The sequence below is a fragment of the Siphateles boraxobius genome, unplaced genomic scaffold (genome assembly GCF_051911475.1).
Source record: "Siphateles boraxobius isolate OS27281-9 unplaced genomic scaffold, OSU_SipBor_1 26, whole genome shotgun sequence".
Classification (NCBI taxonomy): Eukaryota; Metazoa; Chordata; class Actinopteri; order Cypriniformes; family Leuciscidae; genus Siphateles; species Siphateles boraxobius.
The window spans coordinates 2,256,718-2,387,500 of NW_027508876.1; the positions used below are offsets into that span (position 1 = coordinate 2,256,718).

Below are 130,783 nucleotides of genomic sequence, written 5' to 3' on the forward strand. Positions count from 1 at the left end.
CTTGCAGGTCAACGCTACACTATCCCCACGCATGGCTCACAGTGTCACATGGAACCGTTTTTGGAATGGTCAAGGTGGTAAGGGTAGAAACATCCCCCTCGATCTACACCTGGAACATCTAAACAACTTCCTAAAATCATTCCTGAAAGGTCTTGGACCCAACCTGAATGAGCAGTCGGCAGCCAGAATAGGTCAATCAATTGGAGTGATGAGAGAGATGATGGAAAACACTGATTTAGAACTGAAGGTCACAAGGCGTAAAGGCCTTGAGATGCAAGAGCACGAACCGAGTGAGGATGTCGTCGCGCTAGTTGAGATTGAGGCAGTCTGAACTGTTTAAGGAACAAACAGGGAGGGAATTCAGTGCGTTCCCAGGTTTCACAAAAAACCTATTGGAGAAGGTGGACTGCAGTGAATTGTGGCGATGGATGAGGGAAAAACTCAAAGACTGGAGAATCGTGCCAATTTGAGAAATGATGGTGTTGTCATGATTCTGCCCTCATGTCCTTGATGTTCTCTATTCTTGAGGCAGGATCATGACAGAATCATGTTTTGTGTGCAAGCACATGGTCTTGTGTTTTGGCCATGTGCTTGTTTTGTCTCGTTCCCTTGCCCCGCCCCCCTTGTTATCCTCGTTCTGTCCTTATCACCTTATCTGTATCACTTGTTGATCATTAGTGTTCCCTTTATAATCTCCTTGTGTTTGCTGTCCTGTGCCGGTTCATTGCCTTACGTGCCATGTCAATACCCAGTGAGTACCTTGTCGAGTGTTTTGTCTAAAAGTTGCGTTCTTGTAAAAGCCTGTCTTGTTCCTGTATAGTTTAATGTCAAAGTCTTAGTCTAGTGTGGTTAGTCGTTTACTTTATCTTGTACTGTTTTGCCCCCTTGTGGGTTTTGTTTTTTCTGTCATAATAAACGTTGTGTGTTTGCATACCGTCTGCGCTTGGGTTCATCTGCTATCCACATAACAGAATGAATCGGCCAGAAAAGAACCCAGCAGACGTTCAGTCCTTCTCCGCTGATCTTCAGCCTTCTGACCCGGAACTGTGGTGGCGTTCAGCTATCTCTGACAGTTCCAATGGCAAGCTTCCTTTCCCTCCCCAGGGTGAGTTGACCCTGAACAGGTACGCCCAGGTCGTTGATGAGAGGAGGTTCTTCCTGCCGGAGACCCTGGTCAACTGCTACCTCGTCGCGGGTCTCAAACTCCTCCCTCCCCTTGCTGAACGAGAGAGTTTGGTCCGCCGTCTGTTTCGCAACATGGTGGACTACTTGTCTCGGAAGGAGCAGCCAGGTCCCCCTGGTTTTTCACCTCCTGCCACACTTCCTGTCATCCCGGAGGGTCGTATGATAGGCGTTGCGATGCTTGGGGACCAGGCTGGTTCCCCCACGACTCCAGAGGCGTCTTCCACACCCACTGACCTCCGTGGTAAACGAGGGAGACTGGTTTCGTGGGATTCCCCTTCGGAATCATCTTCATCTGAGCTTACCCAACCAGAGATGGTCTTCCCAGTTCCTGTTTTGTCTCCCGCTGAGCCCGTCCAGCTCATCACGAGTCCTGCTGTGAGCATTGCTTCCCGACCTAGGAGAAAGAGGAGGAAGAGGGGAGCCTCCCATCCTTCGGCAAGCGCCGTTCCAGAGCCCGCAGCGGCAAGCGCCGTTCCAGAGCCCGCAGCGGCAAGCGCCGTTCCAGAGCCCGCAGCTGCAAGCGCCGTTCCATAGCCCACCTCTGTGAGAGCTGCGGCCGATCAAGCTGCAGAAGCAGTCCTGCAAGCAGTGTCTGCTCACAAGCGGATGCCTATCATTGTTGCTGCCGAGACTCTAGCAGACTACCTTGCCAAGCAGCTGCAAGCGCCGTTCCAGAGCCCGCAGCTGCAAGCGCCGTTACTGAATCTGCCTCTGTGAGAGCTGCGGCCGATCAAGCTGCAGAAGTAGTCCTGCAAGCGGTGTCTACTCGTAAGCGGATGCCTATCATTGTTGCTGCCGAGAATCTAGCAGACTACCTTGCCAAGCAGCTGCAAGCGCCGTTCCAGAGCCCGCAGCTGCAAGCGCCGTTACTGAATCTGCCTCTGTGAGAGCTGCGGCCAATCAAGCTACAGAAGCAGTCCTGCAAGCGGTGTCTGCTCGTAAGCGGATGCCTATCATTGTTGCTGCCGAGACTGTAGCAGACTACCTTTCCAAGCTTGTCAAGATCCTCGATGTGCCCGTCATGTCTTGTCCCGAGCCCACTGTGTCTGTGAGCTCTATTCCCAAGCATACCACTGTGAGCGCCGCACTCGATCCTCTCCCTGTTAGCGCCGCACCCAAGCCTGTCACTGGGAGCGTCGCACCCAAGCCTGACACAGAGAGCGCTGTTTCTGACTCAACTACTGAGAGTGTAGTTCCAGATTCAACCGCTGATAGCGCTGTTTCCGTGACTGATTCGAGGAGCTTGGTTTCCGAGTTTGCTTCGGAGAGTGATACAGCTGCTCTGATACAGCAGTTTTACTAATGTGCTCTCTATAATGTTATATACAAAAATGTGCAATGAATGAATGTACTGCACTGCAAAAAATGCTTTTCTTCCTTTGCATTTTTGTCGTGTAGTTTCCAGTCAAAATATCTAAAGATTATTAAATCTAAATGCATTTACTAAAAGAAAAACTCTGGGTATACATAAGAAAACCTGGGGCCTGTTTCAGAAATGAGGTTAAGTGAAAACTCTGAGTATGTTAACCCTGAAATGAGGGAAACTCTGGGTTTTCTGTTTCAGAATGGGAGGTAAGTCAAACCTGAGAAAGCAGGGTAGGTCAATCCCGTTTCTGAAAGAGAGGTAACTTATACTCAGAGTCAGTTACCATGGTAACTTACTCTGTGAACATAACCTGGTCGGGTGCAGGTTTACTTCCGTAAACCCAGAGTTTATTTCGGTCTCCTCCCCTTTTTTAAAGAGGAAGCGGTGTTTAAACACATCACTTTTGGTACATTTATTCATTGCTGTTATTTCCCCCAATTTTTTAAATAAGATGAAGTCTATTTAACTTCTTAACTGGCAACTGAAAATACAGCAGATTAGAGTTACATCATGTAGTTCTAAACAAATTCTACAGAATTAAACTGTGGCATTCACTGAAAATCACTGAACTGTGTTCATCTGTGCACCAGAAATTGATGGACCTTCCTCCTGCTGTTCTTCTACACTCTGGGGACGAGGGAGAGATAAGAATATCCGTTTATATTTAGATATAAACTTAGATTCTATAGGCTACTCCACATAAATAATGTGAAGAAATGTGAATGTGTAGATTGTTTGATGTGTAGACACATAATATTAACATTTCCTCTGTAGGCCTCTCTGTGGCAGCAGAAACTGTTTCTTCATCCTCATCGTCCTGTGAAGATGAGCATTTGGTTGAGCACATTTTATAAAACTATTTGTCATAATTTCTGGTGTATTGAGTAGGCTACTTACAACTGTCTGGGGTTCTGTTGGGACAGGAGGCTCCAAAAGACAGATATTACCATCAGAATCTGTTGGGAGCAACAAAAAACCTAACCCAAAGTAAAATATATGGAAATATCAAAAACCGCCTATATAAAAAAATAACATATATGTAGACCTCTTACATTTTATGAAGGCACTTGAATCTTTGGGAGTGACTGGCTCTGATGAAGTCCCTAAAGGAATTCCCTCAGCCATTGTCCTTCCGGCATTCAGGCTCAGGGCCATCTCCATCTCCTCTTCATCTACTCTGCATCTCCATCTCCTCTGCATCTCCATCTCCTCTGCATCTCCATCTCCATCTCCTCTGCATCTCCATCTCCATCTCCCCTCTGCATCTCCATCTCCATCTCCCCTCTGCATCTCCATCTCCATCTCCTCTGCATCTCCTCTGCATCTCCATCTCCTCTGCATCTGCATCTCCTCTGCATCTCCATCTCCTCTGCATCTCCATCTCCTCTGCATCTCCATCTCCTCTGCATCTCCATCTCCATCTCCTCTGCATCTCCATTCCTCTGCATCTCCATCTCCTCTGCATCTCCATCTCCATCTCCATCTCCTCTGCATCTCCATTTCCATCTCCTCTGCATCTCCATCTCCTCTGCATCTCCATCTCCATCTCCTCTGCATCTCCATCTCCTCTGCATCTCCATCTCCATCTCCATCTCCTCTGCATCTCCATCTCCTCTGCATCTCCATCTCCATCTCCTCTGCATCTCCATCTCCTCTGCATCTCCATCTCCATCTCCATCTCCTCTGCATCTCCATTTCCATCTCCTCTGCATCTCCATCTCCTCTGCATCTCCATCTCCATCTCCTCTCCATCTCCATCTCCATCTCCTCTGCATCTCCATCTCCATCTCCATCTCCTCTGCATCTCCATCTCCATCTCCTCTTCATCTCCATCTCCTCTGCATCTCCATCTCCATCTCCTCTGCATCTCCATCTCCATCTCCTCTGCATCTCCATCTCCATCTCCTCTGCATCTCCATCTCCATCTCCATCTGCTCTGCATCTCCATCTCCTCTGAATCTCTCCATCTCCTCTGCATATCCATCTCCATCTCCCCTGCATCTCCATCTCCTCTGCATCTCCATCTCCTCTGCATATCCATCTCCATCTCCTCTGCATCTCTATCTCCATCTCCTCTGGATCTCCATCTCCTCTGCATCTCCATGTCCATCTCCTCTGCATCTCCATCTCCATCTCCTCTGCATCTCCATCTCCATCTCCTCTTCATCTCCATCTCCTCTGCATCTCCATCTCCATCTCCTCTGCATCTCCATCTCCATCTCCTCTGCATCTCCATCTCCATCTCCTCTGCATCTCCATCTCCTCTGCATCTCCATCTCCATCTGCTCTGCATCTCCATCTCCTCTGAATCTCTCCATCTCCTCTGCATATCCATCTCCATCTCCCCTGCATCTCCATCTCCTCTGCATCTCCATCTCCTCTGCATATCCATCTCCATCTCCTCTGGATCTCCATCTCCTCTGCATCTCCATCTCCATCTCCTCTGCATCTCCATCTCCTCTGCATCTCCATCTCCATCTCCTCTGCATCTCCATCTCCATCTCCTCTGCATCTCCATCTCCTCTGCATCTCCATCTCCTCTGCATCTCCATCTCCTCTGAATCTCCATCTCCTCTGTATCTCCATGTCCATCTCCTCTGAATCTCCATCTCCTCTGCATCTCCATGTCCATCTCCTCTGCATCTCCATCTCTATCTCCTCTGTATCTCCATCTCCTCTGCATCTCCATCTCCATCTCCTCTGAATCTCCATCTCCTCTGCATCTCCATGTCCATCTCCATCTCCTCTGCATCTCCATTTCCTCTGCATCTCCAACTCTATCTCCTCTGCATCTCCATCTCATCTGCATCTCCATCTCCTCTGCATCTCCATCTCCTCTGCATCTCCAACTCTATTTCCTCTGCATCTCCATCTGCATCTCCATCTCCATCTCCTCTGCATCTCCATCTCCTCTGCATCTCCATCTCCTCTGCATCTCCATCTCCTCTGCATCTCCATCTTCTCTGCATCTCCATCTCCATCTCCTCTGCATCTCCATCTCCATCTCCTCTGCATCTCCATCTCCATCTCCTCTGCATCTCCATCTACATCTCCATCTCCTCTGCATCTCCATCTCCATCTCCTCTGCATCTCCAACTCCTCTGCATCTCCATCTCCATCTCCTCTCCATTTCCATCTCCTCTACATCTCCGTATCCATCTCCTCTGCATCTCCATCTCCATCTCCTCTGCATCTCCATCTCCATCTCCATCTCCTCTCCATCTCCTCTGCATCTCCATCTCCTCTGCATCTCCATCTCCTCTGCATCTCCATCTCCATCTCCTCTGCATCTCCATCTCTATCTCCTCTGCATCTCCATCTCCTCTGCATCTCCATTTCCATCTCCTCTGCATCTCCATCTCCTCTGCATCTCCATTTCCATCTCCTCTGCATCTCCATCTCCTCTGCATCTCCATCTCCTCTGCATCTTCATTTCCATCTCCATCTTTGCGAGCCTCTTCCTTCTTTCTGTTGGCTGAGTAGAAGTCAAATTAGAATAAATATTTAATTGTGTTAATTAGACCTATGTCAAAAATCCTGCTGCACTGCTAGACACTGGATGCTATTTAGTTATTTAATATGTCAAATGTTTGTAGTCAGGTAGCCTACATCCATGATATGCTCAAGCCTTACCTGATTGAATTATGTTTTTATATTTCATTTTCAGCTGCTGCCATGTTGTTTTAATGCCTGCAGGATTGCACCTACTTGAAAATTAAAATTTGGTTGAATAACATACTGTTCTTCCAGTTTCACCTCTGATATTATAACAGTTGGGTAAGTTACTCTAAAATAGTTATTAATTACTAACTACAAATGACATCTTCAACAGTGTAATTAGATTAATGTAATAATTACTATCTCTAGAAAGTATTGGTCTACTCATACTAATTACTTTATAAATCCCATATCAACCTCAACCACTTGAACAATACAAAAAGAGACAATAAACTGCAACTTTAATGCTTTCAAATTAACAATATACAATTTCATGAATTATTCTTGAATTGACCAAAATGTGTAGAGAGAGAAGGTTACATTACCTTTAAAATACCACAATACCTTTAAAAAATTTTTATGTTGAATCCACTATTGTTTTATACAGAATTGTTCTATAGTCTATGCAGTATTTAATGCAATGACATCATATTTTACTTTATATTACAGAAGAATTAATAGGAATCCCTTTAATTAAATCACAGTATTTAGACTACTTGGTAATTACACCCAACACTGTATAACAGTAATTAAAATGTAAACTTACACATTGACTCGAGCAACTATTTTCTCCCAAACTAACTCTCTCGATCGCCGCTGCTGCCCTGTTGCTTTAAAAAAAAAAATGTTTGCGTACTGCTGGTGAGAAATATGCAGACCTCTTTTTGTCTGCCGCTGTTACCATGGTGACTCATAATATCTGCGCTCCATTGATAATGCCTTTTTATTGTTGTGGTGTACGCGCTTAACTCAGAGTCAGTCAACTTAGAGTTGATTGAACTTACTCATTTCAGCTGTTCTGAAACCGAAAACTCAGAGTTTCCCATTTCAGGGTAAGTCAACTCAGAGTTCAAGTTTTAACTCAGAGTTGGTTGAACCTCCTTATTAAAACGGGCCCCAGTTCTCTTCTGGCTGTTATCACCTCAGCTCCACTGAACGATCTCAGCAGGAGACTGTGTCTACAAACCTCAAAAGACAGCACAGGAGACACTAGCCATTTGGTAAAATATAGAGAGACAAACTCCAATACACAAAGGACATTTACACCATTCTTACCCACAAACTTTCCCAAATGTTTATAGTATTTCTCCTGTGTTTTATGCATGCCCTATGTTTTATTATTTATGACTATTTATGATTCTTTAGTTATGTTGGAGTAACTTTCAAATGTTGATATCCAAAGATGATGTGTCACTGCTTTAATGTCTTCGAATCCCCATCTTTCTTGGTATCAAAATAACTCTCTTTTGATTTTATAATCAATGGTGTACAATATGTTATGATAAATTGCATCATGTTATTTTTTACCATACTTTTCTCTAACACAAATTCTCGAGATAAGATGGATCTTAGATACGATGGAACAAAGACTTTCTCTCGGTCATCTTTGATTGGTCACCTCACCAAATAGGTGTGAACTAAGAGGACCTTTAATAGTGTCTGATTAGTTCAGATCTTTGCTCAATCTCTTTGAGAAAACATGTCCTGCTTTCTTCCGGCAACTTCATATTGAAGTTAACTTCTTTGAATTCGACGTGGACCAAGTTAATTTCTTTGGACTCAACATGGACCCAAACAAACGCTCCAGCACACTCCTGGCAAAATCATCAAGAATCTTCTGCATATGGACTTGTTCAGCAACCAAAGTCAATGCAAGTACCCGTTCGCAGCCTTTAGATGCGTTGTAAGTTATTGTACCCCCTTTTAGGTGACCCTGATTGTAAAGCCTACTGTAGTTTTGTTTATTAAACCATCATATCCAAGCTTGATTGTCTGTGTTTGCCATTCACAAAAAGATCAAAGCCACTTAAACATCTTGATCTAGCTATACCCATGTTATTAAACTGCTAGTATTTTGTTTACTTTAGCTGGAAAAGGTTATTCTTCCTTGGCCAGGGAATTGATATTTTCTAGAATTGATAATGCTTTCTGTTCATTGGATGAACTGAATAAATAATTATAATATTAATTCTGATAGTCAATTCTAAAACATTCAAATATGTATAATTAATTATAAATCATAAATTTATTATAATGATCTTTTGAGCTAATTTGCTACATTTCATTAAAAAAAAAAAAACATTTTAAACAAAAAGGTCAGAAAATTAAATTGTCAAAGACATCTGGATCAGATTCAGAATGATCAAAACAGATGGAATAGATAGTCCATCAACATCCCTAAAGTTTCAGAGTCATTAAGCCATCCTTCCTGGGCCAACATTTCAATCTGTAATGTTAAGCAGTTTTGAAAATATGTATGCTAGATGATTGCATTATTTTACATTTACCCAAGCAATCTATCACTTACTGCAGCTTCTTTCCAAATATACTTACACTTTTGTCAGCATGTCAAGTATACTCAGTGCAATTTTAGTATTTTTTAAAGTACGTAAGGTATATATATTTTTACTATACTTAAGTTTAAAAGGTAAACTAATAGCACACTTAAACTGTCATAAAGCTGGCATGCTTCTCATAAAGTTAATGCATTGGGCCATTTGAACAGTCGACCTAATGAGCATTTACACTATGAAAGCAATCTAGTCAAACACATTTGTGACCCGTCACAGAAACCAGGGACACAAGTCGGCAGCACAACTTTCGAGCAAAATGAGAAAGAAGAGTTTTTTTTCAAAATTGGTGATTTTCAATTTTTTGGAGAATCTGTTAATTGAAATCACGAAGAAGCCTCTCCATGTTTGAGATAGCAGTATTGGTATATTTAAAAGCTTACATTTTGAGGTTGAAATCGGCTTGTTTTCGGAGATTCTAGCATGCAGTAGGGGCGTGGCGTGTCATTGTCTGTGTGTATTTCCATACTGAATAACCCGGCGCTTTTGCCCCCGCCCTCCAAGTCAACCACATGGCTACTTATTATGCTGTGCTCTGGCCAGCTCTCTCTGATATCAAAATTCAATGAAGATGGATGCCGCAAAGATTGTCGCAGACGAGATGAACCGTCTGGCAGTTACACCGAAAATGTTTTCGCCGCACTTCGTGGGCTCGGGAAACTGAACCGGAGGTATGGGCGCAGCGCGCTCGCCCTCAGTGCTTCAATACGGCGGCTCGGCTCGCTGACAGCGGTGGCTGGCTGTTTCATATGTGACGGAGAATCGAAATAGAGGATGCAGTTAAGACCTTTGCTGCTGCGATGAAGGCCTGCCGTGCGTGTTTCTGAAATGTAAGTTAAGCTTCATTTGCTCTTTAGTCGTTATTTAAGATGCTGAACCTGCTGATGATATAATGTGCTTGCGGACATTTCATTTGTGTGTGTATACGCACATAAGAAAGTGGTGTAAAGAGATTTGCAACAGTAATTTGAGGAGGTGAAATGTGATTATTTGGAAAATTGCAGAAATGACTGCTTAAAGAAAAATGCCAGCAGGCATTTGCCTCCTACATAAACTTTAATATTGTTGACATTTTGGGCACACGAGCGTTGCGTACTATTTGCGCTATATGTAGGCCTATGGCTTATTGGTCTTTGTTTGTTGTTGTTGGTTTTGCGTTATATGTATATGGCATATTGGTCTTTGTGTGTTGTTGCTGGTTTTGCGTTATACTGTATGTATATGGCATATTGGCCTTTGTGTGTTGTTGCTGGTTTTGCGTTATATGCAGGCTATATGGCATATTGGTCTTTGTGTGTTGTTGCTGGTTTTGCGTTATATGTATATGGCATATTGGTCTTTATGTGTTGTTGCTGGTTTCGCGTTATATGCAGGCTATATGCCATTATTGGTCTTTGTGTGTTGTTGCTGGTACGTTGCAAATAGAGGGGCAGCACAATTGTTTTTCGCCTAGTGCGGCAGAAGTGCACTCATTCGAAGTGTAAAAAAAAGCTGTAAAGCACATGGAGGAGCTTTACGGGGGGTATGGCTTATCTAAATGAGATGTAAATGAGCCCTATTGTCACCCCCAGCAGCAGAGACAGGTGAGAACTGCACAATCTTTAGCTCGTTTTCTCCTCTTTGAGCTTTTTTAAGTGCCTACTTTAAAATGGCCACAACTTCTCCAAATATTATCAGATTTCCACATGTTACACATCGTTGGAAAGCTTGGATATTACACTCAGAATCTATGAATAACTCAAAATGCCCCAGAACCGACTTGTGTCCCTAGTTTCCGTGACTGGTCACATTTGTCTACCTCTGGAAGTTGTTGAAAGTGGATAAGCGCAACATTTTAGACAACTTTACACCCGTTTAGCATGCACTTTGATCTGATCAACCAAAGCTTATCTACAGGTAAACATAAGAGAACAAAACAGATGTTAAACAAAAATGAGGTCATGCTAATGCAGTACAAACAATACTAAGACTCCTAGTAGACACTTGATGTTACAGGTTTGTTTATTTTTGTAAAAACACTAAATGAAGAAATCAAGGCAAAGTATGCAGCTATGACTCCACTTGATGCAACAACCGCAATATGCCTGGAGATAAATGCTTATGAGTAGTCTGAGAGTACAGAGGTGCTGGATCTTGAAAGACAGGCTGGACAGACTGCAGACTCATAGCTTGAAGTGGTATTTTACTGGGTTGCTCCAAAGGTTTGGAACAAAGACTGGAAAGAGACATGTAACGTTTGTGCTCTGGCTTAGGAAATACCTGGAATCTGGACAGCCGGGACACAGACTGGTAGCTGCTTTGGGCTGATTGCAGACTGCTAGGCTGGGACACAGACTGGTAGCGGGCTTGTGCTGACTGCAGACTGCTAGGCTGGGACACAGACTGGTAGCGGGCTTGGCCTGATTGCAGACCGCTGGGCTGGGACACAGACTGGTAGCGGGCTTGTGCTGACTGCAGACCGCTGGGCTGGGACCCAGACTGGTAGCGGGCTTGGCCTGATTGCAGACTGCTGGGCTGGGACCCAGACTGGTAGCGGGCTTGGCCTGATTGCAGACCACTGGGCTGGGACCCAGACTGGTAGCGGGCTTGGCCTGATTGCAGACCACTGGGCTGGGACACAGACTGGTAGCGGGCTTGGCCTGATTGCAGACCACTGGGCTGGGACACAGACTGGTAGCGGGTTTGTGCTGTCTCCAGACCACTTGGCCGGGACACCGATTGATAACTGGCTTGTGCTGACTGCAGGCCACCGGATTGCACCACAGACTGGTAGCGGGCCTGTCCTGGATGTTGGCCACTAGGCCAGACAACAGACGGGTATCTAGCTTGTGCTAACTGCAGACCAATGGGCCAGTTCACTGATTGGGAGCCAGTTTGTGTAGGTTTTTGGGAAACAAGCTGGGGCACAACCTGGTAGCTAGCTTGTCCTGACAGCAGGCCAGACTGTGAGCTAGCTTGGGCTGGTTGTTGGATACCAGACTGGTCCACATACTGTGAGCTGGATTGGGCTGACAGCAGGCTATCTGATGGTTCCACAGACTGCGAGCTGGCTTGGGCTGGTTGTTCGATGTCAGACTGGTCCACATGCTGGGAGCTGGCTTGGGCTGACAGGCTACCTGACTGTTCAACAGACTGAGAGCTGGCTTGGGCTGGTTGTTGAATGCCAGACTGGTCCACATTCTGTGAGCTGGCTTGGGCTGACAGGCTACCTGACTGTTCAAAAGACTGAGAGCTGGGTTGGGCTGGTTGTTCGATGTCAGACTGGTCCACATGCTGGGAGCTGGCTTGGGCTGACAGGCTACCTGACTGTTCAAAAGACTGAGAGCTGGCTTGGGCTGGTTGTTGAATGCCAGACTGGTCCACATACTGTGAGCTGGATTGGGCTGACAGCAGGCTATCTGATGGTTCCACAGACTGCGAGCTGGCTTGGGCTGGTTGTTCGATGTCAGACTGGTCCACATGCTGGGAGCTGGCTTGGGCTGACAGGCTACCTGACTGTTCAAAAGACTGAGAGCTGGCTTGGGCTGGTTGTTGAATGCCAGACTGGTCCACATACTGTGAGCTGGATTGGGCTGACAGCAGGCTATCTGATGGTTCCACAGACTGCGAGCTGGCTTGGGCTGGTTGTTGGATGCCAGACTGGTCCACATACTGCACACTGGCTTGGGCTGACAAGCTACCTGACGGTTCAATAGACTGAGAGCTGGCTTGGGCTGGTTGTTGGATACCAGACTGATCCACAGACTGAGAGCTGGCTTGGGCTGGTAGTTGGATGCCAGGCTGGTCCACATACTGTGAGCTGGCTTGGCTAGACAGCAGGCTACCTTGTTGGATGCCAGGCTGATCCACAAACTGCGAGCTGGCTTGGTCTGATTTCAGACCACTGGTCCGGGACACAGACTGGTAGCGGGCTTGTGCGGTCAGCAGACCACCGGACTGCACCATAGACTGGTAGCGGGACGGTCCTGGATGTTGGCCACTAGGCCAGACAACAGACGGGTATTTAGCTTGTGCTAACTGCAGACCACTGGGCCAGTTCACTGATTGGGAGCCAGTTTGTGTAGGTTTTTGGGAAACAAGCTGGGGCACAACCTGGTAGCTGGCTTGTGCTGACGGCAGGCCAGACTGTGAGCTGGCTTGGGCTGGTTGTTGGATGCCAGATTGATCCACAGACTGTGAGCTGGATTGGGATGACAGAAGGCTACCTGATGGTTCCACAGACTGCGAGCTGGCTTGGGCTGGTTGTTGGATGCCAGATTGGTAACTAGCTTGTGCTGATTGCAGACTGCTGGGCTGGGACACAGACTGGTAGCGGGCTTGTGCTGACTGCAGACTGCTAGGCTGGGACACAGACTGGTAGCGGGCTTGTGCTGACTGCAGACTGCTAGGCTGGGACACAGACTGGTAGCGGGCTTGGCCTGATTGCAGACCGCTGGGCTGGGACACAGACTGGTAGCGGGCTTGGGCCGAATGCGGACTGCTGGGCTGGGACCCAGACTGGTAGCGGGCTTGGCCTGATTGCAGACTGCTGGGCTGGGACCCAGACTGGTAGCGGGCTTGGCCTGATTGCAGACCACTGGGCTGGGACCCAGACTGGTAGCGGGCTTGGCCTGATTGCAGACCACTGGGCTGGGACACAGACTGGTAGCGGGCTTGGCCTGATTGCAGACCACTGGGCTGGGACACAGACTGGTAGCGGGCTTGGCCTGATTGCAGACCACTGGGCTGGGACACAGACTGGTAGCGGGTTTGTGCTGTCTCCAGACCACTTGGCCGGGACACCGATTGATAACTGGCTTGTGCTGACTGCAGGCCACCGGATTGCACCACAGACTGGTAGCGGGCCTGTCCTGGATGTTGGCCACTAGGCCAGACAACAGACGGGTATCTAGCTTGTGCTAACTGCAGACCACTGGGCCAGTTCACTGATTGGGAGCCAGTTTGTGTAGGTTTTTGGGAAACAAGCTGGGGCACAACCTGGTAGCTAGCTTGTCCTGACAGCAGGCCAGACTGTGAGCTAGCTTGGGCTGGTTGTTGGATACCAGACTGGTCCACATACTGTGAGCTGGATTGGGCTGACAGCAGGCTATCTGATGGTTCCACAGACTGCGAGCTGGCTTGGGCTGGTTGTTCGATGTCAGACTGGTCCACATGCTGGGAGCTGGCTTGGGCTGACAGGCTACCTGACTGTTCAAAAGACTGAGAGCTGGCTTGGGCTGGTTGTTGAATGCCAGACTGGTCCACATACTGTGAGCTGGATTGGGCTGACAGCAGGCTATCTGATGGTTCCACAGACTGCGAGCTGGCTTGGGCTGGTTGTTCGATGTCAGACTGGTCAACATGCTGCGAGCTGGCTTGGGCTGACAGGCTACCTGACTGTTCAACAGACTGAGAGCTGGCTTGGGCTGGTTGTTGAATGCCAGACTGGTCCACATTCTGTGAGCTGGCTTGGGCTAGTTGTTGTATACCAGACTGGTCCACATACTGTGAGCTGGATTGGGCTGACAGCAGGCTACCTGATGGTTCCACAGACTGCGAGCTGGCTTGGGCTGGTTGTTGGATGCCAGACTGGTCCACATACTGCACACTGGCTTGGGCTGACAAGCTACCTGACGGTTCAATAGACTGAGAGCTGGCTTGGGCTGGTTGTTGGATACCAGACTGATCCACAGACTGAGAGCTGGCTTGGGCTGGTAGTTGGATGCCAGGCTGGTCCACATACTGTGAGCTGGCTTGGCTAGACAGCAGGCTACCTTGTTGGATGCCAGGCTGATCCACAAACTGCGAGCTGGCTTGGTCTGATTTCAGACCACTGGTCCGGGACACAGACTGGTAGCGGGCTTGTGCGGTCAGCAGACCACCGGACTGCACCATAGACTGGTAGCGGGACGGTCCTGGATGTTGGCCACTAGGCCAGACAACAGACGGGTATTTAGCTTGTGCTAACTGCAGACCACTGGGCCAGTTCACTGATTGGGAGCCAGTTTGTGTAGGTTTTTGGGAAACAAGCTGGGGCACAACCTGGTAGCTGGCTTGTGCTGACGGCAGGCCAGACTGTGAGCTGGCTTGGGATGACAGAAGGCTACCTGATGGTTCCACAGACTGCGAGCTGGCTTGGGCTGGTTGTTGGATGCCAGATTGGTAACTAGCTTGTGCTGATTGCAGACTGCTAGGCTGGGACACAGACTGGTAGCGGGCTTGTGCTGACTGCAGACTGCTAGGCTGGGACACAGACTGGTAGCGGGCTTGTGCTGACTGCAGACTGCTAGGCTGGGACACAGACTGGTAGCGGGCTTGGCCTGATTGCAGACCGCTGGGCTGGGACACAGACTGGTAGCGGGCTTGGGCCGAATGCGGACTGCTGGGCTGGGACCCAGACTGGTAGCGGGCTTGGCCTGATTGCAGACTGCTGGGCTGGGACCCAGACTGGTAGCGGGCTTGGCCTGATTGCAGACCACTGGGCTGGGACCCAGACTGGTAGCGGGCTTGGCCTGATTGCAGACCACTGGGCTGGGACACAGACTGGTAGCGGGCTTGGCCTGATTGCAGACCACTGGGCTGGGACACAGACTGGTAGCGGGCTTGGCCTGATTGCAGACCACTGGGCTGGGACACAGACTGGTAGCGGGTTTGTGCTGTCTGCAGACCACTGGGCTGGGACACAGACTGGTAACTGGCTTGTGCTGACTGCAGGCCACCGGACTGCACCAGAGACTGGTAGCGGGACGGTCCTGGATGTTGGCCACTAGGCCAGATAACAGACGGGTATCTAGCTTGTGCTAACTGCAGGCCACTGGGCCAGTTCACTGATTGGGAGCCAGTTTGTGTAGGTTTTTGGGAAACAAGCTGGGGCACAACCTGGTAGCTGGCTTGCGCTGACGGCAGGCCAGACTGTAAACTGGCTTGGGCTGGATGGATGTCAGATTGATCCACAGACTGTGAGCTGGCTTGGGCTGATAGCAGGCTACCTGATGGTTCCACAGACTGAGAGCTGGCTTGGGCTTGTTGTTGGATGCCAGACTGGTAGCTGGTTTGGGCTGACTGCAGGCCATTGGGCTGGGACATAGACTGGTAACGGGCTTGTGCTGACTGCTGACTGCTGGGCTGGGACACAGACTGCAGTGCTAACTGCAGACCACTGGGCCAGTTCACTGATTGGGAGCCAGTTTGTGTAGGTTTTTGGGAAACAAGCTGGGGCACAACCTGGTAGCTAGCTTGTCCTGACAGCAGGCCAGACTGTGAGCTAGCTTGGGCTGGTTGTTGGATACCAGACTGGTCCACATACTGTGAGCTGGATTGGGCTGACAGCAGGCTATCTGATGGTTCCACAGACTGCGAGCTGGCTTGGGCTGGTTGTTCGATGTCAGACTGGTCCACATGCTGGGAGCTGGCTTGGGCTGACAGGCTACCTGACTGTTCAAAAGACTGAGAGCTGGCTTGGGCTGGTTGTTGAATGCCAGACTGGTCCACATACTGTGAGCTGGATTGGGCTGACAGCAGGCTATCTGATGGTTCCACAGACTGCGAGCTGGCTTGGGCTGGTTGTTCGATGTCAGACTGGTCAACATGCTGCGAGCTGGCTTGGGCTGACAGGCTACCTGACTGTTCAACAGACTGAGAGCTGGCTTGGGCTGGTTGTTGAATGCCAGACTGGTCCACATTCTGTGAGCTGGCTTGGGCTAGTTGTTGTATACCAGACTGGTCCACATACTGTGAGCTGGATTGGGCTGACAGCAGGCTACCTGATGGTTCCACAGACTGCGAGCTGGCTTGGGCTGGTTGTTGGATGCCAGACTGGTCCACATACTGCACACTGGCTTGGGCTGACAAGCTACCTGACGGTTCAATAGACTGAGAGCTGGCTTGGGCTGGTTGTTGGATACCAGACTGATCCACAGACTGAGAGCTGGCTTGGGCTGGTAGTTGGATGCCAGGCTGGTCCACATACTGTGAGCTGGCTTGGCTAGACAGCAGGCTACCTTGTTGGATGCCAGGCTGATCCACAAACTGCGAGCTGGCTTGGTCTGATTTCAGACCACTGGTCCGGGACACAGACTGGTAGCGGGCTTGTGCGGTCAGCAGACCACCGGACTGCACCATAGACTGGTAGCGGGACGGTCCTGGATGTTGGCCACTAGGCCAGACAACAGACGGGTATTTAGCTTGTGCTAACTGCAGACCACTGGGCCAGTTCACTGATTGGGAGCCAGTTTGTGTAGGTTTTTGGGAAACAAGCTGGGGCACAACCTGGTAGCTGGCTTGTGCTGACGGCAGGCCAGACTGTGAGCTGGCTTGGGATGACAGAAGGCTACCTGATGGTTCCACAGACTGCGAGCTGGCTTGGGCTGGTTGTTGGATGCCAGATTGGTAACTAGCTTGTGCTGATTGCAGACTGCTAGGCTGGGACACAGACTGGTAGCGGGCTTGTGCTGACTGCAGACTGCTAGGCTGGGACACAGACTGGTAGCGGGCTTGTGCTGACTGCAGACTGCTAGGCTGGGACACAGACTGGTAGCGGGCTTGGCCTGATTGCAGACCGCTGGGCTGGGACACAGACTGGTAGCGGGCTTGGGCCGAATGCGGACTGCTGGGCTGGGACCCAGACTGGTAGCGGGCTTGGCCTGATTGCAGACTGCTGGGCTGGGACCCAGACTGGTAGCGGGCTTGGCCTGATTGCAGACCACTGGGCTGGGACCCAGACTGGTAGCGGGCTTGGCCTGATTGCAGACCACTGGGCTGGGACACAGACTGGTAGCGGGCTTGGCCTGATTGCAGACCACTGGGCTGGGACACAGACTGGTAGCGGGCTTGGCCTGATTGCAGACCACTGGGCTGGGACACAGACTGGTAGCGGGCTTGGCCTGATTGCAGACCACTGGGCTGGGACACAGACTGGTAGCGGGTTTGTGCTGTCTGCAGACCACTGGGCTGGGACACAGACTGGTAACTGGCTTGTGCTGACTGCAGGCCACCGGACTGCACCAGAGACTGGTAGCGGGACGGTCCTGGATGTTGGCCACTAGGCCAGATAACAGACGGGTATCTAGCTTGTGCTAACTGCAGGCCACTGGGCCAGTTCACTGATTGGGAGCCAGTTTGTGTAGGTTTTTGGGAAACAAGCTGGGGCACAACCTGGTAGCTGGCTTGCGCTGACGGCAGGCCAGACTGTAAACTGGCTTGGGCTGGATGGATGTCAGATTGATCCACAGACTGTGAGCTGGCTTGGGCTGATAGCAGGCTACCTGATGGTTCCACAGACTGAGAGCTGGCTTGGGCTTGTTGTTGGATGCCAGACTGGTAGCTGGTTTGGGCTGACTGCAGGCCATTGGGCTGGGACATAGACTGGTAACGGGCTTGTGCTGACTGCTGACTGCTGGGCTGGGACACAGACTGGTAGTGGGTTTGTGCTGACTGCAGGCCACCGGACTGCGTCACAGAATGGAAGTGGGCCTGTCCTGGATGTTGGCCACTAGGCCAGACAAGAGACTGGTATCTAGCTTGTGCTAACTGCAGACCACTGGGCCAGTTCACTGATTGGGAGCCAGTTTGTGTAGGATTTTGGGAACCAAGCTGGGGCACAACCTGGTAGCTAGCTTGTGCTGACGGCAGGCCAGACTGTGAGCTGGATTGGGCTGGTTGTTGGATGCCAGACTGGTCTACAGACTGGGAGCTAGCTTGGGCTGGTTGTTGGATGCCAGACTGGTCCGCAGACTGTGAGCTGGCTTGGGCTGACAGCAGGCTACCTGACAGTTCAACAGTTTGTGAGCTGGCTTGGGATAGTTGTAGAATTCCAGACTGGTCCACAGACTGTGAGCTGGCTTCGGCTGACAGCAGGCTACCTGATGGTTCCACAGACTGAAAACTGGCTTGGGCTGGTTGTTGGATGCCAGACTGGTCCACGGACTGTGAGCTGGCTTGGACTGACAGCAGGCTACCTGATGGTTCCACAGACTGTGAGCTGGCTTGGGCTGATTGTAGGCCGCTGGACTGGTCCACAGATTGTGAGACAGCTTGTTCAGAGTTCTGGCTGCTGGCTTGAGATGATTGTTGGAGGTTAGGCTCAGCCACAATTTGGTATCTTGCCTGTGTTAGCTGCACACCAGTAGGCTGAACTGTGGAACCATCACGTGACTGCACTAGTTGCTGGCCACTCAGTAATGGCACAAGTCCATTTCTGGCTTGCCCTAACTGATAGCTGGGATGTGAGGACTCATTTCTCTGCTGCGAAGGCTTGACACCCTTAACATGTGCTGCACTGTAAGTGTTACTCCTTGATCTTTGAGGACTAATGGGATTTGATACATCAGCGCCATACCAGCTGTAGGAACTCCGTGGCTTCACATCCTGCATGGGGAAACCAGCCTCATAGTATACAGGATAACCACTCCTGACAAAGCCACCAACTAGAAGAAAATACGAAAGAATCAAACAGACATGCTAGCAAACATGAATTATAGAACTTGTCTGGACAAACCTTACCACTTCCAAAATGGTCACAGACACAAAGACTGAGAAGTGCCAAAGAAAAACTGTAGACAAAAAAAAAAAAAGATAAAAAAGTTGGATGAATGCCACTTGTTAGCAAATGCCACATACTACAATTTAGCACCATACCGTAAGAGTCGGCTAGTGGTATCCTCCATGGTCAAACAAAAACACAACAACAAACCACCTCAACAACACAAATACAAATTCATAAAAAACATACTTGACCTCCAACACATATTAGTGTTGCCTGACGGGACTCTTTATAGGGCCAGCAACTGCCATACCAATTGTTTCCAGACAATCAGTTGTCATGGGAACATGTACTATTCAATTATTAGGTTCAGGTGTTACAACTCTTATCATGACAGCTGCCATTTCATTTAAGATAGTTGCTTTTTTATACTATGATTACTGGACGAAAAACACACAAAATACTTTTTGGGGATTAATTAAAATACTTTATTTTTTATTCTTTATTCAGTGTGAATACATATTAGCATTTAAGGAAGCAGTAGTATGCTCACTGTTCAAAAGTCTTAGCATTGATTTGGTCAAGCAGCCCAATATATTTTAATATTAAAATCTATTTAGTTTAAGGATACAGATGTTATAAATGTTTTTTTTTTCTTGCAAATTCATACTTATGGCTTTATGTTGTGTTAACCTGTAATGTTCTGTCAACAGATTAGTTTGGAGCTATTTGAAAGTATTTGAAAACTAGAGCACATTGGTAATGTTATTTCAGACTTGTTATGAGTAAATACATGCCAACATTCAAATCTTGCAGGACTAATCCTGTGAGCTTTCCTGTGGTGAAAGCTGTATTCAGATGAGACCCTATTTTTTTATTTTTTTATTCATCTGAATAACTTTATTTTATAACAAAAAGACCAGGTCTTAAAAGCAAATATATATACAACACAGGGCTCAACACTTAGGTGTTTATAAATAAATAATATTTGAATAAATAACGTTCAAGGACAATTCCGGCAAAATATGAACCTATAGGGCTAAATAACACATGGGTACCGAGAGGCTGCCGTTGGCTGCGACGCTTATTTTTCCGCGGCTGAAGTAGTGCAGAGAAAGGAAGAATAGGAAGGCCAGTGTCACCGTCTCGGAAGAGAGCTAACCGCCTCCGCAGCGTCGAGATGGGAAGGCCCTCGCAGTGAGGACAGCCCGCGGCAGTGCAGCTTTCACGTGGATGGGGCCCAGGCATCTACATTTATTCATTTAGCTGACGCTTTTATCCAAAGCGACTTACAATTGCTATATTTCAGAGGTTGCACGCCTCTGGAGCAACAAGGGGTTAAGTGTCTTGCTCAGGGACACATTGGTGTCACACAGTGGATTCAAACCCGGGTCTCTCACACCAAAGGCATGTGTCTTATCCACTGCGCCATCACCACCCCCTGGCGCACCATCTGGCGCACTCCGTGTGCCCGTCGTCCTCGTGCAGATCAATTCCGCACAAGGTGCATGTGGAATAAGGCATTTGAAACAACGCCTAGAAATATAGCCTTTTTACAAAGTTGAGTGCGAGCACAACAGCAGCAGTAAAGGATATATATGATGTCTCGACGGATGGCCACAGGAGAGCAGCGACAGAAGAGGAGCGGCTTCAGGGAAGTCGAAGGTGCTGTCCGCTGTTTTCAAAGGCTTGCTCTAGCTGATCTTGGCTTATTCGACGGCGAATAGCTTCTGTGAGGAATCAGGGACGTGTCGTGTCGCTGAAGTTGAGAAAATCTGATATATTGGCCGAAATGAGCGATCTTTATAGGCTAAGGCCACGCCCATTTATAGCGCGCTCTGACGTACTCGCCACCAAGTCAGTTGATTGGTTTGTGCGTCTGAGGCGCTCGGCCATTGGATGTGCAGTTGCCGCAGCACAGCCAATGAGCGAGCTAGACGCTCAACTGTGTTTGCTGAACAAGCTGCACTGCATGTTAAATCATATTTCGTTTTCGGAAGCTTTATTTCGGAAGCTTCATATTTCCGAGGAAAATTATTTTTACAAAATTAAAGATTACCTTTTCCTTAATAAACATAGACACATCCTACCATAACTTTTTCACATGACTACAATGCCAGAAAATATGGGGTAGCCTACTGTTTGCAAGTGCAAAGAGCAAAAAGAGCAACTTACATCAATGTTTTTTTTAAACTTACCAAGGTTTGAATTTTAAATGTTTGACAGGGTAGAATTACAGGGTTGGAACAACATGAGGGTGAGTAGCCTAATTACTGACAGAATTTTAATTTTTGTGTGAGCTAATCCTTTAAAAGCCAGTTGCGCTCGCGCCAAGGCGGATTGATATTTACATGACTGAATTTGCAAGCGTAAAGACTGAACGCGTCTCGAGGAAACCGATCTGCTCGTGCGCGAGGTTAACGCGCTAAAGCAGACCATCTCACGGGACAAGCCGGATTCCACCATATCTTTATTTACACAATATTAATGTTTTACATTGTAATCATTTTATTTGTATAATTGGCTAGTTTGTGTGCTGCTGCGCGTCCCTGTGTGTGTGATAAGCAGAGTCTGCGCCATTGACTTTAGACCAGGTTTCTTTCTTTCTTTCTTTCTTTCTTTCTTTCTTTCTTTCTTTCTTTCTTTCTTTCTTTCTTTCGAAAACACTCTTGTATTGTAGGCTATATTAAATGTAACAATTGCAAAACTCATGTTGCACCACTAGAGGGCGCTGTTGTATTGCATTGAATTTGTTCAGGTGTTGTGCCGAATTTCGACTCCCTGTCAAAATTATGAAGTCAGTAACTGATTGCCTATTGGGGGGTATTGGTATATGGGTTAGGGTTGGGGGGGCGGGGGGGTCGGCACAACACATGGTTCACCCCTCATTTATTTTTCATTTATTTTGATTACATTCCAGATTAGTTTATATGATTTAAGATTAACTTTATATGTCTGTTGCCTTTTTATTATGCTCATTATATAAATCATGAATTACCATTATGCATTACTTTGCCTTGACTTACAGTACAATAAAGATTAGAATAAACTTGCCTTGACTTACAGTCTTGAAGGATAAAAGTTGGTATTATTACTTATTAATGACTGACAAGAAAATAAAGCTCCATTACAGATTACCAACATATTAAATCTGTCAATCATTTATTATGCAGTCTTGTTAAAACTTTCAGCACAGCAGATTCTTCTTTTTATTACCATAGTGTTTTGGACACATACTACAGACATATTCTTTTCTCAGACATCAATAATATATATTATAAATTGCTAAAACTACAAAGTGAGTCTTATAATAATAAAAAAAAAGAGAAATGCTAATGAAATACAGATCATCCTGTAACTGCCAATCAAAGGAGACACGACAAAATGGGCAAAAAAATTATAGGAAGCAATTTCCATTTTTCTGAAGGTGACACTCTTATGTTTCATTAGTCTGTTATGATTTGACATTTGTGCTTTAAATTTGTCCCTATATTTTTCTTGTGTCTTCAGACCATATGTTGTATATTTATAGACTTCGATATTGTTAGTTTTTGAAATTTTAATTGGAACACAATGATTTGAATTTGTGATATGACGCCATGTCCAATGACATTAAATCAACAGTGTCTGATAACATAAATACAGTGCAGCCAACATAAACCTATTAGTGAGGCCTTTTGTGTGAAGCTTTGCAAATCAAGCTTGTTTTGTTGTACCGGATAAATGTCACAAAACTTGTAATCTTAATTATATTTTAAATGGCCACTTTTTGTTGAGATACTGTTGAAATTCAATACGTATTCACTGTGATTGTGATGTTCCACATTGTAGAAAAATAGAATAATAAATAAAAGTCACTAAATCTATGAATTAACACAAACGGGGGGGAAAATGAAACAGATCAAAACCATTTTATATGACTATTTGAACAGGGGGATAAAAACTGTGTGAGATATTAAAGCATGTAGACACAACCAGTGTCAGATTTTTGACACTACTAACCTTTACATTGGTAGTAATATTTCAAAATGAACATTTATTGGACAGAGGTACTTGATTATCCATGCATAATTAAAAAAAAATAATAATAATCATGTTAAAATGTGAGTATCAAATATGTTCCACCAGGCTTCTGAGGAATGTTTATTTGTTCATCTCTCAGTCATCACTGAATTGCATTATGTTTTGGCCCCTGCAATAAGAATAGAGTTTTATTCATAAAATGTAATGTTATTAAGTCATATTATTGGCAGAAAGGGGTGTCAACTGATAATATATGCATTTTATGTAACTAGTTTGTTTGATCTCATTGATTTATATTACAAACATCAGAATTTCACCTTTTGTATCAATATAATATCAGCAACTGCAGGAAATTGCACATTTTGCTCAGTTCGGGTATCTGAATAAAATTGAGCTGTTTTTCACTCTAACCCCAAATTATGCTCTTTTTATACATAATACCACATTTATTATTGTACATTAAAATGTTTTTTTATTGTTGTTTTAAGTGGATATGTGGATGAAAGTGCACAAACAGAAAGATATTTTATCCATTTACTAATGTGTAACCAGATGAGTTAAACGTGGTTTAATGCAACCAATAAAAAAAGACAAATATGCCAGAGAAAATATATTAGTAATATCGTGTTTAGGCTACATACAAATCGATTGCAAGCAGATACAAAATGTATCGTTCAGAGTGACGTCAGACGCTGAACCGGAAGATGTTCCGTGTGTTCTCTCTGTGTATGTGTATGTGTGTGTGTGTGATCGTGGTCTTGGCGATACACTGACAGCTGTACGGTACAATGTAACTGCGACGGGTGAGAATGGAATAACCTACGGATACCGGCGCATACGCACATATAAACACCCTGTAGAGCAGCCCGCGTGGATTATGTGTAGATTTAATGAGGACAGTCGTGATTGAAACACGCTGATGTCTTTACACGACCGTTTGGCACGGGAGTGATCTCGCAGATCGCAGAGCCCGTGTTTCACCCCGTCATCCGCAGCTGTTTCGCCCAGCATCTGTTCGTTTATCCGCACACACACCGGGACTCATGGGGAACAGCACATCATGCTGCGTGTCGTCCAGCCCGAAGCTTCGGAGGAACGCGCACTCGAGGCTGGAGCCGTACCGGCCCGAACCGGAGCTCAGCCGAGAGGACACGGGCTGCAACCTCCAGCACATCAGCGACAGAGAGAACATAGACGGTGGGTGTCATCCAGCATCATCCACACACTGATACACCCGAGATTCACGACCGTTAACAATAATCAGTGTTGGCCAGAATAACGACTCACTGAAGAGTCATAATGAGGGTTCTATATTTAAAAAGTACGATTCTTTTTTGGACACTTTACGGTAAATATTATGATGTATGCTGTTGACAGTCAGTACCATCATACGGTAGGTAGAAGTACCATGGTATTACCCCACTGTACGATGGTAACGCCCTTACTGTATTGTTAAATAATCGCACATCGTATGTTAATAGCACGGTAGTGTTTTGCTGCCACACTGTCAAAAATTTTTTTTGCTGCATTAATTTTTTTAAGCACAATCAACTTGGATGTTTAAGGCATTTAAACTTACTTTAAAAATGAGTTGAATATTGTATAACTTACAATTGAAAATTGAAAATTGCTCAACATTTATTTTGATGAGTTAAAGACATATAAAAACATATTGTCATGACTTATTGATCATATTATTTTTACAGAGCACTAGTCTTGTTGGTAGATTACAAAAAAATACCATGCTAATCATATATTTTTTTAAACAAAACAGCATAGGGCAGTAAAACTCTGACAACTTGGTTTACCCATCACTGTCATACAAAATATGATATAGATATAACCTACAAAAGTAAGGACTTTACCATGTTCATTTACCATAACATTTACATGACACCCAATGGTATTACCACAATGTATATTATTGGACATGTGCTATAATAATACTGCATAATTATACTATTCATATACTTCAACATTTACATTATACTTCAAGGTACTTTGAATAATACTGATATTTCGATACTGTGGTGGTATTACCATAGTAGATATTCTTTGTACTCACTAACAGAAAAATACTATAATAATTTCAGTTTTGGACATACAATTGTAACCAGTGCTTTAAGGCGGATTTGAACCGGGGTCCCCGGCGTGGGAGATGGGCACGCTAAGAAGGATGCTAAAGATGCTAGCGCACCTCTTGAGGCCAGGGGAGTGAGGTTTACACACACAGCTCTTACTGACCTACGTCCGTTACAATTGCTGATAAATTACCATAGTGCTTGATGAACCATGTAGGCCTGAATGTCATGGCACTTGAATATGGTAATCATTCTGTATCCTGGTATATTACCATCTGATCTATGGTATAACCATCTTACCCTGCCATGGTATGATGTTACCAAGGGTATCGTATGGTTCCAGTGTTTGATTCATATTGTGGATTAAAGGTGAATGTTTTTTTGTGCGTAATAAGAGGTATCTTGGATCACAGCTGTTCGTTGAATCTGGCAGTCGATCTGATCTGTGCAGTTAATGCAGCCGGTGCGCTGGGCATCTGTTGAAGTGGAGAGTGGATCCAGATATATGAATGTTCTAATGTAATTTAACATCTAAAAGGAGATGGAGGCTGATGAGAGTGTCATGTGACAGCAGGCAGAGCTCATATCGGATATAGCTGATCCAGGGCAGTTACAGATCCACATGATCATATTTATATTATTGCGCAGCATGAAAAATCAATAACTAACATATTATTATACTGTAGGTTGGTGCCATGAAATCCTTGCTTGATAAAGGGCCTATTAACGCTTCATTTATGCATTTTGAATTTTGATCGATGTGCTTTTATATATTTCTTTACTTAAATATTGGTCTTTCTGAGGAAAATCTCAAGACCTTTTTTTTCTCTTTTAATTCTTGACTAACACTCATGAATGACTGGAATGGCATGGAAAATAATAAAGTCTTATAAACTCAAGGGTAATTTCTATACTGAATTGATATATTTTTAACTTTTGTTTATTGTTCTGTTAATGATATACTATATTATTTTTAGATTTATTATATACCATGTATTTGTTATTATATATTTGTTTTAATATAAATTAGTTTTTATTTGTTTATTTTAGAAATTGTGTATTTTGTCGTTTTTATAAATTCTATTTTAGTATATCAAGTTAGATTAAATGAAAACAATGAATGTTGCATTGGCAACTCTCTGAAATAAAATAATTTAAGCTTTTTTATATTTTTATTTCAGTTAATGTTTGTTTTATGTCAAGTTCAAAACCTAGTTTTGTGTGCTTTCATTTCGGTTAACAGTCTGTATAATATCCCTGTTTAGCTATAAAATATATATATATATATATATATATATATATATATATATATATATATTCTGATTAATTATATAACATAATTAAAACAAAAATCTTTAACCACTAATTACAAATTTTGGCACATTTATACCCTTTTAAATAGGGTTTATGCCGAAGGTCACATGAGCAAACATGAAAACAGGTCTCATTGCATCCGCTTGTTGTAGAAAGTATTAATGGCAGAACGAACTGAAGCGATATCTACGGACTTAGCTAATCTAGCTATTTATCTTCATTGTTGCCGTTTTATCTAATTTAAATATCTAAATGTTAGTGAGAAGAAGAAAAAAAACTTTTATGTATCAATCCGCCCCTTTGAGGACATCTTGAGTAAAACGGTTCTATATTTACCGAAGCACATGCAATGTGACCTGTTTTTACAGAAGTTTGTTGCGCATAACCCCCATTTGTCTCAAGCACAGTTCTGAGGATGGCAGTTTTATGTGTTTTTAAATAATTCTATCCATCCCAAAGTGCATTTACATACAGACACTTTTATCGCACATTCCCATGATACTCTGCAAATTGAGGAAGTCCCGTATTTCGTCATATCTAGCCCACCCATGGCAGCTTAGCTCGTGTGCTGTGAGATGAGAAGTGTGTGTTGGGTAAAGTGTGTGTCGGGGTGAGTCTGTGCCAGTCTCCTGTGATGGAAGAGGAGCTGGACTGTGATTAACACTGTCCATTGTGATTCAGACAGCTGCTGTGTGAATCAGCTTTATCCTACTGAATAAACCAGTGTCAGAGCTCTATTTTCAATCTCTCATTCATGAAAAGCTGCTTCATGATAATCTAATGATTTTACAACGTTATCACATTGCTTGTAATATTTTTGCATAACACCTTAAAGCTACAATATGTAAGACATCCCAATTATCCCAAAACCACTTGCATAGTGTTATATATTTCTTTCAATTATCCTAAATGTTTCCAAGAATTTTGTAAATTCAGAGAAATTCACAATTTTATATAGTGCACGTCCTATGTCACTTGTCGGCTGTCAAGGACGTAATATCCGTGTTATCCCGCTTGTACTGCCGTAGTAACCATGGCGACAGATGTGTACAACTGCGTAATGTTTAGCGGCACACTGTTGTTTTGTTCAAACATTATGGATCATGGTTACATACTTTAGCTTTAAAGGGGTCATGACATTTTATTTGTCATGGATTTTATTATTTTAATATGTTCCTTGAGGTTCACTTATGTTAGTAAAGAATTTAGAAAAAGTAAAGAGATAATTAGTAAAGAAATTATTTTCTACTCTCATTCTGACCCTCTGTCTGAAGGCTTGGCTCCTTTAAGGCTTGTTAATAAACACCCACTGTTGTGATTGGCTAAAGTCATTGCATAGGAAACAGAATTAAAAGGCACTACCTATTCCACGCGAGTAAGAGTTTTGAAAACAGTATCCATATAAAACTGTAATTTATAGACAAAGGATTATGAAATAATTTAAGTAAAGTTTGTGATGCAGCTCTGTCAGATCCAATATAATTCCTGCTTAATCTTTCAACTAAAGTTTCTTTGCAAACTCCATTACTCTGTGCTTGTTTACAAAACATGCCATGAACAAACATATAATCCTCCGACACGATCCAGAATGTTTAAACTGGACGCGTCAAAGCGAATGTTCTTTCACTCCCTCTTTCATTTATCGTGTTGTCTACAGACTCAAACGAGTGGAGTATGTCATAAATTGAATGCACATCTGTATCAATGTAGACAGTGTCAGTCATTATAATGGCTTCTATTTGCATTTGACAACTCACTCAAACCCAGTGTAGGAAAGTGTCAGCCGTTAAGTGACTTAACGCCAGTGGGCGGGGCTTACGGTGTGATGACATATAACTGTTCGTGGATGCCTTGCTCTGGAGGCGAGGCAGTCATATTCAAATGTATTTGCCTGTGTGACATCATAATCACCTAAAATCAAAACAAGCTCTTTTTTGAGCTTGCTATGTTTGTAATGAGGAGGACGTTTAAAGTCATGAAACTTGCAGGATGTTTTAATAGTACAAACACCTCTTATGTGTCAAAAGATCAAGGCAATTTTGATTTAGCAAATTTCGTTATTGGTAGGATAGTTCACCATGATAATATAGGATATTAAAGACAGGGCTTTAAACAAAACAAAACTTTAAAAAAGTAAAGTGTTTTCAAAATTAACTTTTTTGGCAAATCCTTCCTCTGGTTTTTGTTGTTGTAGCTGCCTGATAACTTTATAATGCAATATTGTTTCCCAATGGACTGATTAAAACTTGTCCCTAAAATTGAGTCGCAGCTTGCCATCAGATTGGAGCTTGCAATTTTAAGGGCGGTTCTACCATGTTTTTGTGCAACAGACAGTCGGTGAGGCCTAAACCTTTGAATATTTCTTCTTAAAGTGTAGACCGCATGTAACAGGGGAGTGTGCAGACAGAGCGCGGCACGCGTCTTATAAGCTAACAGGATTATGTGTTGTTTGCCATATGGTCTGCTCATTTTTTTCTTTGTTAGTCTTGATATAGTTTGAATTTTGAATGGAACCATTCAATATTCAGAGTTCCAGACAGTTCCAGTTTGATTTATGTTCTTAACGGTAAGATTACAGATTACTCCAGGGATATTGGAAGTCCGGCCTGTGGGCCAAATCCAGGCCCCTGTATGGTTACAAATGTCCCACCATGTCAATTCAGAATTGTTATCCGATTAATTAGTTGCTACCTCTTCTATCTACACAAAGCTTTACAAAGACACTTTCTGTGATAGCATCAAACACCGTATAATAGGAATGTTCTAGTTCTAGTGAACACTTTTAATTGGTATATTTCATATGACAAAGTTGTGATTTTCACACAAATTACATTTTTGGAAATGACTGCAATGCAGTTTGTGTGTTTGTGTCCCGAATAGAGACAAAAAATAAAATCAAAAACCGTCCGGTTCCGATTCCGATACTTGTCTGAAGTATAAAATCATTGGTTACCCGTATGGAAGTAAAATAATGTCAAATGTTTTTGAAATAAAAAGCCTGTTGAATTGCACTACTTGGAAAAAAAATAGGCATTGCATTAACCATGCTTACATTTTAATGCATTGTATTTTTAGGGCTTGCATTTTTATGGGCTGAAATTCAACATGGTTGAATATTTAAGCTGTGAATATTTCAATTAAAAACATTTCAAACACATTTTCATTATTAAAAATTCAATAATCCATATTCACCCTTCATATTTCACTTCCAAAATATTCTAACTGTTTAAAAATACAACCTATAATATTCAACAGGCAATTTTCGGTCCATTTTATTTCGCTTTGCAAATTCGCTTCTACAAATTCGCTTCTACAAATTCAGTGGTTCAAATTCGACAGTAAATTCAACATTGACGTCCAGGAACTGCAGGAAAAGCAGTAGATTACCGATCATAACCTCCATCTGCTGTTAGTCGACCTCACCAGCAGGGGGTGCACAAGCGCTTGTTGTTTACGAAGACCAGCAAAATTAGAGCAAGTCATTCATTCATAAAACTCATTTACAGCAATGTAAGTTTATTTGTGATTATTATGACGGCTGTTTTTGTTAAATTCGGTGCCTTCACGGTTACTTTTCCTGTGTAGCCTACATGCATATTTCTCTACCGTGAACGAGATCATAATGTTATTCCCTGATGCGGATATACAGATCCAATGTTACATTTTTGAGGTTGACATATATTTCTCTTGGTTGTTTAGTTGCCTTTACTTTATATTGTGGCGATGTGCTGCATGCAGGCTATTAGGGTTTCCCTCAATACTTCAGGATTCCCCTGCTGGACCTGTACAACGCTTAACGTAGCTTAATGGACTAGTGATGTAAAAGTCCAAACTCACAGGCAAGCAGATTGACTCAGAATAACGCGCACAGCTGAGCGTTTCCCAGTGATAGACGGGCATAAAGATGGCTTGATGTTGGACATTCGCACATTTAGGGACCGTCTCTGAAGTTTATACGACTTTGGTATACACGTTTCTAACTTCAATAGCATTTGAATAGAACGACTTACAGTCATTAAAACCAACTGTAAAGTGTTCATGTAGTGTCAGGCATAATGTGCACCCTTTGGATTTTTGGATATTTATTCAAATAAATTTAAGTTTGCTATTGAAGTTAGAAACGTACATGCCAATGTTGTATGCAACTTTAGAGACGGTCCCTAAATGTGCGAATGTCCAATGTCAAGCAAATTTTACATTTAGTCATTTAGCAGACGCTTTTATCCAAAGCGATTTACAGTTAAACTAACAATAGGAGGACAACAATATGCAAGTGCTATGATCCCAGTTCAAGCTAATGCAATACACGTAGGCATTTTAGGACTTTAGGACTTATATATAGGCCTATATATATATATATATATATATATATATATATATATAAAGAGAGAGAGAGAGAGAGAGAGAGAGAGAGGGGGGGGGGGGTAGAATAGAATAGAAAGTGTTAGTATTAATTGATCAAGTGTTGATTTTATGCCAGTATATCCCGAAACACTCAGCATGAAACTTTACGCGTAAAGTTTACAATCTGAGTCCATCTTCTTGCCTGTAGCCTATATAGTAGCCTACAGCCTACATCCCCAATAAGGTGCAAGATTGGTCTTTCATATCACTGTATGTGTTAAGCGTTTTGTCCCAACGGAAAGGGAATCCTTGAGTATGAGGTATTGAGGGAAACCGATTATAATCCTGTTCATGGTAGAGAAAGCTGATGACATGTAGAATACACAGGGAAAGTAACAATGAAGTTATTGAATGAAACATAAACACAGCTTTTGTGTGTTTATCATCTTTTCCGCATATACTGTCACAGATAATCATTTCCATTTTATGAATGAATGTCTTCGTCAACAACAAGCGCTTTTACACCCCCTGCTGGTGAGGTCGACTAACAGCAGATGGAGAGTATGCTCGGCAATCTACTGCTTTTCCTGCAGTTCCTGGACTGTTGAATTTACTGTCGAATTTGAACCACTGAATTTGTGGAAGCGAATTTGCAAAGCGAAATAAAATGGACCGAAAATTGCCTGTTGAATATTATAGGTTGTAATTTTAAACAGTTTGAATATTTTGGAAATGAAATATGAAGGGTGAATATGGATTTTTGATTTTTTTATAATGAAAATGTGTTTGAAATGTTTTTAATTGAAATATTCACAGCTTAAATATTCAACCATGTTGAATTTCAGCCCATTAAAAATGCAAGCCCTAAAAATACAATGCATTAAAATGCAAGCATGGTTAATGCAATGCCTATTTTTTTCAAGTAGTGCAATTCAACAGGCTTTTTATTTCAAAAACATTTGACATTATTTTACTTCCATATACCCGTAAGCCAATCACATAACGTTTGGTTATGACGTGTGTTATTCGCCAGCTCAGCCGCATTGAACTTCCACTGTAGTTCTTTCACTGTAGGCCTTTGGCCTCCCCAGTTTCTCGCTGAGGATCGGTAATATTTGATAAATTAAACTTTTACCAAAACCTGTCGGGAGTAGAGCCACGACATCACCTCCATTCAAAATGTTTACCAAACACTCTTCTTGTTCGGCCTTCAGTTTGGAAATGCCAGGAATATTCTCCACAACAGAGCGAATTGCGTCCTGTGTCTCCATATCCACGGTCGTTTTTGATTTCCCCAATCTTAAACTCGGCGCTTAGCGTCTACATCGCGGCTCTCAGCCCGCCCTCTGTTCGTTGATTGGCCGGCTGTTTTCAGGCCGGAGGAAAACTGAGAGACATGTCGATGTCTCAGACTAAGTACAGAAGCGAAATGAAATTGAGCGGAAGTACGAAGTCTGACGTAGTCAGGCTACCTATTGTCTACTTCTGGGAAATGAAAGTCCTTTTGTAGACTTGAGACCGTTTTGACGAATGAGTTATTTTGCAGAGGTTGTTAGATGTGGAAATGAAAGTATCATTACTAATACAGTTCTTTTAATTCATTGGCCCCTGATCGCCCTGAATGCTTCATGAGCTACATAATTTAAGCGTCCCTGGTTTACACTTTTCCACATGTTTCCGCACTCATTCATATGATTCCCTACAACATATATTCTGTTGAGACACCAGTCCTGCAATGCAATGTGACTCTGGCATGATTGAGAGTGCAGTACAGTAGGGCATTTGTTTGCGAGTGCCATGCCTCAGGCTTGTGTTTAGAGCTGTGACCCTCCGAATGTGTGACTTGAAGTCAGACATTATAACTGCTGACTTTATACCCCGAAGCGTCTATCCAGAAAACTTTTCACAAGTCACCCCCCCATGTGCAACATTACTCTTGTTGCCTGCTTCACCTTCTCACATTTTTCTCTTTATTAGTTGTTCTCTTGTTCTCTAGCTATGGTAAATACTCCTGAGTAGGGCTGGTCTCAATAATGGGGGTTATAATTATCACGATAAATGTTGTTTAAAGGCAGATTTTTGCCCCTGAGTGAAAGTTGTAGAAACCAGATAGTTAATAGTGATTTTATCATCAGAACATGACAAACACTTTTCACAAATTAATAATACATGTTTTGTAGGGCTGTAATCTCCCAGTCGACTAGTCGATTTATCGGTCGATACTAGGGATGAGTCGCGATCTTAGAATAGTCGAATAGTCGAACTGCGTTCGAAATTCGATCATAAAATTACTTTTTCGAATATCGTTATATTTTTGCGCAATTCCAATGTGTCATAATTGACGGCGCGCAAACTGTCACAGATCGCGCAGCAGGGTATATTCCTGTCGGGGACACAAGGTGTCACTAACATGAATGAAACCCCCTACTGCACGATAGGATGCCAGTGTTTTATACATAGTGCAACCAAACAACAGAAGAAGAGCACCGTGACCGTTAACTCTGCGCCCAACAGAGGTGGGTAGTAACCTTTACTGTCTATGGTAGTAACCGTCTACAAAGTAGGCTACATTTACTTCCTTGCGTTGGGGCGACGTTCCTCTCGTTACTTTATTTATGCAATACATGTTGTTAAATGCATAGTTTATTCCAAGCGCGCTGCATCTTTTTTATGGGCATGAGCAATGCTCAATTCACAAATGAATCACTCTTTTGAGTCGATTGTGTTCAAAGACTTCATCAAACAAGTTGGCAGATCTGTCTTATTCGGTTCACAAATCAGTTTGAATGGTCTGTTCAGTTTCCTGCACGCACTGAATCCTCTGAAGCGCTTTCAATTCACACTCGGAGTCGTAACAGGAAGATTTAAGAACATCAAGAGTGTTGGATGAAGTGGCCGTGGGCCTAACAGTTACAGTTTAGTCTAGTGAAAGCAAATCTGCAAATGCATCATATTTTTGCCAGCGATTAAGATATGTATTAGTTGAACATCTTCGTAAGCTGTCTGTGAATGAATGATTCCACAGGACGATACATTCGAGTTAATTTCATTCAGGTAATATATTTTACAACCAAACAGATTATTACGCGACGATAGCACTACTACAAGTATGATGACATTATCCGTTTTTTGAACATGTTAATTTATAGGCTACATTAAATAAGCTACCATTGTCCACAGTTTATGAAATGAACACCCGCCATCCCGCGGTAATGTGTGTGTATTGCGCAGTGGCATCACACGAATAGTTTTCATTGAAACTAATTTGTTTAAAAAGTAGGCTATTGCAGTAACAAGGCAGGTTTGCATAAAATTATTATGACATATGACATTATTTTTTTATCTAACGAGCATCTGGTTTGGCGATGCAAAAACGGACTGTCGTGCTTATTGTTTTTTTGTTAAACTATGTTTAAAAAAGGACGAAAACATGTTACTTGTTCAATTAATAAACAGTTTGTTTGATGCCAAATCGCTAAAGATGAAATTGGCCTCCCTTTCTGTCATTGTGAGTGTGCGGTTTTTTTTTTTTCCGATTTTTTTTTCTTTTCGATTTTCGAACGATAATCGACTTTTGCTCCTCGATTTTCGAATGGCATTTTTTGCAGTAATTCACATCCCTAGTCGATACGTTCTGGCTCGACCAAAATTCTGATTGGTCGATTATTTGCCGTGTTATTTCCATCAGGTGGAAAGCACTAATTGCTAATGGGGGTGTTTTCAGAGCACCCCTGTTTCACCGGTAACAGTCTGTCTTCAGAACACCCCCCCCCATCCAGTCTGGTGCTTTGCTGAATATTTATTTAATTGTGAGCGTTTAATTTACTGTCAGTCCTCCTTTACCATGTCAAAGACATCGCCAGTGTGGCAGCATTTTACAAAAATAGATAACGGAAAAAAAGTCGAATGCAAAGTTTGCAAGCAACAGTTTGCATATCACAGCTCGACTACAAACATGGCATATCACCTAAAAATGGCAAGCTAACTTGTCTGCGTTAGGTTTCCCCATCTGTTTTGAGTAGGCTATATGAACATATCAGAATTGGCATATTTCAATGTGTTAGTCTAATCAGTCTTTCCAGAAAAACGCAGAGTTTTTTTGTGATTATTGCAGGAAAAAATCCTTGATTATGCAGCCCGTTTTCTTTAAAAATGCGATGGAATATGCGGGATATTTATGCAATTTTTTGCGATGAAATTGCGGGAACTTGCAAAAATTGCGGGAACTAGCAAAAATTGTGGGAACTTGCAAAAACTGCGGTTTGATGAAAAAGAGAAAAAAAGTGATTCCCCCAACACCTTGTTCTCACTAGGCTGCTACCTTAATGTAAAGAGTCATTTCTTCTTACTTCCTTTGATAAGCAAGCATACTACATCATAGAAAGTGCTGGGAATATTTAATTTCTCATCTTGTTTTATTTCAGACTGTAACGAGTGTAAATAAGGTGTGGCCCTTTTAAGAGCTGCGCACTCCCTGTTGAACTGTCTGCAGTGTTATATTGTATGTGCGTCTCGAACACCCCATATGTGCAGGTAATTTCTTTTTGATGCTACTTCTTTTATCTTATTTTGTTAATTAAGTAACAATGTGACGGTAGAACGTATGAAAGACAGTTATACGAGTTCCATTTGGGAATAAAGAGCGAGTTGTGAGATGTCAATCGCCTCCGTGAGTCTGTCTGGCCTCTGCAATAACTTCAGCTGTGAGCTATCCCGTCGCGTAATTGCGTCACTTCATAACGTTCCCATGTAAACAGGGGGAAATGGCTGCTCTTGTGTGAAGCAAACGCAACATTTTTCAACTTTCTGCTAAGATACGTGACTTTTTTGCAACGATAATGCGACGATTATGAAATCATGCAAGCCCCGCATATTTTTCACGGAAATCGGCAATTTATGCGGCGAAAGTGCGGCGTATTTGAAAAAATGCGGCCCCCGCATGAATATACGGACTTTTGCTGATTATGCACCAAATCATGCGATCGCATAATCACCTGTTTCTGGAGGGACTGTCTAATAATCGTTTTATAACTTCAGGCGGACCCGCCCATAATGACGGTAGCATCCCCCGGACCAGGCTGGATGTTAAGCCTCCTCTATCATCCAAATGCAAAAATAATATCACAGAAGGAATTGTCGACTTTTTTTTTATTAAAGTGGACGTGCCTTGTGTGTTTAAGAGTAAAAGCTTTAAGTTAATAGTCTATTCGTGTCTCAGCCGCGAATGTGCGAGGACATGCACAGAGCGGCTGAAATGATAGTGTCTGTCAGTTATTATAACGTATGAAGAAAACAATTGTCTAAATTATGTTGCATATTTCTCAACAGTTCTTGTGCTGATATCACTAGTTGACATAGTACTAGCACGTGATGCAACACTGTCAGAGCCGACAGAGTGTGTCATTCCAGTGCAAAACAATTAGGTCAAAAACTATTTAATATACTGCAAATAGCCTACTAGTTTGTTGTGTTTATTTATAATTCATTTAGGCGGACAAGGCTACCAAGTACAGTGCAGCTAATTAATCTATCGTTTTTTAATCTAACACCGCCAACACCCCCCCCCCCAGTCGATTTTAAGTCGAAATTCCAGGACTCGCCCAAGATTTTCTTTGGTTGATTACTGCCCTAATGTTTTGTCTCTTGGACATGCACATTTGACAGTAGCTTGAGTTGTTACAGTAGCAATAGCTTGAGTTGTTACAGTAGCAATAGCTTGAGTTGTTACAGTAGCAGTAGCTTGAGTTGTTACAGTAGCAGTAGCTTGAGTTGTTACAGTAGCAGTAGCTTGAGTTGTTACAGTAGCAGTAGCTTGAGCTGTTACAGTAGCAATAGCTTGAGTTGTTACCAGTAGCTTGATTTGTTACAGTAGCAGTAGCTTGAGTTGTTACAGTAGCAATAGCTTGAGTTGTTACAGAAGCAATAGCTTGAGCTGTTACAGTAGCAATAGCTTGAGTTGTTACCAGTAGCTTGATTTGTTACAGTAGCAGTAGCTTGAGTTGTTACAGTAGCAATAGCTTGAGTTGTTACAGAAGCAATAGCTTGAGCTGTTACAGTAGCAATAGCTTGAGTTGTTACCAGTAGCTTGAGTTGTTACAGTAGCAGTAGCTTGAGTTGTTACAGTAGCAATAGCTTGAGTTGTTACAGTAGCAGTAGCTTGAGTTGTTACAGTAGCAATAGCTTGAGTTGTTACAAAAGCAATAGCTTGAGTTGTTACAGTAGCAGTAGCTTTAGTTGTTACAGTAGCAGTAGCTTGAGTTGTTACAGTAGCAGTAGCTTGAGTTGTTACAGTAGCAATAGCTTGAGTTGTTACAGAAGCAATAGCTTGAGTTGTTACCAGTAGCTTGAGTTGTTACAGTAGCAGTAGCTTGAGTTGTTACAGTAGCAATAGCTTGAGTTGTTACAGTAGCAGTAGCTTGAGTTGTTACAGTAGCAATAGCTTGAGTTGTTACCAGTAGCTTGAGTTGTTACAGTAGCAGTAGCTTGAGTTGTTACAGTAGCAATAGCTTGAGTTGTTACAGTAGCAGTAGCTTGAGTTGTTACAGTAGCAGTAGCTTGAGTTGTTACAGTAGCAATAGCTTGAGTTGTTACAGTAGCAGTAGCTTGAGTTGTTACAGTAGCAATAGCTTGAGTTGTTACCAGTACCTTGAGTTGTTACAGTAGCAGTAGCTTACTGATTACTCTGGATTAGCACAGTGACACAGACAAGTGAACGGACACAAGTGATGTGTTAATACTACAGTTTTGACATGAACTCTTAGCATGCGTACAGCCGAAAACATGGACATTCAAACTCCAAGTATCCGTATGAGCTTTTAATACCGGCGCTTGATGCATGCACTGCAAAGTTTCATCCTTGCCCGATGTCTGCGCTATTTCTCTCCAGGCGACTTACAGTTAATTAAAATGTTTTAAAGTATATACCATACATGAAAATCACTCACCTTTCGGCGAAATTCGCCGTTTTGAAACCAAAATAGGTGACCTACGTGAATCGTGTAGATTCGATGAGAAAATGTTTAGAGGGGATGGGGGAAGGTGTACTATATACTATATGAAGCCATACTATAGTATAATTTGAAATAGAAATAAATTTTTAAGTAATTAAATTCAAGTTGACGTAAACTTTTCCCTCCGCTGCGGCTTTCAGTCACTCTCCATTCACCATGTCGCGTTCGGTTACGACAGTCAACGATGAATTTCTCTCCAAGATGATTCAATGTTACTATTATTATAGTTGATCTGTAGATAAAGCTCTATGGTTTCACATAAAATGACTATCTTGCTGGACTGTACTGCTGTACCTTAATCATGTTCCTTTCTGCCGGGTGTCTGTTAGATCACTGGAGAGCACTATAATTGTTCTTCACGCGCACAGTAACTGAAATTTAAAACTGTTAAAAGAAAAGGCTCAATAAACGATTGCATAGATAGATACTGTATAATACACTATGCATCGATATGCCTTTCCTTTGTGCTTTGAACTTTTTAATGCGGACTCGAAGAGCTGCGCGCTGTGACTCCGTGTTGCTTCAAGCGGATCATTCTTCGATCGGGATGCGCATAAGCACTTTGTGCCGCACTGTATTGCAGCTTTTCATAATCATATCATAATACTTTTGCGCAATGAAAGATTATTAATAGCCTTTTTTGTTCTGTCTTATATGTTGCTGCCTCATTAAACAGCTGTGCTATAGATTTAAAAAATGTCTTAATTTTATAGTAGACTCTCTATATATATATATATATATATATATATAATAATTGATCTTTCTGATTATTTTTTTTTTTCATGACTGTATTTTACAACAATACAAAGAGCAATGTGTAACGTTTTACCAGATTTAGTGCTACACTTATTGTCTCTTTGTTCCCCACTAAAAAATGGGTTTTTTTCACTAAATGTTCCGATTTTATACAATTATTGTTTTTCTAGACTAAATTTTACTGAGTTATCCACTAATCTAGTTTATAATATAATTTTTGTCATAGGTTATGATCATTTTTTTTTTTATTTGTTGTTTTTCTTTATAATGAAGTTGTCTGTATTAAGTAGATTGTGTTTAACACACAAAAGAGTGATTATCAGTTCAACACACAGAGTTATAGAAATTCTACTTGATTTAAAAAAAAAAAAAAAAAACCTGCGCTGGTATTGGATCGGTATCGGTCGATACTCCGAATTTTTGGTATTGGATCGGTTCAGAAAAAATGGTATCGGCACATCCTTAATGGAGCTCTCTTGACATAGGCTTAGCTTGATGAATTGAGTCGTTGAACACAGCTAGCTAAAGCTCCGGTGGAAAATTATTAGCTAACGCTACGGAGGCAATAATATTTTTTACTCATGGCTGAAGTTACGTTTCTCCAGCTCTCCCCAGGTTGGCAAAAAATGTATCTCAAAATGCATCAGATTGATGCTTTAAAATATGGTATATTTAAAATTTTCTTCCGGGGGAGGATGCCCCCGGACCCCCTTAGAGAGGGAATATCCTTCTCACCTTTTTCACCCCTCAACCGTTTTCATGCCTGATATACAATGCTACGCATACATGTTCGTTTCTGAGAGAACTATTTAAAATTGACCATTTAAAAGTACTGATTCAGAATTCTGTCAGCATTTTTGCTACTGAGGTTTTAATCCGAGAATGTTTGCAATTAGTGGAGGAAAGTATGCCAAAGCTAGATAAGAGAGTGAATATGAGATGAGTTGTGAATGTGGAAAGACTGCTGACTTGCACTGCTGAACGCTTTAGCTGATGACGAATCTCAGCAGAAATGAAAGTGCATCAACATAAAATGAGTCGGCCGTAAAAACGCTCTCTAATCGTTCTTAATCACTTTCTCTCTTACTCATGAATGGACTCTTTTTTGACGTTTTGCAGGGTCCTGCGGTGATTTACTCATTGTGATTTTTGTCCTGTGAAGGAAATGACATACAGGAAGTGCATTGGTTTTCTGGTTTTCCTTGTTTGTGTGTTGTGTTGTAGATTGTTCTATTTTACTTTAGAAGGTGCAGAAATGTGAAACACTCTCAAAAGTCCTCCACAGGACTGGCTGATACAGCTAATAAAATATTGATTTTATATTTTAGCAATTTTATGAGATTCAGAATCTCAAAATTTGTTCAGAAGTTGCTTAAAAGTTTTTGGTAAATAAAATATCTATATAGTAAAAATAATGAAGATGTGTTTTTCACACTGTGATAATTATATTTAATTAATTTTTTATTATTTTTATTTGTAAATATTGTAATATTTCAACATTTACTTGCATACAAACTACCATTAAAAAGTTTGGGTATTTTTTTTCAAGATTATTTTTACACACTTATTTAAGTCTCTTATTCTCACCAATTTATTTGATCAAAACTAGAGCCCGACCGATATGGATTTTTGGGGGCCGATACCGATAAAAAAAAGCCTGATACCAATATATCGGCCGATATTATTTATGTGTAAAGTAGCAATATTATTTATGTGTATTATAGTACAGTACCAGTCAAAAGTTTGGACACACTTTCCTATTGGTCTGTACAAACTTTTGATGGGTACTGTATATAGAATACACAGTATTTAAACAGAATAAATATATAAACGTTTTGAAGACACTTCAAAAACATTAATTTAATTTAGAACAACATAAAATGTGTTTGTAATAATTACAATATTTTACTATATTTTATTAAGTAATATTTCATATAGTTTATCATTTATGTTGTAGATATGTAGACTAGGTGCATTAATGTAACAACTATTTTTACACATACTTATTAAAATATATTTCTGTGTTGGAATCATCTGTTTATTTCAGCACATCAACTTCAGTGTCTTTTATGTTTTCTCCTCTCCAGAGAGCAGAGATTCATTTATTTCTTTAGGCAAAAGGCCCAACACTGAGGGTCAAATGAATCAGAATTGAATCAGAATCAGGCTGTTTGTATGCATAATCATTATGCTAATGGTATCTAATTCAAAAGACCAATGTGCAATAACCAAATTAGTCCTCTCAAACCTCTCTCTTGGTTTTGTGAAGCCAAATGACCGTGAGCTGAGTGGAGGAGGAACGTGTTCAGTGACAACTCTTATGATCTTCACTGTAAATATTAGACATATTTCTTTGCACTGGTCTGTTCAAGTGTTTAGTAGTTAGAGGGATAGTTGAAAAATAAAAATGAAAAATGTTAATTACTCAAACCTGTATGATAAAAATAATGGGCTGTTCTTCACATTTAGCCACTGTATTAGTGGTCAACCGATATATATCGGCAAAACCGATATATCGCCCAATATTTGACATTTTTCAATCATCGACGGATAAGTTTAACTGTTTGGCTGATCGGTGCGCTTAACAGATATGTCTGTGATTGGCCGTAAATCTCAATGCTGCAAAATAAGTGTGTTTGGCAGATATGCCTTTTATTTTGACGGCACACCAGACTTTTATTTTGACGGCCGTGAGAACGACAGTTCCTGAGCGCACAGCGTTCATTAGTTTACCTTCTCTGTTTAACAGTTCTGTCTAATACTTTTATTGTAAACTGTATACTGAAAAATATTATAGTGTCTGCTTTTTTATTATTAATAAGCAATAGGATGGCAATCACTATAATATTTACTCATCTACTGTCAGCGGTCAGCAAACACTTACTTATATCACTTTGAATATCTGAGTCTTTGAATATCTAATAAACATTTCATTTCACAAACCTCGCAGATGTAATTGAATCCAGCTGTGAGGTCTCCTGAAGTGTGCATTTATAGACTGCATAAAACCAGTGTATTCTGTGTGTGATGGTCGGTCCGTGGAAATAGGAAATGATGTGGAAACTAGGGGTGTCACGATTATCCAAATCCTCGATTCGATTACGTTTTCGATTCTAAGGTCACGGTTCGATTCGATTCTCGATTTTTATTCTTTTTTTTTTTTTTAAGCACAGGTTACTGTTGCTCCTAAAAAGCTGATATCAGTTCATCGCGATCTCACACATCTCTGTTATTATCAATGAAGCTGACTGCACAATGAATCTTTCATAATATATAGCCTACACTTTGTTTGTTATAATTAGAGGATTTGCCAGCTTGCAGAATTCAGCACTGAACAAATACTCCGTTTTGAGTGGTGAGGAGAGTCTATCTTAAATGCTTCTGATTGGCCATTGCTCATGTTATGATTGGCTAAATCGCTCAACGCTGCAAACATGTTATAAATAGAAACTCTGGCCTGTAAATCGTTTCTATTTTGTTTTAGTTGTTCTTGTTGCTTTTCTGCAACAGATAAATAAAAATGTATTAGTTTTATATGTTTTATTCATAGATATTTCTAGTTTGCGGGAGTCCCGCGAATCGTTTTATTCTCCCGCACACACAGAGTGAGTGCATTATCGCCCGTGCTCGCACTCGGCCATCAAATCTAGTCCCGCGCCGCAGTCTATTGCGTTGGGAGTGCACGTCTATAGATCAAGAGCCCGGCCCGAGGGTAGAGGATAGTGACGGGAAATATCGGCCCGGGTCGGGCCAAGTTCGGGCTTGGGGCCTCGGGCATAGAATCTAAGTTAGAGGACTCACAGCCTTTCAACACGTGTGTTTTTTTTTTTCCGCACCGTGATGAGTCGTTCATGAACGATCCGTTCATTGCCTCTGTCACGCCACAAATGAACAAAAGACTCGGAAGGTCGAGTAATTATTAATGTTCCCTGTAAATTATTTTTGACTGCATAATGATTTCTTAATTCAGAATATGATCAAGATTGCGTAGGTGGATGTGTTCGGGGAATTTGCCTGTTAAAAGTATAACATTTAAAGCCCCTGAAATGACTGGAAAAAAGATGAGTTAATTTTGATGAACGAGATTGAACAATAGAGTCAGTAAAACTAACCGAACTTTCCATAACGGGCGCGACATGTGGGCGTGGCAGAATTGATGATTCCATTTTTTATTTCAATTTTTGAGATTGTGAATTAATTTCGATCGATTTCGATTTAAAATCAAAATCGTGACACCCTTAGTGGAAAAAAAAAACTATAAGGATTAAAGAATCAAGAAGTTGCCGTATAAGGTTCCTGGCGCTGTTTTGACTTTTTACACATTTTCACGAGTTCTCAACCATCATATTCAGACGTACAATGAGTGTGTTTAGCCCAGTACACAGAATAGTTTGGATGTTAGGTAAGATATATGGCATAAAACCCCCTTTTTTGTGTTTTTGTGTGCCTTTAGCCTCAGTGTTAAAAATGACAGCGTGAACGCTATGCGATCCAGGACTTAAGTTCACAATTGTAGTTTGGTTCATTTGTTCCGGACAAAAAAAAAACATTTAGTCCTGGTCCGCTTAGCGGTCACATTGGCATTTTAACTTGAAGATACCTAACCTAAAGGAAAAGGGGTATTGTTCCCAACCTGATTGGTCAGATTTTATTATAAACAATTTGCTACAGAACTTACCAAACATCCAAAACAATGCTGTGTTCGGGGCTAAATGTGCTTCTTGAATGTGCGTAGGTACATATGATGGTATTTTGACCAGCTGAGAACTCATGAAGAGCTTATAAAATGTGTTTAGGAGTCAAAACAGCGTCAGGAATCCCTCTGTAACACAAACAATGAAGATCTGCTGCGAGGAGAGGCAATTTTGACGCCTGTACTGAACTGTGACAAGAAAAAAATAGTATGCTTGAGCATTCTGTCCTTTTTAGGGTCGTATCTTGTGACATCATGTCCTGCTTTTGGTTGGTTTACATGTCTTTGATCCATGTTGCGTTCATATTTTTTATTCGAACCGCACCATAGTTTGTTTGGAAGCGGATCGAGATCCGTCTTTTCAGCGCCACAGTTCGCTTGTTTGCTGCGCTCCAGTGTTCAGATATCAATGTTCACACTTATTCAAATGAACCGCACTAACAGACCAATCACACCAGGGTTCGTTTTAATCCAACCAAACATGCTAAGTGTTAGTTGGCCAAAACATGCCATTGGTGGTGGTTGAGGAGATTCCCCCTTCCATGAAAAGCGCTATATAAATGTAACAAATTACTATTAGGTGTTCAAGCACGAAGTGCTGAAAACCTATTGTAATTGCTATTTGAAGAAAAAAAAAATCCCCTAAAACGCATCGTGCAGCCCAAACTGTAAGGCCTAGAGACTTGAAACTCGGCCAGATGGTAGGTCTCAATTTGGGTATAACCTATCAGAGTATGACCCCGATTGGCCCATAGGTGGTGCTACAGCAACCAAAAGTACTAAATTGTGCATTACTCCTCGACCGTTTGACTTAGAATCAATGTCTTTACACCACTGTGATCATTGGCTCATGATGGACAAGATGTATATCTCCGATTTCGATTTAGGCAAAAAAAAAATGTTATGTCCAATTTTATCCAAAACCTACTTTTGCGAACTAGTCCCTGTTTTTTTGACCGATCGGAACCAAACCAGTCTAGGCCTATTCTCTGGACTCTCTAGATCAATAATAATTGGAAAAAAATTGAAATTTTGCATTTGGGTGGCTGTAACAGGGTCATTTAGAAAAGGGGCGGGGCAAAATACGGTAAAAAGCATATAAATCCTAAACGAAAAGTCAAAACTTCACAAATATTGATGGGCATATGTGTCATAACATGGTGAAGAAGCCTGCAAAGTTTCATGGAGATCGAACCATAGGTGGCACTATAACTGTTAAAGAGCTTCAAAACCATGTATTTCCTATGGTAAATTGCCTGTATTAGCTGTAAATGGTCTTTTCCATGTACGATTAGAGGTGGGCGATATATCGTTTAGACGATAATATCCAAATTGTTGTCTGGACGATATGCAAAATTGGGATATCGGAATATTTCATAATTTGTACAAGCCGACCCCCCAAACATGAAAAGAGCTGAAGGAACTTAAAGAGAAAACTAATAATGCACACTATAACCTTCTAAACAATTATATGTAGCGATTTTAATACTATAGGGGTTTGTTTGACTGTGTTTTATTTTATTTTTTGTACAAAATCACGATCGTTCCTCAATTGAGAGTAAGCTGCTACTAATTTGCAATAACTACGAAGTTCTTACCTGTGTGTTGTGACGTTTCTTAGGTTGAAGCAACAATCCAAAATCGTAAAGAGTAAAGCCGATGTACGATTAATAAAATAGCGGCCAGAAAAGGCAAAATATGCGTTGTTTGCGGAAAAATGATCTGAAGTTAAAAAGTTTTTTCTTAAATGTCTGTGGTGTCCTCAAGTGGCGAGCTTCGTGATTGCATCATTAGAAAATTGTGTTGTATAATGAGTCCAAAAGTTGGAATACATTTTCCCAAGAGATCATTTCCGTACGCATTACAAACCGAACCATTGCGGTGGTTGGACCATTTTTCCTGCCGACCAAAATCCGCGCTGGAGCGAACACCACAACGTTGTGCAACATAATGGCAAATGTAATGAAAGCGGAACGAAACTCATTATTTTGTGCTTCACGGACCGTTTATCAGTTCGGATGAATGTCAGTGCAGCGCGAGCCGATCTTGATTAAGCGACACCGTTACTACATAAGAGATCCAGTAAACAAAGCATTTGAATTCGCCACTTAAGTAATAACATCGCTGCGAGATCTAGTGAGAACAATTTCTCCGTTATTAACTGATCAAACAGCCCTGACGTGGAAACCACGAGAAACATCGTTCCATAAATGAACTAGTTATAGGTTTTAAGTCCACAGATCATTCACCATGGATTTAATGAAGTAACACTAACTTGTAACCATGGAAGTTTGGCAGAAATATTAAAATGCTTTCAAGTACGTCACACATCTTTTTCCAACACTTCAAAACTCAAATGTTATTTAAATGTTATTTTTAATGTGATGACCAAAACATTATTTGTTCATCCTTCAAAGATTACCCCCATTTATAAAACTAAAAGTTTCAAGATTTAGGAAAACTCACACTTATTTAAAAATAATTTTCTTTTAATAAATAGGAAATTTCTATGGCATTTCTTTTATTTTTGCTGTATCGAAAACGTACCGAACCGTGACACCACTGTATCGTATCAAACAAATCATCCTATAACATGGTAAATCATGCTAGAATCATATTAAATCATACTAAAATGTGTTCAATTGTGGTAAACCATGCTAGAGCAGGGTAAATCATGGTGAATCATACTAGAACTTGGTATATCATGGTAAACTATGGTAAATCATGCTAGATTCATGGTAAATCATACTGACACATGGTAAATCATGAAAAATCACACTAAAATTTGGTATATCATGGTAAATCATGCTAAATCAAGGTCTATTCCATCTATGATGTCAGTGGTTAAATGCTTGCTACATAAAACTTAATGTCTTTTGATGCTTTTGAGCTTAACTGCCTTAACTGCTTAACTGCTTGAACACCGCTAAATGCTGCTTGCAGCTTTAATTATTATTATTATTATTACAATTATTAATTATAAGTGTGAACAGCTGAACACACCCTAAATGTATCATTTTGTTTTTTGGTCTGGACCAAAAGAACCAATAGAACTGAACTAAAAGTGTGAACACAAATAAGATCTTGGCATCGCCATCAAAAAAATCAATATTGGTCGACCACTAGAATATAGTGCATACGTTATGCACTTTTATTCTGCAACTTGGAGCTTGAGTAAATGTCTGTTTTTGGTAAACTACTCCTTTAACAGAGTTTGTGTGTGCTTTGTTTGGGCGATGAAAAGCAGGCGGCCGCATCAAAAGCACGGCGGGCGAATCCACGAGGGCCATTGTTGAGCGGGTGTAGGAGTCATAGACCAGCTTCAGAGACGTGCATAAATATCACACAGTCCTTTCATTAAACCTCACAGACATCAGCCAGCTGGGCAAATCCCCCCTTCAGAGCTCCGCTATTTTCTGTGTGTCTAGCCTCTCTTTCTCTCTCACATCGCTACAGTAAGGCGTCTGCCCTCCTCCCATAACAGCGCTATGGAAACTCATCCCGGCCCTCAAGCATCTCAGGGGGCGGAGCTTGGACTGGAGTAATTATGCATGGCACTTTGACAGTGTAGGATATGTGCCCAGATTTTTCTCCCTCAATGCGTTTTTTGCATCAATATTTGCTCTTATTGTTTGCATACGTTTATTGAACTCTTCAGCCTGTTCAGTTTAAATTCACTTAAATATCTAGTGTGATAAGGTTCAGAAAAGGCTGCAGTGTGACATTGAAGAAATATTTTTTTTTGTCTATGCCACAAAGAAGCAAAAACTATTCTTAGATGATTAGTGTTTTTATGAAAGCAGGAGTTATTCCCTTAGCATCAGTGCAGCTGCTCTGTGTTGTTGGGTGGGAAGATGGCACATGAAAGGGAAGCCCTTATTAATATGCATAAAGGGGGTGTGGCCACTGAACATGTTTGGAGCACCTCTGATGACCTGAATCGTGATCAGCATTAAACATATACATATATATATATATTTAATAGAAGAAAAAAGAATAATTGGTTCAAATGGACAAGAAATAACAATTTGAAAAAATAAAAGTAAGTATAAAATAAGACGGCAAAAATAAGTATGCTAGAAACTATGTATTTCACTTCTGTTCGAAAGGTTTGGGTCAATGAGATGTTTATGTAATTTCATTAAACAGATAAAAAGAGAAATTCAGATTTTTTTCCGTTTCCACAAAAAAATACGAAGCAGCACAACTGTTCTCAACATTGATGATAATAGGAAGTGTTTCCTGAGCTGCAGAAGCCTGGTCCTATCATACATTTCATTTGTACAGAGAATCTGGCCACTCTCCATTGACTAGCGTTAACTTCCTTGAAGGCGGGTACTCTGTTGAAGTAGGGCTGGGCGATACGGCCAGAAAAATTATCACGATAATTGTTTTATATCAGTCGATATCGATAATTATTACGATAAATGTCATTTTTTTATTTCTTTCAAGTTTAAAAGCAGATTTTTGCTCCTAAGTGAACGTTGTAGAAAATGGAGCTTTAATTTGTGGTTTTAAACTACTCTTTATTGCCAGAAGAAATCACAAATCTGAGGTAGAACATTCAAACATTTTCCATTTTTCTCTAACAAAATCTATATCTTAATAAAAAAAAAAAATTCTTAGTTTCTGCATGTGCTTGAAACAGGTTTGTGTTGCCTGACTTTGATGGCACGTATCTAGCCTGCAGCACAGTTTGCAGTGCAGCTTGCAATATTAATATTACATGTTTTGTCTCGAAACGCATATTTGACAGTGAGTTGACAGTAGTATTAGCTTGAGTTATGATGCAGATTTATATGTTAAATGTATGTTCATTAACAAAAACAGTAACATCTGTTAAAAAAAATTGTAAGGACCTGTATTTTATTGGGTAAAATGTAATATTCTGACTTTGAGTTTTATTATTAACCATTGGTCATCCAGTACCATGCATTTAGATCATGATAACCACTAGGGATGGGAATTGATAAGAATTTAACGATTCCGATTCCATTATCGATATTGCTTATCGATTTGATTCCTTATCGATTCTCTTATCGATTCTCATTGGGTGAGGGAATAAGTACAAATGTGTTTGTTTGTATTAACTCGCTTTAATATCTGATCAGAAGACACAGCACAGAGTATTAGTGGTTTGAACCTACACTGCATGGTCTCATGGTTCGGTTCATTACGATTATCATGTCATCGATTCAGTTCAATTCGATATCTCGGTGCATTACGATGCACTGCATCCAATTTTCAATTTTACTTCAAAAGTGATGTGTGCGTGCGCACGCGTGTGTGTGTGTTCGCCTGTTCAGGAAGTCGCAGTGACAGAAACAGTGACATTCCAGTTAAAGTTTCATGGGACTAAAGTCTGTTTATGCCATTAAGAAAATGAAATGCTGTCAAATCAATTTTGTTTTAAAGAAATGTTCATTTAAAATCAGCGCTCATTCATCAGTGTATAATGTTACCCTGAGACGCGCGCATCCGTCAACGAGTCGAGTTGTTGAAGACGATCATCCATTTATAATCACGCGTAACAACACAGAATACTTTTAATTTGACCATCGGGTGCGCATACGTAAATCAGATAACATTAGGGCGGGTGGATGATTTGTTTTTGGCTGCGGATCCGGGTGATATTGGAGCTCATGCTTACTCTAAAGCAGTCAGACTCTGCAGGCGATATAACAGCTTGAATGAACACGGCTAACGTGGTATTTCAAGATAGTGGTATTACCTCCTGCATATTCTATTTGTGCGTGACATGAGCGCACACGCACTGTCTCTTCTCCAGGCCGTGCTTACCAGGTTGTTCTTAAAAGCCGAAATGTGGCCAGATGTAGTCTTTTAAAGTAGTTGTAGCATTTTTAATTACTCACACTCGCGTCAAATGAATTGCATGGTGTGTGGCCAAATGTTTCTGCATATTGGAGATAGTTCCCTTTGACGAAATTGAAATTTTACAAGTGTTGCAAGTGACCGTATTGTCGTCTTTTCGCGTGAAATATAACCAAAACAACGTAGCGCGTGGGTGACGTCATGACACATTTGCAACGAGCGGAACCGATAAGAGGAATCGTTAAGCAAGCATGCTAACGGTTCCAAGGAATCGGTTCACTGGGCACCGGTTCTGAAGAAGAACCGGTTCTCGATTCCCATCCCTAATAAACACAGATAAAACCAGGCATAGCCTATAGCACCTCACTATCATGGCAAAATGTAACTTTATGGTTTCTAGGGTATTTGTATCAAAAACAGTAGCCTAAATACATTATTAAATACTGTAATTATATTCCATTAGTCATTTAATACATTGTCTACATTAATAATATAATACAATTCAATATGTATATCCCACATTTCATGGTGCAATTAACCCTCTGAGGTCTAATGTGTTTTTGGGGTCCTTGAGGTGTTCTGACATGCCCTGACATTTGTGCTTTTTTCAGTTGCTTATAAACATATTAATTGCAAAGGTGTAATTACACTCTATTTAGCACAAACATGGCTACCATAATATGTGAGCAAGATGTACATGCTTGTATTTTTGAGAGAATATTGTTTATGCATGGATATTGAAAAAACTAAAACTTAAAGTGTCTGAAATAAGGCCACAAAACACATACTAAATATGTGTCCACAAGACTTTTGACTAATGAGTGTTGTTGCCTAGAATTTTTGCTTCAAAATGATCTGAAAATCATCCTGCCTAATCATTTACACAAAACAATACATTGATTTAAATTTTATAAGACACCTTTTGTTTGGAAAGGCAATATGCGTGGAGGCGTGTTCACACCTGAGAAGACAAAGGCCGGATAATGTGCCACATACATAATGAGCTGCATATTAATTAGCCTTTCACACAGGTGTGTCACAGGGTCCCAAAGAATGCGACCTCGGACAAAATAAATTATATATATATATATATATATATTAGGGGTGCGCCGATCCGATACTCAGTATCGGTATTGCTCCGATACTACAAATATTTGCCGGATCGGGTATCGCCAGACGAGACCATCCAAATCCGATCCGATATTGTAGCCTACGAATGTTATTGTTATACAACACAAAAGGCACAAAAACATTATAAAGCACTATAATGTTTCCGTGTACTATATTCCAAGTTTTCTGAAGCCATTACATATAGTTTAATGTGAGGTACAGATTTAAATCGTTAAATTAATCTTCACCTAAGTGCTTCCCTCCGCTGCGGCTGTCAGTCATTCTCAGCACTCAAACAGCGCGTCGTGCTCGGGTAAAACAGTCAACACGATGAAACTCTCTCCAAGATGAGTCAATGTTCCTATTATTATACTGTAGATCTGTAGATACAGGTCTATGGTTTGGATAAAAGGACTTTAACGTGCTGGAGTTTCACATGTTACTTTCTACCGGGTGTCTGTTAGATCACAACACAACCGATCAGTGATCACAACACTGGAGTAGAGAGCGATATAATTGCTCTTCACGCGCACATGAACTGAAATATAAAACTGTTAAAAGGCTCAAACTAATGAATAAATAAAGAAATATATGTATATCTTACTTTTATGCTTTGCTTTGAACTTTTCAATGCGAAACGCTGCGCGCCGTGACTCCGTGTTGCTTCGAGCGCATCGTTCTGCGCACGGGATGCGCATAAGTGTTTCGTGCCGCTCTGAATTGGAGCCTTTCATATTACAATACTTTTGCGCAATGGCAGTTTATTGATAGCCTTAGTTGTTCTGTCCAATCTATCATATGTTGCTGCTTCATTAAAAAGTTGTGCTTAAAATTTAAAAATAAATGTCTTTTAATTATATAGTACATATTATTTTGTCCGTATTGTTTTATAAAGTAAGGAAAATAATGTTTAAGTCAAGCTTTGATGCCTTAAACAAAAGAATAATCACAGTCTCTTCCCCACAGTGAGGCATACAGATACAGTTTATTAGGTAATTTGGCACTGTTTTTTTAATTATTATTTTACTATTGGATCGGATCGTGATCGGCCAATACTGAGTCCCAGGTATCGGAATCGGTATCGGAGGCAAAAAAGGTGGATCGTGCCACCCCTAATATATATATATATACATTATGACATATGACACAATATGACATATTGTGTTTATGATATTATATTAGCATGTGAATTTGCTGCTTATACAGACAGTTTATTTCAACATATTTCAGTCTATTTTTACTCATCTTAGTAGGCTATAGCAATATAGTTTGGTTGTGTTCATGTACATGTTTACTAATGTAGGTGCGAGAGTGAATGAACGGCACAGACACGCGCTGTATAACTGAAGTAAACAACGCACGCGCACCAGTGTCGTTCATTCATCATTTAGCCTACACACAGACACGCAATTCATATTTAAACAGTCTTTTTGCGGTTTACAGACATCGCGATTAGAACAAAGCACTTAAGAATAAATGACTTACTACATCAGCTGGATCCGTTGCTCCTCGAAATGAAACTACCAGCACTTCTGGTACATTTTCCAGGGTTATTAGATAGTATTATTCCTCAAAGCGTAGGGATACGCTGTGTACACAGCTGTAGTAAGATACTTACTGAACACAATGTGTTTTATAATCCAGCTGGTGGGCGTTGGCATGTTTGCATGGCTTGCCTTAGATCATTTGCGTTTGAATACCGCGCGCTCTCCGTGGGCGTGGCACATTAACGGGGAATCAGGTATAATGAGCTGGAAAGAAAAAGACTGACATCTCTCTCTTTTCATACAGATTACATAAACTGAGAATATTTGTTTTATTTTATATAAATTAATTCATTTAAAAGAAGAGAGTTCAAGCTTCATTATGGAAAAACACTTTTGCCTGTATGACAAGTATTCGCGGAATTACAGTTAATTTTCGGACGCGTTTCAGAATGAACTTAACTGACAGAGAGAAGGCAAACCTAGCATCATGTTTATTTTTCTTTATTTGACTAAAAGCACAACACTTTGTTTATATTGTGAGTATACAAAAAAAATAGACACTTAACAGGATCGAATGATGTATAACACTAACACATAAGATTAAAATCAACAGAGAATTTTGAATCTCTTTTGTACTGATAAGAAAAACAGCGAGACTATCGCGCCGGTGCGATAGAAGACCTCAGAGGGTTAACATTAACTTACTAGGTTACAGTAAATCCATGGTAAATGATGGGAATTTGTAGATGGAAAAGCCTTCTGACTGTATCGTTGCATACAGTGTTTCTCCTGTTTGTCAGCGCGGTTTCATCTGCTTTTAAACTGGTTTAAATCACTGAGACATTTGTGTTATTTTCTGAATTCAAGCGCTTCTCACTGGATCGTGACCGAGACCGATCAGAGTAAACGCTTCTGCTCTAGTGAGCTTGCGCTCAAAGGGGTAATCCATCAGCCGGAAACTGAAGCCTCGCGGGGGCTGCCGTTGTAGCAGGACTTCACCTGCTGTTAGCATTCCATTGACCATTCTTTTTGGCGTCACTTTGACAGCGAATAACTTTACATCTGAGATGTCCAAAGACTTCATTCGTCCATTATTTATTTCTAAAGAAACACGACAATGTATAAAAGGCTCCATTACTTTGTATCTTACGCTATGGCCCCGTAGAAGCCGTTTTTGTAAAAATAAGCTAACGATTGCGTCATAAGCACGTGACTTTCTGGCGCACAATAGAGAAATTACCGTATAGACAGGAGGAGAAGCTCGCTGGCAAACTTTTACTGTCTATGAGGCAATCGGGGGGACATAGCGGCATAAAGTCAAAGGAGAAGCCCATAGATAGAGAGTCCATAAAAGCAACGGGACAAAATATTTCAACAACGTTTTTGAGGAATTAGGTGATTCAGATTTGACTTTGCACAGCTACTAGAAGATTTACAACTGTCGTCATGCTCAGTTTGAGCCTGCGCAGTCGCTCAGCCATCAGGAAGTGAGTGCTATAATCGGGCTTCAGTTTTCTCCGTTGAAATCAAGGCGGTCGTTGTGTCCATTTCTTTTACTGTCTATGCTCGCGCTGCGCTGCCGTTTGGACTTTGAACCGAGTGGATAAATGGTCCGTGTGGCACGCGCTTCAAATGAGTTTCGTTCCGCTTTTGGCGCATAAACATTATCGAACATTTATCGAACTCTTGATATAGTTTTTTCGAGAAAAAAATATATTGCGATAATTATCGTTTTCGTTTTATCGCCCAGCCCGATGTTGAAGTTTAAAACTATTGGATCTGCCCAGAGCCACTCTGGATCTGCCATAACCAATTGCAGAACGTTTGGTCATGATGCACGACTAGCGCACAACCTCAACATCGTCGTTCTCAGCCACTCCCTCTGTTCGCTGATTGGACCGGTAAAAAAATTGGCCGGAGAAAACCAACGAATATACCGCAAACCCAGACGTAGTACTGAAGGAAAATGAAAATTGATCCGAAGTACGTAGGAGGGCGGAGCCAGGCTAGAAGAACAGCATATTATAATGATTTCTGAAGGATCATGTGACACTGAAGATTGGAGAAATGATGCTGAAAATTCAGCTTTGATCAGAAAACATTTATTTTAAATTAAATTGCAGTAATATTTAACAATATGACTGTTTTTCTTGTATTTTTGATCAAATAGTCTTGATCAAAAAATCTTAACAAACATCTTTTGAATGGTAGTGGGTATACACGCATACAAACAAATGAATGCATTTAATTAAATTAACAAAGTTATGTAATCAGATTACTTTTTCAAGTAACTAGTAAAGTAATGCATAACTTTTAAATTTACAACAGAATGTCTGACCTACTTTTTTAAATAAGTAACTCAAGTTTCTTTGTTTTCACCTTTATTGACTGACTCTCCTGTCCTCATGTTGAGAGAAATCAAGAGTGAAATGAAGATGTGTTGTGTGCGCTGTGTGAACATGATGGATATTGTAGTTCTTGACTAAATGTGAATATGCATTTAATTATCTCACTTGCACAAATACAGATTCAGTATTCCTCAAAATGAATAAAAACATTGAAATGAAACTGAGAATATTACGCAAACGGGCAATAATTAAATGTTAATAGAAATATACTTTACATATTCAATCTCACTTTATTAACCAATGTCATTGGCGCTGACCTTCGATGATCCAATTCAAACTACTAATAAGCAAATATGACACTGTTTTTTATTTATTTCTTTAATTGCTGAAGTAAGAGTGATGAACTTTCTGCTCCTACGTCCTATTTTTCTGTGATAGCTGCACAGCTAAAAGGTTTTTTTGTACAGAATTTGCATTTCCTTCAGCCTGAGGATTTTTCATTTCACTTGTTGTGAAAGGGCCTTTATGTTTGCAAAAATGGAACTTGTTTTTTTTCTATAATTAAAACTAAAAAAAACAAGTTAGCCTAACACAAGTTAGTTACTTTTATGACTTCTTCCACTGTGGCAGTTGTAAATCTGATTGTGTTGTGATTCTGATTGTGTTGAGATATGTGCTATTAACGCAGTACTCCTCTGGAAAGTGTTTGTGTATAGTGTGTATAGTGTGCATATTGTGTTGCCGAGTTTAAATGTCAGGAAGACAGGGTGGCGCTGGCACAGATGGCATCACAGTCAGACCTGCTTTCTTAACAGCATGACACACACACACACACACACACACACACACACACACACACACACACACACACACACACACACACACACACACACACACACACACACACACATTCTCACACACTGCAGTAGGAAAATGATTCCTCAAGTTACTGAAAATAAAGCCTCCAGGATTCACTCAAGATCTCACAGATTATACATGGTTACTGTCAGGTGATACTTCACTAAAAGAACATAGTAACCTTATCAGTACAACATTGCCATTTGTTTAACACCTGATCGCACAATATATTGTGTGTTTAGTCATTAGGAGATGTGCTTTATTCAAGTTATCTAATATTTAGGGCTGGACCCGGATATCCGAATATTCGAATATTCGTTCGGTGTGTTGGTATTCGATTTGAAAATGTGACATTCGAATATTCTTTCTTTCTTTTTTTTTGCACACCTGGCGTCCCACTCGAAACGGTTCTCATTCGCCCTTGAATATGTTTTACACTATAAAATCTGGTGAAATATAATACTTAACATATAACTTCGTTATATCTACTTAATAAATATATTTGCTTCTTCTTGGACTACTAAATGTGTTCCTGCAACGGGAGTATTCTCTGACTAGAGCGCAGAACAGCGGAGTTTGTATGGACAGAAGTGCATGCATGAGCTTGTATTTTGGGTTAAGCTGCGTTGCTTTGACATTGTGGAAGATAGAATAATAGAAACAAAATGTATTATCCTTTTTACCCTTATCAATCTAAATTAATCTACAGCTAAATATAGGAGACTTTGATATTTTACTGGGACGTCACGTTAATTTTTCGTTTTTCTTTATTTAAATTTCGTTTTTCTTTATTTAAATTTCGTTTTTCTATATTTAAATTTCGTTTTTATTTATTTAAATTTCGTTTTTATTTATTTAAATTTCGTTTTTATTTATTTAAATCTACCCTACTTTGTCAGTGAGAAAAATATTATAAGACTACCTTATTAAAAATATTGCTTAAGTTAAAGACGTGTGTGTGTTTTATATCACTAGTGCAGTGTCCATTCTCGGAGCATATAAGCTCTGCTCGCGTGAGGCTCGCGCATCCGGCTCGCGCTGTTCTGTAGTTTATAAAAAGTTTATTAATTCTGAACGTGTCGCGTCTCGCCTGTCTATCTATATTGCACCAAATATGACACTGCACTCCCTTGTGAAGTCGTTTAATAATCAAAATGCAACGGACAGACAGACATAGACTATAGAGATTCCGAAGCTTCGAATATTCGATGTTCATTACTACTGAAGCTTCGAAGCTCAAAAAATGGTATTCGGACCAGGCCTACTAATTTTCAGTCACATTATTTTTAGTGTGGAAGATGTAGTGCAGCTGTTGAGATCCCAATGTAGACAATGGTGGTCAAGTGGGAAAAACGGGTTCCAATCCATCCATCCAACTAAATATTACAAGATGGTCTTCTTACAGTTGTGAAATGTCTTAATTGGCCTTTTTCATTGACACGCACACACTCAGTATATGTGTAAATCTTGATTGAGCTTGTGTTGTTGATCAGACACCTGTTAACACTCCAGCACTGCACAGATTCTGATCTGGACTCTAATGCCCTCAGCAGGTGCCGCTGGCCTGTTTTCTGCCCACACATTAACACACTCACAGCTGCCTCACTGCACTGGCACACGCGGGCAGTGTTTGGACAGCTTGCTTACATCACGCTCAGAAAGCTCTCTGATATGAGCTGTGCAGATTTATGAGAGCCTATTTCATAGCGCTTAGTTGGAAGTCTGTGAGACTGTATTGATTTCTTATTCTTTGACGGCTAAGTTCCCTTGATCTTCAGCTAATTTTATCTGAGGACGTTGAGCTTGTAGAGCAGCTAGCATAGTTTTTTCAGAATCTGTAGCTGTAGCGCAAATGTATAGCAGCCCTCACGTATGCAATCCAGTAGAAGACATTGTGCTTCAGAGTGCAAATGAAGGCGAACCAGTGGAGTATGAGAAAGTTTAGCATAACTACAAAACAAAAACAAAAAATCCTTCATATGCAGGGCTGCCTACTTTCGGACTCAAGTCACACGTCAATTTTTTCTGAAAAATACAATGCAGAGGAAAGAGGACACTGACAGACAAGACAGAGCAGGTTACTTTAGATATAACAACAAAGTGGCAGCTTTTAAGTTCTGTCAATTTTACTACAACATCCAAGCAATAAATGTGGTTTTGGCGCTCTTTAATGTGGAGTTACAGATCGCTGTATCGCCTGTACAAACGACAAGTTAACCGATCATCTTTTCCTCTTTACTACTAGTTACAGCATGAAATAAACTTGAATGAACATCAGAAGGTATGTTGAAAGATACAGGACAACATACTGAAATGATTCATGTCTCATGTAATCGCTCAATCAGTGTCCCAACAGCAAATACATCAATAAAACAGCTTGTAAACAATGTCTTATAACGGCGCATTTAACTCAGGATAAACATTCAATGGCCATAAACTCGATAGTTAGCTAGAAAAACGAACTATATTACTTATGCCTATGTTTACTCTTATTTTTTTTTTAAAAACTCCTATTATTACTCCTAAAGACCTGAGACTTTGTTTCTAATCAGAAATAACGGAGCACAAAGCTCTTTGCGTTTATTGGATGGGAGGCACGCTACAAATAATGTTTGGTGTAGGGAAAACCCGTAGATCTGGCAACCTTGGCTTGAACTATGGGTGATTCATAGGGTAAAATAAAGCCTGCTTTTAACGTTGTTATGTTTTAACTGTTAATGCGTTGTTTTTAACTTTGACAGCTCTAAATTACAAGAGGCATGATGTTCACACACAGTATGAGTAATGCACCCTTTTGATTGAACTTTTATTAAAAGGGTTGATTTGCTTACATATGATAATGACTAGAGGTCGACCGATAGGGGATTTTACCGATATTTAGGTTTGACCGTACATGCCAATAACCGATTATTCAACCGATATTTTTTTTAAATGGATACTGGGATTAAAATCAAACATAGCACTTCAAGTAAAACAGTTCTGAACTGAAATGTGCTAAATAAAATAAATATATAAATATGAATATATTAAAATGAGAAGTTCTATAATTAAAAAGAAAATAATTTAAACATTAAAATATTACAGGTCAAATGTGTGTTTTTTTAGCTGTAACCTAGAAACATAGACATATGTAAATATCATTGGTAACACTTTGCAAGTCCTATTTGTTAACAAGGATGTATTAGCTTGCATGAACTATATGCATTATGCTATATACGTTTTTACTGCACATATTAATATTTTAACAATACAATTGTACCTTGATCATTCATGTTAGTTCATAGTACATTAACTAAGGTAATAACAGATAAAATTACAACTAAATTTAAAATGTATTAGTAAATGTTGAAATTAATAAACTAACAATGAATAATACTTCTACAACATTTATTAACCTAAAATTGTAATCGTATTTTTAAGTGTTACCATGTTATATAAATCCAAAGAGTCATGCTTAAAGAAGATGGCCATATTTAAATATCTGCAAAGGCCAGAGCATTAAAATTACATAAATGCAGACCTATATTACATGTATAGTATCTCACTTTATTTGCTTCTATTTTAGAACACTTGATGATTGTCTAATCAAAGTAACTATGTATTGTAGTTATACAAAAAATAACTGAAATCAAATGCATTTCTGATTTGTCTGTTTCTGTCAGCTACATGATCATATCAATGTTGAGAAAGCAATCACGTCTCTAGCTTTAAATATGAAACTCCGCCGTCTAATGAATGTATAAAAGTGACCAGCTGGATATAAACTAATGCAAATAGATAGTAACAATTGTGACATAAAACATCTGGGCCAGGTTTGCCTGTGTTTTTGTCACATTGTTTTAACCGACTGAGGTAGCCACTACTAATGTTATTCCTCTCAGCCTCGACGGCAAACATACTTCTGTTCTTTCTCTGCTGATGCAGCATCTAGTCAACAAATGAATTACTTTATAATGATATGGCAACATGGACTCTAGTGTTCTGTATTCATACCGTTTCGCTGTCAGTGTTTTAGACGCGCATCTGTAGTGTCGGCGATCTCCGTGCAGCTTGTGATCTTCGTGTTAACGAAGCGTGATAGTTTGTTATTTGTCCTCTAGAGGGCGCTCTTGCTCTGTATAATGCCAGCAGTCTCTTCAGCGCTCTCGTACTGTGTACTGACAGCGCACTCTTCTCAGCCGCTCCAGCAACGGACGCAACCCGAAAAAAATCGGTGTGGATTTTTCCTGATAACGATAGTTCCACCAACCAACTATCGGTACCGATATATCGGCAAACCGATGAATCGTTCGACCTCTAATAATGACCTTGAAATAGTGCAGAATCTTGAATACTCTACACATTTATATAAGCATAAATGGATGATCATACTCAGACAGAAATCCAACCAATCAAGATGCACAAAGTGACCCAGTACAGTATATGTGTTCTCATAGAGATGTGTAGAGTCAGTGCTGCTGGCTGATCATAGAGAAAGAGTCCGCTGTTCTTCATCTGGGGTTTCCATGGTTCCGCTGCCCAGCCGACAGCCGAGGACGCAACGACAAGAGAGTGTTACGACTAATTACTGCTCTCCACCCTGCTGATCACACACACACACACACACACACACTGCTGTTTCAGCATCCATATCCATGTGCCTGCTGTCACGATGCATCACATATTTACATATTTACTTGATGAGGTTGTTATCCACGTTACATTATATCTATATTTCAAAATAATGATGATAACTTTAGATTTCCAATAAATGTTTCAATGGACTGTATGTGAGAGTCTCTTGTGAATTATAGACTATAAAGTTGATGCAGAAGAGCTGTCTGAATGAAGCAGAGTCTCTCAATCTGGTGTTGGAAACACAATTGACTTTCCTTCCTCACTAATGGCTGCAGTGCGTCAGCGCGTTCACAATGGGATCCGCTGATTTATTTAACCCTTTTTGAGCAGTACCGGAGATGAAGAGGGTGTTGGCCAGTCTGGAGGGAAAGTGGGAATGTGTGCAGTTTGTATCCCGACTCAACCACATCGTCCCCTGCTCTCTTCTTTATTTTTATTCAAGGAATAATTGACCAAAACGAGCAGCCATCCTATAGTCCTATAGTTATTTTACATATCCAGTCATTTCAAAAGGAATCCCAGTGAATGGGAATTTAATGTACGGGCGAAAGATTTCCCAGATGGTTCAAAGTAACTTCTGTTTGAGCTGTGCTTCATACATCGTTTATACACTTTTTTGCTTATTAAATTTCACTGTAATTTTGCTTGTTGGTTACACTTTATTTCCATAGTCCACTTTAGACATTGTACTAACTATAAGTAACTTTTCAACTACATGTCGACTAACTCTCATTATAGTATTAGTAGACTGTTAGGTTAGGTTTAGGGTTAGGGTTAGAAGAATACGTTCTAATCAAGTAGTTGCCAAGTTCCTTATAGTTAGGGCTGCTCAATTAATTGCACTGAAAACACACGCAATTTGGCAAAGGCTTGATGTTTTATGCGCAGCTTGTCAGTGCAGCACGGCTGATCGATAGTAAATGCTGCTCCATCTGAACACCAGATGGCGCTCTCGTGCAGACATGCCAAATATGCCCCGCCACGGAAGTAGATAACGCCCGTCATTCCAGGATATCCCTATCGCTGTAGCTGAATAAACAGGAGATTGAAATGCTTTGATTGATTAGGCATGACCAATAAACACACAACTGCCTTATTCTGTGTAAGAAGCCACATCATCTCACAGAAGGATGCTCAACTGTCGTTATGAAGCGAGTTTGGAGTAAAAGCATGTTATTAAATGTTGTCTTTTGTTGGACAAGAGGCTATTAAATGCTTTTCATGTTTGGAAAGCTGTTTGATGCGTGTTGGTTTTTCAAATGCACGTTACAAGTGATTCAAACTTACAGTGCTTTCAGATGGAGCTGCGTTTACAGAGCCGTATCAATGACAAGCTGCGCATACAAAATAATCGCAGCCTTTGCGATTTCAAAATCACGATAAGCCATCTCAATTTAAGTGCCATTACATGAAAATTGTGATTTATCGTGCAGCCCTACTTATAGTCAGTAGAATGTCTGTTGGGTTTAAGTTTAAGTTTGTTTATTTGAATAGGGACAAGTATGTTACATAAACTCATGTTCCATACTACAACATTTTAGCCAAGGCTAATTCTCAATGTTGGGGGACTAACACAATAAAATGTTAGCATATATTAAGCAGACAATCTACTAATACTCTAATGACAGTTAGTTGACATGTAGCTCCAAAGTCACTTATAAAGTTAGTAGAAAGTCTAAAGTGGACCATTGAAATAAAGTGTAACCCGCTAATTTGACAACCATATGTCATTTGGGCTGTTTTGGTCATGATGTCTGTCATATTTGTTGTATGGAAAACAGCATCTTGGACATTCTGCAAAATTTCTCCTTTTGTGTTGCGGAGAACAAAGACTGTCATAAAGTTTGCAACAACATAAGGGTAAAAAAAAAATGACAGAACTTCTTTTTGGGATGAAATGACTTTTTGATGATTATCTGTCTGTTAAATCCCTCTTTCCTTGCCATCTGCAAAGCTGGAATGTTTGGATTTTGGTCCCAGTCTATTGTCCTGCCTTCCTTCAGTTTAAGAGTTCAAGTGTGCACACTGTTAGGGGCGTTTTTTTTTTGTCTTTTTGAAAAGCACCATTATTTACACAATAACAGCTTTCAGCGACAACTGAAACGTGATGTCCAAAGAGAGGATATGATGTCGTTTTCTGACAGGAAGTGTGATTGGGGCGTGTGGCAGGCCACAGATGGCTCATTTGCACCAGATAATGACTCAAACAGAAATACCATCACCATCCAACTGTCTTTCCCATTAGACTCGGGGCACAAGGGTTGATTGAAGATGCAGACACAATCTAACTTATTTGTTATCATGTTTGATTTATGGATGTTTGCGGTCCTTGCAGCGCACAGTTCAGGTTCAGTGCATTGTCACAGTGGGGAAACAATAATCAGTCTCGGCTCTGATGTCACTTCCTGTCATATGAGGATGTTGTTGTGACCACCCTTGTGTGTTTGTGGTTGTCCCTTTCACCCTGTTGAGGATCATTGTTATTGTTAACTCAATCTTAACCTATTAAACATATATATTTTTTAATTGAATTGAAGCTGAAAAATGTGAAAAATTTTATATAAATACAAATTAATTAATATTAATTCATATATATTAAAATAATATATAGTTTAATATTAATATATTTAAAGTTAGTTGGATAACCCCAAAAAATGTTTTATTTTATAATTACTAGAAAAGTTTAAGTCGAAGTACTAAGATTGATAAAACTAATAAAAATGAACAAAATCACATAAAATTAATTGAAATTATAAAAATGAAAACAACATATAAGCTAATTTTAAATGATAATACTACTATAATAGTATTTGAATAAAAATAATATAACTGTGTGTTTAGCAAAGGTTCGTCATTCTCATGAGTCAGATTTTATTTTATTTTTTTCGTGAATCTGTTGATCCACTTCACAAAACCAGTCTGAATGATTCATCAAATAGAAAAAAATATTGATATATTCCCCATTCCATTGGTTGGACAGACAGTAAAAATCTCTCTCCAAACTCACACCATTTGTGCCAATGCTGACTAGTTCAGCTCAATCAGGCCATTTAAATCAACAGTTTTCATCCTATGCCTCAAGTGGTGTAGAAATACACACTTCACCTTGAAATGTGATGATGAGGGTGTTGAATTGGTTTTTTGATGTTATGATAGGCTTCATTTAGTCTATGCTGCGTTTCAGATACATTTCACTTTCAGTAACTGCCCACATCGTTTCAGGGGCTGAGGAGAAGAAGACAGCAAGAAACAGTCAAATCTCAAGTTGTAGAGTGCAACAGTCGGGTTCCGGAAGTGAACAAGTCATTTTCTCCATTGGGAAATAGAGCTTATAAACCTTTAAAGACCGCCTTACTGTGAGCTATAAGGTTATTGAAGCCGTCACCCTGCATTATTTCAACTTAGTTGTAAAATAATCATGTTTTACAGCAGAATATGTGGTGAAAAACTGCATAACTCATGACGGCGTGCAGAAAATTCCTCCAATCAGAGAGTCTAAACAAACAAAATCATCTTGTTAGCTCCGCCCCCTCCCATTGAGCACTGCGAATGCAATATAGGCAGTCTCCCTATGCTCTTAAAATACTTTAATATTTGAATATACAGGTCCTTCTCAAAAAATTAGCATATTGTGATAAAGTTTATTATTTTCCATAATGTAATGATAAAAATTAAACTTTCATATATTTTAGATTCATTGCACACCAACTGAAATATTTCAGGTATTTTATTGTTTTAATACTGATGATTTTGGCATACAGATCATGAAAACCCAAAATTCCTGTCTCAAAAAATTAGCATATTTCATCCGACCAATAAAAGAAGTGTTTTTAATACAAAAAAGTCAACCTTCAAATAATTATGTTCAGTTATGCACTCAATACTTGGTCGGGAATCCTTTTGCAGAAATGACTGCTTCAATGCGGCGTGGCATGGAGGCAATCAGCCTGTGGCACTGCTGAGGTGTTATGGAGGCCCAGGATGCTTCGATAGCGGCCTTAAGCTCATCCAGAGTGTTGGGTCTTGCGTCTCTCAACTTTCTCTTCACAATATCCCACAGATTCTCTATGGGGTTCAGGTCAGGAGAGTTGGCAGGCCAATTGAGCACAGTAATACCATGGTCAGTAAACCATTTACCAGTGGTTTTGGCACTGTGAGCAGGTGCCAGGTCGTGCTGAAAAATGAAATCTTCATCGCCATAAAGCTTTTCAGCAGATGGAAGCATGAATTGCTCCAAAATCTCCTGATAGCTAGCTGCATTGACCCTGCCCTTGATAAAACACAGTGGACCAACACCAGCAGCTGACATGGCACCCCAGACCATCACTGACTGTGGGTACTTGACACTGGACTTCAGGCATTTTTGCATTTCCTTCTCCCCAGTCTTCCTCCAGACTCTGGCACCTTGATTTCCGAATGACATGCAAAATTTGCTTTCATCCGAAAAAAGTACTTTGGACCACTGAGCAACTTACAGTCCAGTGCTGCTTCTCTGTAGCCAAGGTCAGGCGCTTCTGCCGCTGTTTCTGGTTCAAAAGTGGCTTGATCTGGGGAATGCGGCACCTGTAGCCCATTTCCTGCACACGCCTGTGCACGGTGGCTCTGGATGTTTCTACTCCAGACTCAGTCCACTGCTTCCGCAGGTCCCCCAAGGTCTGGAATCGGTCCTTCTCCACAATCTTCCTCAGAGTCCGGTCACCTCTTCTCGTTGTGCAGCATTTTTTGCCACACTTTTTCCTTCCCACAGACTTCCCACTGAGGTGCCTTGATACAGCACTCTGGGAACAGCCTATTTGTTCAGAAATTTCTTTGTGTCTTACCCTCTTGCTTGAGGGTGTCAATGATGGCCTTCTGGACAGCAGTCAGGGCGCCAGTCTTACCCATGATTGCGGTTTTGAGTAATGAAACAGGCTGGGAGTTTTTAAAAGCCTCAGGAATCTTTTGCAGGTGTTTAGAGTTAATTGGTTGATTCAGATGATTAGGTTAATAGCTCGTTTAGAGACCCTTTTCATGATATGCTAATTTTTTGAGATAGGAATTTTGTGTTTTCATGAGCTGTATGCCAAAATCATCAGTATTAAAACAATAAAAGATCTGAAATATTTCAGTTGTTGTGCAATGAATCTAAAATATATGAAAGTTTAATTTTTATCATTACATTATGGAAAATAATGAACTTTATCACAATATGCTTATTTTTTTAGAAGGACCTGTATACATAAAATATAATCGTTATGTCCTTATATATCCGTTATATATTTATATCCTTAAAGTAGATTTATATTTTTCCATTTTTAATTTGATTATGCTGTTCGCAGTGCTTCATGACATTGTAGTTCTTTCCCTCATTAAAGGCGTTAGATTTTTTCATACTTTTTAGCTTCAAATCAAAGTTTGTAATGTTATGATTCGCCTTGTAGCTGGTTGACTTGGTTCATGCATGGCATGCTGGGCAATATATAATAAATACTTTAAAAGAAAAACATTATAGTGAAAAGTACTTGCACAAATAATTGTATTAAACAGTAGTATTGTACATGGCCTAACACAAAGAGTGGAGTCCACTTATCATATGTTATGCAGTAATACATTCAGCTAGGCTATTTATTTATTTATTACCTTTTATCATGTGCCAGCTGAAAATCATTGCAAAGTTTGTTTAGAAAAATAATAGCATGCCTCTTCTTAATTCCCCTCATTATTTAAGGCACAAACCAGAGTTGTAATGTTTAACTTAAACTTAAGCCATTATAAATCGTTAAATAAATTGTTGGAATAAAGTGAAATGAAAATAAATTGTTGAAATAAAGCTGAAAAAATGCTGACCGAAAAATTAGAAATGAAGCCTTGGAAATTAACTGAAATAAGTTGAAGTGCACTAAAATTACTAAAACTAAAATTGAAGTAGATGTAAAGGAAAGCAAAATGTTAATATTTAAAAAACAAAAAACAAAAAATGACAAAAGCACGGAAGAATTACTATAACTAAAATTGAAATGAAAACTGAAAATATGAAAAAAACGTATTCAAACTATGAATAAATACCACGATAGTAGCCTACTAAAAATAAACTGGCACATATGATGGGCATAGTAATAGTAATGCTTGCCTGGCAATGCCACTCTAATGTTGAGCTGAGTGAGAAACAGTCCGGCTGTCACAGCTCTTGCCGGCTCTATTAGTGAATTGGTGATTAGTATTGTCAAGACTTTCATCCTCCCAGTGAGAGAGAAGCAGACTGGTGTCGTGTGTGAGTTCAGTGAGTTCAGTGTTCAGTCTCTCAGCATCAGCACAGAGTTCACTGAAGCCTGAACTCCTCCATTATGCTGCATGTGCTCTCCTCACAAATCTCACACCCTGGACACTTTAAAGTGCAGCTCACTGGACGTCAGTTTAAAAAAAATGACCCTGACTTTGAGAAACAAATCAAACGTGTTTACAAAAATGTGCGTACTGTGCATTTTGTGTTTTTAAGTACTAATATGAATTAATAATGTATGCTAATATTGTATATTAAATAACACATTTAGCAGTGGGGCCGTTGTTCTGCTTTGAACTTCTGATTATGTGTTACTGACATACATTTTAATTCTACAGTTCTTTACTTAATATTGATAAACAATTTTTTTTTTTTTTTTTTTTACAGAAAGTAGTGATTAATTATTTATTTAGCATGGAAATTAACATGTTAAATAAGCTAATACATGAAAAAATATGTTCTTATTTAAACACAGAGAGGAGAAACAGCAACTGCAGAGACTAAGAAGCGTATTTCACACTAATAATTAAAGGCAAAGCTGAATGTGAAATGTATTGTAGTGTGTTTGTGATGGTTATTTAAATTAAAAGTTGCTAAATGTTTCATCAAGTCCTGTAATTGTTGTTAATGAATGGAAATTAAAACAGTAGCGTTTTAGGCCTACTAAATGTAAGAAAAAAAAATAATTATGAGGTTCAAATATGTTAATTGCATGAAATAAATGTAGAATGGCTATTATATTACACTGTTTTTAATGTTAGGATTATTCACAAATCTAAGAACACGGCGATAATTAGTTAAAATTTTAAATTATTTTCATCCCCATTTTTAATGTTTATCTTAGTGAGTTGATGGATAAATTGAAATTAGAGCTCTATTTCCATCCACTTTTATGCACATTTCGGATAAATTCTAAAAATGTGCATAAAAAAATATGCGCTCAATTGAGGCGGATGCGTTTTTTTTTATCCAGTAAAAAGACATTCATAAACTACGATGGGAACACATTTACCAATTAAATTCCTCGATGCGCAACATAAAACCTGCGTGACTTTGCCTATACGCAGTGGATGTGATCGGATAACTTGACAAACCCAGTGGACCAATTGCATCGCACAGAATCTCTAATGTTGGTTTGATCATTCTGAAATGTCATCAACATTTTATTTGTTTTAATTCCCTCCCAGAAACATCTCACATGATTGCGAAAGTCATTTACGATGAAGGAAAAAGGAGCCACAGTGTCTTCCCCGATTGCAGCAACTTCCATTTTTATTAGATATGTTGCACCAGTTTCCCAGGGAGTGATGATTTTGTTCTCTTGAACACATGGGATGGAAACACTGATTTATTCACTAAAGTTTTATGCACAGCAGTATTCATAACTTTGGGTGGAAACATAACTATTGACTGAAAACATTGTCTCGGAATTGTGTGTAAACATTACAAACCTCCAAATCCATTAAAGACGCTGAAAGAGAGGGACGTCAATGAAAAAGTGCAGTTATGTCTTCATGAAAAAAGGAAGTGCATGTTTCAAAACTTCCAGCTCATTTGACAAATGGACTTTTTTTGCTCTAGTCATGAGGCTCTGGGTCAGTGTTTAGAAATAGTGTATGACGTCCAGGTGGCACTTTCCACTGAGGGCTTTGTGTGTATATTTGTATGATTTTGTGTGTGTTTGTGTTTGCGTGCTGTGGGCATGAAGCCATAAACTGTCCTGTAATCTGTCCTCTGACACCAGCTGTACACACACTGGAGGATTTATTATCCTATCATCTTGATCTTTTATTACCATATTTTCTTCTTGTTGTATTGATTGTGGAAGTATATCCACATTTTAAATGCCTTTTAATTGTATATTGCCTTTAAAAATTAATTGAATTGACATCAAATTAAAATTGTTGCCTATTTACATTTTAAAAATGACCTATTATTAGGTACTGCTGGGCAGTATACCGGATCATACCAAAAACCGGTGTATATTTTTGTTATGATATTAATTTTTAATATACCACCATACCGATTTATTTAATTACACACCGTTCAGAACGAACGTTACGCTGCGGCGCGCGACACGGTTTCAGACGGACCCTTTACAATGTTGCACTTCTAAGCAGCGACTGCGAGGCGAGGGTAAACAGCAGTGCTCTGGTGTTACTTTACAGGGAAGATGGATGCTGCAGAACTATGGCGTTATTTTTCTGTCAAATGTCGAGAGCACATTATTGCAGCGCGAAAGTACCTTAATATAATGCGCTAGCGGGAATCTCTCTGCTCGCACGCGGAATATAATGTGCCGCGCTCTGATACACGCTGCTCTTGCTAGAATAGGTCCATTTTCTCGCTCAGAGAATCCTGCACTTAAAACGTGTTCAGTGCAATCGCGAATCTCTCCTCTTCCCCAGCTAACAATTTTAGGTTATAAGAACGTTTTCATAACGTTCCCATTAAGCTCTAGAAATATTCAAAACGTCCAGTGTTTTAGACGTTGTATTAACGTAATTTCTTGGTTATAAGGACTTTATTCAAAACGTTATAAGAGCGTTCAATTCTCCCGTTATATAAACGTTGTATTAACGTTATTTCCTGGTTATTAGAACGTTAAGAAATAACAATTTTAGGTTATACTGGGCGCTATTCTATTCTACAATATTCACTAACGACAGTAAAATAGACCATCCTAAGTCAATTTACTGCAGTAATTCCTCTCTCAACCAGTATAAAATGCTTTGAACACCTGATTATGCATTAAAAAAAAAACGTCATAAACCGGAAAACCGGCATAATTTTGAAAAAAAAAAACGTGATATACATTTTTGGTCAAACCGCTCAGCACTACCTATTATGCCCTTTTTTAAAGTCTTGATTGTTTTTTTCCCCCAAATTTGATATTGTTGCAGCTCCTCACTTCCCAGTCTGTCAGTAACGCTCTGTTTAGTTCCTGTCTTTATGAAACCCCTCCTTCTGAAAAACAGTGTGCTCTTATTGGTCGGATGGACCAGTGTGTTGTGATTGGTCAACCGGAAATGTCACGCCCCTTAACATAACCGCGAGTTTCAACACACTACTAACTAACTCAACCAGGCCTTGGGGCGGGAATTATTTAAATGAGGAATATTGTGACGTGTTCATACTCGGAAGAAAACTCAGGACTACAATGGAGGCGTTTCAGGGAGTTCAGAAACAGCGACACTGATATAGAGAATAACTCCCGCTGGAGGGACTTTGTGCTTTGTAACTTTGCAAGTTTGATCAAACAGCAACAATACTAAAGCATAACAAATGTTTTTTTTTGTTTAGTTTTTTTGTCTAAAGCAACTAAAAGCATAACTAACCCTTTAATATTATGCACACACTGTCATCTCCCTACTATTAAAGCTGAAACATAAAGCAAATGGAACAAAAGAAAAATTCATAATTTTAACAGCCAGAGAAAAAGTAGCACACTTTTGATTGCAGTTCTTGGAAAAGGTTGTTTAAATGATTTCATGTCCCTCCTGGTGAAAATGAGCCGCCTCTTCTCCTTATTTCCCCCAAACGAGAGAAAAGGCAGTCAGTCGACTTGTTCAGATCAGATGGGATTTGTAGAGCTGATCCTGTGTTTCATTGTGTTGTAATGCACTGCACAGTAAATCTGGATTAACTCCATGTCATTTCCTTCCCAGTGCGACACCAGGAGTAGATCCTGATATCAGTCCCTGAGGATGTGAGGAATGAAGCTGCCTCAGATTCACCAGTGCTGGTATACAGGCAACAGGCCAGTTAAAGTGGATTTTAAATGGGCTGTCAATGTTTTTTATGGTTCATCAGCTGAAAATAGCTCTGAAAGTGATTGTAGTCGTATTATTACGCTATGCTGTTATCGTTGTATGGTGTGGCTATTCTCTTAGAATTAGTCTGTCTCTTTTTTTTTACTTTATGGTTCTAGTTCTCGTTCTTGCGATGAATGAGCCTTTAAGCTTGTGCACACTTGTTTCGGCTATGCTTTTTGCTGTCTGAGATCATTTTTGGAAAGATTTCAATTAGGGCTGCACAATATATCGAAATATCGCAAATGTATATGCATATCGTAACAGCTTGCAATAATCTGGGTCATGATCAAAAGACAAAGAGAAAATCACTCACTGCTCTTGGCTGAATAACTTTTGTAGCTTTAATAAGAATCGGTATATATTTAATTCATACAGTGAAAACTAAGCAGTGTTTTATTTTAACATTTTGATTATTCACGTTCTGTTGTTAAGGCGAGACACTACAGGTGAATAGGGTATTTTTTTTAACTAGCAGATATCACCATGAAACTTTGCCAGTTGATTACCTACATTAAGATGAGAATAAAATGTATTACAAGTTTTCTGTAATTTAATGTTTAAATATGCAAATTAGACATTATCTAATTAAATATGCGCAAATCTGCATATATTTTAAAAAACGAAATCTGAGTATTGGATAAAGCCAGGTTCAAAATTATTTTTTCATTGTGTTCACATATTAGATGGGAAAAAAATTACAGAGGGATTTATGGATATCTACTTTTGTTATCCTGTAAATCAGAATATACTGCCAATAGCCTTAAAAAAATGATTTTCGACATGTTTTTTGGAATAAAATGTTATGTAAATCAGGCTAAGAATAATATATTTACAAATCCCTCTGTAAATGTCTTCATAATATAACTAGGTACAAGACTGGAAAGTTTGGTGTATAGGTGCTACTGACGTGGAGATTTCGGACTTGGAGTGAGAGAGAAAAGTCATTTTGAGAAAACGGGCTTTAAAGAATTAGCATCAGCCAATGAGATCGCGCATTTAGAGTAAAAGCCCCCCTTTTACTTTCGCGATTGGTTGCTGATAAAAAGGAAATGACCATATTTGGATCCGGCAGTATTGTACAGCAGAGAGCAAGCTTTCTAACGGTGTGTGTGATGACAGAGTGCAGATCGCGATCGCGGAGCAGAAGGATTATTTATAACGACAACTTTTGATGAGTTTATGAGAAATCTACAGACGCAAACAGGCAAAGTGTAGTAAAATAAAGACCTAAATGTGTATTTCTGACTTTTTTTCACCACAAGTCTGAAAGAAGACATGTTATTGAAGACAAATATCCTAAAATCTCAAAATTGACCAGTGAAAAAAAAACGATGTTTTTGCCTACCGTGTCTCGCCTTAAATAATCCTAATTTAGGATAGCCTTAAACCCTAAACCCCGTGGTTTACACTGATATTAAAATAACACTTCTTATGCTAGGCTACAGTAAAACACTGATGTTCACTTTCAGAAGTTGTTTGGGATGTTTTTCTTGTAAATAAAAATTTGAAGCACTTATGTAGGTTACATAATTACACACTTTAAACATTACCATATCGAATATCACTTTATTTAATGAGTTATCGCATATCGCATTATTCTTCAATATCGTGCGGCCCTAATTTCAATCATTATGAGGCATTGAGTCTTTGTTTGCATGATTTTGGAGAATATTGAATCAATAATCTTTTAAATGAATCTTCCAGAATGTAATCGGGCATTGACCAAAAACATTTTTAAATGGGTTGTATCAAACAATCATTCTTGTATCATCCAGTTTCTATTAAAGTGGATGAATAATTGTTTTTGCTGCTGGAGTTTGTGTATGATGGGCATGAAGCGGTGAAATGCCCCGCACAGCGCTATTGCTCACACTGAGCTGAACAGATCTGGCTTCTACAAGCTCTGCAGAGGTGCTGAGTTACTTCTCATCTTTTGAGCTTCACATCAGCCATGAAACCCCAGTTCCTCATTTGCAGACCCGTCTGGGTGACAGGAATGACCTTGGCGAGGCTGATGAGATTGAGAGCTGACAGCAGGAGTAAAGCATGAGACGTTTTTCTGGCCTGTTGCATGGAGGAGGAAATGAGCATTTTTAACTTCCATAATAAATATCTATTAAAGGGTTAGTTCGCCTAAAAATTTTAACTATGTCATTAATTACTCACCCTAATGTTGTTCCAAACCTGAAAGTTCTTCGGAACACAGATGAAGATCTTTTTAATGAAATCTGAGAGCTTTCTATGTCTCCGTTGACAGCTACGCAACTACCACTTTGACGCTTCAAAAAGTTGTTAAAGAGATGAACGGATTGAATTTAGGCTTTTATTCACATATAATCATTGATCATTGAACATAAAGCGAAGCTCAACCGAACCTGCTAGACGTGCGAGAACACACCTCTGGCTGAAGCTCAAGCGTGATGCGTAACACGAGAATGAACCTCATTGGTTCTCGCACGTCAAGTGAACATGCTTGAGCTTCCGTTTACCACAACTGATGTGCGTTAATGAATGTTTATATGTGATTAAAAGTTAATCACTCAATTAGTAAGCTACTTAAATTCAGTCTGTTCATCATATAAAGCGATCGAGTCTCTTCAGAAAATTTGGACTAAACCACTCAATTCACATGGATTAGTTTTACGATCTCTTTATAAAAGTTTTGATGTGTCAAACTCAAAGTGGTAGTTGTGATCAGCCAAAAATCAATCGTTTCCAAAATAGCTTGTTTTGGCATAGTTGGGTATAACATCAGGTTCTCCTGTCGTCTGGAGTTCAGGAAGCTCTTTTACAAGAAAACCAAAGTAACTGCTTATTCTGCAGCAAATCTTCTTAGTAGAACAGCAGAATGATTCAAAATGATACGGCCATTGTGGGGGAAAAAACTCATACGTAAGTGAGTGGAAACTGGCCGTCCATCTAGTCTAGTGCTGGATGTCCTCTTCATGTGGCTTTGCTCTTCTTGAGTGTGAACATGCACATTTGTCAGTGACTGCAGGGGTAATGTTGACAGCAGTGGGCACTGATGCCAAGCAGTCATGCCAGGGCTTCCTGCCAGCCTGTGCTGTTAACAGCTGGTGCTGTTAACTGGGCTAGAGCCGTAATTCAGGTCAGAAACATTCATTGACCTAATTCAATATTTGACAGTATTGATTAAGAATAATTATGAGCTATTGGCTCATATCTTTTATATCCTTAATGCTTTTGCTAAAACATTTAGAATGTAAAATACCACATAGGGCCTCTGTAAGCATTGTTACATTTAATCACTATTTTGAACTGATTCATTGAAAAGGACAAACTGAAATGAACTTTTTGAGATTTAAAGCGGACTTTCAGTGTTTTTAGAGCCAAGCCGTTGGATATAATTTTTAAACTAATAAATATATGCCCGGATTCACAGACAAGGCTTAAGCCTGGTCCCATTTCCTATTATTGTTAAAAATGTAATATATTATCAAACTGATAAAGTTTTATGATTTTGTTTATTATTTATATTTAATTAAACTATTAAAAAAGGAATCCAGAAATGTTTTTTTTATTTTTAATAAATTTGTAATAAAACCGATTTCATAGGGCCCTATGTAGTTTTGCACATGCTTGAAAGATGTTCTACATGTGTATTTGTACATGCTCTGGTAAGTGTGTGTTAGAAGCTGTTTCCTGAGTGTGAGGAAGTCATGGGGTGTTCGGACCAGACCTCCTCCGCTTCACAATATACTGAGGGTGGGTCACAGGAAAAGAGGAAATGACTCAATCCCATTGAAAACTGTTGTTAGCACATGTTCTGCCATGAGCGTGCACTTTTTTTCTTCTTCAATAAAACACATTAATATGACAGTGTATGTATCCAGCTACCCATAAACCTCTCTGAAATCGGCAGCACATTCAGTTCTCTGGTCTCCTCTCCACTTTTTCATCATATCCACCTTTCTCTCCAACACAGCTCCATCTTTTATTAATCAGTCTTTCCGCCGCACCTCAGAGCGCTTCATACGTCTCGCGGTCGAGGCTCATTTGAGATTCAAGTGGCTCTTCCGCATAAAAAAGACACTGCTTCAAAAGACTTAAAACACAATACAGCTGCCTGCTCACGTGGCTGTCTCTGAAACGGGTATTTCACCGACACGATTTTGTTCAGTTTCACAAATCTCAAACGCTGCAGTAAGTGATGATGATGATGATGATGATGATGATGATGATGTCTATTGATGATAGTATTGGCTGTTGTGGTTTTAGAGGTTTTGAGATTCCTTCCTCTGGGTTCCTTATTTCCTGGTGTGTGTGTGTGTGTGTGTGTGTGTGTGTGTGTGTGTGTGTGTGTGTGTGTGTGTGTGTGTGTGTGTGTGTGTGTGTGTGTGTGTGTGTGTGTGTGTGTGTGTGTGTGTGTGTGTGTGTGTGTGTGTGTGTGTGTGTAAATTAAATAATTAAAACAGATTTAAATGCTTATTTAAATAAGGCGAGAATCTGTGCAGAAAGAAAGTTTCTTAAAATAAAAATAAATATTTACATAAATTAAATAATTAAAACATATTTAAATACTTTAAAAAAATTAAATCAAATATAGTATTAATATAAATGTAAATTAAATTTATAAAAAAAAAATTCTAGTCTGTGTCTTGATGATGACTAGAATTGATGGCAGGCAACAATACTATAAAATAAAATATATTTTACAATAAATGTTATAAACATTACTATACTTACTATAATACATTTTAATATAAATATAAGAATAAATATAGTATGTATATTGCAGTATATGTTACTATAAAATTAAATAAAAATGATTAAGGGTTTTAGTCCCTCATTCAGAAATAATGCACAAATGGTCTATGGTTCCCATGATCATAAATCTGCCCCCTAGTGTCGGTATAATGGCATAGCAGAGTAAATACATACATATTACTGTACATTGCTACTATCTTTGCCGCACGCAGAATCACTTTTTCTGTCAATTGCCAAAATATCCAATTTACTAGCAGAGTATGCCAGTATTCCATTCTAAACAAGTGGTGGTGTTGTTATTAAATAAAACTATTAAACATCATCTTGGTTAATTGGGAAAAAAAGCTGTATAATTATACTGTATAAGTATAACATAAACATTAGAACGGAAAGTGAAATAAAATAACTTGAAGTACTAAAATGACTTAAAATTGAAATGAAATCAAAACTGAAACGAAATGAAACTTATTAAAAAAAATATAGCATAAAACATGAACTAAAAATGAAAACTCGTAATATGAATAAATACTATAATTGTATATAAATGACACTGTTCTGACCAGTCAGTATTTTGCTACATCGAATTATTTTAAATGTCGCCATTTTTCAAGGCTGTGTGTATATAAATAAATTCTGCGGCTTGCCTGACTAAATGTTTCCCGATTGTGCTTATTCTAGTAATACTCAAACAGTTTTGAATAACAGAAAGTCTTTCTCTTTTCCTCTCCTCAGAGCTCAACATGGAGTACAATCCTTCGGACCACCCGCGCGCCAGCACCATCTTCCTCAGCAAGTCTCAAACAGACGGTGAGAGACTCACTCGCATGATGAGTGGGACAGTCTCCCCTTAAGACTGGATGCTGGAAGCCAACGTTAATTAAAACGAAACCACGGTCAGGATTGCTTGAGTCTGGTCCAAGCGAAGCGCACAGATGCCCCTAACTTAGTTCGACCAAACATTCCCTCCTCAGAGAAAACTTTCAATAATAGTTTGATTTAACACGATACCCCTGGGTGATGATATTTTATTAACTGTCAGCTCTTCCCAGTGGGTGATATTTCTACCCAGGCTAATGCTATGATATTCTCAGGGAATTGTTAGAGAGATGTTTTGTGACTTTGGTCTATCATACGCCTCGTGGTTCCAGTGACAAAACTCAATTAGTGGCGTACGAACTGTGAAGTCAGGGACAAGTAAATGCCAGCCTTGTTATTCATGCTCAGATTTAATTTAGAAACCTTCTTTTTTTTCCCCAGTTATTTTACCCAACAAGAAAGGTACGTTTGATCTCAGCGTGTTTGTTAGTCTGCTGCTGTGTTGTGCTAAAGCTTTATAGATTCAGAATGTCTGTAGTTTGATTTTATGCTGTAAGCTGCTTTTTTTGTTTTGTTCAGGAAGCTACTTTTCATATGCAACAAGCTACTCAGTGAACTGCAGTGAAGATATACCCTTTGTAGTTAGCTACATCACAAGCTAACAAAAAGTAGCTAACTACATTGAAGCTGCTTAATGGGGCAACAGCTTTTCAGATTCATGTCATTTTTTTTTAAACCACAGCAACATTAAACGCATTAATATACACTCAATTTAGTGCCATTAAGGGGTTATGCATGTTGACAGTGTTGTTCATTCTGCCCTGTTTGTCTGGCTGCGCAGCTGTTTGTGTAGATTTGTGTATGCTATGCTGTCATCTAGGCCTCTAGTGCTCTAGTTTACATAAATGGTCATTATATGGATGAACATATTGTCAAACTGCTAATCTGAGAATAGTGATTAGTCATACATTGGTTTTGTTATTTGTGTTTGTGTACGTGAGGGGTGTCAGGGACTTTAGGGATTTCAAAAGTGAGTCCATCCCACATTGCGTCAAAAACTGGCTCTTCATTTTCACCTGCAGTCTCTCAAAAACATATGGGTCAGGTTTTAACATATCGCCTTGTCAGTCAAAATAATTGGATCTGCCTACAGATATAATAGATGTAGCTGAAAATGAAATCATGATTTCACGATGTCAAATTATCTTAAAGCGAATCATCTGGTTCCTAAAGGACAGTTATCTTATGGTAAAGATGTATTTCGTTGGTGCATTCAAGCAATTAAACAAACTACTGTACCAGACACACCAAACTAACTGTGGTGAATGTGGCGTCACCTAGGGTTGGCCAATTCTGGAATCAGATAATTAAATCCAGGATTCGGATACTTGTTATAAAATAAATAAAAAAATAGATTTCCTCTTATCGATTCCTTTCTGTCCATTTTCATATGATTTTAAACCATTCAAGCGCAAGGAGACTTGCACGCTGTTTTCTGTGATACGCACACATCCAAAACGTGCGCACAGAAAGCCGCCTCTCATACTGAATACTGCGCGATACTGAACAGAGTTCTCTTACGTCTTTTTGGACTTGAACGGACAAATACACACACAAAATATGTCAAAATATTCTCGTAAACACAGTCGGTTATGTCTTAAGTGAACGTGTAAACAGTTGACAAAATAAACGCATAACAGTATATTGGATCCGTGCAGCTCTTAAAGTGACAGAAGCCTAAAATTCCTGTTCCCGTCTCTATAATAACGATAATCAAACAACAAAAGACTAAGAGAAAATTCAGTTGCTTTTCTTGACTGAATAATTTTTGTAATGTATATTTTATTTATAAAGTGCAGTGTTTTTTTTTTTTTCATTTGATTACAGTTTCTGTACCTGAATACCTGAACATCTTAAAACAGTTTATTTCAATCATATCTTTGTTCAGTTGTATTTATTTGTGCAATTTCTAATTTTTTCCCTTTTTTAATTACTGAGTGTTTGTTAGGCTAGTTGTTTTTGCTATGGTATTTTTTAAACCATTGGCAAAAGTTCCTTGTGTAATTGTTTTACAGATGTTGTAGATGGTATTCAGCTACAATGAAATGTTTTGCAATACGACTTAGAATAAATGTGAATGGATATCCAAGTGTTTTTTTTTTTTTTTGCTTGTTTGTTTTTTACCAGATTGGAATCGAAATAGGGAATCTATCAGAATTGGAATTGATAATCAGAATTGGAATTGTTAAAATTAAAACGATGCCCGACCCTAGTGTCACCTCATGTCTGGGCCTAAAAGTTGAGCTTGAACACACAGCAAAGACTACAGCCAATGGCCAACTAGCACATTCTGCGTCTGTGTGAGAGGAAAAACTTTCCATACCAGCAGGTGGCAGTAGTCTGTATTCGTCATTCAAAAAAGGAAACCGAAAAAGCTAGGACAAGCAGTGCGTACCATTTTCACACCAGTCTTGCTAATCACTCCTGCTTTTCTTCTCGTGCTCTGGTTGGCTAATCTGTACAGCGGATCATAGTGATCTCTCTCATTGACGGGCTCAGTCGCAAATGCTCAAGCGGCCAAAAATCCTGACATTTTCTGACCATCATCTTGGTGTGTCCTGGCCTTTTATATGTAAATGATCTCTGTTATGATTGGTTAAACTCTGGGCATCATCATACCTTCATCAAGGCAGACATTGGTCTGTAAATAGATGAGAATAAGTTTGTGTGCTAACGTTAATCCGTAACAAAGAAAGAACCTTTGTATGAATGTCAGAGTAGGTTAACATAGTAGTACAGATCATATATATTGTGCCATATCATAACGGCCACGATAACACCGGTACACAAAAAGTGATCAAAAAGTGTCGTATTGCGATATCAGTGATATAGCGAGGCGATGACGTATTGTGAATGCGTCTTCTCTCTCGTTTTTAAAAATGGGTAACACAAGGCAAGCGTCCAGCACGCTGCAGGCCGCACACTCACACGTTTAGGACTCGGGACATGACGGAATTGTCATTTGCACAATTGGGCCACAAGTGCATCATAACTAAAGTTTTTCATTTTCAAAATTCTGTTCTTGGTTAGTATACTCATAAACACAATTGGTTATGTCTCATAGGCATTAAAACACATGTGACAGTGTGTCAGACAGTATAATGAAACAGTAATAGGTCCGTGCACTAGCTCTAAAAGTGACAGCAGCCATATGTGTCTGTCATTAATGTTGTCGTAAAACAACTAAAGATACCTTTAATTGTAAGGAATCAGAATGAATAGCCTGTGTATTTAATTTAGTCAGGACTAAAAGACGTTCAGTGTTATTTTACATTCGAGTACTTTATTCAGTTTCTGTAGTATTCCTGAATACTAGTGTTAGACCTATCCAAAAACTTTTCTCTTTATTTGTATCTGTATTATTTTGTATTCGTTTTTGCTACTTTTTTCAATTTAATTCAGAGATTGAAATCAGGCTTCCTTGTGTTGTGTAAACTCTTAACAACAAAATTACGCCATTGTACAAATGCAAAGAGTGAGCAACCATTTAGGTGAGATAAATGTAATAAAAATAATTGTCTAAAAAGTGCCCATTGGGCATTTAGCTCATTGGAAATAAGCTTCATTTCGTTTGCTCTAATAAATGCTGCTGCCTGCCAGCTGCAATCACCAATAAAATGTTGTTCCATTAATTTTTTTTTTCCATATCGTCATTAATATCATTATCGCAAATATTCTTGAAATATCGTGATATATTTTGGAGGCTAAATCGCCCACCCCTAGTGTTCATGCATACATCAAATGGAGTATACTTTGAAAGGCTATGGCTGCGTCCCAAATCGCATACTCTCTTGAGTAGGTACTTATTTTGAATAAGTAATTACTTCCACGACTGCTAAAAAAGTATTTTCTGTATAGTATTAATATGATCTGGACGTACTACATTCGCCATGTTGTCATTATCATGTGACCTTCCAGCGTCAGTTGTGGTGCTTCACCTTCATTCGCAAATCCTGTCCCGTGGCCTCATGGGATAGTAAAGTATCCATCGTATGCACACTTTAGAATCTCGCCGGAAGAAGTAGATCATCCGGGTAAAAAACTCGACTACAAAAGTCTACTTGGGGCTTAATTTGGCAGTTCTTGGCTAGAGTAAGCTCCAAAGTGGACCAGACTTCATGCTGATACTCAAATAAGTATTTGCAAAGCCAACCAGCTTTTTTTTTTTTTTTTGAGAAGCTGAATTACAACACATTTCATTTTCTTTTTCATTTCTCTGCCCCCTGAACTGTTGATACTGAAATGCAGACCAATACCTCAGATTGTTAGATACTTCCCTCTTAATGTTACTGACATCACAGTAATTGTGGCCCTTGTCTCTTTTTCGTACTCTAATTAACTGTATTGACTGTTGTGTTAGTGTTGGTAATTATTCGTTTCTCTTTACAGTTCGGGAAAAACGGAAAAGCCTGTACGTCAACCATGTAAGTAGCAGCAGCTGCGATGACATCAGTGGTTATGTGTCTTCTGATAGTGCGATTCTCATAATGCTTGTGTCTGCAATGAAGATATTTCCCCAAGTGTCACAACAATCTCATAACTAATCGAATCCAACAGTCAACCACCACATGAGAATGCACAAACCAATATTGCATGAGTCTATGGGCTTGTGTTGCATTAGTAACTGCATTTCTTTGCTGTTCAATGCTTTAATTCTATATACATGATTTAATATGCATGGCTTGATTATATTCATTTCATTACCGCATCCTCTTCATACTAAATTTGTTATGACTAGCTTATGCTTTGTTCCTATTTTAATGTCTTTTACTTGCTTTGCAAGTTAACACACATTGCGGAGTCAAAGGTAAATATTTGCTCATTGCTCTATTTATTTTCCTGTGACAATGTATCTGTTTTGACATTTTAATGATTTATTTGCATTATTAATGTTGCTTATCAGTTTGATATCTTCCTAAACATTTTCTAGTAAGTTGCATAATACAATACTATGTTTGTGTTGTACTGGATTGTGATTCTTACCCACGCTAATGCACACATTAAGTGAGAATCACTCAGGTATAAATGAGATGATAATGGCTTCTTTGGGGCTGCAGGTGGCCTATTTTGCAGCCTGTTTGCTGAAATGTGTGTGCGTTTGAGAATAACTGATGTTTTAATTTCCACTATGTGTCCTTGACTTTCAGCAACATCCGTCTGGTCCAATGAGACGCAAGTACAGCTCCTGTTCGACGATCTTCCTGGATGACAGCACCGTCAGCCAACCCAACCTCAAATACACCATCAAATGGTACTCGAATCCTCCGTGTAACAGTTATTGAGCTGTGAATGATTGGTATATCTTACGCCCTGTTTACTTCTGTTTTGGTCGATCGGATCACAAGGAGATGAGGGAGACACATACCCGTTTACACCTGGTGTTTTAATCCGTGTCTTTTGTCCACTTTCAACCACTTCTGTCCTGATTTCTTCAAGGGGAGGGTCTATGGCAGGGTAAATCTATGGGCTTTTTCGGATATTTCGATCTAATGGACAAGCTCGCGATATTTTCATATGAACGCGCCTGGAGACGACGGAAAAACATGCGGAGAGCAGCAGCTTTTGATTCTGCTCTGACCACAGCGAACGCTGTGAATGCGTGTTAGAAATGACGAACGGTGAGAGAACATTGTGCTTGGTACGTTTTTCATCTTCAAACCAAACTTGGGTCTTCAAAGTTTAAATTCCGTCTGGCTAGCGCGCTTCCGATAATGTTTACGCATTAGAACTCTAGGCGGAGAGTTGATTGTCTTTTGTGGCGGTTCGAACGCATTCGAACACATGAGCGTTTACACTACGAAAGCGATCCGGTCGAATATGTTTTCCAGTACCTCTGGAAGTGGTCGAAAGTGGAAAGGCTCAAAGCGTTTTAGAGCTCGTTTACTCCTGTATTTAGCGTCGTCCACTTGTGATTTGATCGACAAAAACACATCTTAAAGGGGAACTTGGCTACTATTTCAACTTGATAAAAAAACGTTTAGAAATCATTTGGATGGTTTAATAACCTGTTCTGGTGAGAATGGTGACTTTCCCCGCTCCCCCCAGCGTTCCCAGGCGGAAAACCAACCTTGCAACATAGGTACTAACGTCCTGGTAAGTTGTAGATAGTCTCGTTAGAAGCGAGAACGAGCGAGAAACATAAACTGCTTTACGGCAATTCGACATAAACACACACGCCGCCCTCAATGTGTGTGATGTATTACCCATAGACATCATATAGATAGACGCCCTATCGACCGCTACTGCCTATTGGCGCGGACGAGCCGTGGGGCCGCCATCTTAAACCGGTCATCCGCTCCGCTCAGTGTAATCTGTTTGGCAGGTGCAATGAGCTGCCAGCGCATTTAATTAATCATATCTCACTGAATACCGAACTGATTTTCACGCGGGTACTTTTGCTGCAAAGGTCTTACACGTAGCTACGATACAGGACACATTGAATATTTTACTCACAAAATACAAGCAATAGTACGGTAATGTTAAATGTTAAATCTTACTGGTGAAAAGTAATCCCAGAGTGATGGTCCGCCGATTGGAGCAGGAATATGCTGCACAGTGCTCTGGCATCTACTGCTGCTATGCAACGCAAATAGGAGTATGACCGGTTTAAGATGGCGGCCGCATTTCTTGTGCCACAGCGGCCAATGGGGCATCTAGTCTCTATATGATGTCTATGGTATTACCCACCTCGGTAGACACACTCCACACGATAAAGTTGGCCGCCTCAGATAATAACAAATGCACATGAGCAGCGGTAGAAAGGGGGACGAGGGGCCGCAAGTGATTTTTTTTTTTTTTTTTTTTTTTTTTTTTTTACGACAGTGTTGTGAAATATACGCCCCACAGCTGTACACTCAAAAAAAATGATATGTTGGCTTTAATTAACTTTTTTATGTCAACAGTTTCCACATAACTGGGTTACATTAAACAAACATAATTAGTTCATGTAACTTCAACATCATGGAATTAAGTCTTTTTAAGCGACCCAATTAAAGTAGTCTCAAAATGAATTTTTAAAGGCTTCCTGACATGATTCAAGTATTTTTTAAATTATTTCATCCATTAATATTTCATTTATTTTAGTGACACATAATTAAATTGATAAACTATAGCTTGCTATTGGTTAGCAGTAGCACATATTAGCATCTTAAATGTCAAGATTTACATGCTTTTTCAACCAAAGCAGTACAAATAATTAAATCAGTCCACAGACAAACAAAATGCTCCACTCTTCTCCACAATGGTGACCCACTGTAATTTAAATGGTTCTAATAATTCCAATGTAACTGAAGATTTTAAACACAATTACACACTATCAAGTCTTCCCCTTTTCTCATTTTCTCAAAAAAACATAAAATAACACTTCATTTTAACATTTATTCTCTCTTCATTCAACCATATGCAAAGCATGCTGGGAACTAACAAGCACCTCCCAGTTTCAGTTAATGCAACACAAATCATTCATGTAATCCAACACAAACGGATTAAGTAAACTTAAAGTTTACATATATTTAAGCAGATTGAACACTATCAAATTAAGTTAGGGCAAAATGGCAGATGGCGTCACACTATACTGCCACCCTCTGGATGTAAGAATTTTTTACTTAACATAAATGGTTTGTATTTAGACAACGCGTTATGATTTTGTACTGTGAAGTTGAGAAATAATTATGTGGACCTTAATAGATGGAGATTTCAAGTAAAAAAACACAATTATTATAAGTAAACAAAATATAAATATATTATGTAAAGTGCACAACCTTCCTCGTTCATTTTTTTTTTTTTTGAGTGTAGGGGGAGCTCGTTGAGAAAACATGCGACAACAATAGTGAAAATCAGTGTAAACAGGGTCTAAATGAGCTGAAACGGTTTAAAAAAGTTCCTTAGAGGATGTGAAAAGAGAATTTTGAAAGAAAAACCTTTGAAAATCGGGCATAACAACTCCTTGGGTTGTATTGTTGTTAAATAATAACCATTGGTATGAGTGAGTTTGACATCTGAGCTGATTCAATAAGGAAGTGAGTTGTCTGACTCAAACCAGTGGTAACTCTTTTTGATTCCATAGAATTTGCCTGTCTGATCACATTCAATGTTAATTTATGGATTTAATAGGTTTAGCTATGCACCATTAAAGTTCTGATCAATAATAAAGCATATAATTGATTTCATTGTATGGCTAATAACCTATAAATGGCTGCTACAAATTCTATACTGACTGAATTAAAAAAGTAATAAAACAAAAATGTAAAATCAATGATATATTATAATGTATACTATCAAACATTTGCTAAATATTACATTTAACAGTGTTATTAAATGATTGTTTTTAAATTCTTAAACATAACTAATTGATCGATGGGTGACAGCAAAGTTAATTTAAATGTTAAAAAAAGCGCAAATGAACGTGCACAGTTACATATCAAATTTCGGACAATGTATATACAAAATTAACCCAAACATATTGTGATTATTTATATGGGATGATATATGCATTTACTAAGAAATTAGTTTTTCGTATACGAGGCCTCTTGTGGCATTAAATTCAAGAGTAGCTTTATGTACTTCATACATCATGCATACTGTAGTGTTTTCTGATTGTACTAATCCGCTAGTCAGTTCTACCGATTCATTAAAAGAAAAGCATATTCTTTTATGTGCACATTGTGCAGTTAGCAAGGACTTATTATTATTATAACACTATACAGCTTCACAGAAATGCTGCAGGGCCCATTTAGGTTGAATTTAATGTTGCATCATGTTGTTGATTACTATATTATATCAACTTCTCTCTTTTGTTTCTTCTGTTTGCAGTGTCTCCCTCGCAATATACTACCATATAAAGAACAGGTATGATTTTCATTCCTCTCATCAGATCAGGTGCTGTTACAATGAGAGCTTTTAAAAGGGGAAAGGTGTGTGTGTGTTTGAGTGACTACACACGACAGTATGAATGGCACTGCAGGAAAACTGTGCTTTTGTGTGGTGTGGTGAAGTCCAGCAGTGTGTGCCGTGCTTCACAAAGACAGGCTGGTGTTTTTAAATGGGTTTGGACTCAGGGATCCAAATACTCTCAACCACATGTGTTGCAATGCACTGTGGGTGAAGGCAAGATTGATTACACTCCCTTCTGTGTGTGTGCCTGTGTGCGTGCGTGCGTGCGTGCGTGCGTGCGTGTGTGTGTGTGTGTGTGTGTGTGTGTGTGTGTGTGTGTGTGTGTGTGTGTGTGTGTGTGTGTGTGTGTGTGTGTGTGTGTGTGTGTGTGTGTGTGGGGCTCACATCAGCGAGGTTCAGGCTGTTTGTCTTACATTGTGATTAAAACCAGTCTTTATGTTGCCTAACTCCAGTTTTATAATATAAAAGACTGGAAGTTTTTTTTTTTTAAGTTAGCTGAATTAAACAAAAGTATCCAACTATCTATCATTTAATAGTTTTGTCTATCTATCTGTCCGTCCGTCTATCTATACCTGACAATATACAGGTCCTTCTCAAAAAATTAGCATATTGTGATAGTTCATTATTTTCCATAATGTAATGATAAAAATTAAACTTTCATATATTTTAGATTCATTGCACACCAACTGAAATATTTCAGGTCTTTTATTGTTTTAATACTGATGATTTTGGCATACAGGTCATGAAAACCCAAAATTCCTGTCTCAAAAAATTAGCATATCATGAAAAGGGTCTCTAAACAAGCTATTAACCTAATCATCTGAATCAACTAATTAATTATAAACACCTGCAAAAGAATCCTGAGGCTTTTAAAAACTCCCAGCCTGTTTCATTACTCAAAACCGCAATCATGGGTAAGACTGCCGACCTGACTGCTGTCCAGAAGGCCATCATTGACACCCTCAAGCAAGAGGATAAGACAGAAAGAATATTCTGAACAAATAGGCTGTTCCCAGAGTGCTGTATCAAGGCACCTCAGTGGGAAGTCTGTGGGAAGTAAAAAGTGTGGCAAAAAAACGCTGCCCAACGAGAAGAGGTGACCGGACCCTGAGGAAGATTGTGGAGAAGGACCGATTTCAGACCTTGGGGGACCTGCGGAAGCAGTGGACTGAGTCTGGAGTAGAAACATCCAGAGCCACCGTGCACAGGCGTGTGCAGGAAATGGGCTACAGGTGCCGCATTCCCCAGGTCAAGCCACTTTTGAACCAGAAACAGCGGCAGTAGCGCCTGACCTGGGCTACAGAGAAGCAGCACTGGACTGTTGCTCAGTGGTCCAAAGTACTTTTTTCGGATGAAAGCAAATTTTGCATGTCATTCGGAAATCAAGGTGCCAGAGTCTGGAGGAAGACTGGGGAGAAGGAAATGCCAAAATGCCTGAAGTCCAGTGTCGAGTACCCACAGTCAGTGATGGTCTGGGGTGCCATGTCAGCTGCTGGTGTTGGTCCACTGTGTTTTATCAAGGGCAGGGTCAATGCAGCTAGCTATCAGGAGATTTTGGAGCACTTCATGCTTCCATCTGCTGAAAAGCTTTATGGAGATGAAGATTTCATTTTTCAGCACGACCTGGCACCTGCTCACAGTGCCAAAACCACTGGTAAATGGTTTACTGACCATGGTATTACTGTGCTCAATTGGCCTGCCAACTCTCCTGACCTGAACCCCATAGAGAATCTGTGGGATATTGTGAAGAGAAAGTTGAGAGACGCAAGACCCAACACTCTGGATGAGCTTAAGGCCGCTATCGAAGCATCCTGGGCCTCCATAACACCTCAGCAGTGCCACAGGCTGATTGCCTCCATGCCACGCCGCATTGAAGCAGTCATTTCTGAAAAAGGATTCCCGACCAAGTATTGACTATTGAGTGCATAACTGAACATAATTATTTGAAGGTTGACTTTTTTTTTTGTATTAAAAACACTTCTTTTATTGGTTGGATGAAATATGCTAATTTTTTGTGACAGGAATTTTGGGTTTTCATGAGCTAATGCCAAAATCATCCGTATTAAAACAATAAAAGACCTGAAATATTTCAGTTGGTGTGCAATGAATCTAAAATATATGAAAGTTTAATTTTTATCATTACATTATGGAAAATGATGAACTTTATCACAATATGCAAATTTTTTGAGAAGGACCTGTACTTTATATCTATGTCTTTTCTGTTCTGTTTCTTTATCTGTTACTCTGACTTTGTGCCTATCTTTCTCTCAAATCCTTAATACCATATAAACCCTTAATGCTTTATAACCTTCCGACTTTAAGGCTACATAGCTTTTGAAATGTAACTTAGACATGGTTTGAAATGGTTTTTGAAACATTGAAAATTGATCATGACTGACTTTCCTTTCTAGTTCTTTAATGCATTATATGAATAAATCTTTGACAATAAGGACAATTCTTCCTTCATTAACTCTTCTCCTTACAGAAATGTGGACGGGCGAATGCTGTTAGACATTTTTGATGAAAAACTTCATCCACTTACAGTAAGCGTTTCATTCCTGCACTCATTTATAAGCTGTTTAATTACATCCTGCACAGAATTTCCTAAACCGTCCTCTGCCCACAGAAATTGGAGGTGCCTTCAGACTACGAGAAGCACGACCCGGAACAGAAACAGATCTACCGATTCGTCCGTACGCTCTTCAGTGCCGCCCAGCTCACAGCTGAGTGTGCCGTTGTTACTCTGGTGAGTGATAGAGGTCATGTATCTTAATACTGGCCAGATGAAAGTACCCCTTTGTCGTTTTTGGATTGGCTGGTATTACAAGTTAAAATAGGGTTTACCATAAGTGAAGTGGATTTACCATCACTCAGGTGAAAATGATTGTCATATTTACTGCTTTATTAGCTGGTGCTAAGCCCAGCAGCTGTCTGTATGTGACTGTTCCTCCTCTAGGATGAAATCCTTCTTTTGAAGGCTCATCCCTTCTCACTTTCCCAACCAGATACTTTTATGAGGTGTCATTAAAGCAGTTCTAGACATAGGCCCCGTCCACTCTACTGCGTTTTCGTTTAAAAACGGAGACCTTTTGCTACGTTTGCACCTCCCGTCCACACTAAAACGGGAAAAACGAAGACCCAAAACGGAGAAGTTTAGAAACGCTGCAGCTCCGTTTTCCGTTTTGAATCTCCGGAGGGCGTTTTAGTGTAGACGGGACAAAACGGAGGAGTTTAGAAACGATGACGTAGAAGGTCACGCTCGGCTCTATGATTGGGTGTCATGACCCATGACGTATCCTTCCCTGATTCGTCAGCCACCCATCACATGTCCCGTCACCGGAAGAAAACAAACAAAAACATCCTGGACTACGTAGCTGATGTTAGTGAGTGCAACATGGATAACGAATTACAAGCGTTACTGACTTTGATGTCTTTGTTAGCAGCTGTTGTGCAAGCAAATTCTGCATTTTACAATGCTATAACTGCCTACATGCGCCGGAGGCAAACTATTATTCGAGCGATCTATGACAATTCCCGTGTGCAGCGGCGGTCCATGAAAAGAAATCTCTGGTCTTCGACATTTTCTAATCTTTGCAGAGGTAGCTAACGTTACTTGCTTCCTCATCAAATCTGAGGAATAGTCCATCCGTTTCCTGTTTACACCGGCACGCGCATGCACAGTGTTGGAGAATGGTCACGTGATCCGAGTTTTCAGTCGTTTTAATGTGGACGGAGATCAATTCTAATACGCAGCTAAAACGCTGGTGTGGACGGAGATCGTTTTCGTTTTAATTCTCCGTTTTTAAACGAAAACGCAGTAGTGTGGACGGGGCCATAGAAGAGGCTGTGAATGGTTGAGATGGGCTTAAGGGGAAGTATAGAGGCTGTAGTGTGTTTACTAGGGTTATTATCTATGCTATGGCTCAGATGGTTCCCATCGACTGTTCATAGACCATCTGTTGTGTATATGCTATATACAAAAATGGCAGGCGTGTTCTTAAACTTGTAAGCTGCAATCTGATTTGCTAGCTTGATGCAATTTAATCAGTTTGTTACTTCTAGATGGCTGGAAAAAATAAATAAAACATGTCCCTGTGCTTATTTCAGTATTATCGGTATAACCTTTTTTTTAGACTATTGTCATTATTATTGTATGTACCAATTATTTCAGACGTGCTCGCCCCTAAACATCTCATTAAAAGCTAACTGGGGTTAATCACTTTCTGTATCAGTTAGATATTTTCTTCCTAGATTGTTCTTGGCCAGGGAGGGAAAAAAACTGGCCAGACTTAATACTTTTAGTATTAAAAGTATTTAGTAAAGTGCTGAGTGTAGCTTCAGTGTAGCTATTATGTGTGAGATTGAGATTTCCGTCTGAGTTAGACTCGGTATCTGTGAATTGATAGACTTCTCAGATAAACAGATTCTTTGTGACTTTGTTGCTAAATGTAGATTGAGACAGACTGAGCCTGTTCCTTGACCTGTAGCGGCCAATAGGTGCAGAGATGCTGGTGGAATCTGATTGGCTGTTGCTGCTCCTTCAGTTGTTGAAAGGAAACTTTGAGTCACTGCATACAGTGATCTTCATGGCAGGCTGTATGCCACTATACACGATCCAATTAAAGAAATTTGGCTGAAATAAATTTACAAAAATTATTTTGATGAGAAACTTGAATGAAAATTAGAATTGTCAACCGTGGCAACAAAATAAAGTAAAATATTTTTTGGATAAATGGACAAAGTTAAAGTATTAAAATTACTAAAACTGAAATAAAAATAAACTACAGCTGAATCGAAATTAATAAAAAAAAAGAAAAACACACAAAACAAATGGCTAAAACTTGAATTAAAATTGAAGCTAATTTAAAATTTTAAAAGACACTATAATGATATAAATAATGCTTGCAAAAAACCCTGCCAGATCAGATTTATGGTAATTAATGTTAATTAATTTAATGTTTATGACTCAACTGTTTGACTCTTATGTTTATGACTCAACTGAATAAAAACTCAATTATGTTTTAAAAGCTCTACCCAGGTTAGTGTTTTTTTTTGAAGGTGCTGAGTCTGACTGTTGCTGATGATTATGAATGAGTGGATTATGAATTAAGTTGTTGATTTGTGATCGGTAGTAGGTGTGTAGTTTGCTGGCACTACTTTGCTAAGTTCATCTTGAGGTGCGTACAGGAGGCTAGCTATACACAAAGACATGTTTTCATAAGTACATATTTTGCACACAGTTGCCCACGGGTGAGCTGGAGCCCTGCAATGCAGTGGAACCAATTAAACGTGTGATTTCTGTCTGACACTTTCTAGAAACAAAATTGGCCTCTTATTAGATTTCTTTCCCACTGTGGGCAAACTAATATTATTTGACATTTCTGTCCCCCATTGAGAGTGTATGTGAGTTGCTTCTAGGTCTTTTTTCTAATTGCATACATCATGCACTTTTCATTTTATAAGGACGTCTTTGTTCGCCTACATCGGTCAGCAGTGTTTCTGAATGCTAAAGACGTCCATGGCTACAGCATACTGTCATATGCTAGGTCAACAGAACACAGACTTACAATTCACCCACTCAATAAGCAATGTTTATAACTTTCTTTTAGAAGTACACAGGGAAAAAATATTGGTGTTTATAAGGCAACCATCACTATTGCTAGTGCTCATACGTGGCCCCTAAACATAACAGTAGACTTTGACTTGTAACATCCTACAGACATGAACAAATACCTCGAAGCATGTGACATGTAAAGAATCGCTGTTCTTTTTTAAAGTAGTCCGACCTTTTAGCTTAGCTACATGTTAAAAATGACCCCAAATACGTTTGTAACAACATGGCAGCACCTGGGAAATCACCCAAATACTCTAGCATTGTGTCTGTGACTGCTACACTCATTTTTATTTACAAAAAAAAACACTTATTTTATGCTTTGTTTATCTGTAATATTTTCATAAAGGCTAGTTGCTTTCAATAGCCTTAAAAATAGTAATCAGGGCTCGGTATAATCCACTTGTCTAGTTCTGTTCACAATACATATTTTCAAATAAATACATGTTTTAATGATACAGTTTAATTTGGCCTTATTTAAAAGCAACCATCTCTTTGAGTCCCAGTGAGCATTCACAGCTTTGGTGGTGGAGAAAACGTACTCGGTTACTAACGTAACCTCGGTTCTCTCTAGAGAGGGAACGAGTACTGCGTAATATCTTACGCTATGGGGAAAACCTCTTTTCCACGAGATATTGAAGCCAAAAATTATCCTTTAATTTTGATTAATGTAAAACGCTGTGCGGCAGCGTGCAGACATAGGCAAGACGGCTCGCGCGCCTATTGGCTGCCCTGCGGCAACAGCAGCAAGCCTATCGAGAGAGGCCCTGCGTGACGTGACATCCAATGGGGGTGCTTCGCGCCCATTTCGTTGCGTCCCGCCAGAATAGGCGTGGCCTTGGCCTATAAATACGCTCGACAGGCTGATACAAACTGGTTTTCAACGCCGAAGCGAACCAGCGCTGTTGTATGCACGGCAAGATACGCAGTACTCGTTCCCTCTCTAGAGAGAACCGAGGTTACGTTAGTAACCGAGTACGTTCTCTTACGAGAGTATCTCTCGTACTGCGTAATATCTTACGCTATGGGGAACACAATGTAAGACGCCGTGCGTACTGGGATCCGACACCAAAGTCCCAAGGGCAGTAGCCCGGGGCTCATATAGTGCATAATCACCGTAGACTCACAGAGAGTCGGAGAAGAGAGGCTACCAGCATCATTCCCCACGAAATAGCATCCCATAGGAGCTAGTTATGTCAACAGTATATCCCGCAGACAGGGTGAACGCGTTCAGCCTGAACTGGGCAAAAATACGGGCTATTCAACACCCATGGAGCTGTTCCATCGATCAGTGAGCAATACTCAATCAAAACTCAGCATTCTGCGCCGGCGCAGCGGGACAGATAGTACTGAATTCTAGACCGACAGCAGCTTGGCCTGTAAGGCGGGAACTTCTAGGTTATAGAACCTTATAAATGTAGACGGCGAGGCCCAGCCCGCCACCATACAGATATCATGCAAGGAAATCCCACTAGACCACGCCCACGAAGAGGCCACGCCTCTCGTGGAGTGCGCTCTGACACCCAAAGGACGCAGGCCCTTAGAAGTGTAAGCCAGCGCTATGGCATCGACTATCCATCTGGATAGGCTCTGTTTTGATGCGGCCAGTCCCTTGGAGCGTCCGCCAAACAAAACAAAGAGCTGCTCGGTCTGCCTGAAGACAGACGAGCGGGACACATAAGCCCTCAGCGGCCTGACGGGGCAAAGGAGATTAGCATCCGCTTCCTCATTGTTCACCGGGAGGGCGCACAGGGAAATAACCTGGGCCCTGAACGGTGTGTTGAGGGATTTTGGCACGTACCCGTGCCTTGGTTTGAGTATGACTTTTGAGTCATTAGGCCCAAACTCAATACAGGACGCGCTTACTGAAAGTGCTTGCAAGTCCCCCACGCGCTTCATTGAAGCAAGAGCCACAAGAAATACCGTTTTGAAAGACAGGTGCTTCATGTCTGACAAATGGATTGGCTCGAATGGGGCACCTTTCAGGGCTTCCAGAACCGTAGAAAGGTCCCACATAGGGACTGAGGGAGGTCTGGAAGGATTCAGCCTCCGAGCTCCCCTGAGGAATCGCACGACGAGGTCGTTCTTCCCCAGTGACTGGCCAGACGTCGGTTTTGCAAACGCCGCTATGGCCGCCACGTATACTTTGAGCGTGGACGGGGTTCTACCCTTATCCAGCAGCTCCTGAAGGAAGGAGAGCACTTCCGTAACCCCGCAGTCTACGGGTGAAAAGCCCTGAGCTTGACACCAGGTAGAGAACACTGACCATTTCAAGGAGTAGAGCCGTCTAGTAGACGGGGCCCTAGCCTGCGTGATCGTGTTTAACACTCCCTCCGGGAGGTTAGCGGGTACCCGTTGATGGCCCACACATGTAGGGACCATAACTCCGGGTGAGGATGCCAAATCGAGCCCTTTGCCTGAGAGAGGAGGTCTCTCCTCACCGGTATCGGCCACGGGGCAGTGCTGGCCAGCTGCATCAGGACTGGGAACCAGGTTTGGTTCGTCCATAGCGGAGCCACGAGCAGCACTGGGCATCCATTTTCCCTGATTCGTTCCAGCACTTGAGGCAGGAGCGAGACGGGGGAAAAAGCATAGAGGGGGCGTCGGGGCCATACGTGGGCCAGCGCGTCCCTGCTCTTGGAGAAAAAGTTCGGACAGTGAGCGTTTTCCTGGGACGCGAACAGGTCCACCTGCGCTCTGCCGAATGTCTCCCACAGCAGTTGGATCGTCTGCGGGTGCAGCGACCATTCCCCTGCTGGGACATTGTTTCTGGACAGTCTGTCTGGTCCCAGATTCAGGTGACCAGGCACATGCGCTGCTTTCAGTGAAAGCAGGTTGTGCTGAGCCCAGCCCAGGGAAGCGTTTCGTCAGCCTGTAAAGTCTTCGGGACCTGACGCCGCCCTGGTGATTTATGTACGCCACCACTGACATATTGTCCGACCGGAGTAAGACGTGGCGGCCTTTTATCTGGGGACAAAAACGCCTTAGCGCGTTGTCTACTGCCAGCATTTCTAGACAGTTTATGTGTAGGAGCTTCTCCCGTTCTGACCACTGGCCAAAGAACGGTCTGCCCTCGAGCAGCGCTCCCCACCCCGAGGTGGAGGCGTCCGTGGACACCACCATAACACTCGAGGGAGTCCCCAGACTCACGCCTGACTGGTACCAGTCGGCTTTTTTCAAGGTTTCAGAGCCGAGACGCATTTCCTGTCGACCCTGAGGCGAAACAGACCAGCGGCCCAACCCCCGGGCGGAACTCGTGCTTTCAGCCATAACTGCAGTGGGCGCATGCGAAGCAGCCCCAGCTGAAGTACTGAAGATGCTGAGGCCATGAGGCCCAGCATTTTCTGAAACCATTTGAGCTGGACTATAGAGCCGCGGCGGAAGGATTTCACGGCGCGCTGAATGTTCAGTCCTCGCTCCGGCGACAGACGTGCTGTCATAGACAGCGAGTCCATCACTGTTCCCAGAAAGGAGATTTTCTGGCTGGGAGACAGCGAACTCTTCACCCAATTGACTGTGAGACCCAAATTCTCGAGATGCTCGAGTAATGCGGTCTTGTGTTCTATGAGCTCTGATCGTGATCGAGCTAGAATCAACCAGTCGTCCAAGCAGTTCAAAATTCGCATGCCCTGAAGTCTCAGGGGTGCGAGAGCCGCGTCCATGCACTTCGTGAATATACGGGGTGCTGGAGACAGGCCGAACGGTAGGACTGTGTATTGATATGCCTGGCCCTCGAAGGCGAATCTCAAGAATCGCCTGTGACGTGACGCAATCTGTATTTGGAAATAGGCGTCTTTCAGATCTATTGACATGAACCAGTCTCCCTGGCGCACGTGTGCGAGGATTTTGCTGGTTGTCAGCATTTTGAACTTGCGTTTCAGAAGCGCTTTGTTCAATTGTCGCAGATCTAGAATGGGTCTGAGACCCCCGTCTTTTTTCGGTACCAGAAAATATCTGCTGTATACACCCCCTTCGCTCTGAGCCTGAGATAAAGGTTCTATGGCCCCTTTGCTCAGTAGTTTCGCTATTTCGGTTCGAAGTAGATGAGATACTTCATTGTCCACCGTGGTTTCGACACGCGCCGTGCAACGGCGGGGACGTCGAGCGAACTGTAGCGAATAGCCTCTCTTTATAGTGTTCAACACCCATTCTGATACCCCGGGAAGCATTGCCCATGCATTCGCGTGGATAGCTAGAGGCAGAATGATATCCGGGCTCTGGGCGCGGCACAGCGGCGGATGCAGAGCTTCGGTGTGCTGAGACATGAACACTGTGTTTAAAGTGCGCGAGGCGGGGGGGCGCGCCGATCACGGCGGGCAGCCTGTTCGCACTCGCTTTCTCTATGACAAATTGTGGAGAGAGAACGAGCGGGACAAACCCCGTAGGGTACAGCGTGTCTGTGAGTGAATGTGGGCGCGGGACAGCAGGCACATTTACTGCACTGAAAACACCGTCGGCTTGCGCTGACTGAATATGTGTTGGTTTCGTTTTTACAGAGACCGTGGGACACGCACTGTGTAGTGTTTGTGGGCACTGTGTCGTGGGCACATTCACTACGTTTGCACAATCGACATGAGTCGATTTTATTTGTGCTAGCCCTGAACTGTGGCGGGCTGTGTCTGTGTGTGGGAATGGGCACTGTGACGTGGGCATTCTTACAACACTCATAACACCATCGGCTATGGCCGGGACACCAGAAAATACACTCTTTATTGGATTTATCTGGGTCGCCGTAAAAATGGCGTTAATGTGCAGGCAAGCGGGCTGTGGTACCGGCTTGTTTACTGCGAAATACACTGGAACAGTCACATTGTTTGGAACTGAACGAGCGAGAGGTTTCGGTGGAGTCTGGCCGCGGCGAGACTTAAACACCGTGGGTCTTAGCTGACTGTATGTGTGTTGGTTTCGTTTTACAGAAAACGTGGCACATGCAGTGTGTAGTGTTTGTGGGCACTGGGTTGTGGGCACATTCACTACATTTAATGCACAATTGACATGAGTCGATTTCATATGTGCGAGCCCTGCACTGTGGCGGGCTGTGTTTGTGTGTAGAAATGAACACTGGGCTGTGGGCATTTTTATTACCCTCAAAACACCATCGGCTGTGGCCGGAATACCAGACAATACATTGCTTATATGATTTTTCTGGGTCGCCGTGGAAACAGCATTTGTGTGCAGGCAAGCGGGCCATGGTACCGGCTTGTTTACTGCAAAATACACTGGAACAGTCACATTTTCTTGGAACTGAACGAGCGAAAAGTATCAGTGCAAGTCTGGCCGCGGCGAGACTAAATTTTATCTGCTGCAAGGGCTGGGATCGAACACGGGTCTCCCGTGCGATGGCTGTAGGTTTCGCCACTGAACCACAGGGGGAAACGACAAAAGCTTAAAATAGCTCGAGCACATAATAGAGCGTCATCACAGTTTTGTGTGTGTTGGCGTTTGTTTGCATGCGTGCGTGTTATACAACAGGCTCATTGCTGCAATATTGACATTTTCAGCCGCTCAAACTAAGAGGAACTGAGAAATGTTTGAGAAATGGAGATTGGTCCGGCCTCGGCGGGACTAAAAATACACTCTATCCTCATTTCGCCGATGACGCATGCCCACGGGGGGCGGGGTAGCTTTCTTATAACGTAAAGAAAGCTAGCCGCGGTTTAATGCTGGCCCGTTTCCCTGACGACTCGCGGGCAGAAGGGGGAGATCCACAGAGCTCGCCCAATCCTCACTGTCCGACGCGGGGATATAGCAGCTGGCCTCCTCTACAGATGCAGCTATCTCGTCGTCATTAATGGCGGAAGCGGCGGCGCGCGGCGGCCGTTGTCCGTCAGTGAGCGACTCGATTGAAGCTGGTGAAGCTGGCGGGCGAACCGGCGAGCTTTCACGGCTGGAGAAGGATCGGGGACCCGCTGAGTACGGCGCTTTGCGGCGCGGCACTACAGCGGGCGGGAGTCTCACTCACCATGGCAATAGCTGGCCTCCTCTACCGATGCAGCTATCTTGTCGTCACTAATGGCGGAAGCGGCGGCGCGCGGCGGCGCGCTGCGGCCGTTGTCCGTCAGTGAGCGACTCGATTGAAGCTGGTGAAGCTGGCGGGCGAACCGGCGAGCTTTCACGGGCTGGAGAAGGCTCGAGGACCCGCTGAATACGGCGCTTTGCGGCGCGGCACTACAGCGGGCGGGAGTGCAGACTCGGAGAGAAAATGCCAGGCAAGTCCTCAGAGTCGCCCATGGCAATAGTTCCACAGGAATGAAGCGTCTTCAAAAAGACGCTTGCTCTTTTAGAAGAGATACAAAACAGAGATAGAGTGTGAGTCGCAGCGGCGAACACACACTCAGCAGTGAAAAGGATATGAACGCCGGAAAGCGTAGCAGGTACGGCGGCTGAAGGCGGCGAGGTGAAGGCGGCGAGGTGAAGGCCAGCGACTTCAGGCTCGAAGGCTCGTCCCGCAGAAGGCTTACAATCAGACGGCGCGGCTTCTCACTCCGGATCCAGCGATGCAGTAGTGCTTCGCTGAAGAGTTGAAAATCAGTTTGTATCAGCCTGTCGAGCGTATTTATAGGCCAAGGCCACGCCTATTCTGGCGGGACGCGACGAAATGGGCGCGAAGCACCCCCATTGGATGTCACGTCACGCAGGGCCTCTCTCGATAGGCTTGCTGCTGTTGCCGCAGGGCAGCCAATAGGCGCGCGAGCCGTCTTGCCTATGTCTGCACGCTGCCGCACAGCGTTTTACATTAATCAAAATTAAAGGATAATTTTTGGCTTCAGTATCTCGTGGAAAAGAGGTTTTCCCCATAGCGTAAGATATTACGCAGTACGAGAGATACTCTCGTAAGAGAACCCGTATTTCTTAATAATATTTCAGAGGGGCAGCATGTATAATTAAAACAGCAGGGGGCCTGACACAGATCCTTGTGGCACTCCATGGTTTGCCAGTGTCAGAATTAGAAGTAAACACACAAATTGGTAATGGTCAGGTAAGGAGGGTCTTAACCAACTTAATGCCTGTCCTTGATTACTAGTGTAGTTTTCTAATCTATGTAAGATAGGGCCATGTTATATAGTGTCAAAAGCAAAACTAAAATCTAGAACTAAGAGTGAAATGCAGCCTTAAGCCCAATTTATACTTCTGTGTCGAACTTAAGCCGTAGCTACGCCGTAGGCTGTGCGTAGCGCGCGTACCCTTCGGCATACCCTGACGTGCACCTCTCCAAAAATGTAACAACGCGTCACTGCTACGCGGACGCAAGCGCTGTGATTGGTCTGCAAGAACCTCTCCCTCGGGTTTCACATGTTCCCTCTGCATGTGTAATTGCGCGTCAATGCGGACAACGACGCAGAAGTATAAATGAAAACCAACGCGTAGTGTATAGCATAGAGGCTCCGGCGTAGGTCCGACGCAGAAGTATAAATCAGCCTTTAGTCATATGCTAGAGGCAAGTGATTTTTAATTCTGAATGCTGTCTCTGTGCAATGATGGGGCCTGAGACATAACTGAAGTTCTTCAAAATCATTAGCCAAGTTGGCGCTGATTATAGCAGCCTCGGTAACACCTTATTACCAAAGCAAATTCCTTGTATATGCACAACACTACTTGGCAATAAAGTTGTTTCTGATTCTGATTATATTTACATGGTACATGTTAGGGTCATAGTATAACTGAATGGTATTTGGCTTGTTACCAGTGAGGCATTGGGTGTTTGTGTTGGTTGGCTGAGCATTCGTGTTTGTTTGTCTTTCGACATACGTGCCCCCCTGACCCTTGCTGTCAGACTTTCAGTCTTGCAATAATCGCATATTTGTAGTGACGCTGTAATAACCTTGGTCCAAAAACAGAAACGCAACGGTCAGACACCAGAATCTAAAAACAAACATTGGTTTCTTTACTGCCGACTTAATTGCCAAGCTGTGTTACTTTGAATTAATGCCCATTATTCAATTCTCATTTATGTTAAACTTAATTATGATAATGTCTCTGGAATAAACTTAATGAAGCACTTTCTCTCTCTTTTTTTTCTCAGGTTTATCTGGAGAGATTATTAACATATGCAGAGATTGATATCTGTCCTGCTAACTGGAAGAGGATCGTTTTGGGTGCCATCCTGTTGGCGTCAAAGGTGTGGGATGATCAGGCCGTATGGAATGTCGACTACTGCCAGATCCTCAAAGACATCACCGTGGAAGACATGTGAGTGTTTTTTGTTTTTTTTAAAGGCAGACTTTCAGCACCAGAAAAAAAATCTAATGTAATGTTAATACTCAAATATTGTGGAACAACAATTAGATACTACATTAGCTATTTATCCATCCACATATCACTTACAAACTCTAAATGGAATGGCAAGATGTGCATAAACATTTAAAATTTCACATAAACAAAGTATGCACTGAATTGAGGCAGACATTTTTTTATCCGATAAGAAGACGTGCATAAACTATGATAGAAACACATTTACCGAATAAAGTTCTATATATGCATGACTTTGTCCGAAGATCATGTGATTGGATAACGGGACTAATCAGTAGACCAAATTCTAATTGCACACCATCTCAAATGTTGTTTTATTCATTCTGAAATGTTTGAGCCAAAGTCTGCCATCAAAATGATTTGGAATGATTTTGCTCTCAGAACAATCACACAAGATTGCATTCACAAACATCAGGCATCCGCCTCCAAATGCAAGACAACACAGTAGCGTTTGTCATTGCTTTTCGCCTGCATGCTCTGAGGTGCAAGTAGTTTATTATGTTGGGAAAAAACGGCTTAAATGTCTTTTGCAACTTTTGATGGAAACAGCTATTGATGCTTATAAGATATGACTTTTTAGCATCTGAAGAAATTAAGGTACCGTATATAATTTCCCTGAAGGCAAAATTGACCTGACAAATATAAATACACACTTCACACTTTCAGCATGTTGTCACATCTGTCCTTTCAACTCCTGAGTACACAGTTATTTTAAAGTCCTGACTATAAATTCAGTGACGGAGGCCGTTATATTGTCCTCAAAGCATTCCACAAACAGCAGAGGACCAGAGAGTGTGGGTTTGTTAGTGTTTGTTGTCTTTTTTTGTCAGAAGTGTCTCTGTTGGCTATATTTAGTTGGCCGGTTGGAATAATTATGTGGTTGGTAGTAAAGAAGTTTTGCTAGTGCTGTGAAATTTGGGGATGTATAAAGGAAGATTTTTTTTTAATATGAACGGATCAGGACTGGTTGGTTTTTTTTTTTTGTCAGAATTGAGGTTTTAAAATGAAAAGGCATTGATTTTCATTGAAAGATGCTTTTCTTGAATAGCTAGACTGTCAAGATTTTCTTTTCGCTTATTTCCACCCACTGACAAATGTCAGAAGGAACATTCACAAAGCTAATTATCTTTGCTTTCTTTCTCTCTCACCAGGAACGAGTTGGAGCGGCAATTTCTGGAGCTGCTTCAGTTCAATATTAATGTTCCATCGAGCGTCTACGCCAAGTACTATTTTGACTTGCGTTCACTTTCCGAGGCGAACAACCTCAACTTTCCCCTGGAGCCTCTCAGCAGAGACAAGGCCCAGAAACTGGAGGTGAGGGGGTCAAGACCACTTCAAATTACTAACACACATTATATAGCTCAGGATATTTAACTAAGACTGTAATTTTAGAGCACATTCACATCCCAGTGTGGTATGGATTCTATGTTATCCAAGTGTGGTGGTATTGGACCCCACATATGATTAAAAGTATTTTAAATTATATTCTAATTAATATAGAAATTATTTATGTAGAAATGCTTATCCTTGATTATTAATCACTCATTACATATACATTGAAGCAGAAGTGGATTCCAATCCACCCCCTTAACAAGAAAGTTCAATATCTTGGCAGATTGTTAAATTTAATCTATTCCAAAAAGTTATAAGGAATATGGCAGTGAAACTTAAAAGCTTGCTTTGTTATAACTCTCAAAAAGAAGGAATATGGTGACATGTTGTATTGGGCCATTGGTTCAGTAGCAGCAGAGTAATTACCTCGCCTGAATCCCCATATGTGTCTTTTGCCAGCGTTCAGCCTCGATGCTGCCCAATTACAGTCCTGACTAGACCAGGCCTATAATGATCTTAGTTCAGTGTGTTGGTGTGTGTGGTTGCTCTTGGTGTTGTACTAGCCCATCTAGAGTCAGTGGTCTGTGGGTGGACAGCTCAATCAGTCAGTCAGTGGTTTGTGATCTAGTTCTTTCACGAGGACCAGCCCCCCGCTTTCATACTGCACTGGCCCTCTTTATACACTCCCACACACAATCAGCTGTCATCTCAAAATAACGGATGCAAGCTGTATCTTGTCGCAATATTGAAACTTTTTCTGGTTTATTCTTGGAGGTGTTTGTATTTGGAAATTTGGTTTGTGCATCCGAAAGTACAGATTTGGCCAATACTTTTGTGACACTTTAACCTGTATAAAATGTGTATTCTGTTTCTACTCAGTGTTATTGTCATCTCTCATAATTCAGCCAATAATAATAATAATTTAGATAATTTAGAAAAGAAAAAAAGGTTCTAGAACAGAACCCTGGGGAACAAATTGAGTAAGGGCAGCTTTGGGTGGTTTGTTCTACAGAATAGAAATACTGTATCGAATATAATCGTATACAGATATATACACTATAATTATACTTTTAAACTGTTGCCTATATCCATTCAGACCCAGTTCATGGAAAGTCTTCTGATGGTCCAGTTCCACAGTCATAAAAAACCTGGAAACATTTAAAAAATAGTTTTCTGGGCCTAAGTCAAAGAAATACATAAAAGCTTTAAAAGTAATTTAGATGCTTAAATGTTATTTTTTCCTAATATGATCAGTGTTATTAAATGGAAGTAATTAAAGATGTATTTGTAACTGAGAAAAGGCAATATTATGGTCTCATTAAAATCCCAGAGAGTGAAAATGCAAAGGTAGAAATTATGTTGAAAAGGTCACTATAAGGTCACAATACACTATCATTAAAATGTTTGCGGTCATTAAGATTTGTTTAAGAAATTGTTTTATAAAAGAAAATGAAACTAACTATATTGGAAAAAGTGACATTTAAGAGGTTTTAAATGTTGTGTTTTTTTTACATTTTTAAATGTTATATAAAAAGTTGTTCTTTTGAACTTTCTGTTCATTAAAGAATCGGGAAATATGTGTCACGGTTTCCACAAAAAATAAAAAGCAGAACAACTGTTTTCAACATTGATAATAACCAGAAATGCTTCTTGAGCTGCAAATCATCATATTAGAATGATTTCTGAAGGTAATGATGCTGAAAATTCAGCTTTGATCACAGGAATAATTTAAATTGTGTCTATCTCCCCTTCTCATGTTTCTCACAGGCGATCTCCAGGCTTTGTGACGACAAATATAAAGACTTGAGAAAAGGAGCCAAGAAGCGCTCAGTGAGTGCAGATAACCTGACAGTGGTCAGATGGTCCCCGGCCATCATATCCTAATATCGGTGGACGTTGGGGACTTTCACGAGAGACTGAGAAAAAGAAACTGTCAGAAGAAGCGTTCTCTAGGAGGACACATACATGCTTCGTACCTCCACAAGACTCTTGAGCCTTTCTCCCTGCTGGTCGTATGGCTGCTGTATATACGAGACACCCACACAAAGATCACTTTCCAACCTGTGGCTTATAGGAGAGAGACAGAGAGAGAGAGGAGGACACTGCTACTGCACTTCAGAAAAACAGGAGGATATATAAACGAGGGAGAAAGATGCCCAATGACTGGGACAGCATTCCAACAGCTCTGTGTCATACATGTTTGCCATTCTAGGTGAGGAAGTATTCGCACCATGATGTTGTCTGGTTAGAAAAGTTTCACCTGGATGTGTCGTATCAAGATGGCCAAAATCAACCACTTCTCAAGATATCATTCCTAAAAGTATTTTTTTCCGTGAGCTGATCACACTAGTAAATCACCACTGTAGTTAACATTTTGTTTAAGATTTATTTTAATTAATTTAAAAGCATCCTTAATGACAGTTTATTAATCTGAAAATAGTCTTTAATAATGCACATTAATGGGAAAATATACAATTTGGATATCTGTTTAGTCTGATTATTTTTCTTATTTTTTTTAATAATTTCTTTTTTATTCTTTTTTCCAATTTGTAATACTTGATCAAGGCAGTTTGTGTCATTTAGTCTTAATGGAAGTTGGCTTTGTATTTACAAAAGGAGAGTGTTGTGCGTTTCCATGTAACGTTCCTGGGACTTTCCTTTTGAAGCGGAAATTACAGTAATTGGATGCCGTGAAAAAATACGTTTCAATTGAAAATTTACTATGTCAAAATAGACTGAAATTGGATGTTGTAATACTGTAATCAAAGTTTTTTTCTTTCTACAAAGCCAACAATGACGTTCCATGACCTTGTATAACCTTCACATTCTTATTATTTGTATACCCGTCTCACCCTTCGCTTCAACAAACGATGGATATACACATGCTGTGTCAGTCATTTCCAAATTCTCAAAGCAATACATGCTCTGTCCTCTATTGTATACAAAACATGCTAGAAAGATTGGAGTTAATTTTTGAAAGGGTCCTTGGTTCCTTTTGGTTACAATTGATGTCTTGAAGTCCAAAAACATGCTATTAAAGGTCAGGCTAATGGGTCCACTGCGATAAAAATGTTCGGACAGATTGCAGTGTTTTATTTGTCAATTACAATGCGTCAAACCAGAGACTGGATTGAATTGGTGAAGAAGAGGAATTCCTGCTGTATCCACTGCCATCACCTGTGGTGCCTGCGTTCAGCGGGGATATGTCCTTAGATATAGAATATCAAATTTAACCATGCTATCTTCCATTCTCATTAAGACAACAAAATTAGTGTTTAGCAAAAGAAGTTAGTTGGTTTTGAAATCGGTTCTTCCCAGTTCAAAAGATCAGCAAGTGTTGAGTTACGCTATCAGATGTGTGTGATAATGATTTGTTATATACATTGTGATCCGTCTGCCAAGAGAGACTGAGACATATTCATCTGTGAGACTTATTGACAATTAGAACTTCCAAAAATATCTTTTGTATATTGTACATACTTAAAGCTACTTAAAGAAATTGAATTATGATCTTGAGATATTTATATGTGACCAGTATTTAGTTTTCGTGTTAAATTCTGGTCAGTGATGGATAAGAATTTGAAAAATATAAATATGTTGGTTGTTTTGTCAGGAATAAGTCCATCTTCTGGGATCTGACACCGTTTTGAAGCGCTGTTATAGAGTTGTTTTTCTTTATTCTGTCCTCAACTGAATTTCCAGTTGAGTTAAACCTTTTTTTATGCACCACAAAAAGTGGTAAAGCAATTTCCCAATGTTATGTTGACATTAATGTAACTTTTCATTTTAGCAGCAATGATAAAAGAAAGCAATTTTCCATTCTTCTTGCTACAGATGACATCAAAATGGCCATTATTTTCAAGCAGTGTGTGTTTATTCTTACATTGATTATAATCTAGATTTTTTTTATTTTGTATTTTCCAATGCCCAAAAAAGTCTTAACAAATGTACTTAAATAATTTTATCTATAATCTGCACACTTTGTGTCTTTGTATACAATACTGTGAGTCGGCTATGTGATGTTAACACATCCAACTGGACATACGAGAGTTATACATTGTTTACAAGATCAAAAGACAAAATAGGAAATTATATTTTGCATGAAGACAATTAAGCCTAATTTAGGGCCATAATATTTTATTTATTTCTGAGAAAGTTTCTCAGAGTTTCTGAGAAAAAAGTCAGAATACAGAATTTCTTGTGAAGGGAAAAAAAGTCGGAATTCCGAAACAAACTCGGAATTGGAAGAAATAGTCCATTCTGACTTTTTTTTCTCGCAAATGTGAGTTTATATCTCACAATTCAAGTCGCCGTAAACAAACTTGACGTAAACAAGTTTCCATACGAATTAAATTTTTGGGGGGGGGAATGTGGTTAATAGGCTTAATTATCTTATTCATACAATATATAATTTTTAATTTCTTTTGATTTTGAAGTGAAATATAACCCAGACATGTTCTTGACTGGTTCGTGAGATTCAGCACTCGTGTCTAATTACTTTTAGCACATCTTGTGACAAACATTCTGGACAAAGCGTGAAGCTAAGACCGCGAACACAGATGTTTGTTTTGGTTTATTTCCTAAAGATGAAGGATGTTCTTCTCAAGGAAGATCTGTTCTTTGTAAATGGTGGCGCTTTAGACTCCCTCTGCACATTTTAAGAGTGTTGGAAATGGTTTGAAGTCTGGGAAACAATGGAAAGACTGATTAAAAGCATTTGAAGATTGTATTATTGTATTTATTTCTGTGAGCATGTGAGGAAGCAGCCCAGCGTTGGATCTGAAGGTGTTGTAAACTCGAGTGAGTGGCGTGTTTTAGCCGTGTGCACTGAACTCTACCTCTGCAGAGTTTTTTGATTCTTATTTAATACCTCTCTCTTGATCTTTCCATCTGTCTCTCTGTAATCCTTCTCGTTTTCATTGCAATTTCTAGGAAATTACAAATTCAGATCTTTCAGAACATTTATACTATAAATGGTTTCCTGTGAAAATAAGAAAACTGCTGTAATTGTGAGTTCTAATTTTATATTCAGTCACTGGTTGGATGCCTGTTATCATGAATAATACATTGTTGTTGTCATTTGTTTCTGTTCCAAAGGTCAAACCCTTCCTCGATATCTGTTTTCATTGTGCCAAAGGCTGAATCCTATCTCCTATGTATGATCTTAGTTCATTCTACTTTCTGTTTAACTAAGTGAACCCAGTCGCCTGCGGTCAGGAGCTGGAGGCTACAATGGTTGCATGCAGTTTCTTTGGTTCTCGGAATATGATTTTTAACTGATGCTCCCAGTTCAGAAACAATGTTTAGAAACCGCCACAAGAATAAACTTTTAAAGTTGCAATAAAACTGATTTGATGTGTTTTCATTGATCCTGTTTTTATTATACAGGATTAGGGACTACATTATAAAATATATTGGAAGTGAATATTTTTCAGGGTAGATTTTTTTTTTTTTTTTTTTTTTTACATTTCTGCACAAACATTCACATTTAAAAAAAAAAGTAAGGTTGACTTTTGGTGGCAAAATAATAGCTATTTTTTTAATTGTAATTTATTATTATTAGTATTGTAGATCTGATTTCTACAAAGCCCCTGCTTCCAAAAAAAAGAAAGCCCAGAGTGCTCTGATAGGCCAGATAACCCAGTGCATTCTGATTGGCCAAACACCTCAAGCGTTTGTCGGAAATGGAACAGCCCTTACCATAACCAAAAGCTACGGCTTCAATAGCAATTGTGAACACAAACAGTTAATAATGTCATCAGTTTTACCGTATCAGGGCCCATGTCAGATTCTGAAAATGCAGATGATCAAGCAGATCGATTGGAACCAACTCTGCAATTCCTGATTTCATCCGTTTTTGGAAGGATAATCAAAGGGGTTTTGCTTTCGCATCGAAACGAACAGCATCTCCACAACGTGGTGACAACACTACAATTCACTGAAGCCTTGTCTTCTTTTCTATGCCTTTACGTGAGCATTGTGATAATATTTCACACTGTGACAGACATTTGGGAAAACAATATCTGGACTTCGATCGAGGCATTTTTGGCAGGTCTGGATCAGTTCTCTGTTAAAATAAATCCCGTTTGTGGGACACTGTGAGCTTTGTAACTTTGTAACAAATCATGCACAAATAGATCATAAAGGAAACGAAAACCATTAAAAAGCATCATACTGCCTCTTTAAAAGAGATACTATATAGACATCAAAGTGTTCTTTGAGACAGCGCCACCTTTTGGTCAAAAGTTATAATTAAATTTCCAAAAATGCTAATAACATTTTAATGAATTTGCTTATTGTAATGACTCTGGTCTTAATAGTTTCCTTGGGTTATGCCAGAAACATAGATACCAAGTTTGCCATATTTGCCCAAACTTCCTTTCCGTCATCTTTTATTTCTTTTAAAACCTTCTTTTTCGCACTTCTCCTAGACCATTCGTCCGATTTTCACCAAAATCGAATTGTATCATCTCCAGACTAAAAGTTATGGATTTCGTGTCGATAGACGAAATCGTTTTTGTATACTATAGCATCAAATTTGAGTTATGCTGCCAAAATGACTATTCGGGCTTTATCTCTGCCATGCCTTCACAATTTGACACCAAACTTTGTATGTGTCATTGTCACCTCACTCTGACCACATCACATCGATTTTGTAACTGTGACACCTATCTGTCGAAAGTGATAAACAATTAAATCATCTTATATAAGTTACTGTATATATGTTTTTTTTTTAGCCATTTGCCCAAAATTCTCTTGAAATGTCTTTAATTGCTCCTTGCTGCAGTTGGTCTGACACTCCCAGCCATGTTGGCAACTGTTGTTGTCATCTTGCGCTTGGGCCTGGTAATGGTTGATTGCAGCTATATTTATTATTATTATTATTATTATTCAATAAATACTATGAATAAAATACAGTTCATTGCTTTAAAAATGGAATGTTGGAGCTATAAAGCCATACATTGCATTAACTTAACTATATTAAATAAATAGTTCAATGTCCAAAAATAATGCATTAGCTATAATAAAGGAAGGTCATTCTGTATTTAGCATATGGTCTATTCATTTCCATCCTAAGTCTTTGGCTTTGAACCTCTAAATGTGTCCCTGGTGAACTACACCATTGCTAGTTGCCTTAAAATGGACCTTAATCTAGCAGAGCTGGCCAGCTAATCCAATTACAGAGATAGGGAGGCCAGAAAGAAGAAATTATTGAAATATTTAAGGCTGTATTAACAATCATTTGCTCTGAATTGTCAATCATCACAAATGTGGAAAATGTATTCGTGTGTTGAAAAGAACAAATTTGCTTAGACTTGCAATTGCTGTATGAGTTGCATTGTCTTTTCCATACAGGCATAAAATTAAACTGTTGTTCGCCTACCCACTTTTCAAACAGGATGCAATTTGCTGTACTCCTAGTGTAATTAATCTTATAAACACATTCCAAAAAAAGAAATAATCTCCCTACGTGATTCCCCAAGACAGATTAATAATAATATTTAAGCAGAACCCAAGAAAGTTCGATGCAAAACAGCCTTTAATAAACTTGTTCATGAATAACATTATATATAAACTTACAGACACACTACAACTTCCCTTAATGCATCCAAAATATCAAACCATGTTTTACACTAAGTCTTCACTAGCAGCTGCCAATATATAATTTGTGTATCTATAAGTCTCCATTCATTAGAACGCAAGTCCTTCAAAAGCTGTCTAGATGTTCCTCATTCAGAGGTCATTTAGAGAGGTCTAAAAGCTTCTAGAGATTCCATCATGATCTACTATGATCCCAAGGCATCCAGTCATGTCAAAAACCACAAGGACAGAGTTAAAGAGGGGCTTCTTTTTAATAACGTATAATAACAACCTAGCGCATCGCTGATAGAAGCCAACCATAAAGGGACCTCATAGTTTCAGATTAAAAGTTTTCAAATTAAATTGGTAACACTTTATTTTGATGGTCTCTTTTGAACATTCTTTTGACAAAGTAACTTTGCAGCTACATGCATGTCAACTTATTCTAACACCAGTCTACTAATACTCAACTAACACTATGAGAGTTAATAGACATGTAGGTGCAGCGTTAAATAGAGAACAGAATATGTTAGTCAAACATCAAAATAAAGTGAAACCATTAAATTTGCTGCGTGATCTCGACACCCAACAAAACTCTCGCAGTTATGTAAATGCCTTTATTATCTTAATATCAAACAAATGCACCAAAATTAAACTCATGTCGACAGAAAGAGTCTTTCCCAAGGATTATGCCACTCAAGACCCTCTATTAACTGGCATTGAAATACTTTCCATCATACATGAGGATTTAATACGGGTTATTTGATGCCTGATGCAGCTAGTTATTCTCCTGTAAGGACAAACAGAGTCCAAATATCACAGCAAGGCCTGCGTGCCGGCATGCCTTTGGTGGGTAAGAATAGCCCCACAATGGAGCTCACATCTCTCGTCTTCTGTTGTCTGAGAACAGTTGTTGTCAGGACGGAGGAAGAGGTAAGATAGGAAGCCAAGTTGGTGGTTACTCGTGAGTCTTACCGTTGCGGACTACACCGAACCTGGTGTAAAAGGACCTGAAGAGGATTTTGAGTGCTTGTAAATGGGGTTTATTTTGAATGCCTGCTTGGACTGAGTTTAATACAGTCTGTAAAACTCGTTTTCTTATGTGGAATCAAGTGGGCTGTGCTTTGACCAGCGAGATATTCTGTGCTACACTATTGGGGTTTGGAGGCCTAAATCTGCTGGCATGGCTAAACTAGCTGCATCAGGCATGATATTCATAACTCTGAACCACAACGTCACCCTCACAGGTATGTGTACACTTTTTACTATTTTAAAACGCATTTATACAGAAGCTCCAGAAAGTATTTGTGCATTTAAACCATACCAACAATGTCTGAATGTCATTGTATTTGATTTAAAAAAAGAAAACGACATTTATTTTAAAGATAGCACATTTTTACATGCACATAAGTTTGTTAGATTTTAAATGATAAAACAATAGAAATACTGTTTGAAGATAATGAGGATAAGTATTTGCACACTTGCTGGTTGTCAAACATTAGTGGATGTTGGTAATAAATGTGATAAACTACACCTGACTTTGTCCCATGTGAATCACCTTGACACCAGTTCCTTCATTTAAAAAACAGCTAATTTGTTGGCAGATGCCACATGTTTGTTTATTTATTTATTTTGTATCTCATGCAATAATACTTATACATTCTGTACTGTCCAAATACTTTTTGGGGCCATTGTATCATTGTTTAGTATTTACAGAGTTTTGACAGTTTATGCATAATGCAAAATAAAGATGAGGCAGCACTTTATTGTACAGTCCTGTTCCCCATGTACATACAATGTAGTTATTATAGTTATACCTGGGTAATAACTAGCAACTGACCCTGAACCTACCCCTAAAACTAACTTTAACCCATGTAGTTACCTTATATTACCAGTACTGAAAGTGTGCGTACTGTAAAATAAGGTGCAACCTAAGATGATTTATTTGTATACATCTTCTCTAAAATGTCTGTAAAGTGACGAAATCTCTTTAACGTAGATGTAAGATTGTAAGTATTTAGGCAAAGCCATAACATCAGAAACAATATCCTTTGAATGTCAAGCACACAATTGATATGATCCTGCCAGTCTACTGCTACATATACTCTAGTCTAAAACATATACAGTATGTAGGCATATCTTATATATTGACATCAAAACAATACTGAACTTTCATTTGTCAAAAGAATACCTGTCTAGTTTATTTGTTCAATTGAACAACATTAAGTCCATATCCAGATCAATTTGAAAAGGAACATTATAGTTTATTTCAGAATAAGATCTGTATCAACTGTATGCTTGTTTTCTTTCCTTAGGGAAAGCATGGCTCATCTTGGTGGTATTCCTAAGGATCCCTGTCTTGCTGTTTGCTGGTTATCCCCTTTACCAGGATGAGCAGGAGCGATTTGTGTGTAACACCATTCAGCCTGGTTGTGCCAATGCGTGCTATGATATGTTTGCCCCTCTTTCCCTTTTCCGATTCTGGCTGGTGCAGCTCACCACCCTGTGCCTTCCCTACATGATGTTTGTCATCTATGTGATCCACAAAGTGAGTTCTGGCATAGCTGCTGATAGCGGAACTTCTGAGTCCATAAAAGCAGACTATCAAGAATCGTTCGGGAAAGCATCTCTTTGTAAGACCGTTGTGAAGGCTGAGAAGGGGCGAGTGGAGTACTTCACAGGAGCCTACATCTTGCATTTGTTGCTTCGGATACTTGTAGAAGCTGGATTTGGAGCTGCCCATTATTATTTGTTTGGCTTTCACATCCCCAGACGCTTCATGTGTCAGCAGACACCCTGCACAACCATAGTGGACTGCTACATCTCTAGACCCACTGAGAAAACCATCCTGCTGAACTTCATGTTGGGGGCAGCTGCTTTGTCCTTGCTGCTAAACATGTGCGACTTTATCTGTGCCATCAAGCGCTCTGTGAGGCAAAAAAGCAAAAGAAAGATGCTGGTGGAGAAGATGTACGCAGAGGAGCAGTACTACCTGTCAGCGAATGGGAATCAAGGTGCGGATGTCAGCATCCCGCCAAATCAAGACGTGAAGGGACCGGGAGGGTTCCGCAAAAGAGGGACCAGAAACTCGAGTGGCGATGAAGCTGCTTCTGTGCTTTTGGAGGATGACCCTCCACCACCCTTACCTCTTGGAGGAATGTCTGCAATTTCTGGAATGCCTGGTTCTAACAACAATGATGATAGCAGCAGCTACCAACCCACCCAAGAAGAGGGGATGGTAAGAGAGGGCAGTGAAGTGGCACTGTACCCCACTGAGCCTTTGGGAAGTCCTAAAACCATCCGAGTTAGCAAACACAGTCGTCTCAAACCTCCGCCCCCTCCACGAAGGGACAAACTAGCTGCTCAAGGTGCAATTGATGTCTCTGGAGCAAATGCAGTGTGTACCCGAAGAGTAGGTCAATATACTCTGGTAGAAATGACTACCGGTGAAGACATACCGACTTGCATCGGAGACGGCCAAGAGAAGAGGTCAGAGTGGGTTTGAGTGTTACTCCAGAAGACTATCAATGTGAATTTGGCTACTGGCATTTTTAGCATGTATTCTCATACATTGTAAGTTCTGAAGTAGCATTTCAAGCGCACGTGAGATGCAAAGAAAAGTTGTTTGGAACTTGACTGGAATAGATTGCTTGTAGAAGCACGGTGAAATGCAAGGTATTATTAGAAGATGTCAACGTCATGATACATGCCACCCATTGAAACAACAATGCCTATCCGCATCCACCTGCCTCTCTCATGTTTGTGTTAGCTCTTTCTTTCACCAACCAGACGGGCCTTGACCTGCCTTGACCCTGCTACAATCAGGGGACAGCTAAGGCCATTCTAAAAACAGGCCGGTTGCAACCACCCAAGATCTGTGAGGATGAAAAGCTAAGACTGACATTCTTTCTGCTTCAACTGGGGTGGCCACCTAAAAAGAACAACCCTGAGGGTATGAAGGTGCTACCTGCTTTAAAGGGCCTCCAAAATCCTCTAGCCTGCAAAATCTCAGGGACTGTCAAGTCTCAATCAACAGCACCCCATCATAACGCAATTACTGCCCAGACTGCTTTTGTATTTATGGAGGTAGCTTGTAACACTATTTCAAGGACCTGCTGGATTTTGGTTTGGAGCTTTAGAACAAACACTTAAAATAGAGCTCCATAATCTGGTGTAACACGAGAGCAAGACAATGCACGCATTTCAGACTCTCAGAAGCTAGCCGCAACATGCAAACAATTTTATGTGTTAGCGTTGGACAGTCACCTAGACCGCAGCCCTTCTGTCCTCACAATGTTAGTCATGTGTCTTATTAAACACACCAGAGACCTGTCTATTTATGATGTGTCCTTATACACCACTGATGCTGCTTGCTGCTAGGCATTATGGACTGCTTCAAAAGTACACTCAGGGAATAAAGTAGACTCAGGGAATAAATCAAATGTATAAATGAACTGCTTGCATGTATCCACAGGCCTATTGTAACAAGTTAAAACTATACTGTAACATTATAAAATGATTTACCTTTTAAAGCAATTTATTACATTACATTATCAACAGGGGAAGCTAAAGGTGTTTATAAGGACTACAACAATTTTGTAATATGTCCAGCATGTAAACTTACATCGTTGAGGCTTTTTTTAAAAAACTTTTGTTGTTGTTGTTGTTGCAATTGGCCAATTCTCGGCATTTTTTAAATATGATGTGTGAGAATTGCCCTCTAATGGCTATTATCATATTGTGTCCGCATTAATGCATTGTATTGCACAACGTGTTTTTTTATTCAAAGAGAAGAAAATTAAGGTTGTTTTTGGAGTTTGTTCTTGATATGACATTTAAGGTGAAATCTTGTTCTAAATTGGTTTGAACCCAAGGAACTTGACTGTCACCCATGTGTGCAGCTTCCACTGTTACTGCTCTCACTGAGACTTACTGCCCTCTGCTGGCAAGAGTTGGTAATGCACTCCACTGGCTTATTTTTTTATTTGTCACAGGAGTCTTTACAATCAAACTTAAAGGAATAGTTCACCTCAAAATGAAAAGGTTAAACTAGGATTGATCGCAGCCAGAGCCAGGGATCTATCTAGCACCCCGGAAGTTGTCTTTATTTGGTCAGGTAAGGGTGTATTAAATCAACGAAACTTAACACGCATAACGTTACGAAATAACACCCCAGACACGGTGCACTCACCATGGGAAAATGAGTAAAACTGGGAGAATGAAAAATATGATACACCGGTGTTTTGCCAGATGAGAGATTAATCTATGTAGGCTATAATCTTTTTTACTCTTTTAATTCATCTTTTAACTAGGCTACCATATTTTTAATTTTCCTTGCTTTTATTTTGTGATTATTTTAATTCATTTCTGTAGAGCACTTTGAATTGCCATAGTGTATGAAACGTGCTATATAAACTAGCCTTGCCTTGCTTTAAATAATACTTTTGTTGTTTTAACTTTTCCATGTGGATAATCAATTAAATCTCAATTAAAGATTTTAAGACTCGTGTATACACGGGTTTCTTGTATACAAACAATACCGGATGCGCGCGCATCCAGGGGGCAAAAAAAACTCTATCTGTTATGCCCAGTTCTGTAAAAGAACATTGTAATTAACGTAGATTTCGCATTGTTTGTAATTTCTTGTTGACTCAATAATAAACTGCAATTTCAGAGATGGATCTGTTTGTTTGTGTTTCATATTAATATAACATTATGTAAAACGTCCAACTGTTTACGGATCAAAATCCGGACATACCGTGATGCATGTATGAATTATCATGTTAGACTAAGTTAGTAATTTAATAGCCTCTATAGAGCCCGAATTTGCTTTTAAATAAGTTAACCTTGTTTACGTTACTTTACGACCTGCAACATATCATGACTGCAAACATAGGCTGTAATGTTACTTTACTGTAAATCAAAGATTTGACGATGGATTATGTGGGAAGTACTACCTCCGACCGTGGCGATTATATTAAAAAACTTACTCTCAGCAATGGTGAGATCTTGCCGGATCTAGCCGCAATACCTGACGATCTTTGGATTGTGGATGACAAGAAGTGGCCAGCAATTGTATATATATATATAGCCTAATTGTCTAATTCAGACACCAAGTCTGTATACAAGAGAAATGATTAGAGCGTACAAATCCCTTGATGCATACAACTACGTGCTATGTGGTCATGTGCAGCTCGTCAAGTACTTTGATGCTGCACCGGATTTTTGCGTGTTGAGGTCAGATGTGCTCCCTATCAAAGGCAAGGCATTAAAGCCAAGCCTTATGGTGCCTGGGTGTATGTCCATAAGGGCCTTGGTTACATCATTACGGCTAACTCCAAATGCATGGCAGGGTACGTCTATCCAAATGTATCTGCCATCAGAAACCCTTTCCTCCTCCGGTACGAAGACCGCGGGTCTTTTGCCCCCTGGCTGCGTGCGCAAACAGTGATGACGTCGCCGAGAAATCCATGTATACATTATTGTTCAGGCATCTGCTGTTGCAGCGCGTAAACGGTGTCGTCACGTGTTGTCTGTTACTTTCCTCAGCGCAAGTGTAGCTAAAGATAAATCACGCTCGTTTCCGATTTATCGATGACGGTTTTACTTTTATTGATTGATTTCATATAATTAGTCCATTAGATGGGTCGAAATTTTATTTGCATGTCACATAATTTTTGCATTAACATTTTTAAGATGTTAGCTATATTTGGTTTTAAAATGTCACCAATTAGGTAGGCTATAAAGCGGCCTGAGATTGAACTTCTGGGTTTGACTTTTGAACGCTTTCTTGAGGAATCATAGGCAAGATTTGCCTCTCAATGGTTTTATTCTGTCTGTAAAGCGAACTATTAACGCTTCCTACTACAAATGGTTGTGGTCTCATGTTATTTTTCTTATAATATTGATGAACTCGCCAAAATGATTAAAAGCAAATAATGATTTTGAGGACAACATATTATTCATATAGGCATAGGCCTTTTTAAATATAACTTTTCAACACTTTCTCATAGTTAACGTTTTATGTTCTGTCAGCGACACATACATTGAAATAATGGATGATCAGAAGATTTGATTAATTCATTTATCGGTAGCCTTAAAGTTAACGCTTAAACATTTCCACACTTTCACACAGAACACACAATGCACTTAATGTTCGCGTATTGCTCTCGGATGGATAGAAATTTACATATCTTTAGTACTTAGCCTCGAACTAGCCTATCTGATCGGCTACGTGTAATTTACCAAATCATCTGATAATGTGTAGTTACACTACTTTAGGCTATTTAAGACGATACAATCTTGCAAATTAAAGGAGTAGGTCACCAAAAAATGAAAATAATTTTCTCACCATAAAGTTGTTCCAAACCTGTAGGATTTCACACACACTTTTTAAAGAATGTTGGTAGATTAACAGTTGCTGGTCCTCACTGACGTCTAGTAGGAAAAAACAAATGCTATGGAAGTCAGTGAGGACCAGCAGCAACATCAACATTCTTAAAAATGCCTTTTGTGTTCAGCAGAAGAAAGAAATTCATGCAGGTTTGGAACAACTTTGAGTAAATGATGACAATTGTGTAATTCGTCACATTGGCCGCTAGGTGGAGACACAGTACATCAAAATAAGTCGTAATTGTTGTCAGAAGATTTATAGAAATACACTCGAATTGTTTTTCAAATATTGTACTTTGCTTTCTAACCATGCCTTAATTTTTTTTATGAAGGACAACTTTACACCGGCTTCCACAATTTCTTACCTTCTCTTTTTGAAGCATCATCAGCAGCAAAATGTTTGTTTTGTATGTGTAAATGTAAAGATGGAAATACCACATCAAGTTTTTAAATGAAGTGCAAACAGAAATGGGAAAAAGATCTTGCAAACTCGAACCCCCGGTTTCATAGACAAGGCTTAAGCTAGGCCCAGACTGAATTACACGTTTGAGCTGTATTAACTGAAAACATATTTTAAAACATGTCAGTGCCATTATAGCCTATTGTCTCAAGATACTAACCAGTAATGTCTTTTGTATACACGTTTATTAAAACTACTTAAATGTCCTAATTAAACTAAGGCCTAATCCTGGCTTAATCTAAGCCCTGTCTGTGAAACTGTGAAAAGCCCTTCTGTCTGAGCTAAACACTTGTTAGAAATATCACTATTTACTGACTTTCATAAAGGCCATAGGATTTTAGGTCATTGCATTAGAGTCTATGAGTAAATGATTTATCATAGGCAATCTGGTTTCCTTGGAGTTAGGCAGAGTATGAAATGAGTTCGAGAAGTTGATTAAACCCGGTTACCCTTTTACATTTGCTAAAAATACAGAGAAATAAAACATTCCAAGTAACATTTTATAAAAAAGGACTCAAAACGAACCATTTCATTTTACAACACTTTCTCTGTCATTCTTTGTCTAAGAAACTCCACAAAAAGGGTCTGTGGATTACGCAAGGGACCACCTGTAGGTTTCCATTCACTGTCCCTGTGAGTCTAACTACCATTAATACCACAGCTGAAGTTCAAAAAGGACGTTTTGATAGTATTAAATAAAATTAAACTGTCACAGGTTCTCTCTAACAAAACATGTCTGGGGCCCCGAGCTTCAAATCATTTCTATAACGTCGATCAAAGGACAACGGTCTCAAATTAGACATGAAAAATCTTGGCGCTTCAGTCTAAAGGTTCTATCTACATGGCACCTTTATTCTAGACTTTAAAAGAAAGATCAAAGTTTCCCCAGATGAAAAGGCCCGGTTTCCTGCATTTAAACCCCGGTCCCCGGCCCTCTTTTAGTAAATTAAGAAGCAAGCAGCACGTGAAGGGTTCAACAATTACGGAGATTCTCCAGCACAAGGCCCTTGTCTCTAATTAGGCCCCAGATAGCTAAAAGAGTTCCTCCACAAAAGCATCTTCAATGGGAATGACCACAAAGAGCAGCAGAGATGCGGAGCACTCATTAATCCAGAAATACAGATTCCTCAAAAAGTTTTATTGTCAAAATAAAAGTCATATTTGCTTTTTCATGTGGCATCTACACTATATACAAATGTACAATAAATTTATAAATCTTCTTTTATACACCATTTACAAGTTTGTATAAATACATATCGCATTTAAAAAAACAACAACCCGTATATAATAACAATAACAACAATAACAATTGGGCACTAAGACATTAAGGCTGATTTAAACCATCTTTGATTGTTCAGACAATTTAAAACTTGTCTTACAACAACGTGTAAAAGTACACTCAAAACATATTAAGCCTTTTTTTCCCAAGATTTTCATTTCAATTCACAGTAAAATTCCATCGAATTGAATAGTCCATTACATATTATTCATATTATGAAGTAAGAATTTTAAATGAGTAAAAAACTAGAGCCTAGTCATTATTTATTTATTTAATTTGAGAATACAAATCACATAAACTAGCCTAAATGTTCCATCAAGAATTATACTTTAGTATAAATGTTTTATTAAGCTCTAGTTTTTACTCATTTAAAATTCTTACTTCACAATACGAATAACATGTAAGGAATATTTCAATTGGATGGAATTTTAGTATCATTTGAAATGCGTAAATCTTGGGGGGAAAAAGAGTGTAAAGGAGACAAATGCTGCAAGCTGGGGACGTGTGTTACTCCACTAGGAACAATAATGCCCAAATTCTCCTTAAGAATGACTGATTGCATGTAATGTCCATATCAATAGAATGGAATTAGCGAAACGCAATTGTTTCTGTATTGTTTCAACCAGTTCTTCAGCTAATAGAAACCATCAACAAGTTCATTTGTATGCAAATGACTGAAAGGCTAAGAGACCCCCCAAACAATTAATAGGGTTTTCTTGTTTCAGACCTGGGACAAAGGCATCTGTTTGGGGCACGACACTGAGCTGGCGGTACCGGACCTCCAGGTTAATCCCGTGCTGACGTCACTATACATGGAGCCACCGGAGCCCTTACTGCCCCAGCAGCAGCGCGTGCAGAAACTCCTCCAGGACTCCAGGGTCTTCCCGGACCAGGTCCAAACTCCAGAGGTGATGCCCACCAGAAGGCACATAAAGTATTTGAGCATGAAGACGGCATAGTCCGGTCTCTTTATCTCCTGCTCTAATAAACACGAGCAGTTGTGTGTGATCTCCCAACTCTGTCTGTTATGCTGCTCGTAGAAGTAACACGCCACGATGATGGTGGCGGGAACCGTGTAGAGCACCGTGAAGATCCCGATTCGGATCATCAGCTTCTCCAGTTTGTCAGTTTTAGTGCCACCTTGCTTAATGACACGTCTGATTCTAAAGAGCGACACAAATCCAGCCAAAAGAAACATGGTGCCGATGAACAGGTAGATCACTAGCGGCGCCAACACGAAGCCCCGCAGGTTGTCCAAGTTCTGGTTGCCCACATAGCAGATCCCTGCAACCGGGTCGCCGTCCACCGAGCTCAGCGCGAGCACGGCGATGGACTTCATGGACGGGATGAGCCAAGCGGCCAGGTGGAAGTACTGAGAGTACCCCGCGATTGCCTCGTTGCCCCACTTCATGCCCGCTGCGAGAAACCAGGTAAGCGAGAGGATGACCCACCATATCGAGCTGGCCATCCCGAAGAAATAAATCAGCAAAAACACAACGGTGCACAGCGCGGGGCCGGTGGTTTCATAGTGAATGTGCTCCACGTCATACTCCCGGTTACAGGCCACTTTTTCGTGCCCGGCGATCAATCGCACAATGTAACCGATCGACACAAACATGTAACACGCCGAAAGGAAAATAATCGGGCGCTCGGGGTATTTAAACCGCTCCATGTCGATTAGAAAGGTAGCGACGGTGGCGAAGGTGGATATGAAGCACAACACCGACCAAAGTCCGATCCAGAAGGCCGTGAAAGTCCGCTCGTCCTGGGTGAAATACGGGTTGTGGCAGGGCATGGCGCAGTTGGGGATCTGACCCGTCTTGACGCGGTTATACAGCGGGTGTCGGTCGCTGTTCACCGCCACCATCGGCGCGCGGCACTGGCAGCCCGGCTCGCAGGGTTTAGTCGCTTTGGGTCCGACGCCAACCCGTCCGCTTTTCTTTTTGTGTGGGTTAAAGGCTTTGCTTGGGTAGTTGGTGGGTTTGGACAGCACCGGCGACACTGTGGTGGAGTCAGTTCGGTTGTAGTCCATGCACAGCGTGTCTGGCGCGCCCTGCACCGGCAGCGAATCGCACCTCATCCGATCCGGCCAAGGGAAGCCGTACTGCCGCATGAGTGGGGCGCAGCCAGCCTTCGCGCGCTCGCATACGCTCCGGCACGGCGGCAGGGGTTTCTTATAGTCCTCCAAGCATATGGGGGTGTACATGCTGCACAAGAAGAACTTGAGATCCGGGGAGCACTGGATCTCCACCAGAGGCCAGAACTGGTGCACCTCCAAGCCGGCTTCATCCTGCGTGTCGTGGTTGAACTGGTTGGGCATGTAGGTGTAGTTGTAGCCGATACCCTTGCACAGAGGAACGGCTATCTCCTGACAGGTGATCTCCTTGGCCATGGTGCCGCTCGACCGGGGCAGTAGGGCAAGCGCGAGGAACAGGTAAATCCCCAACAGGTAGCACTCCATCCTTTCCCCCCTGTCAACACAAGCAACGCAGCGCTGGAAATAGTTGAGTTCAGATGTTGCAGAGCAGACCCATCTCCGCTTCACTTGTTTGGCACGGAGTTGCGGTTGGGTTGCATACCGAGAATAAATAGCCGAGGGCAAAATGGCTGAGGGAATAAATGCAAGCGTTTCGGATTTCCTCTCCTTATTCCTGCTCTGGCGATTTTGTAAAAAAAAAAAATAAAGCCGCGTTTCAATGTTCAAAACTTCTCTGTTAACAAGAAAACTCTCGGTGTAAACGCGTTTAATTCATTCGTGGTGTTCACGAGATCCTTTCTCATACAAATCAGTGCTGTCGAGCAGGACGCGCTGAGTATAAAATACAGCGGGATAGACACGCCCCCCTTTCGACACTCACCAATCACAGAGCAGCGGGGGCGGGCTGCCCAGTCCTGTCAATCACGTTTGCTCAAGGTGTACAATTGCAGAACGCTGTTTTTGAAACACAAATTAGACCAGATACAAGTTTATAACTAAAGGAGGCGCAGATCACACCTATATCAAATTAACATTTGTATTGAAAGTTATCGTTTGTATCGAATCTCTAATTTATGGTTTTATGTTATATGATGCCTGTGTTTGTTTACTAGCCGTGCAGCCTATAATATTGTGTTTTAGATGTTCTTTGTTGTGGTAAAATATGAAAATTTCAATTATTCAATTATTATTATTGTTTTTATTCTTGATTTTTTTAGTTTTGTTTAATAACATGGATAGAAAATGAATGCTTTTCCGAACATTGAGATAAAAAAAAAAATATATATATATATATATATATATACACAGGAAAAATATTGTTGGTTTAACTTAAAGTAACGTGGTTGCCTTAATGTTTAAGTTCATTGCAATAAAACACATTAGTTAATACAATAAAGGAGAAAGTTGATTTGACAAAAGAAAAAAAAATTGTGATAACAAAATCTGAAAATATTTGCGTGTTAAAAAAACAAAAACATATATATATACAATAAGACAATATTTTCATGACTTATCACAACATTTTTTCTTTTGTCAAATCGACTGATATATATATATATATTTTTAGGTTTGCTTTTCACTTAAAAAGAACTGTGGTGTGACAAATTACTTTTTGGGATTGAAGCATAGTATTTATAGCTGACTTATAAAATTATGTTCAAAATAGTTTTAGATAGTTTATAACATGCCACACTGATTGGTAACTACCTATTTCCTTTTTAAAATTCAACTGTTTGAATTTGTGGCTTTGGGTCCAGCTGCAGTTTCATCTGGAAACTTTTACTCATTATTTCAGCCTATTATTTTATGGAACTCTGCATAGAAAAAGATATAAAATACAGCAACGGTCCGTCTCATTGGGCCCTAATGTATCAGGGTTAATTTGTGAATGATAGGGCCTGGTGGGGGGTTGTCCCGCTGGCAGACCGGGGAGTTGATGTTTTAATGGAGGTGTGGATGCGCAGAGCTCCTGCAGAGGATGTAATTACTGCAAACTCAAGAACAAGCAAAGCAGTTTGTTAAACAGTGGCAGCGGACAAGCAACCCCTTCCCCCAACTCATTATCACGGGCCGTCTTAAAGGAAATGCAATGTCATAGTAAAATTAGAGAGTGTAAAACAAATGATTAAAGCGCTCCCTCGCAAGTACATTCACGTTCAATAGCTACAGAAAGAGTTTTTTAAGAGATTTTTTTGTGTGTGATCTCTTTGAACCATTGTTCAGTGCTTTAAAAGGCCCATACGTCCATCAGAAGTAATTACATTTATGGTACCTAAGTGTAATATGTATAAAGCTGTTTTCCTCTGCCACAACTGCTTAATGATTTCCATTACAAAGCTGCAATGACGTTATGGGACATCACAAACCCGTTGTGCTGGTTTGTTTTTCTTCGCTTTGAGCTCCGATATCTTGATAATTATTTTTCTCCTTTCTTTGGGGGAAACTGGTTGGGATTTAGGAACAGGTGTGCCCTCTGAGGCTTGTGGCAAATGCGGGCAGATGAAAAGTAGAATCACTTTCACTGATTATGTCCATTATTCCTCTAGCCATATTGATTAACAGGAAGATAGAGCACACTCTAGTCTCCAGCAGTTGGAGCGTAACCTTTTACCCTGGCTCTATCCCAGCTCCGGCCGGGCTTGGGTTACATAGTGCCCGGGCATTCCAGAGTACAAATGGAATTAGTGCATCTGTTCGAAAGTTAATTTTCAAATCACCATTGAATGAGTCTTTAGAAAGAGCTGAAATGGTGGCCGGTGGCTATCAGCCAGAATAACACGCCTAGCAGTAATACAGGCCTACGGATTCTTTGTGTGCTTATTATTATTATTTCTAAAGCGTGGATTATGAAGCTTCAGATGGGAGTTCATTTAGAAGCAGGAAACTCTTTCCCAAATAGTATTCCAATAAAGCACAGTTGAGCTCTATGTGAATTTATTTTGTAGTTTCTATGCAATCCGTTTAAATTGTCTCCGGACTAAATCTAAAAGTAAATGTGATTAAAGAAATTAAGATCTACTTACATTGTTTGTGGAAAAATGTTGATTACCACAGAAAATGATTAGCATAAACTTTGTCAGTATTTAAAAAAAAAAAAAAAGACAAATTATACAGTGGACACTTACAATACGTAAGCAGGGCCACGTGCTCCAATTAAAAAGCATAAACTCATTTTGTTCACCTGTTTAAATTATAATTATCTTTAAAAATATGTATTATTTGAGCTGTAAATGGTCTAAGCATTTACTTATTTACCCCTATAATCTGGTTTAAACATACTACCTATAATCTATCCATTCATCCATCCATCCATCCATCCAAGCTTATTATCATCTTTAACTTTATCTTAATAGTCTCATGCTACTTTTGAAAAATTGCAAATTTTGTTTACTTGCATTGTAAGTACATTACCGCAAAAAGCGAAGTCCAAACTATTCAGTGGTAATCATCATCATCATGCCACACATTCTGTGGATACAGCGTCATTTGTATTGAACCGGCAACATTCCTTTAAAGTGTATTACAGTTTTGTAATTTTCACTTAACTATAACAGCTTAATCTTGTTTCCATCAATCACATCTCGAAATAGTAATCCTAATGACTTTGAACATGTTAATGAAACACTGTCTGTGTGTGTAATCCATTAGCATAGTATGTATTGATTGGTTACACAGTGTGATCACATCTGCAGGAATCTTATCAGGGATGTTTACGTTTCATTAAGGCTTTCAGCCAGACTAATAGAGCAGAATGTGTATTTGTCTAGAACCATGCACTTTAGTACACTTTAGACAAGAGAAAACATCTATCTCGAACCTGTCTTGGTTAGAAAGAGTGAGAAGGAGTAAGATATGAGAGAGAGTCAGCCATTAATGGAGAGCGCTCATTGGACAGGTAATGATTCACTGTGAACTGCTGCTAAACTCAGATTTATGGCTCTTGCTGCTGTTATTGAGTGACAGAGAGCATGTGAAAATTATCCTTCAGGGCTAGTTGTCTTATACCTGATTTCACGAGGTCAAGAGGAGACACTATTGAGACAATTACGCTGTCTGTCAGAGCGTCAGAGAACATGCATTTTCTTCTGTACCTTATCCTGTTTCTCAACTAGAAAGTAAGTAGCTCTGATCCAAAATGTAGTGAGCTGCCTGCTTAGCAACATTAGACCTTCGTTTGGCCAAATTCCCTGAACACAGGGGCCATTCACACAAGAATTGTTACTTTCTTGCATTCCAAAACAGCTAGATGCCTCCCATTGCAACAAGCTCAGTGAAAAAAATAAATAAAAATAAAATTCCAAGATGGCAGACCAACTGATATGTATGCAGATTATAAATAAACTTAATAAAATATTTACCCATTTTGACTCAATATTTGTTGGCTATGTTTTTAGTGCTTATTAGAGTGTCACATTGGTTGAAAAATGCTGCCTCCCCGGGCAACTTATGGAAGATTACAAGGCATGTGAGGATCCAGTGCTCGTGTCACATTTTGTTTAGTGAGATGCCTTCATCTGATCGATTTCTGAAGGAAACATAGATGTAGACTATCCTTGACGGCCCATAAGACACCACAATCCTGTGCGTTCGATTCTGTGACAGTTACAGATGTCTGATGTCATTATTGTTGTAGGATATTATATTTGCTTAGTTATCACCAAAGCCTTCTCTATTTAATTGTGGACCATTATGATGCCTCGGAAAGCTTTTTGTGAGGTACCTTCGCGCGTAAACACTGCCTGCGAAGTAATTTCCTGATAGGGCAGCGGGGCAACAAGTAGCAGCCTAAGCTTTTGGGCGCAGCCATTGTTAGCTTAGCAAAATGCTAGCAGCAAGCTCTGAAAACAACTGAGTTGAGTCTGCTGAATGCCTTGCATAAAGTTAGCTGTCTAAGGTTACTTGAAAAAAAGTTTTGTGACATTTTTACAGAAAAAAGATTGTAAAAATGCTACAGTAATTTGTTACCTTGAAAAACTATGTAAACTATGTAGTTCCAATGTTGTTTTTGCAATGGACAAACTATGATTTATCATATAATTTACAGTGAGAAACAGTAAAAGGACATTCACAGAAGTCTCTTTGTAACACAAATAACTATATTGAATAAAATGAATTTAGCTTCTAATTTTTATTTTTAGTAATGTATAGTAGGGTGTTTGTGTTGCATTTTCTGTTAATCAGTTAATGTTTATCGCATTATTTTTTCATGTTATTAGTTTTGTCTTGTGAATGACCTTCTGCACTGCTTGCTAGCCATGTTTTACGGACAGAGCTCTTATTTTAAAGGTTTTTAACAGTTATAGCGCCACCTATGGTCCGATCTCCATAAAACTTTGCATGCTTCTTCACAATGTTATGCCAGATATGCTCATGAATTTTTGTGAAGTTCTGACTTTTCCTTTTGGATTTATAGGCTTTTGAGTGTGTTTTGACACGCTCTGAGCTCTGATTCATCATGTGGTTTTCTGTTTTACCACCTGCATGTGTTATTGTGGTTTTCAGTAAAAGGTAAAAAGCAGATTTTGGTAGTTCAAGTAGATTTGTTTATGAATATTTTATCAGTTAATGAAATATACAGCTACAAGTTACACAGACATCAATAGGCTTGAACCATAGTTCCGGTATATTTTGTTCCGGTGAATTTCTAGCAAACACAGCTGACATTCAATTTTACAGGATATTTTAAGGCAGCTCACTCGATTTTTAGACAGAGCTAGCGTGTTGTTTGCCTGCCGCTAAGTCAATTATCAGCCTAGTTTTAAGAAACGAGGCTGTGTTTAGGAATTGTTTTGCTGTGTTTGTTCTTTGACTTTGGCCAGGCCCCACATTTCTCCATGGAGAGCTGGAGGTGGGGGAGGGCGGCCCAGCCCCCCATCCTCATCAGCATGTGTTTTCTTTGGGCTTGGCAGCTAATCAGATGCAGGTGGGGCTGGATCCCTTCTTCGGGTCCCCTGAGGTGGTGGAGCGCGCTCTCTGGGTGTCCCCTCACCTTCACCTCATTACCTTGACAAACAGGGGCAGGCCCTGCTAATCAATCCACCGCTGAGAGGACACAAGACGAGACATCCTTCTCATAGATCCGCTCGCTGTGTCTGTGTACCTCAAATCAGCAGGTTATTACATACCATACAGCATGCATCAGTGAGAAACATGGAGCACGGAGGGCCGATTGACAGTTTTTTGACATAAAGTTACGAATGTATGTAACCTCGTCTTGCAATTGATAAGATAATGTTAATTTGAGTTATGCAGTGATTTTTCAGGTGTTACTTATGGAAGCTTGTTTTCACCACAGAATGAAATATTTTAAAAGATAATTGCGACTTTTTATCTCACAATTGCGAGTTTACATCACGCAATTCTGACTTTATTTAATTGTGTGAAATAAAGTCGCAATTGCGTGTTATAAAGTCATAATTGCGAAGATATAAACTCGCAATTCTGACTTTATAACACGCAATTGCGAGTGTATATACATCTTTTCTCAGAATTGCGAGATGTAAACCTGCAAAAGTCAGCATTGTGAGATAAAAAGTCGCAATTCCCTTTTTTATTTTTTATTCTGTGGCGGAAACAAGCTTCCATAGTTACTAGAAACTAATATAATCTTCTTTTTTACAATTTGTGTGACAGGGTTGCCATATCATGGCTGCGATTCAGAGAGTATAAACAAAATTGCCTATAAAAACTATATAATCATAACTATAAGTATGTAAATATTAAACATAAGTATAAAATATCTTACGTAGCCTTGATAAACCCGCATATAAAATGAAAAGAGGACTTAATGAAGGATGAAGACTTTGATATTGCCTGATTATTGTACAATGTATTACACAACACAACATAACATAACATAACATAACATAACATAACATTACTCAACACAACATAACATAACATAACATAAATTAAATTAACCATGACCCAGTAATCCTCCTTTTAAAGATACAAATTTAATATATATTTTTAAGATGTTTTAATCTATATGAAGTATATTAATTTACTCTCTGTAATATATATTTTTTGCAGCTGCTTTGCAAGTCCGACTCTCGGTTCACTCAGTATCTGTTTATCTGGACTATGCTGTATAAGGTTACGGCACTTTGGGTTCAAAGGTTGACTCCAGTCACCAGCCATTAAAAGAAATATGTATTCAATAATGTGAAACCCAAATAATATATATATATATATATATATATATATATATATATATATATATATATATATATATATATATATATTTGACTCTTAGCTTTCCCATTGAAATGTGTTTGATAATTGTGGTTTAAAAAAAAAGGAAAAATGCCTTTTTTAATTAAATATATTTTCTATTCACAGAACATTTAGGTGTTTCTGATTGAACCTGATTCTGTGTGAAATACACACTTCTGCGTCATGGTAGAGTCATGGTAGACCACTACATTATTTAGTCCTTAACTTTCCAAGTGACTTTCCGTTAACCAGAGTTTTTCTTCTACTCTCTATACAAGTACTCACGTTAAGGACTCAATATGTATCTGGAATTCACAACCTGTTTATTTTTCAGAATGTAATGTATTTCTGAGTTAAACAGGATATTTAATGAGTTTGGATGGTGGGACTTGATTTTATCCTTATAGGGAACACTTGCAGAGTATGGCTGCATCCGATATCACATACTCTCTGAGAATGTACTTCTTTTGAATAACTCATTACTTTGTGCCTGCTAACAAATGTAAATTCTGAATTAAATCCTGTACTACATCCATAATGTTGTCATTGTCACAAACCTACCAGCATCAGTTGTGTCGCTTCACTGCCAACTCCTCTCTCATGGCCTCATGGGAAGTAAAGTGTCCTTCAGAATCCCAGAAATTGCTGGAGATACTTTTCCCCCACTGTTTAATGAATACTTTAAATTCGGACATATGTTCTTTTTACATACGTTTTTGTCACCTACTTTATAGAGAAGCACGTGATGTTAGATGCAGCCTATGTGTTTAACTGCAGAATAGAAATGGATCTGAATGTAAATGTGTTATTAGTGAACATTATCTGGTAACCTAGGCGATTGATGGATGACTAATCAACCATCCTGACCCAACCCTTCTCTCAACTTACTCTTTTTGTCTGTCTTCATTTCAGGACAGTTGAACAGTTGACGAAAGGCCAGGCTGATCTGAGGAAAGACGCACATGGAGAGACAAAAAAAAAAAAGGAAAGGAAGGGAGAAGAGTAAGAAGGTAAGGGGAAAAAAACATGACTAGAAGTTGAGATATCAGCAGCAGCACAAGAAACGTCCGGAAGGCTGGAAGCAGAAGTATAATAAGACGACCTCGCGGAGTCTAGCTTATGCGGGCGTATTTGTTTTCTTGCTTCATTCTGTCAAACCTTTCCTGCTCCGTGGGTAAGAACCTCCAGCAAAGCCTCCCCGGGCCCCTTCTAATGCTCATTAGCAAGAAGATTAAGACATGTTTATTTACACGCTATACGAGTGAGTGGGTAAACAGGAGGGCTTATTTATTAATTTACCCTTAACGTTGAGTGCACTTGACAGGCTGAATAAGAGGGAATTGATGCGAATATGCAGGCTGTGTTTGAAGTGTGCATGGGGATATCTGGCGAGGGTTGAGGTGTCGCGCGACTGCGGGGTTGAGGGAAGCAAAGTAACGTTCCCGGCGACGCCGAGGCAGGGGGGTCAAGATAGGCCCATCCCTAGGAGACCCGTAATCGCCCACGATCGTGTACCGTTGCACTCGGGAGATGAAGCCACCTCTCGATTCCTGTCTCGTTTTCAACGCCCACATCGCCTCAAGTGGAAGCTTGTTGATGGATCTGGCATCTTTTGAATAACACATGGCCTGGATAATGACTAGCACAAAGACCTGTTCAACTATTGTTGATATGACTATCTCGCTCTCATCTCTTGCTAATTGCCAGTAGTTGCGTCTTACAGTACGTGTACTTATGAGATAAGGAAAGAAACGTTATAGATTTACTCTACGTTATCGCTGAGTGAGCATGGGTTACTGAGTAAAGGTGTGAAAGGAGGAAGAAATGGAGGAATAAAAGTTGCCAGAGCAGAGAAAGTTTACAACTTCAGGTGTATTTCTCGACCTTTGAACAGCAAGACCAATAAAGATTATTGACCTTCAGGTTCAGTAAGCATGACAGTCATGCACTGCCAAGCTTTGGATGATTGATTCAAAACCAGTTTCCAACAAAACAGATTGCTTTACATTTACAAATTAATTTTGAATATTAACCAGAACAAAATGAAGAATACTTCAACATAATGGATAAATCTTTGTTTTTGTCCCTGTAGTGAGAAATGTGTCCTAATTCAGTTCACATAGATCGAGTCACAAGTCACATAGATCAATTCACATAGATCAAGTAAAGGTTCTCAAAGGGGATTTTTGCAGTGATGGCATAGAACCACTTTGAGTTCCACAAAGAACATTTTAGATAAAAGAACCACTTTGCTTAGTCTTTAATTATCTAAAGAACCAGTTTCCATTAAAGAAGCTTCAGTGCAATGGAGATTTTCCATGGATGTTAAAGGTTCTTCATGGAACAATAGATGCCAATAAAGAACTGTTTTAGAGTGTTGGCTAAGATGTAATACTAGAAGGTAAAGCAGAGTCTTTTTTGTCTTTGAACACAAACCATTTTGTCAAGAAACAGTGCACCTACAATAACTGAAATTGAACTTTGCAATAGTGATTAAGCAGGACATTTGCAGAGCTGGAGTTTTGCTGTCTTTTTATGCACATGTATGATGCAATTTGACAATGGATGCATCCAGATATTTAAGATTTGGGACCAAAGTACATTTTTAAAAGAAATCGATCAGGCTAAAACATTTAGGTATGCCTTTGAAAAGTAATAATATGTTTTCTTTAAACTATAATTTAAAACATTATGTATTACTAATTAATAATTATTCTATTGTGTTGACTCTTTTACAACAGTACATGTACAGTACAAGTACTTGATTATAATTTTAACTATTATGTGTTTTCCGATATTACATTTTATATATTTGAAATGTAATACATTGTAACTTCATCATTACTAATGTGTAAATATACACTCTTTATATTTTAAACACATTATATGCAAGTTTCAATAGAAATTATAATAAAGTATATTTTAGTTTACCATAAATGCTTGTCATTTGGACTATGTTTAATGGTGGAGATGTGGTCATACACTATAAATATAAATAGTGTAAATATAATGTAAATATTGGGTGTTGCTTCCCCCCTCAATATCCATGGTAGTTATGGCCCTGAATTTGACCCGATGAACCACCACAGGGAAACTAATACAGCCCAGGGAAAGCTCTTTTTTTACTCTTTAATAAATGCTACATTTCAGTATCAGCGTGATCATGCAAGATTAATGAAGCGCACACCAACTCTGCACTGCCTTCATGAGAAAGTACAACACACACACACACACACACACACACACACACACAAACACACACACACACACACACACACACACAGAGAGAGAGAGAGAGAGAGAGAGAGAGAGAGAGAGAGAGAGAGAGAGAGAGACAGAGAGAGAGAGAGAGAGAATAACATACTAGATTAAAGCAGGCTTCAATTTCAGCCTATTGTGATTTGGCAGATGATAATTAGGCCATTTCAATTTGCATAACGATGGGAGGTGTTTATGTTTTGTGTGGCGTTGGCTAAATTAGGTTAGCAAATGACAGTGGCTTAATTGAGTGTTTTAATATGGTGTGATTTCATCAAACGAGAGCAGAGAGAGTACTAAATGACTCGTTTAAGACAATAGATCTTATCTTTTAGAGATACGATGTGGGTTCGACAGTCACACTTCATATCTTTGTGTATTTATTGCCTAGAACTAAGGGCAAGATTGTCTGTCTGAAGCAACGTTGTGCCCTGTTAGCATTAACAGTGGCTGTGGTTGCGGTGAGATAAAAATATTCAAATTAAACCCTCAAACTGACTACTTTGCCTCATGAAAGATACTTAATGCAGAATTCTAAGCCTACATAATATCAGAGCTTTACATATACCACAATATATACACTTTTCAGCCAAGTTTCAGTGTTTTTTTTTTCCTGTCCAAACCTGGTTTTAGACTGTTGGTATCACTAACACAGCCATAAAATACACATTTGTCTTCTCAATCTGATCAGATCTCCATATATATGTCCAGAACAAATACAAATTACACTAGTTACACAACCCTCTCTTTTCATTTAGTTCTGCACCTATGATTAAATCATATATATATACATTATATAAAGAGCATTTTGCTTTGCCATGATCAACACAGGGCAGTATATGGCAGACACAAACCTCAATCCTGACCATGGAGAAGGAAAGTATTTTTACAATAAGTAATGAAAGAGAAGGGTAAAATGTCTCAACCTCAAATCAATAATGCTAATTGGTAATAATGAATTCAATTTTACAACCACTTCAGTTAACCACTGGAAAAGTGGCAGTATGCAGTCGGTTGGGTACCAAGCCAATACTTAATTTCAATACCACAAAAAAGTGACCAATCTGAATGGTTGAGGGTCTTGTTTTTCTTTTTAAATATGGTTCTTGTCAGGTAACCTAAACAATAGCTTGATGTGGTAACATATAAATATAGCTTTTTGACGTTTGATATTTCATGGCTTTTCTTATATATATATATATATATATAATTCACTGCAATGCTATTAAATCTGTTGTGCCACAACAGATAATTGTGCGCTTGCAATCTGAAATGAATGTGAGAGGATGCATAAATAAACAAAAATAAACTCAGACCTCATTCAAATTAGAACGCATAAATTATCGGTTTAAATTGCCATTTCCTAATTTTGTTTAGCAGTCTCCTACAATAGGTTTACAAAAATAAAACACTTTAAATGTCTCATAGTACACACACACACACACACACACACACACATATATATATATATATATATATATATATGTGTGTGTGTGTGTGTGTATAAATCACATCACCTAATTTCTCAAAGAGTCTGAAAACGGTTTGTCCTAAGATTCAGTCTCTCTAAACCACTCCTTTCTGTGAGCGTACACTGCTCTGATTGGTCAGATGGCCCAGTTTGTTGTGATTGGTCGACCGCTTACAAGGCGTGTCGGAATCAAAATGACCGTATCTGGATTTCAGCTCTGGATATTCCTCAGTACTTGATACACAGTGATACGAATGATGGCGTCTGTGTTTCCGCATTAATTCCAGTGTGAGTCCTCATCCTTTTAAAGTGCATGCAAAGTGGATTCGCAGCAGTGAAAACAGTGTTTTCTCGACATGTCCACAACACGAGACAATTACTTTATTTGTTGTGTACTTTTATCTTTAAAACTTTGCAGTCATTTACCTTTACAAACAGCATTATTACACACTTCATGAAAGGTCTTATTCAAAAAAGTTAATTAGGGGCACTTTAAATCTGTTTTGGCTCACTCATTGAATCAGTCAGAGGGATTATTTGCTTATTAACTAAAGCAAAAGTTTACAGATTCAGATTCGGAACAAGAATCATTACTCATTAAGAACCAACTCTTCCCAGTCCTACTTCTGCCACTATCTGTTTCTAGTTCATTCCAGATGCTGTGTTCCAATTGAAGCGCCAAAATATTAATAACTGATTATGCTGTAGTCAATGTATGTTTTTCCTGTGAGCTTTTTAGTTTTTCTATGCATTTATTTATTTTTTCCATAGTAAATAAACCCTCCAGCTGTAGTTTTCCTTTTTTCCCCAAATGATTTTGTCAGATAAATCCCTT

General features: G+C 40.0%; 3 protein-coding genes and 1 long non-coding RNA gene across 6 annotated transcripts; 2 read left to right on the plus strand and 2 right to left on the minus strand.

Annotated features, from left to right (window-relative positions):
• Positions 1–18,851: 18,851 nt before the first annotated feature.
• On the minus strand, positions 18,852–19,329 carry LOC143751570 (uncharacterized). The gene is made up of 3 exons (XR_013207270.1): positions 19,234–19,329; positions 19,099–19,148; positions 18,852–19,022 (listed from the first exon to the last, which is right to left on the minus strand). It is a non-coding gene; the product is annotated as an uncharacterized LOC143751570 (long non-coding RNA).
• Positions 19,330–23,803: 4,474 nt separating this feature from the next.
• ccny (cyclin Y) lies at positions 23,804–104,660 on the plus strand. Of its 3 annotated transcripts, XM_077244150.1 has the most exons (11): positions 23,804–24,298; positions 75,086–75,160; positions 75,611–75,631; positions 79,619–79,653; positions 80,377–80,480; positions 84,041–84,076; positions 86,607–86,664; positions 86,748–86,867; positions 97,756–97,922; positions 99,134–99,296; positions 101,082–104,660. In XM_077244150.1, the coding sequence occupies exons 1-11, from the start codon at positions 24,145–24,147 to the stop codon at positions 101,196–101,198; spliced, it is 1,050 nt and encodes a 349-aa protein (XP_077100265.1). In that variant the 5' UTR covers positions 23,804–24,144; the 3' UTR covers positions 101,199–104,660. The 3 variants fall into 3 exon arrangements, with proteins under 3 accessions (XP_077100265.1, XP_077100266.1, XP_077100267.1); XM_077244151.1 differs by lacking the exon at positions 75,611–75,631; XM_077244152.1 differs by lacking the exons at positions 23,804–24,298; positions 75,086–75,160; positions 75,611–75,631; positions 79,619–79,653 and adding an exon at positions 80,019–80,036.
• A 3,195-nt stretch (positions 104,661–107,855) lies between these two features.
• Positions 107,856–112,570, plus strand: gjd4 (gap junction protein delta 4). The gene is made up of 2 exons (XM_077244037.1): positions 107,856–108,142; positions 109,211–112,570. Exons 1-2 carry the CDS (start codon positions 108,079–108,081, stop codon positions 110,398–110,400), a joined length of 1,254 nt encoding a protein of 417 aa, XP_077100152.1. The 5' UTR covers positions 107,856–108,078; the 3' UTR covers positions 110,401–112,570.
• Positions 112,571–115,870: 3,300 nt separating this feature from the next.
• On the minus strand, positions 115,871–118,814 carry fzd8a (frizzled class receptor 8a). The gene has a single exon (XM_077244146.1). The coding sequence runs from the start codon at positions 118,485–118,487 to the stop codon at positions 116,748–116,750; it is 1,740 nt and encodes a 579-aa protein (XP_077100261.1). The 5' UTR covers positions 118,488–118,814; the 3' UTR covers positions 115,871–116,747.
• Positions 118,815–130,783: the final 11,969 nt, after the last annotated feature.

Bases quoted from the DNA above. Each gene is read 5' to 3' on its own strand.
- ccny (XM_077244150.1), top strand. From the start codon at position 24,145: ATGGGGAACAGCACATCATGCTGCGTGTCGTCCAGCCCGAAGCTTCGG. The intron at 75,632-79,618 runs GTACGTTTGATC...TTCTCTTTACAG, and splicing joins TATTTTACCCAACAAGAAAG to TTCGGGAAAAACGGAAAAGC. The intron at 86,665-86,747 runs GTAAGCGTTTCA...CTCTGCCCACAG, and splicing joins AAAAACTTCATCCACTTACA to AAATTGGAGGTGCCTTCAGA.
- gjd4 (XM_077244037.1), top strand. From the start codon at position 108,079: ATGGCTAAACTAGCTGCATCAGGCATGATATTCATAACTCTGAACCAC. The intron at 108,143-109,210 runs GTATGTGTACAC...TTCTTTCCTTAG, and splicing joins CCACAACGTCACCCTCACAG to GGAAAGCATGGCTCATCTTG.
- fzd8a (XM_077244146.1), bottom strand. From the start codon at position 118,487: ATGGAGTGCTACCTGTTGGGGATTTACCTGTTCCTCGCGCTTGCCCTA.